Source organism: Anastrepha obliqua, chromosome 1 (assembly GCF_027943255.1).
Source record: "Anastrepha obliqua isolate idAnaObli1 chromosome 1, idAnaObli1_1.0, whole genome shotgun sequence".
In the NCBI taxonomy this organism is placed as follows: domain Eukaryota; kingdom Metazoa; phylum Arthropoda; class Insecta; order Diptera; family Tephritidae; genus Anastrepha; species Anastrepha obliqua.
Window position 1 is genome coordinate 109,136,786 of NC_072892.1, and position 121,896 is coordinate 109,258,681.

Consider the following 121,896-nt stretch of genomic DNA (forward strand, 5'->3'; position numbering starts at 1 on the left):
TGTATAAAAATAAATATCGTGCATTCATCAATTGCGAAGCCAGTTGAGGCAGTCACTTGAATCATATCGTATTTCATATCCAAATAAAAATATAAATCAATAGTTAATGTAAATCAATATAAATAAATAAACCAAAATTATAAAAAAAAACTGTTATTTGAATCTATTTTGAATATTTACCCAATTTTGACTGTACTGGAAACCTGAAGTGCGCTTTCCTCAAACTCACATTTTTTTAGAATGAGTCCGTCATTATTTTTATTTTTATGAGGAGATTTAGCTATGCAAAGTGAAAGATATATTGTGCCGCCTTCCTGGATTAAGAGTACATACTTCTCTGAGCCCAACTTCCTCAATAAATTTTGATATTTGTTCAGTTTAAACCTAATTAAACCGATAGTGGAACCCATCCCTTCGTAGATGCACGCAAGCCCAACCACCAATCGTTAAAGTTGAGGTAGCGAGCAAATATTGGCCGATTGAAATTTGAACGGCGTAATCACAATTATATTTTGCGTGGAAGTACGGATGGGATTTTCCGTATAAAGTGCCAGCACCATTTTTTATGTCGCCTCTAATATTTGTCAAGTAGTCAGATGTTAAGTTTTACACGATAGAGCAATGCGCCAAAATTATTGAAACTTATTATGAGAATGGTCGTTCTTTGTTTAAGAATAAAATATGGCAAAATTCGTAATTTATGGTGAAATTATCCATGCGAATAAGTCGACAATTCAAAAGTTGGCGATCAAGTTTCAAGAAACTATTTCTGCCCAAAATACAAAAAGAATTGGTAAACAAAAAACTGGATGTTCTCTATATTGCTGCTGTAGCGCTAACTGCTGCGGAAAAATCTTCAAAATCGATATAGGTAAGTTTAATTCATGTAGTTTCGCCATTGGTTTCATTGACTTGTGCCACGATGCGTTGTCTTGTTTTTGGTCAACAGTGAACAGACGAGACACCCACTTTGATCATAGCTTTCTCATAGTCACATGCTCATGCAATATAAAGCCAACACGTTCTTTTGATAGGTTTACGATGCCAGCTAACTCACGCAACTTCACTTTTCGATCACTCAAATGATTTTGTGGATTTTGGTGTTACCGCCCCATTTGGACGTCCACTGCGTTGTGCGTTATCGGTGTCTCTACGACCACGTTTGAAGTGAGTAAATCATCGTTTTATTGGTATTTCTGATGGAGCAAAGTTCCCATGACACTTTTCAAGCCATTGCTGCGCTTGAGCGGTATTTTTTCCCATCAAGAAGTAGTGCAAAACTAAAACACGAAATCCTTTTCGATCCATTGTTTTGAAAATAACAAAAGTAGCGTCGCTCTTAGCACAATAACTCACGAACTAATGAATAGAATATCATGAAATTTTAACAGCTGTTTTTTTAAGGTTACTACTAACTAAAAAATACGTGAATAAATGCGATTACCAGCAAATAATTTAGTCCATTCACATAAAATGCAAAACTCTCCAAAAATATGCAGTATTGATTCTCCTCCAAAAACAGCATTTTTCAGGGAAATTTTTGTTAATTATGCACCTTTCCTAGTGGCTACAAAAAAAAAAGAAGAAAAAAAAGATTATTATAATACATAAATTCATTATATGTACTTTTCTTCATATTTAAATATATAATATGTCTGTGTGAGGCCAAAAGTGTGTGCGAACATATATTAATGCACTGTTGATCTTGGACTCACATGGAGCAGTCAATGAAGCAGAACTGTGTACCAAAGAGTAGTTGAATGAGTTTGCGAATGCACAATGGAACTCACATTTTAATGTCTTTCCCTTCTCCGCATAGAAACAGCAGGCCATGGAAGAGGTTATAAGAGCGTGTTAATTCGACTGGAAAGCTGATTGTGAGAAAAATATGAGATGAGCTGGGCACACACAAAGGATTCGCAAACAGTTTATTGATAATGAAATATTTATTACCTCTAAATCGGGTGGCTGAGTGTGTATGTAATACTTCAAGAAATGCTCTCAATTTTTCCTAGAAATATAATATAAAAAAATTTTAAAATTGATATAAAATTAAAAAAAAAGATTATTCGGAAAGCTGAAATTTGATTGCACAAAATCACGTGTAGTTCTAAGCGTAATTCAGATGTATATGACACAAATATTTATTATTTTATTCTATTGACGAAAAGTTTAGAGAATGGGCGTTTCCATGCCAAGTGAATCAAGTATTTTGGACATTGTCGTCAATTATTCCAAAAATCGGTACATTTTTAGGCTTGAATAAAATGAGAAGTAGACTGAAAAATTTTAAAAGTTTTTTTACGATTTGAAATTTATTCAAAACTGGTGTAATGAAATGTCGCAGAACGCTCACTTGTCCTATAATCGCATGTGACATACATACCTATATGTATGTATACTTGCTGCTATAGCTGTGCTTCTTGTTTACTTGTACTTGCCAATCAATCGTTGGTCAGCAGCCGAAGTTAAAACAGCAAAATAAACCGAAGATATATCCAGCAAAAAATTTTAATCGTTTTTTTTTTGAGTAGCTGGATTAGGGAAGCGTTAAATTTGCCTATATATGACCAATGTTTATATAAAAATTCATTAAAAAAGGCACTTAGAGGGTTAAATTGTTTCACACACATTTTAAACAGACATTTCTACCGTTCCCACGACAGTCCCTTCTACGTAACCGGAACGAAACAGATTTATATCCGGCCAAAGACAGTCACTTCTTCTTTATGCTGAAAACTTGTATGGGTTAAGGTGGGTGCTTAAAAAGTGTTAAAAAAGTTTTTGGTTTGGTTTCTTTTAAGAAAAGACCCATCGAAAAAAAATCACCAAAAATCAACGCGATTTTCGAACCACTTAAAACTGCACTTTATTATGGCAAAATTAAATGGCCTAAACTGAGTTCCCGACATATTTCTAGAAATTCCGATTAAAAAGTTTGAAATTTTGAAATAATAAAAAAAGGAAATAAATAAGTTGTCAAAGCTTTCCAATAAGTCTGGCTGTGAGTATTTAATGGTGTGCATACTCAAGGTGGCACAAAATTAATCATCCCCCTTTTATTTAATATTTTTATTATTAAATAAAAGAAAAAAATATTTTGAGCGATGGAAATCTTTGTTTGGATCTTAAAATTTTTTATTGTCAAGTGAAAAAGTTGATACCCGTCATTTGTGTGCGTTTTTCACATTTTCCCAGACTTTCCGCATGATTTCTGGCGATAAATATCGTCATTCGTGTGGAATATTCTCCTTAAGCGCTGCGATTGTCTCAGGTGTTTTGGCATATATCAGCGACGGCAAGTAGCTTCTAAGAAAAAAGTCTCGCCTAGTTAAATCGGGCGATTTTTCGGGCTATGGTAAATCGACGAAATGGGAGATTACGCGACCAGGAAACGCTTTTTTCACAAAATCCATTGTGGCACATGCTGTGTGTGTGCGGTTGCACTGTTCTTATTGAAACAAGCTTCCTCATTAAATTCCGGCAAATAAGTTATTTAGTGTCCGATGACGTCGTCAAAAAAATAAATCCCAATCACTCCACGTGAACGGCGCACCACGCAGTGGCTTTGAGTGAATTTAATGACTTTGTTTTGCTTATTAACGTAACCGGTTTAGTGGAAAGGCGCCTCGCAGATCCGGATGATTTTCGAAACAAAAATTTGGTTCTATTTGATAATGCGCAATTTCGTGGGCCATCGTCTGGCTGATGCTTCTTCGTTCTCAGCGACATTGGCAGCTCTCGGAGCATTCTTTCCAAGTAGGCAGTATTGGAACGAGATAAAAAACTGCATCGATGCTGGTAACTCTGTCTTTACTGACGGCTCCAATATGGAATCTATTCCTTAAAATTGCCGAATGTTGCTAGTGATTTTCAGGTAGAAGTCTTTCCGATTTTGCAGGCATGCAAAATGCTTGGAAAACGTGGGAGCGAGGGAGATATTAACATTTATTCAAGGTTCTGTCGACGCCATGGCGCAGGTCCAAATTACTCACCTCCTGCAAGGAGGAGATCAAATCTTTTGGGTGTGCAGGTAAAATTTCTCTGATCTTCCTATTGGAGGTCTCATAATGGTATCAAAACGGCGCTTTAGTGCGACTTGGGGAGTGCCAGAGTGGTGCATCAACCATTTCACCTACCTATGTAACATCGGCAGTGACCCGAACGGCAGATGGTGTTTTATAAGAAGCCTCTTCATTTCAAATTGAAATGTATATAAATTAATAATTGGTTCACCCTGTATTCAAAAAAGTATAAAACTAATATAGGTATCTTCTACATATAAAAATCCACATCCTAAATTATTGAAATTTTTTAAGTGAATGGAATATTTTGGATATCGCGTGTGTGTGCATGACAGAAACAACAAAATATCCCGCGAAACATGCTAATGCAATTTCTAAGTAAGTATACATACGTGACGTAACAATGACACGACGTCAATAGCAGCAACAACAAGAGAAATATAGTCGATATTTGGTCCCAAAATAGCAGAGCTCACTAATATTTGATTACTCTGACTCTGAACCTCACTTTGACTCTGACACTGACTATGACGTTTAAGTTGCCTATCTGCTTTTATTATTGCTAAAAATAATTTTCTTTTTCGTTACGTGATGAGGTTAAACTACAAAATGACAACTTCGGTGTGCATATGCCGGTGACAGCGTCACTATGTTGCACTAAATTACACGTAATCACGTATTCATCGGCTTCAAATTCGTCTCAAGGTGAGATTGACAAACAAATATTATACGTGACACTGTTTAGCACATTCGTCATACATACAAAGAGTAAGTATGCACAACGTATTGATACATTTCCTATGAAATTTCTTATGCGCACGAGATGAGGTCGCTCAAGTCAAGTCTTCTCATACATTTAAATTATTATATATAAAAATGAATAATTGTTTGTTTGATATCTACGAACGCCTAGAACTGTCCGATTGAGCTTGAATTCATAGGATATATTTAACTCGTAGTTTAGCGTGTTTTTGTAGAAGACAAACTCGTTAGGTGGCGCGGCAGTCGAACTACTTATAAAAATCGTATTTAGTGCCAGATTTGATTCGTACCACCTTAATTAAAAAGTTACTGATTTGAGTTCTTTTTGTTTGAGGCTTTTTTTGTTAGATTGCTACATCTGTAATTAATTTGCCTACAAAATTGTACTGACATTTGCAAAAGTTACCCGTAGAGTAAATTTACCACGTGTTTTCGATTTTTTATAGTTTTAAAAATAGATTTCAATTTCCAATAACGCGTTTGTATTAAATTTTGCGTTAAGATGGGAGAAACTATTTCGGTAATGATATTCTAAAGAGAACAGTCGTTTACGCGTGGCAGAAACACTTCAGACGAGATCTTGAGTACATCGAGGATGACGAATGTAGTGGCCATATTAGCCTATTTAACCTTATCGATGCAAGGTGAACTCATAGAAAGAGTACCCAAATTCAAATACCTTGGATGTTGGAATAATGAGAACTGGACGGGAAGAAATTAAGATACGAATAGATATAGCATGACCAGCATTCTGAAACTATAAAAGAGTGCCCTGCAGTCACGAAATTAAGATGCCATGTTTCGTCCAACGCCACGTATGGTCAGTACTTTTGTATGCCATGGAGATTTGGACCCTTAAAGTGGCTGACATGAACAGGAAATATGAATATACAGACGAATGTTTAAAATCTCATGGACTGATAAAATTTCCAACAGTGAAGTTCTTCGCCGAATAAGCCGAAGTATGCAGCTTCTCACGGCGGTGTAGCGAAGGAAGAATGTTTACTTAGGGTATTGGAAGGAAACAAATATCACGGTTGCGTAATACACTGGACAGGCATAAGAAACAGCAGAGATTTGTATAATATGGCAAGAGACAGAGAAGCTTTTAAAGAAATCAAAAACAATATATTTAGAAAACTTTAATTTGTAAATTGTAATTGAATTGTAATGAAACTTGAATTGTGCGATCGCTTGCGTTCGAAAACGATCATGCAAATAAAGAAGAAGAAATATAGGGTAGGCCATGTAAAATTTGCTTTTTGAATCGGCTATAAAAAATAAACTAATCAATATTTTTTCAAACTTTTTTTTTATTTTAAAGATTGAACATTGTTATTTATGAATGAAAAATAATATCGTTCAAATGACTGCCACAACTGGCTTTACAATAGGCCATTAGATCAACCCAATTTTTAAGCACATTTTCTATTGTTTGGGTTCCAATTTCATGAATGACAACTTCGATTTCGTGTTCTAAAGCATCAATCATCTCTGGATGGTACGCATAGCATTTGTCCTTAACGGCTCCCCACAAAAAATAGTCCAACGAGCTTAAATCACAGCTCCGAGGCGGCCAATTGATATCGGAATTTCGGCTGATTATTCGGTTTTCAAAACCGGTAGCCAAAAATTCGAGTATAACTTTGGCAGTGTGACGAGTTGCACCGTCCTGCTGAAACCAAATGTCGTCCATGTCATCCTCATCAATGTTTGGAAACAACTCGTTGAGCATGTCACGGTAACGCTCGCCATTTACTGTAACCGAGCTCCTCGCTCATTTTCGAAAAAAAATGGCCCGATGATGCCGCCAGACCAAAAACCGCACCAAACCGTGACTCGTTGTGGATGCATTTGCTTCTCTACAGTAACGTGTGGATTTTCTGAGCCCCAAATCCGATAATTTTGCTTATTGACTTAACCACCGATGTGAAAATGAGCTTCATCAGAAAAGAAGAAGAAGACTCACCACTTTGGAAATAGGTTTTCAATATATCCCAATTTTGTTCAAGCGTATAGCGTTCCATTTCGTAAATGTCAAACCTTTAAGTAAATTATGAACTCATTTGACATGTCATTTGTGTTACCATTCTCAAAAAAATAGGTGGCTCAAAAAGCAAACGCTATATGGCCCACCCTGTACAAACTAGTGGCGATATCCTTTAAAATGAACGCTACTGATAAGCCATCTACTATGCATAGACTTTTCAAGGGTGTAAATAATTTATATAAATATTTGTAGACATATAAAGAGATATTTACAACAATAATTTGCCGTTATGATTAGGCATTGATAAGAAAAAAATAGTTAGCAAATGTTCAAATATGCATAAATATGCCAAAAGAGGCAAATATGAACCCAATTTCTGATATGAATAGTGTACAACCTAGTTAAAGTCTAAAATGTTACAAAATTTATTAAGTTTTTTTTTAAGATCTTGAGAACTTATAATGATAATACAAAATTGAAATATTGTTGAAATGAATTTTTTTTAGCGAATCTCATGGCATTTATTTTTTTAATATGATGTCCGGCATATGTCCGCCGCGGCTATAAGTTGCCCAATTTTTGACTAAATGCGCCACAACCGATGACTTCAATTCATGCACGAGTGGTATTTTATAGGCACACAAGCCAAGATCCTTACATTAAGTTTTCCATGTGGCAAAAGGACAAATGTCAACAAGTTGAGTGTGATGAAAAATCGATATTTCAGCGTATTCTTCAATAATTCGCTCTATGAACTTCGCGAGCGGGTTCCTTTTATTCAAATAAATTTGCACAATTTGGAATCGTTGCTTTGGCATTAAATAATTCATGATGACATGCCAAACCTTACTGCAAAGAAACCCTAAAAACAACCGATATGTTAGTGAAACAAAGAAAAATTTACTTCCTCTAAAACTTTACCTGTATATTATGTGAAGTATTGTATGTGCCATTGGAAGCTACAACTTTACTCCATCTTTTAAGCAGCAAACAATTCCTCTGACGAAAAATTCGAGTTTTTTTGACTAGTAAAAAAATCATTGAGTCAGTTTGCGATGTTCTCGTGTGAAGTGAACCGCTTTCCAATAATGCATTGATCGCAACAGATGGTAATCCGAAGATGCAATATCTGGAGAATACGGCGGGTGCGGCAAGATTTCCCAATTCAGTCCCCCTAAATCTTTGACACGCAGCAAAATAAGATTGTCATGCCTACCGTCCCATTCCGGCCGCATTTCTTTAAGAGCTCGCTTTAGCTGCAGTCGGTAACGATCGCTAGTGCTGGTTTCAGATGATTTAAATAGTTCATAATAGATGACACCCTTCTGATCCCACCAGATGCACATCATAACCTTAGAAGCATGCATTTTTTTTTCGCTGTCGATGTACCTGGTTCACTTGGCATACTCCAACTTTTTCGACGCTTAGGGTTATCATAATAGATTCATTTTCCATCGCCAGTAACAATGCAATGCAGAAAACCTTTTCGTTTCTGCTTTTCAAGAAGCATCTCATATGTCACCAAACGTCTCTCGATATCTCTCTTCTTCAATTATTGTGGCACCCAGTTGCCTGCTTTCTGGCCTATCGAGTGCAAACTTCATCCAACTCTTTAGACCTATCATCAAGGATTCGATATTCCAATATTTGTTGTAGTCGAGTATTTTCGAAGTTTTTAGGTACGTAAGTAATAACGAATTTCCGTTTGTCTGCATCTGTTAATTACCTATTAATATCAATACTATTAATGAAGTATAAGATGAAAATGAAATAGTCGATTCTTCGGTTTGACAATGGGAAATACCGTTAAATATGGTAGTCTTGACAATATTTGATTGCGCCATTACCAGCCAAGTATAAATACATTTTTATTTATATATAATTTGTGAGAGTATATCTATTTTGATAGGGAAACATTTGTGAAAAGTGCGAATTTACTGATTCTGAACTTATTTCATTGTCTGTAAGGTCATTGCCAATTAAAAAAATCAACCTAAGCTACTTATTTAAAAATCATTTGCATGCCATTACTAAACTGTAACATCTGTTGTGCCACGTGGCACAACTGACGCATATTTGATATTGTTTTCACCTGCCGCCCAACATGTCATGCAACGTTGACATTTTTAGTAATAGAAAAAAAGCAAACAAAATTTTTTTAAATATTGTAATTTTTTTTAATATTGTCATTTTTCATTAGTTCTCCCCACTTTTCCCCACTAAATGCTTCATCGATTACAAGCAAACATCTCTTGCTAGCAATGAGTCGGCCTCGCTCCGCTGAGGTGCACTCGTCTGTGAATGCTGTCGCAGAAGAGGGTAGGTAGTGCTTTAGAGGAGTTAGTGCCTATAAATATGCTAATTAAGTTGTTCGCCGTCTCTGTCACCAGGTTGTGCTCCATTGAAATGTCTCATTAATTACACACGTGACACAGAAATGATGGCGGTGAGAACACATTGCCCTATTTCGCAGCCACATCAGCGATTGGCCGGTTACTAAGGGGAAGCATTGAGGCAACGGCCACCGCTTTGGCATTGCTTGCGTGGGGGGGGTATGACTGCACACACACACACATGTTTCGAACAAAAAATCTGCATCATTTATTTGTATGTATGGATGTATGCGATAGTACTCAAGTATCGGCACTCAGTAAGTACTCGCCATATGTTATTACTTACATACATACATATACATATATAAATATTATATATGTATTTAGTATGCAAGCGAAACCACCCCGCGTAAACGGGTAAACGGTACACCCACTGGTGAATTGCAGCAATGAAGCGAAAAATATTAAATGCAAAAATATGCATACTTCAAAATGTGTGAAAAAGAATTAAATGTTAAGCGGTGCACACTGGGGTGGCCTAACACTAGACGGAACCTTATAAATTTGTTAGAGAGGGTTTTACGTTCAAAGTTATATAAACAAATGCACAAAGGTAAAATATTGACATTCTGCTGACATTTTACATAATTACAAACAGACACGCAATGGCGCGAAGATAAAGATTTCCATCGCTCAAAATACTTTTTTGAGGAAAAAAGTTATTCAAAAACTAAATTGGATGATTAATTTTGCGCTAATTTTGTATATTCCCTGCGTTATACTACTGTAGCATAGAGACTTATTGTTTTGACAATTTATTTATTTCCTATTTAATAATTTTTTTTTTCATAAGCCATATTTTTGGCTTATTTTCCTACAAAAATCGTATAAATGGAAATTTCAAACTTTATGAAAATTAAAAAAAAAGTCCACAAATGTGTATCAAAATTTTATAGTTTTTCATCAGAATTTCTAGTTTTACATTGTTTTTTTTTTATATTTTATTCTAAATTTTTAGAAGATATTTTTATTTTTTTTTTTAATTTGGAACTTTGTGTTTCGTTATTATTATTATTATTATTCCTATTTTATTGTTATTATATCACTAACAGTTAATTCATAAAATAAATTCTATAGATAAGCCCTAGCACTATCCACTAACTACTATGGCCTTCACTCTAATGCAAAACTCAATATAAAAAATTCTGTACATTAACAGCGGTATGCAATATTTGGTTTTTGTTAAATTAAAAATTTCAGGTGCGAGAACTTTTTCGATATATTTGAGTATTCGATTTTTCCTTTTCTTAATTTGTTTTGTTTGTTTTTATTTGTAAAACGTGGTGGTCGGAACCGACCTTATAAGATTTATCTACAAAATGCTTAGCGATAGAATAGTCGCGGTAGAGCGGGGCGGCATCTCCATCCACCGGCAGGTGAGGAGGGGCACTCCCCAAGGTGGTGTCTCTCACCATTTCTCTGGGTTGTTGTTGTGAATGATTTGCTGGAGGAGCTTCTGAGAGGGGGCTGCAGGGTAATTGCTTACACACAGATGACGTGGCACTAATTCTTAGAGGAAAATTGTGGATACTCTGTACAATTTGATGCAGGGATATCTGAATGTATTTGTTAGATGGGCAACGAATTGTTGCCTGCCGGTGAATTCTCTTAAGACGGAGGAAATATGAAATACCCAGAGCTTAACTTCACTCACTAGGGGGCGCTCTTCTGATGCTTTCTGACAAAGGGGAAGTACCTAGGTATTATTCTTGACATAAATCTTACATGGAAGCCCAATATTGAGGAAAGAGTGAGGAAGGCAACAATCGCCTTGCATGGGTGCAAGCTCGAAAGTGACAAAAGATGGGGCTTTTCGCCTAGAGTTGTTTTTCGGCTATATAATACCATTGTAAAGCCTATCTGTTATATGGAGTCATAGTCTGGTGGAGCTCACTAGAGAGGACGATATTGGTGAAGAAGCTGGAGAGAGTTCAGAGGTCGGCCCTCATTGGAATCAGTGGGGCGCTTCGAACGACTCCTACTCTAGCGCCCAATGCAATATTAAATGTGGTACCCGTAGACATCGCAGGCAGAATTGCCGCTGCACGTACCGCAATCAGACTGAGGTGTTCGGGTTATATGCTCAATCTTACTTATGGGCACACAAGCATCGTTAGAAACTTCGAGTTCATCCATGACGGATCAATGTATACCCTCGCTTAGTCCTACTGGTACTTTCTCCACACATATTTCATCAAGGGAAGAGTGGACGGGGGGCTACACTTGGGGACAGGGCCGGGTGAACTTGTTCACAGATGGATCGAAGTTGGAAGGAAAGGTTGGCGGAGGAGTTTTTTGCGAGGAGCTCCCCATCAGACTCAAATTCAGGTTACCAGACCACTGCAGTGTGTTCCAGGCATAGGTAGCCGCAATCAAAGAGGCAGCTGATTGGCTGAACACATGCGTACTAACAGTCAAGAAAGTAAATATTTACACCGACAGCTAAGCTTCAATAAAGGCTCGCGGGTCAGTGACGGTGTATTCGAAACTGGTTAGGGAATGCTTGGCCTCACATTTGAACGCGTCTGAATTCTTTGACATAAGCCAAATCTGGGTTCCTGGTCACGGCGACATTGCCGGAAACTGTGAGGTGGATGAGCAGGCCAGACAAGGGACATGTGAGGTGATTTCCCCGCGAAGGGAGTGAATTGGGACTCCCCTGACCACCTGCGGTCTGCTCTTGGAAATATGGGCTTCACGCCAACGCAACGAGCGTTGCGAAAGTACACAAATTTGTAATGTAGCGAAATCCTCCTCGTCCCGTATGGATCGGGGGCGCTCGGGCGAGCTTCTGAGGTTGACGAAATATCAGCTCTCGAATCTCGTGGGTTTTCTCACAGGACACTATGCGCGAGGAATGCATGCTGTGAGACTTGTAATTACCTCGAGTTCTGTTTGCGTTGGATGTATGGAGGATGAGGTGGAATCATCTCAGCATCTTCTCCTTAGTTGCCCTGCTCTGGCGGGGTTTAAGATCCAGGTATCTTGGCTCTTACTTCTTTGCTACGCCTGCTGATTAAAATCTGATTAAAAATCTGATGAATTTCATCAGTAGCATAAAACGGTTGTTTTGGACAATTTTTCTTTTTTTTGTGTGTTTTTTTTCGAACAAAAGTTTGTGCAGAATTCGACTAAAAAAAAATCAATAATGTACTGTTAATATCTTTGTGTGAATAAATTTTTTTTTGTGTTTTTGTTGTTCTTTATCTTTTTTGACAGCCTCTTTGACTTTTTTATTTTTTTTTGTCATGTTGATTGTTTTTTTTTTTTGTCTGTTTTTCCATTATGCTGGCTACTCAATTTAAAAGGGGATGCGTCAGAGTTGAGCTTAAGCTCCGCCTTTGACCTCATTTCATTTCAAAATTGTCGTCTCAGCATTCAGACGAAGTTTCAGCTAAATCTTGAGCTCGATATCCTCAGCTCAGCTCTCCACCTTTAACTCGTAGCTCAATCTCAATTTTATGCAGCGTAACTAATATGATAACGCAGAATTTCAAGTACAACAGAGGTCAAGCCATAGAATCCTCAGTTAGTAAATACAGATATTCCTGATATGACTAAGCAAATTCAATCGAATTATTGAGTAGGGCTAAAGGTCTAACACTGGCCTGCAGTATTCGGCTAGAAGCCTCTTGAATGAGCAATGCAGGATGAGCCGGTGCGTTGTACTGGTGGAGCACCTGTAACTTGTCTCTGCTTAACTGGAGTTGGGGTTTTCTTATTTTTTTAAAAAATTTATCAAGAATGGAAAAGTAGTCATTTTGGCTAATAGTTTGTTCATCGGGTGCCCACTGATAGTGCAGTTTTCGACCTTCATATACAATTTTACAATAATTCTTGTTTATTGTTACACTTAACATTTAACCGCCGTAGCCGAATGGGTTGGTGCGTGACTACCATTCGGAATTGGGAGAACATAGGTCCGAATCTCCGTGAAAAACCAAAATAAAGAAAACGTTTTTCTAATAGCGGTCGACCCTCGGCAGACAATGGCAAATCTCCGAGAGTATTTCTGCAAATGAAAAAGCTCCTCAAAAATAGCCGCTTTTTGCTCGAACGAAGTTCAAAAAAATATTAAAATAAAATATTGGTGCTGGAAAATGGAATAATTAAACGAAATGATAATGCAAATTGAACTCCTAGGAGCTGCGATTTGTTTCTGAAAGGTGATCAATTTAGAGGTATCGGATTTTAAATTGAAATTAAAACAACGAAAACTCAAATTGATTGCTCAGTCTTTATTTTTTTTAAGGACAATATATATTTATATTATTAGACAGTCCCTTTCGAATGTTGACCGCAACTGTGGCATAATTCGGTCATCCGTAAACACCAATTTTGAATGACTCGCTGGAGGACTTCGGTCGGTATCTCGTGAATAACTTTAGTAATGTTGGCTTCTAATGCCTCAATCGAAGCTGGGTTATCCACAAAGCATTTAGACTTTACATACTCCCGCAAATAAAAATACAAAGGTGTGATATCACACGATCTTGGTGGCCAATCTACTGGTTCGAGACGAGAAATAAATTACTCACCTAAACGACGACGCAGTAAATCCATTGTTTCACGAGCTGTATGGCAGGTAGCGGCGTCTTGTTGGAACCAGCGTCGTATTTTTGTGGAGATCACGGGCTTCAAATTCCGACATCAAAAAGTCATTTATCACAGAGTGATAACTATAGCTGTGATAGTCATGCAAAATAAAAAGGCCAAAATATGCATGAAAAAATGCAAAAATAGACAAAATATGCACGAAAATATGTATGAAAACATGCACAAAAGCCCAAAATAATATTCGAAAATCTCTCAAAAAATACCGAATGCAAAAAAGGTAGTTTTTCTCCTGGGCTAGTAAACATTTTTATTTCAGTTAGCCAGATACTAATATTACATACATATATATAAAATTGGCGCGTACGCCCTTTTTGGGTGTTTGGCCGAGCTCCTCCTATTCCCTTCTTCTATTTGTGGTGTGCGTCTTGATGTTGTTCCACAAATGGAGGGACCTACAGTTTCAAGCCGCCTCCCAACGGCAGAAATTTTTATGAGGAGCTTTTTCATGGCAGAAATACACTCGGAGGTTTGCCATTGCCTGCCGAGGGGCGACCACTATTAGAAAAATGTTTTTCTTAATTTTGGTGTTTCACCGAGATTCGAACCAACGACCTCTCAGTGAATTCCGAATGGTGATCACGCACGTTCGGCTACGGCGGCCACTTGACTTGAAAATGAAAGGCTTATTATAGCATCAGTAACAAGTTTTAAATAGGAAATTTCAAACTGGAGTATTGTATAAAAGAAAAAGTGGAAAAAGGGCTTTCTGAAATACACAAAAAAAAATATATATGTATATATATTGGTCCGAACTTTTTATTATATGTGTAAAGTATATATTATATGTTTATAATTTCCGCTTACGCACTTTATTGGGTGTTTTGGCCGAGCTCCTCTTCCTACTACGTGTGTCTGAAACAAATGAAGGTACCTACAGTTTTATGCCGCATTCGAACGGCAACTGGTTATTCTTTTATGAGGGCTTTTCCATGGCAGATATACACTGCAAGGTATGTTATTGCCAGCAGGGGGCGACTCTGTTATAAAACCAAATGTCTATCATTTAGTGTTCTTTGAACGGTGTTTCGAACCTAGACACTACCGAATGGTGATCACGCATCAACCCATTTGTCAATGGCTGGCGGGAACTTGCTATTATTTTCGTAAAAAAAAAATTCACCATTCAAACTGCATAAGAATTATTGACAAATTTCGGTAATCAAATTTGACGGTTAAAAATTTGTGTTAACGTGCAGAAAACACGCATTAGTGTATATATGTATATGTATATTTGCGCCTAATTGTGTTAAAATAAATTTCATAATCTATCTATCTATGTATTGCCAATAGAAAGAATGCGCTATACTCAGTGTACAAAAATACATAGATATACTTAAATAGATGTGGTTTTTATGTATGTTTGTGTCCGATTATGCGTTGATGAATGACTGAATAGTTGAGAGTTTGGTGGTTGAGTAAGTTGCCATATTTGTTGATAACAGGCATATTGATTGTGATGCTCATTTGTATACTCCTCACCAGCAACGCATTTACTCACATATTTGTTGTATAGGTAGGTCGCGAAAATTTCCTTTCATATTCACTCACCAATTTCCCGTTACCTTTCTCAATATTCTATTCTCATTTTAAGCACCCTAAATTGCTTACACACGTTTTTGTTGCTCGCTCAGCAAATGTTGATTGCTGTTGGAAAAATTGTTTGCATACTCATTTGGCCATGTTGATTTTCTCCTTCATTGGTTGGTATTCATAGTAAATATGTAGTAGTAATAACTCGGTCGTTCATTCTGAAGTTGAAACCATTACGTTATTCGACATTTGTATTTGTTAATATATATTTGTTGGTGTACATTTGTAGACTGTGTGCGTGTTACGCGAGTATGCGTATCCGACTCGTTTGACTTCCACCCCATTTGGTATAAATGTGAGAGTTGTAGAGTAACGAGTGAATTCGCTTTAAGAGAGCGAAGTGTAACTGTAGGGGAAAAAAGCTTTACGAATAGAGAAAAATACAATTTTACTGGGGAATTTAGGATGACCAGATGAATGATAATTGCTACTCTATATTTAAATATGACTGATGAGTGTTATTTAGTAAGCTTGGATTAAAAAGTGAAGGACTTGATTAACTTTAATACACGGAATCTGATGGTAGATTCTGTGATGAGTTTCAGAGAGTTGCATTAATAACTAAATATTAAATTCTTAATTAATTGCAAAGAATCTAAAACTCGTTTAATTTGCAGAATTTTGCAGCTTAATCGAAAATAATTCGGGTAACTTGAACAAAATTTTAAATCTCTAGAGATTAAAAGTCGACTTTGTTGTTGCTTGAAATAGTAGTAACCTACTGAAGCCACTTATTCAAATAAAACATACAACCTTTTCAAATCCTTCGTTTTACTTCTATGTTAATTAATTTTACTATAGTTGCTTATAAACGGCAATCTTTTCACAGGAGAAAAAAAATATTTTTAATTTTATTTTTCAAATATTTTTATGTTTTTTATTTTCTTATTTCTCAATAATATGCGGGTTAAGGCATTATTCATATGTATAGTTGCCACCGTAAAAATTGGAAAGATTACATTTGAAATGCTATACATAGTGTTTAGGAGGTATAACATTCACAGGGTAGGCTACTTTTTCTGTATAAATAAAACCGCTGAAACCACTTAAGAAAACAACCGAAAATGGCAAGAGAAAAATGCTGACGCGGATAGAAAAAAAAAATTTGGTATTCCGAAGCAATAAAAAAATAAGGATTTTTCTATGTTGTTTTTTTTAGCGGATCAGGTATGTGAACAGAAGAACAAGTTCAGAACGCGATAGAGAGACTACTTCAAGGGAGGATTGCTGTCTGGCATACCTGGGTTTGCAAACTAAGCTCGAAACTACTGATGATATTTGTGAAGCGAGTTCATAGAAAACGGTAGCACCGAAATTTATAAGCAAACAGTTTGCCAAATACTTCGCGATGATTGTTTATTCGATCAATATTTAGTCAAAAAGACACTTTTGGTGAAAAGTCATTTTCTTCATTCATTTTCTTTCTTTCCTACTCAACCGGCACTCACGAAAACCGAATAATTTTTGGTTTATATTAATGTTCTACCTACTGAAATCCATCCATTCATATAAACAGCATGGTGAAAAGAATTGAGAAGGTGTGGCCAATACAAGACTGTTATCTGGCTCTCAGCGAACTTGACAGAATCAGCTGATAGGCTGACGAAACAGGCTATGTTTGCAACAAAACTGAGATCGTATTGGTGATATAAGGAAAAAATAGACCAATGATACTTTGTTGCCAACTGAACAACGACATGTGAATACATGTGAAATGATCGTACGGAATGCGGCTGCCGAATCCCCTTCGGCGAGACAGCCGAAGTTGCTCGCACAATTTTGGATTTTCACCAGAGCTAATGATTAAAACTGCTAATCTATCATCCTTAAGAAAAATTTGGTGGCGTCGGACCACGGCCTCTTTAGTGGTCTTTTCTTTTAGAATGATTCTGTGTCCTGCCGCTGCGCCAAAATTTATTGTATAACTTGGTCTTCATAGTGATTTGAAAATTTCATAGCTTACTTTTGTTTGAATTGACAATGGTCTGGTGGAAAATTAGACTTATTTCAATCCCGTATTAAACATTGGCAAGCAATAAAAAGATTTTACTTAAATTGGTTTGGAGCCTTAAAGAAATTCGGCATAATGCGAAAACCGCGAAGATTGTTTAAAAACCATAATTAGAACTCGACAAAATATTATAAAAAATGCTGTTTTTAGAATATCTAATTTTTCGCTAATTTAAAAGTTGATATAACTTTTGTGGTGATCATACACTGCGCTACTGTACCTCTCACATGAGAATTTCCATATAGTCCTTATACCAGAGCTCAATTAGAGCAGATCTGCATTCTTAGTTTTTCACCAGATCGTCAGGCTTTTTCGACTGGCTTTCTCTCTCACGCGGTTTTATAGCGCCAGATTTTTTCCTGTAGATCTACTTAAATGGTACACTAAAAAGCCTCAAATATTAGACTCTCTGACGGCCTAAATTCGCGAAGAGAATCGTCGCCATAATCCCAGAAATGCTACGAAATGTTATGAAAAATGCGGCCCAAATGCGAAAAAATAGTTCAAAAGGGCATCAGAAGAAATGGTGACCACGCTCTCGGTATAGACTAATTTATCATTAAATCAAATTTAATGAAACTCTTCATGGATATTGATGGATAAATATTGTAAAGAACATTTTTAACATATTTTAGCAAGAATAATTGTTAGCGAAGTCCCTTTTAAAATGTCTTATTATTTTTCTTTCACTTGATATCCATATGTCCATAGCACAAATTTGAATTTGCTCCACTGTGATATAGGCAAAGTTATTTGAGTGATTTCAGGTAAAGTGATTCAAGTATTTTGTTCACTGAAAGTAAATTTTTTCGAAAACTGCTTTATTTTTAGGTTTGAGTGTAATAGAAATATGCAGAAAAATTTTTGAAAATAGTTCGCTGAAAATAGTTTGAAGAAAACTTGAAACTCATTACTGAACGTTAGTTATTTATAAAAAAAAAATGAAAACAAATCCGAGGTGGGATGTTTTGCGAAAGTGGCAAACAAATTTTCTTTCCCAAAAGTTTTGAACAAAAGATAAAAAACAATAAACAAGATACTTGGGATGTGATACAAAGCTAAATTTCTTTTCACAAAAATTAAAAAAAAAAATTCCAAAAAAATAAAAAAAAAATGTCCAAGAAAATATTTTCGTATGTGCGTATTTGAGTTTATGTATCTCGAAAAGTTATGGGAATTCCATTACGAAACTTAAGTATTACTGAGCATAATTTTAGATATTTATGAATAAACAAAAGAGACATTTGATGTGGATTGCTTTACGAAATTTTGTTTCCCGAAATTTTTGAAGAAAAGAAAAAAACAATTTTCTGGAAATAGAAATATATTAAAACAAAAGTTTTCTCAAAACAAAGTTTTTATTTAATTATCAAATAAATTTTTTCCAAAAAATTTAAAACAAAACTCTAAATATTAAATAATCGATTTTAAAATTTCTATACCACAATTTTGATCACTGAATAAATCTCAAAATTTGTAATTTGTTTGTTTCCATTTTCTCTGTTTACTTCAAATTAGCCAATTTTCAGAAAAATGTACGTAGATATCCAAATATTAATTGGAGGAAAAATAAATTCCATTATTTTTGTCTAAAATATTTGTGGAAATGGCTTAAAACTGTTTTATACTTGATATTTAGTACCTGAGCGATGCTACGACTATTAAATGACGGTCACCTTCGATTATTTCTCTAATTTTAGAGACATTATTCGAATTTTCTTTAACATCAAAAATGCCTGAACTAAATCAACGAAATCAAAATTGCACATAATTAGCTGTTACAGTATCGGCACCATAAATAAATATATATATATTAGGGCAGGTCGATTTAAAAATCGCTCATTGCTTTGTGAAAATCGTATTATAGGGATCAAAATAAGAAACTTTGCCGAAGGAATCATACCTCTAAAACGAATTCTGATGTCCCCCAATTTGGGTCGAACTTTTGGGTAGGGGCAAATTTTAAAAAATCCCACTTTGACCCATTTAGAGTGCTCCAATCGAGTCCAAACTAACTGACCGACCCCCATTAACTTTGGACGGCCGATCCACCCATGCCAGTGGAACCTGGAACTCCCCTGGGCGGTTCCCCATACAATCATATCAAAATATCACCATTTTTGGTCTTTACATGAAAAAATCAGCTAAATGGCTATGTTTTTTCTTTATTTTTATTTATTTATAATCATATTCATTATTTATTTATAATAATAATATCTATTTTTTCTCCTAAGAAATTTATTTAGTCAGAATATATGCAAATGAAAAAATTATTTTAAGTGAGTTATAGAAAAGAAACTAAAAAGTTCGATCCAAATTGGGGGACATCAGAATTCGTTTTAGAGGTATGGTTCCTTCGGCAAAGTTTCTTATTTTGATCCCTAGAATATGATTTTCACAGAGCAATGGGCGATTTTTTTGCCTCCCCACAAATCGACCCGGCTTAATATGTATATAATTGACGCGTACACCCGTTTTTGGGTGTTTGGCCGAGCTCCTCCTTCTATTTCGTGTTGTTCCACAAATGGAGGGACCTACAGTTTCAAGCCGACTCCGAAAGGCAGATATTTTTTTGGAGGAACTTTTTCATGGCAGAAATACACTCGGAGGGTTGCCATTGCCTGCCGAGAGGCGACCGCTGTTAGAAAAAAGTGTTTCTTAATTTTGGTCCTTTACCGAGATTTGAACCTACGTTCTCTCTGAATTCCGATGGGTGGTCACACACCAAGCTATTCGGCTACGGCGGCCGCCTAAATACCATTTCGCCTTTATCAAAGAAAAACTGTGAAATATACCAAAAATACCAATGGATGTCAACACATTGTTAGCAAAACAAACAAAAAACAGCAAAACAATTTTTTTTAGTATGAGATGTCTCCCTGACAACGAGCAAAAACTTTAAAATGTTTGAAAGATATCGATCACTACAGCCATCTACCGAGAAAATAATGGACTTCTTTTGCCCTAAGCTAATAATAGGTCTATGAATAAGTTCGTGCGGTTTTTTTTCGAAATTTGAATTTCGGATCATTCTCATGGCTTTTAAACGTTTGGAAATGGTTGATTGATCAACTCCCAAAGTTTTTGCAACCTCTTCTTGCGTTTGAGCCGGATCTTGATCGAGCAATTCCTCCAATTCGGTATCCATGAACTTTGGCGGCGCGGCCAAAATCACCACTTTTAAAGCGTGCAAACCACTTCTGGCACGTTCGCTCAGCTAGAGCATGCTCACCATAAACTTCCACCAAGATACGATGACTTTCGGCTGCTTTTTTCTTCATATTAAAGAATTCCCCGCAAAAACACATTATTTGGCACGAAATTCGACATTTTCAAGTGTGGTAAAAATATTGTTGTTTACGCTTCAAATAAAAAACTTATACTGACGTTTGTGCCTTACGACAGTAGCTCTCCAATGAATGTTTGGAAATGTGGATCGATGGAATAATAATCAAGTTACGCCATCTGTTGTAAAACCGCACGAACTTATCCTATTATATCATTTGAAAGGTCCTAGTTTTTTTTCTAATGCCATTAAATTATCTCAAAATCGGTTGAAAATCAATAAGCTATTGGCTTTTAACTTCGGAAAGGTGCGAAGTCCCGATTTTTAACCATAAGTCAAGATTTTGCAGGTGTTTGGCAATTTTCATTCTTTGTTTCTTGTTTTCCCCAACACACTTACAACAAAAATAACATAACTTCTCACGTATGTTTGAGTGCTCAACCGGGTTAAAATTATTCGATTTTTCGCGAAAGATTGAATGTAAGGTTGAGTATGTTGCGTCGTCCTGTTGAATCCAAATAACGTCTACGTTTTCAATTTAAATCTCGGTAATGCTCGCCATTGACTGTAACCATGGTTTCGGGCTCATTTTCGAAAAAATAGTAACAAATATGATAATGTTCAAGCAAAATCCGCACTCGTTGTGGGCAAGAATGATAGATAGGCCAAGTTTGGCCATCCAAAGCGAAGTTGTGAGAGTAACTTCAGTAGCTACGTCATCGGGGATTCGGCAACAGAATTCTGCCCGCTCTTATCACAAACAATATTCTTACGCTCTTCCAATCACTAGTTTTTCAGATGGCAGCGGTAACATGAGTAAAGGCTGCTGTTATGACACTTGTTACATCAGCAAATTCCTTCAAAATCGCAGTCTGATTTTGGTCACATCTGTGAATTCTGTACAACTCATAGTTGTGGGTGGTGCATGAATTTCTTCTTGACGCTGTGCAAATTTTCTCCAATTACTATAAGCATTTTATTCCTTTCACCTAAGTTTCATCTAATACGACAATTTTTTGGTAAAAATACTCATCTTCCATTTTGTTAATGTAAATGTCCAACCATATATGATAGTATGGATAGAACTATACCAATTTATGATGATGATGAACCATGTACTAAATTTCTGTCCCATCAAGGTTGTTCTTTTAACTATCAAAGTCAAAATAATCGGCGGACCATCCTGTAATTAAAAGCGAAACAATTTTGTATACCTTTTTCACTGCTTTCGTATTTGCGTGCTTTGCTTTAAGCACCCAGCCTCAAGCCGTTTGAGTGCGAAGTAAAAATCCCAAAAATCCAAATATCCAAATGTTTTCGCTTGATTCATTTCACAAACATGGATTCTGTCCATTTAACAAACTTACTGACAAAACTTTTCTTCTTCGGAAATTCGTTATTAGCAGCTCATCCGTCGTTGGTGGTGGCCGAGGCGTATGAGTAACAACCGACATCGCAGTGGGCAATAAGCTGGCAATGAGCGCGTTGTTTGAATACGAGACAGAATGGAATGGCGAACAGCAAAAATCATTGTTATCCATTCGGTTATTCATGTGTGCTGATACGAAGCTTTTTTCCAATACTGGTTACTTTGCATGAAAGCAACACTCAACTGTCGGCAGATGGATTTATAAAGATGCAGAAGTACATATGTATATATGAATGTATGTATGCGTGTATGTGTGAACGAATATGTTGCAAGTATCTTTGCTATCATTTGAATAACACACGCACACACCTTGTATTAGCAATCGAAGCGGGATGGTGCTAAAGGATGAAATCGTGAACATGTTCAGTGACAGAAATGCTTATTTGTTCTCTATTTAACGCCCACAAATCTCGCATTGGCTGCGAATGGAATGCACCAGATTGAGTATCTGATAAGTAAATACTTATTTGTCGGCATGCTTGTATTTAAGTATTCCGGACATTGTGGTGTGTGATGTTGTTGGTTTTCTATGTATGTATTGCGAAGGAAAAACTCATTTTAAATTAAATGAGTTCGCCCTGAAATTGTTGGGCTTAATGCTGGCAATGATGTGTCACGATAGAATGAAATCTGAATGAATAGTTATTGTTGTTGTTATTCTTGCTGTTATTGTTGACACTTTTGCTGCTGATAATACACGCTCGATTTCCCCCCTTCTTGTTTTCCAGGTTTCATGGCTTCTATTGCTTTTGCGGTTATCGTAACTGCTAGACTTTGTTTTGCTTGTGCGCAACAAATTAAATCCTTGCGTATGCATACACGCATACATACATATGCTTGTGTGTATAAATATCCGTTAGTACACTCACTTGTACGCTAGCTTTGGCACAAATACTTATCTACGTAGATTTTGCATGTGAACCATGCAGGAAACCGCGGCCCAAATGGGCGCCTGATGAGTTTGCAATTTTCCATCGATTCAACAACTGTTAGTTTGGAATTTAGTAGGAAAATGCAGAAGACAAGCAACTAATGAGTCAATAGTTGGCATTAGTTCTAAATTATCATGCCTCACTTGAGTTCGAGGAAATCGCTAGGGTGGTCATTGAGATGAGTAAAAGTTGAAAATATAATAGAAACCCTCTCAGCATATGAATAAAATTAATTGATATTAAAAATGTAGAAATTCGGAGAATTATCACCTTTCATCTTCCATATCCACACAGTGTGGAAGGGCGGGCATGTGAAGTTCATACCCTCACTTGGAGGCCCAACTGCCAAATTCACCAATTGCGGTCTAATTTCTAAGGTTCTTGGTATTCATATACGGGGTGGCACAGAATTAATCATCCTATCGGAAGATTCATAATTCATTAATCACATTTGACCATTATGAATTAGACAGCTACAGTATTCGAACAGGCAAGCAATGGAGCTCGCAAAGATCAAAAAAAAGCTTGCTATCACTCACTATTATTTAATAAAAAAGTTCTTAAAAAGACTGATTAATTTTGGGCCACCTTATATTTACTTGTTTCTGGTATCAGAGCAAAGTATGGAGCGCAAAATAAATATGGGCAAAGCGTGTATATTCAAGTATCGAGTATAAATTGTATTTCTTTTTTCTTTATATCTTGATTTCTGGAAAGTATTCAGCGATTTGCTGCTCTGTGCATAACAGAAGCGATGAAAACCACCAGCATGTCACCTATTGTCCTTATGGCGGGAAAACTGGCGAGGAGGTTAGTGGAGTATTCACCTGTAGAATCTTCGGGAGAGCTCAATAGGAAAGTGGAGTTCAGGCTGCACAGACTACATGACTCCGTACTTTAATTGATAGAGAACGTTTCGTACTACAATTGAAGAGGCACAAAGGTATGAAGCCTTCTCTACAGATGGCTCTAAAGCTTTAGACGGAGTGGGTGCGGGCATTTACTGCTCAAAACTAACTAGGGATAAGGCAGCTTATCAAGCTGCCAACCACAGCAGTATTTTGCAAGCGTAAGTTTTTGCTGTGGGGAAGTCGCGGAGCCAGTCTACACAAGACCAAGAAGGAACTCAACAATTAATATATACGTGGACAGTCAAGCAGCAATAAAAGCAATAAGCTCATATTGTATTAAGTCCAAAAATGTTCAACGGGTGTTATGGGGGACGAAATAGTATACTACCATTTGAACAAGAGAACGACATACCAAAATCGCGAAATACAATGAAATGGACGACTACATAAAAAGGTGAGTGGAAGCTAGGTGGACTAATTTGACCACATGCAAAACAGCAAAAATTATGTGTAGAACTAACGACTCAAAACTGACTCAATTCGTACTTAGGCTCTCGCGAAAGGACTGCAGAACTATTATAGGTATGCTAACGGGCCATAATCAATTGGCTACACATGCGTACAAGATAGGGATTGCTAACACGAACAAATTCAGGAAACTTTAGAAAACCTCTGTGCGTCTGTTCGGCATTATTAAAAACGTGTGCAAAATTCCTGGGAACCCTATTGTTTGAGGGTTTGTAGGACGTGTCAAAAGCGGATCTCCCAGCGCTGCTAAGATTTGCCAAAAGCGCTGACATCTTACATGATGTCTACTTTCAGTATTCATAGAGGTCGGTCTCCATCAGGTATCGCTAGGAACCATAAGATCTATGCGTGGCTTATTGCTAACCAGGCTAACCTAACCTAACCTATAACTTGATTTAGTTTAAAACTTAGTTTATCAGGCATGTTATGAAAATCGCGCGATTTCAATTCGGATCCGAAATGGCAATTCGTACGATTTTGTTTTGGGTGTTCTGTAATTCGTCCGATTTCATTTAAATTCGAATTTAAGTTATGCGAAAATATTGCCCGAAAACGATTTGCAGAACATGCCTGATAGTGTTGGCAGAAATATAAGAGACTCTATTGCTAGAAATTTAATATTATGAAACATAAAATTTATTCATATTAAAAGTAAATGTATACATAACAGTTCAATAAGATTCTTTTATATTTATTTTTTCCTGCGTTGGCCTTTTTGCAGCTTTCGGGGTAGCCACCGCTTCCCTACTTATTTGGGGACGTTCTTCCCCAGATTCGATAGCGATATTATTTTCTTCTGTCCCATAGCTTCTAGAATGGTTTATGCCCTCAACGGCTGCAAAAATTCCACAAGTTCTTGCAACACATTCTTCGTTGCTCGTCAGTACATGCTTATTAAAGGGTCCACCTCCTGTTGCCCTCGATTCTAGATTATTATGGGCAACCTTTTTCCGAATGCACCCCTTGCAGTCAGACCATATCTTGAAAACACTAAATAAAGGGCCAAACACTAAATAAAGGGTGTAGGCCCAAATACAAATTTATAATAATGTCCCAGATATATGTAGGTATATAACAAATATTTAATAAAAAATTATAATCGTTATAATAATTGAAGTTTAGAAAATATTTAAAAATAAAAAAGATGTTATAAAAATAACACAAAATTTATATTTTTCCAATTTTGCACGTACTCAAATTCGTCAGTAACACTTTATTCTTAATACAAGAATTTCCGTTATTTTTCTGCTATTAAAATGTACAGTTTCTTGACTCCTTTTTTGCATATTAGTTGTATTAAAATTCGTTTTTGGACACTCGCCAATTTAAGTTTTGTTGTTTAATGAACTTGTTTTTTATACACCTTTTTGTGAATTAACCTATTTTGTTAAAACCAGTATTTGCTATTATCCGTATTTTTAAAAGCTCATACAATTTAACTCTGCTCCAAATTTGTATACATTTATTTCTCATAGCCAGTTTTTCTCTGCTGGGTGCGCTTGCATACATGTTTTGCTCTTTGTATATGTGGACGCTATTTACGGCATTACTCTTTGATTCTGATTCATGTGTGTTGTCGCCATTTTTATGATGGAAATGACCCACATTTTGCGGGTAGACATTTTCCATTTTCATTTTTTGAAGTACGAGTTCACTACCCCTGTGCTTGTATTTGTACACAGTGGGTATATCGTGTGTGTAAGGCGCATGTAAAAAAAACCAACACTCATTTGTATGTATGTATGGCTCTTTTCGTAGCACCTGTCGTAGCCTTTGTGGAAGTATCCATGTACATCGGTATGTATGCTTGCGTGTGACAGCCATTTAAATCGCTGTGTGAGAAACGTATTTTCATTTTATTATTATTTTTGTTGTATTTATTTGTGTGTGTTTAAGTGCTGGAGTGTGAGTGTTTGCTTTAACTTTTTTAAATTTTTTTTTTAATTTAAAATGCATTTTTAATGATGTTTTTTACCTTGTTTCTCTTTGCAGGTAATAAGAAATGATTTCAATAACTTCACATCTGTATGTCAACCCATATAGATGAAATGCCACACACTCTATGTGTACAGGAGGCAAGTAAAAATTTACATATGTATGTGTGGACTGGTAAGCTATTGTAGTGCGTAAGAAGAAAACACAATTCAAATACTAAATAGCGAGTCCTTTATGGCTCGTTACTGTACTTGTACGAATATATCCCACCGAAGGCCAACCTTTCGATGTGATGACTGCTAGTTTTCGTATTCACACATATGCATGTACATATGTGTATGTTGGATGAGTATTGATTTAATGCGAAGCAATAGGATTGTAGATGTTTGGCAGTCGTTTGACTTAAAGTTTTGGTAGCATTTTGGTAATCCGCTTATGGCTTGAGGTCAGAGAGAAAGTAGATGAACGAAAGGATTTATTGGCATATCCAAGTTTGGGTATTCTCAGATGATTCGGTAAACCACATTCAAATTAATAAATATAAATGCTATGCAGTTAAGCGTTGCATGATAACGATCTTTAGAAATTGTTCACTCTAAATATAGTTTTCTAGGTATTGCCAAGACTGTAAAAAAGAAACATAAATTTTTGACAGAGCCTTTAGATACTTACCGTATTGTGGATTCATTAAATTTTATGTATTCACTATTTAGCACCATAAATATATAAATATGTATTAAATGTATAGAGAAACTGCCGCACTTGGAGCTTATTTTAATGAAAATAAAGCCTTCTTCAAATTACCAATTCTGGGTGATTCCATGTCCAGTGATCCAACTCTTTTCGACTTTATTTTAATTTTTTTGAAAATTGTTTTATTTATTTATAATTTGTTTGTAGGTTAGAGTATAGTAAGAAGTAAAGTAAAAAAATATTGAAAAAATTAATAATTTTTAAATTTATTCAGTATTGAAAATTTTGGTATATGCAGAATCGTAAACTTAAAGAAAATTTTTTAGAAAATAATTTTTTGGAAAATAATAAAAAAATGTTTGGAAAAGAATTTGTGGAAAATAATGTGCTTTTTGGGAAATGACAATAATTTTGTTTTTTATTCATATTTTTCAGGATTTAAAAAATTGTTTTTTTTTGTTTAAAAAAAAAAACATCGCCCCTATATATTTTTTTCTAATTTTTTCCGTAAATAGATGAGATTACGTTCAGCAAGTCCACTATGAAATTTTCAGGGATTACTGAGCAAAACTTATTCAATTTGTATGTACAACTTTTTTTTCTTAACATTTGTATCATAATTTTTTTAGGGTAAAATAAACTCAAAAAATATTTGTAGAAAATATATTTTGTAGAAAATAATTTTTAGGGAAATAATACAAATAAACGTTTTTTTCTAAAATAATTTTTTGCTTTGAAAATAATTTTTTTAGGAAATAATTATTATTAGCAAATTTTGTTTTGTTTTTTGAAATATATTGTTTTTCAATACTTTTTGGAAGTTTTTATAATTTTTTGGGGAGAAATATAGTAGTAAAATAATTTGTTGGAAAATAATTAAAAACATTTTTTTTTTGTAAAATAATGTTTTGTTTAGAAAATCAATTTTTTTAGTAAATATTCCTTTTTTGTGAATTATTGTTTCTACATATTTTTCGGGAATTTGTATTTTTTTATTTGTAAAAAAACATCGACCTTAGATTTTTTTTCTACTTTTTCGCTTTAATAGTTGAGTTTACCTTCAGGGATTATCGACCAAAGTGTGAGCTATTAAAGACACAAAACACAAAAAAAAACGAAATAAGAAAAAAAATATGAGGGTGGTGCCTTTCCAAAAATGACGAAATAAATTTGTTTACAAAATTATTGAACAAAAGAATAAAACTTATTTGCAAATGGCAAAGTAAGTAAATTTTCTTACAATAAAATTTGTTTACAAAATTATTGAATAAAAGAATAAAACTTATTTGCAAATGGCAAAGTAAGTAAATTTTCTTACAATAAAATTTGTTTGTATTACTAAGCTCCCCCGACTGTAGGTGGAACCGCACTGTCATTCAGTGATGAGGCCTGCTACTTAGGTCTAATACTAGACAGAAAACTAAGTTGGAAGGCAAATGTCGAAGATAGAGTAAAAAGAGCGACAATAGCACTCTACTCTTGTAAACAGCTGATAGGACTAAGTTGGGGTCTCTCCCCATCTATCGTATATTAGATTTACACATCAATTGTCAGACCAGTCCTAACATACGGTATACTAGTATGGTGGTCGGCTTTAGATAAGTTATAGGTATATTAAAAGAACCATGGTACATGTACAAATAATGGCCAGTCTTTGCATCTGCGGGGCCGTTAGGACTACACCCACAAAGTCACTAAATATTACGCTTAACCTTTTACCAATAGAGCAATTCGGTAAGCGAACAGCTGCCAAAGCAGCTCTCGGACTAAGAGAAATCGGCCTACTCAGAACGAACCAGAGAGGACACCCTTCAATTTTAGAAAAATTCCCTGCATTCCTCTCACAACGGATTTCTGTAAGACCAAGGATATCAACTTAAATAAATCCTTCGTCACAGTATTTCCTTCGAAAGAGGAATGGGATAACGGCGTATTGTTAAGAAAAATGATATAAACATCTATACAGATGGCTCAAAACTAGACAACAAAGTAGGTGGAGGGGTTTATTCCGATGAACTCGGAGTTAGCCAATCATTTCGCCTACCTGATCATTGCAGTGTATTTCAGGCGGGAGTCACTGCCATAAAAGAGGGATTTACGGTAATAAAAGCGAGAGTATTATCCACAAATGAAGTCTTCATATACTCGGACAGTCAAGCGGCAATAAAAGCGCTTGAATCTAAAACACACTCTTCAAAAACAGTCTTAGAATGTTTCAAACTTCTAAATGACGTATCTAAGTGCTGCAAAGTGCATCTTATTTGGGTGCCAGGCCACAGGACCTGCGCACTCTTGATACGGCATTTTTAACCGATGTTGCGGACATAGCGCATCTAAAAGTAGCGAAGCTCTGCTCGTTTATTAAAGCTACTGGATGGTTTGAAAAGGAATCCGTAGGGTAAGGATAAACTCCAGTGGTATCACAATGGACCTGCGAAAGGTCTAAGTGTGTCGCTACGACAATCACCCAACCTACCCTCCTACCTACTAAGCAAAGTTTCAGATATTAATGTAAAACAATAAAAAGTATCTGAGGAGGAAATTTTTACAAAAATGTAAAAAAATAGCATATTGATCCTAAAATAAATGAATATAAAAGAATTAGGTTTTTTTGTGAAGCAATTTTTTTTAATAAGTATATTTTAAACTTTAATTAAAAAGACAAATTTATGAAAATGTTAAAAATAACAGAAGTTGTTTCACTTTGTAAAACTCTATACAAAAATTTTCAGTATTAAATAAATCTGATTATTATAAAGTTTTTTTTTTTATTTTTTAGTTTACTTTTATTACACGCAAGCCCACAAATAAATTAATTTTCAAAAAAAATTAAGTAAATGTGCACAATATTTAAATCACATGACATGGAACCGCTTTTAGCCTAAAAGTGAACATTTAAATACATGTAATGAAACTTGATTTCATATAGTATAAATTATCAACGTTTTTTTTCATATTACAACGTTTCTATATATATATAGTATGTTTACTAAAAATTTTGAAAGTTCTTCCGCTTATTTTCTTACATGAGATTTATAGTTAAGACTAGCAAACCCGGCCCCCTTCGCTGGGCACACTAAAATAGAATAGATATGGTTTAGAACAGAAAATATATGATTTTCATATTATTTATTTCTTTATTCTTTATTCAAGCGCTTTGGCATAAACAATATTTTTTGTTTTTCTATTTGTTTTTGAGTAAATATAAAATATAAATTGAAAATCAGGAAAAAAGAAGATTGTTTTTAAATGTCAAATCAACGCATATGAATAAACAATCGTCTTTTTTCCTGATCCATTGGAGCTTTTTTAACCATTATCCATTTATATTTTTCAAAAAAAAAAACGAAAAAAATTTTTTTTTCACGAACACATAATTTCATTCGGATTTCACATTAAATTCTCAAATTTCGTAAGAAATTATTCACTGTTCCAAAATCCACTCCAAAAAAATTCACAAACAATTTTTACATGTTGCACTTACGTTTTTTCCTTATGGCATCCAAATCAGAAAGAAATATAGATCCATTGTAACTCACACTGTCAATTTGACAGTTCAGTTCCGCCCCAAGTGTTAAAAAAGTAAGCGACATTATGGATGGTTCAAAAGAACGCTGTACCCGTTGCCAGTGCTCCGAATTACAACCAAACTTTACGAAACCCATTTTCAATACTTACTTAACAATGTGCGTAAGTTTGGTTTAATTCGGTGCAAAGACACGGCGGGTCCACGTTTTGGCATATATTTCGAGACCCTAGTCATCAATAGGTATGAAAATTACCCCGTATTAAAGCACTTATCAACAGCTTTCATTTGATACCCATATTGTACATACACAACCAAAGGTTACCCGGGTCCACGTTTTGACCTATATCTCGAGACCCCAGTCACGGAGCGGCATGAAAAATACTCTGTACTAAAGCATTCCCCAACAGCTTCAATTTGATATCCATATTGTACAAACACATTCTAGGCTCCACGTTTTGGTCTCTATCTCGAGACCCTAGTCACGGAGTGGCATGAAAAATACTCTGAACTAAAGCATTCAGCAACAGCTTCCATTTGATACCCATATTGTACATACACATCCGAAGGTTACCCGGGTCCACGTTTTGACCTATATCTCGAGACCCTATCTACCAATAGGTATTCAAACTATACGGAAATCATCTTCAATATCTACTTAACAATGTGTGTAAGTTTGGTTTAATTCGGTTCAAAGACACGGCGGGTCCACGTTTTGGCATATATTTCGAGACCCTAGTCATCAATAGGTATGAAAATTACCCCGTATTAAAGCACTTATCAACAGCTTTCATTTGATATCCATATTGTACAAACACATTCTAGGGTCCACGTTTTGGTCTCTATCTCGAGACCCTAGTCACGGAGCGGATGGAAATACTCTGAACTAAAGCATTCACCAACAGCTTCCATTTGATACCCATATTGTACATACACATCCGAAGGTTACCCGGGTCCACGTTTTGACCTATATCTCGAGACCCTATCTACCAATAGGAATCCAAACTATACGGAAACCATCTTCAATACCTCCTTAACAATGTGTGTAAGTTTGGTTTAATTCGGTGCAAAGACACGGCGGGTCCACGTTTTGGCATATATTTCCAGACCTTAGTCATCAAATTATCCCGTATTAAAGCACTTATCAACAGCTTTCATTTGATACCCATATTGTACATACACATCCGAAGGTTACCCGGGTCCACGTTTTGACCTATATCTCGAGACCCTATCTACCAATAGGTATCCAAACTATACGGAAACCATCTTCAATACCTCCTTAACAATGTGTGTAAGTTTGGTTTAATTCGGTGCAAAGACACGGCGGGTCCACGTTTGGCATATATTTCCAGACCCTAGTCATCAATAGGTATGAAAATTACCCCATATTAAAGCACTTATCAACAGCTTTCATTTGATACCCATATTGTACATACACAACCAAAGGTTACCCGGGTCCACGTTTTGACCTATATCTCGAGACCCCAGTCACGGAGCGGCATGAAAAATACTCTGTACTAAAGCATTCCCCAACAGCTTCAATTTGATATCCATATTGTACAAACACATTCTAGGCTCCACGTTTTGGTCTCTATCTCGAGACCCTAGTCACGGAGCGGATGGAAATACTCTGAACTAAAGCATTCACCAACAGCTTCCATTTGATACCCATATTGTACATACACATCCGAAGGTTACCCGGGTCCACGTTTTGACCTATATCTCGAGACCCTATCTACCAATAGGTATCCAAACTATACGGAAACCATCTTCAATACCTCCTTAACAATGTGTGTAAGTTTGGTTTAATTCGGTGCAAAGACACGGCGGGTCCACGTTTGGCATATATTTCCAGACCCTAGTCATCAATAGGTATGAAAATTACCCCATATTAAAGCACTTATCAACAGCTTTCATTTGATACCCATATTGTACATACACAACCAAAGGTTACCCGGGTCCACGTTTTGACCTATATCTCGAGACCCCAGTCACGGAGCGGCATGAAAAATACTCTGTACTAAAGCATTCACCAACAGCTTCAATTTGATACCCATATTGTACATACACATCCGAAGGTTACCCGGGTCCACGTTTTGACCTATATCTCGAGACCCCAGTCACGGAGCGGCATGAAAAATACTCTGTACTAAAGCATTCACCAACAGCTTTCATTTGATACCCATATTGTACATACACGTCCGAAGGTTACCCGGGTCCACGTTTTGACCTATATCTCGAGCCCTATTTCCAAAATAAAATATAATCCATGTTACTCGTGGATAATGTTGAGCCTATTCGTAACAAACAAACAAACAAAGTTTTCCTCTTTATAATATTAGTATAGATAAATAGTCAAAAAAGTATAGTATTAAAAAATAAGGTGAACTTTAATTTTTATCAAAAAATATTTATTTATTCATCAATTTCTATTTTATCTATAAGTAATGCAAAGTAGTCCCTCTCACTTCTGCCAGCGTTTTTTAAATCCTCGAACCAGTTCTAATATGCTCTTTTTGGTATGTCCCTGAGCCCTCTCTGCGATTCGGGTTTTACCTCCTCAATTGGCGCACAATGCCGTCCTTTCATAGGTCTCTTCAATCTTGGGAGCAGATCTGGTGAATACGGTGGCTGAGGCATGATAACGGTGTCATTTTCGGCCAAATAATCTCTCACAAGCAAATATGAATGAGCAGGTTGATTATGATAATGCAAAAGCCATGCATTTTTTTCACAATTCCGAGCGTTTTTTCGTATTGATTCACGCAAACGGGCCTTAATATCAAGATAATTCTCCTGATTTACCGTGCGACCTTTTGGCAAGAACTCCTGATGCACTACGCTTTTGTGATCGAAGAAAACCAAGAGCAAAATCTTAACATTTGATCGAACTTGGCGTGCATTTTTTGGTTTTGGCTCTCCTGGATTCACCCATTAGGACGCTTTGGTTTCGGTGACATAACCATATATCCTTAATTCGCCACCAGTTATGACCATTTTAAGCAAATCTGGATTATCGTTGGCGTCATTCAACAATTCCTGAACGATGCTCATGCGACGTTGTTTTTGCTCAAAATTCAGCAATTTTGGAACGAACTTCGCTGCCACACGCTTCATGCCCTAAATTTCCAAAAAAATTTCCCAACCGATATGCCGACATCTTCAGCAATTCCTCGAATTGTGATTCGACGATTCTTCATAACAATTTTCTTCACTTTCTCAACAGCGAGCGTCGTCATTCACACCTTCTCGACCTTCTGTGAAAAGTTTGTACCACTTGTAAACATTTTTTTGACTCAGAGTACTCTCACCGTGTGCCACTGTCATTATTTCAAGTTTTTTTGAACACTTAATTCCATTTTTAACACAAAATTTGATGCAACTTCTTTGATCCATTTTTTTCGATAGCAGAAAATCGCCGAACACCCAAGACACTGGTCTTATGGTGAACATATCTTCGAGATGAGTGTACCAACTTAAAAAAAAAATAATAATAATAATCGAAAGTCGAAACGTACGTAGCCCACGAAATTTGCGAATTCATCTTATTTTTTGAACACACCTCGTACATACAATTTAGTACGGGTAATGAAATATTTTAATAGAATACGTCGGTCTGTCTCCACGACTTCCACAATTTTTATTGACAAACACTTTACAGTTGCATTCAATATTTTTTTGATTCACGTTTGCATCGTAAATGCATATGAAAAAAAAACTCAAAAAGTGTTGCATGTCTTAAGGGGAACTGGAGAACTGGGGAACTATTTGACATTTTAGTTTCTGTGCACTTTTAGATTCGTTTTATGCAGCTTTTGCCCCCATTGAAATTTTCATGGGAATTATAATTATAATTGTGTCTGGAATATTTTAACCATCTAGCGACCTTGCAAATGCATTGTTTTCCTGCAAAAATGTTTTTTGTGAACTTCTACTACACACCGTCAAACTAGGTATTTCGCGCTTAAAAGCATTCAGTTCATAATGCAGCCCATTTATTATATTTCATCCAATTTAGATTAATTTAATTTAAAAATTATTTTAATTTAATGTACAATAAATTCTTTTTTCTATCCTTCTTTTTATTTAGTTTTTTCTACAGTTTACTTTTATAAATATTAATTTAATTTGATAATATTTATTTTAGTTTAATTTAACTTAATTTTATATAATTTTTCTTCTATTTCTTTTATTTTATCCTATTTCCTATTTTTTTAAATTTTAGTATAATTTAATTTAACTCATTTTAATAATTAATTAAAATTAAATTAATTATCAAAAGAAATTTGAATAAATTAAATTTAAAAAATATATGAGTTTAGTTCAATTAAACTATATTTTTTATTCATTTAACTTTATTTTATTCTAGTTGTTTTTATTTTATTTTATTTAGGGTAATTTAACCTAATTTAATTTTATTTCTTTTCGGTCCATTTGCTTTCATTTCCTGTAACTCCATTTTCCTTTTTTTCACAACTGCATTTCTGATGTTTTGTTTCACATTTAATTTAATTTTATATTTATTATAAATTAATTTTTTATTATTTTTGATTTTATTTTTTATTTGATATGACTCTATTTTGTTTTATATTATTTCATTTTCTTTCATTTATTTAGTTTTATTTAATTTGATTTCTCTAAGAAAAATGGTTATTTAAAGCACTTTGACCTTTAAGTTTCATACCACATTTAATTTAATTTTTTTAGCTTGTTTTACTTGATTTTTTGTTTATTTTTTAAATCTATTAAATTTATGTTTTATTATTTTTTATTTAATTTTTTATTTATGTTATTTTATTTCATTTTTTTCACCTTTTTTAGTTATATTTAATTTTGTACTTTTTAATTTCTTTGCTTATCTATACGACTTTATTCTTCAATTTTCATTTCACCTCGCTTTATGTCATTCAATTTTATTTGTTTAAACTTCATGCGGCGGCCGACGTGGCGGAATGGGCTGGTGCGTGACTACCATTCGGAATTCAGAGAGAACGTAGGTTCGAATCTCGGTGAAAGACCCAAATGAAGCAAACGTTTTTTCTAATAGCGGTCGCCCCTCGGGAGGTAATGGAAAACCTCTGAGTGTATTTCTGCCATTAAAAAGCTCCTCATGAAAAGCTCAACATCAAGCCGTACGCCACAAATAGGAGGAGGAGCTGGGCCAAATACCCAGAAAGGGTATACGTGCCAATTATATATGTATACAGGGTGGGCCATATAGCGTTTGCTTTTTGAACCACCTATTTTTTTGAGAATGGTAACACAAATGGCATGTCAAATGTGTTCATAATTTACTTAAAGGTTTGACATTTACGAAATGGGACGCTATATGCAAGAACAAAATTGGGAAATATTGGAAACATATTTCCAAAGTGGAAGAGACTTCTTCTTCTTTTTTGATTTTCACATCGGTGACTACGTCAATAAGCAAAAATGTCGCATTTGGGGCTCAGAAAATCCACACGTTACTGTAGAGAAGCAAATGCATCCACAACGAGCCACTGTTTGGTGCGGTTTTTGGTCTGGCGGCATCATCGGGCCATTTTTTTTTCGAAAATGAGCAAGGAGCCGCGGTTACAGTAAATGGCGAGCTTTACCGTGACATGCTCAACGAGTTGTTTCCAAAAATTGAAGAGGATGGCATGGACGACATTTGGTTTCAACAGGACGCTGCAACTCGTCACACTGCCAAAGTTACACTCGAACTTTTGGGTACCGTTTTTGAATTCCGATATCAATTGGCCGCCTCGGAGCTGCAATTTAAGCCCGTTGGACTATTTTTTGTTGGGAACTGTTAAGGACAAATGCTATGCGAACCATCCAGAGACGATTAATGTTTTAAAACACAAAATCGGAGTTGTCATTCCTGAAATTGGAGCTCAAACAATCGAAAATGTGCTTAAAAATTGGGTTGATTGAATGGCCTACTGTAAAGCCAGTCGTGGCAGTCATTTGGACGATATTATTTTTCATTCATAAATGACAATGTTCAATCTTCAAAATAAAAAAAAAAAGTTTGAAAAAATATTGATTAGTTTTTAGTATATATAATTTCATTTTGTTCCTTTATACTTCTTCATTAACTATGTGTCATCTCAATTAATTTGGTTTTATTTGACTTCATTTTGTTTCGCCTTTTTATTTAGAATTCTGCTTTTTATACCACTTAATGTCTTATGTTTTATCTCACTTTATTTTGCTTTATTTTACCATATCTCTTTTATGTCCAGTTAATTCTTTCATTTTCTTTTACTTCATTTTCTTTAACTTTTTTTTTGCGTCACTTCATTTCATTCCGGTTTGTTTTTCTTAATTTCATTTTGTGTCGCCTTTTTTGCTTTTCTTTTATTTTCTTTACTTTTCTTTTCTTTTCTTTTCTTTTCTTTTCTTTTCTTTTCTTTTCTTTTCTTTTCTTTTCTTTTCTTTTCTTTTCTTTTCTTTTCTTTTCTTTTCTTTTCTTTTCTTTTCTTTTCTTTTCTTTTCTTTTATATATGTATACATATATTCTTTCTTTTCTTTTCTTTTCTTTTCTTTTCTTTTCTTTTCTTTTCTTTTCTTTTCTTTTCTTTTCTTTTCTTTTCTTTTCTTTTCTTTTCTTTTCTTTTCTTTTCTTTTCTTTTCTTTTCTTTTCTTTTCTTTTCTTTTCTTTTCTTTTCTTTTCATTTCTTTTCTTTTCTTTTCTTTTCTTTTCTTTTCTTTTCTTTTCTTTTCTTTTCTTTTCTTTTCTTTTCTTTTCTTTTAATTTAGATTTCACATTTTTATTTCCATTTCATTCCTTGAATTTCATTTCGCTTAATTTGTCTTCATTTTACCTCGTTTCTTTTTTTCCATTTAATTTCCTTTCATTTTCTTCTCAATTTCTTTAATTTTTCTTCCTTTTCGTTTTTTCTCTCTCCTTTTATCTCGTATTATTTCATTTTATTTCAGTTCATCTGCTTTCTATTCATTTCGCTTTGTTTTATTTCATTCCGTTTTCGTCTATATTAAATTTAATTCCAATTCGCTTATTTATACCACTTCATTTATTAAATCACATCTCACTTCATTTCACTTAGTTTTTTATCTCGGTTTTTTGACTTTCTTTTCCTTTCTGCTTATTTCTTCGAACCACTTGGCGTAATTTCATTCGATTGTCACTCTGCATAGTGGCAACTTTGTTAGTGAAAGGCATTTTATAATACACACACTTATGTTCAAATAACGTGTTTTTTATAAATGTACAAAATCTATACATAGAAATTCACATAGTACACTTGTCACTCTCCCAAGAATGCGCACATCACAACTACATGCATACATATCCCGAGGATGTCTATATCTCGGCTTCCTCCAACCATTCATTTTCCTAAATTTGGAGCTTTTTATTCTAACACAATTGGCCACAAACATACACACTTACACAAAATCAGACATGCGATTTTAGGAAACTTTTTGCGGGAGCATTGTTCTCAGTCAGGTTCCAATTCGTTTCATTTTCATTTTCCTTTTCCTTTACCTTTTACGAATTTCGTTTGCTCGTTAGAGTTGTTGCCCGTTCGGGCTGATTCACTTTGGGAGCTCGGCTCATACGTTAGTGCTTTTCAATTCAAAAAGTTCATTCGACTGCGTCGGTCGGCAGTGCGTTCAGCGGCGTTCACTCGATAAGCGGCGTATAGTGTAGTGCATAGTAGAGTAGTGAAAACAGGAGGATAGATACATGTGTAAAAAGGATACCACAAATTGTATGTAGTATTGTAGATGCAGCGCGTAAAATTGTGATTATAGTGGGAATAAAATATAATATAATAAACCCACCATGTCAACATACATACACACATCGTAGTAAATATGCAAAAACAAAAAAAAATTAAAATTGTGAATTAAGCTGTTACTGTAAGGTATTTAAAAGAAAAGAGGTTTGTGTGGGTTAATTAGAAAAAAAATAAAAAATAAAGCATACAAAATATTAGAAAAGAAAATTGGACTTAAATGTAATTACCCATTACAGTTACGGTAAAGCGTGTGTAAAAAGTTCACAAGTGCATAAAAAATAGTGAGGCAAGCAACGTGACAAATGAGTCATGGAACGCGCGCCATTAATTTTTGTGTGTACACAAAAAAAATCTAAAATATTTAAGCGTCTAAAATTGAGTACACCCGTACATATATAATGATGTGTGTGTGTGTGAGTGCATGCCAGTGTGAACGCACGTAATGTGTCGAATAAATTACCTCCAGCTGAAACTATTAAGCCTGTCATACGCAAAAATAAATTTAACGACACAATTATTGAGGCCTCCATTGATTTATCTTCCTATCCTTTACTGCCTACACCTTAATTGTGCTGCCCTTTGCACGCGTATCCTTTATACACTGTTCAATTGTCTTTTTCCCCCTCGTCCACCTCTTCAAAAATAATACAATAACTGCTATCTTTTGCCTCAAATAATACTCTCTACATTTATTTGCTTTTCATGCTTCAATTGTTGGTCTTTAATGTGCTGTTTGGACTACAGCCGACCTTACCTTGCACTGCCAAAGACTCATAATCATTTATGCGTTTGGGTATTCAACTCTCACATATAAATATGCTGAGCACATTGTCCAGCAACTCGTGCCCAACTCTATCTATAAGTCTACCCGGAGCTCCTTCCACTCTCTCAATACACCCAATACACTATTATATTTCCAATTGTCCTGAAGCATCAAAAAAAAAAAGAACGGAAAAAAATGTATCAGTTTAGCCGTCTCGTGTTTGTGTCTGTCTACCCGTATCTTTTGTATACAGCTTTTGTTTTCCATTTATTTTTGTATCCAACAATTTCTTTTTCCACTCATCCCCAAATCAAATTAAAATCTGCCAATCTACCCACCGACCAACTCGGTGGCTTACTAAGCTGCTGTTAGACATAACCCATCGCACCAACCTGCTGCAAGACCTCATCTTAAAACATTTACTTTTACATAGGTATATTATGCATACATACACATATAAATATATTATCCTTTAGCTTGCCATAATGTGCGCTACAAAACTTCATCTAATTTCATGGTCCCTCCCATCTCATACTTGGCGTCCTTTCGAATCACACACGTATCTGATAACAGTTGTCTGTATGCGTGTATGTTCGTGCTGTTGTTGCATTCTTCGTCTGTATACTGTGGCAGAATGTAATATTTGGCATTTTTGGATTAGTTCGCCGCTAACAAAATGCTATCCGCGTAAATGGTACCTTGGAGTTAGAAGACCGTATGCATGCCCATATACTCCTACATACACATACAAACTGTCGATGGTATACGCACAATAAATTGAGTGAAGCTGAGTAGCTGCGGCACGCACAATACCAAAGAGGTTGGAGAAAATTTGAGAGAATGTTGGGGGCTGCTTGAAGGTAATTCTGTTGGGACTCGGTTTAAGGATTTCACATTGGTTTAGGTAACAGTTTTTGTATAAAATATAAAAATAATTTTAATTTGTTTTATTCTACTTTATTTTTTTATTTTAAATATAATGTTTTTAGTGTTATTTAATTTGTGTATGATTTAATGTAATTTTATTTCTTGTTCAAACATTCCATTCATTGGGAGACACTTACACCACTTGGTGGCAGCTTTGCTGCAAGCCAAATGTTAAACTGTTTTTATAAATTCATATGCTATTGTAATCTATCTTAAAATAGAACTACCAAGTAAAAAATCTTATCAGTAAATATGTATTTCGGTGTACTAATTTACTAAAAGAAATTTCTTCTGAATTTTATTATTATTATTTTTTTGTGTTCTATTTTTAAAATGTAATTAGTATTTTTTATATTATTTTATTCTGCTTTATTTTATTTAACTTTCTTTATTTTAAGTTAATTTTTTTTTTAATTGTATTGAATACTTTCATTATTTTATTATTTAATTTACCTAAATTTTTTTAGATTTAATTTGTATTTAAGTTATATTATTGGGTTGGCAACTAAGCAATTACGGATTTTTTTAGAAAATCAAAAACAATTTTTTCAAGGCACTAAATAGCTTTATTCTGTAATGATTCATTTTGTTCAATGACCTTTTGCCATCTTTCAGGCAGCATCATAATCCCACGTTCATAAAATGTCTCGTTTTTATTAGCAAAAAACTGAATCAGGTACGATTTGACATCATCATCATTATTGAAATTTTTAGCATTCAAGCAATTTTGTAAAAATCGAAACATAAAGTAATCAGATGGTGCAAGGTCAGGACTATATAGTGGATGTGGCAAAACATCCCAACTAATCTCCAATCATTTTTGCCTAGTGGCCAAAGATGTGTGTGGCCTCACATTGTCATGATGGAATACAATACCTTTTCGATTTGTCAATTCGGGTCGCTTTTTTTCAACTGCATTGTTTAATTTCATTAGTTGTTCAATGTGGACATCAGAATTGATCGTTCGGCTGGGTGGTAAGAGTTCAAAGTTGACAATTCCTTTGTAATCCCACCAAACTGGCAACAAAACCTTCTTTGATGAATATCAGCTATTGATGTTCTTTGAGTTGGTTCACCTGGACTGCTCCACGGTCTTTTCCGCTTAATATTGTTGGAAACAACCCATATTACATCGCCAGTTATCGGTCGTTTTAAAAATCGATCATTTTCATTGCGTTTCTTTAGCAAATCGCAGCTGTTAAATGCGTTTCTTTCAGTTTGTGACGAACCCATGTATCGAGTTTTCGAACATAGCCAAGTTGTTTAAGTGATTTTCAATACATGTAGGTGATACATGAAGCTTCTCTGCAATTTCACGTGTTGTACTGTGACTATCCGAATCGATTATTGCTTTGATTAGGGCGCCATTAACTTCAACTGGACGACCAGAGCGTGTTTCATCTTTGGGTGGAAAATCACCAGAACGAAATTTGGCAAATCAATTTTGACACTGGCGTTATTTTAAGGCTTCGTCACCATAAACCATAACTTTTTATGAGCTTACGATGCGGTTTTCCCTTTGCGGAAATAAAAAAGCAAAATACGACAAAAATTTTCCTTTTGGTTTTCCATTTCTCAACGAACGCCAAACGAAAACTACGCAACCGATAAAAACACTTTTTTTTACTGATTGACAGCTGAATTGCCAACTATCGAATATCAGAATGTGTTTTACAATTGTATTACGTCTGCAAACGTAAAAATTCAACTGAAGCCATCTGTGAGTGAAATCCGTAATTACTTAGTTGCTAACCCAATATATTTTTTTATATTTATTTTTATATATTTTCTTAGTTTTATTGATTTTGAAATTATTGTATTAAATTTTATTATTTATTTTACTTTATTTTTTGTTTTATTTTAAACATTATATTTCAAACATAATTAAATTTTAGGTTTTCTTAATTTTTTATGCAATGTTTAATAATAATGTCAATAAGAATTAATAATAATTGTTTAATAATAATTTAATTTAGACATTTTTTATTTTAAAATGTTATTATTACTTTTTTTAATTTTATTTTTACTCTGCTATATTTTATTTAACTTTCTTTTTTAAGTATAATTTTTTATTTTATTTTAGTGAACATTTTTGGTGTTTTACTTAATTTTGCTATTTATGTTGCTGGAATTTTTATTGTAAATATTATTTCCTTATATTCTATTCAGCGCTTTTACTATTTTGTTTAATTTTAAATTTAATTTTTTTATTTCACCTATGTTTTTATTAATTTTTAATAATAATTTTCATTTATTTGGGTTATATTTTTATTAGTATTTTTATTTTGGTTTCATTTTATTTAACGCTGCTTTATTTTATTTCATTTGGCCTTAATTTGTCTTAGTTTTATTTGAAGTACATTTTTTTTTAAATTTTGTTGAATATTTGTTTGAAATTATCTATCATATCTGTCATTCTCATGTCTCATTCTTACAAATTCTTTTCGTTCTCCTTTCTGTTTTTCTCTAATAAAATTTAAAAACATTTTCTCGCGCATATCACTGAAATACTTGAGCAATATTTTGTTATTTCATTTAATTTTGAAATTTATTTTAATTTATTGTTTCTTTGTTTTATTGAATGTTTATATTATTTAATTTAATACGTTTATTTTAAAATAAATATATTTTTTTAATTTGATTACACTCTGCTTTGTTTTATTTGATTTTCATTTTTTTATATTTATTGAGTATTTTTATTAGGCGGCTGCCATAGCCGAATGAGGGTACGTGACTACCATTCGGGAGTACATAGGTTCGAGTCTCCGTGCATAAACATTAAATAATAGTAAGAGGTTTTTCTAATAGCGGTATTAGAAAAAGTGTATTTCTTCTATGAAAAAGCAGTTCATAAAAACCATTTGCCGTTCGGAGTCGGCTTAAAACTGTAGGTCCCTCCATTTGGTGATTAACATCAAGATGCACACCACAAATAAGAGGAGGAGTAGGATCAAACACCTAACAGAAGTGTACGCGTCAATTAATATTTTTTTTTATTTTTGTTTTAATGAAATTTTTTAAATTTATTTTAGTTTATTTTGGGTCATACTTTGTCATGTATATTATTTTCATATTTTTCGTATATATATTATTTTATCTTATTTTTATTTTGTAGCAAATTTTATTTTATTCCTTGGGGAACGAAATAGTAGATGAGATAGCAAAAAGTGCTGTTAGACTACCTTTTGAACCAGAGAACGACATACCAAAACCGCTAAATACAATATACAATGAAATGGACGACTATATGAAAAGGCAAGTGGAAGCTAGGTGAACTAATCTGACCACATGCAAAACAGCAAAAGTCATGTGTAGAACTAACAACAAAAAACTGACTCAATTCGTACTAACGCTCTCGAAAGGACTGCAGAACTAGCATAGGTATGGTAACAGGTCATAATATTTTGGCTGCACATGCGTACAAGATAGGATTGCTAACACGGACAAATGCAGGAAATGCAGAGAGGGTGTTGAGGAAACTTTAGAACACCTTCTGCGCGTTTGTCCGGCATTATTAAAAATGCGTCTAAAATGCCTCGGAGCCCCATTGTTTGAGGGTCTGGAGGACGTCTCAAAGGCTGATCTCCCAGCGCTGCTTAGATTCGCCAGAAGCGCTGACATCCTACATGATGTTTACTTTCGGTATTCATAGAGGTCGGTCTCCATCTGGTATCGCTAGGGACCAAACGGTATATGCGTGGCTTGTTGCCAACAAGCCTAATCTAACCTAACCTACTTTATTCCTTATTTGCTTGATTTAGTTTCATTTTATCTTATTTTATTTGATTTTCCTTTTGTTTTATTTAAATAAATTTTTTGTTTATTTTCTTTTTATTAACCTCTTTATTTTATACTATTATTTTATTGTGTTTTTATTTTTTAAATAATTCTTCTCTTTTTGCTTTATTTATTTCTTATTTCATTTCACACTTCTTTATTTTATTTATAGATATATTTTATATTTATTTTGCTATTTCGTTTAATTTTATTTATTTCAGTTTAATTAACTTAATTCCTTATTTTCGATTATTTTTATATTGAAAGTTTATATGTATTACATTTTAATTTTTTTTATGTTTTATTTTTTTATTTTAGTCTGTTTTATTCTACTATAATTTACTTCATTTTTTCTATGTTAGTATACTATGGTTTTGTTTTTTTTTGTTTGTTTATTTTTTTATTACATTTTATTTAATATTTTTTTATCATATTGTTTTTTTATTTTTATTTTTTCTTCCAATTTCTCAGCGTTTCATAGTGACTTTCAAGTAGTTAATGAACACTAAACATATACATTAAAAACTTTTGTTGTCAACTAACAGCAAAGGGCCCACCAAACTATATTCTCACAACTTTTTTACTTCACTCATCTCACTCCTTCTTAAGCTGCAGGTCATAACACAGCCTTTTCATGCGAAACCAAGTAGTATGAAAATATCAAAGTGCTTGCACGACACCTACTCACACAGCAATTTGCAAGTTTGCCTGAGTGCAATAGTATTATATTTTGTGTATGCCTTTACCTACAGTACAAAGAGAAAAAACAAAGGAGACCTTAATTACCGCAAAATTTTGTAAAACATGAGTGATGCATACATTTTTCAGCTCTAAAAAATGTTTTCGCTTCTACTTTTATTGTGCTTCCTTATGTCCACAAGTTCTGGGAATTGAGATAGACGTGCACGTTCGAGTAGGCAAGTAAATAGGTAGGAATGGCTACTATTAATGGAAACGATGCACTAGGCCAAAAATGAAGAGCCACTTTGTTAGCTCGGTTTGGTGTTTTAGCTTGCCAAGCCATATAGTGACTCTGAAGAGACTTATGGTATTAGGCATTGTCATCCTCCCGATTTGGGCGGGCCGCGTATGGTGATCTTAGAAGATGCAGTTTACTTTTCCGCTGTGAGAGATAGTTTAGAGGGAATTTTGAAATTTTTTAAGCTTTCAGTAGGCTAAGCTGCCAAGCTCACGTCCTACAAAGGACGCAGTATGTAGAGTTGAAGCTATTGACAAACTCTTTGGCCATTTATACTAATCGGGCATTACTTAATGAAGTAATTACGTTGACTCTGCTTGCTCTGTTTGAACAGAAATAAATAATTTCTGCTCACGTATTCGTACTAAGAAAAAAGCCTTAAGAGAAGAAAGAATCTTAGAGGGATGTTTTGCACCTTTAGCAAACTTTAATAAGCTATTAGAAAATATATTGGAATTGCTCAGTAGTATGTAATATATATGAGAAAAACAGACCAAAAATAACAGTAACTGAAAAAAAACTGTGCTTGGGGGAATAACTAAAAATTCGAAGGAATTTATAAAATGCTGTGATGCCATTTATTTCCTATGAAATTCTGCGGATAGTGTAAGCAAAAGTAAAGAAATTAATTCTTCTTTTAGGTGACACAAATACTTGGGTCGACCCAAAATAGCCCCATTAGATGAAGGTCTCACACAAAACAAAAATAAATAAATAAGAAAGTGAGTCTCTATTCACCTGCTTTGAATCAGCCAAAAAATGTCTGGCGTAATTTTTTTACGTACATAAGTAAATTTTTTCTCATTTCCATACAGTCACCGCTTAATCCTTTCAGTTTAAGAAACGAAAAAAGTTGTGAGATTTTGTGAATGGATGTATGGATATGTATGCGTGTATATGTATGAAGCTACATAAATGCGAGGAGCTACCATGCAGTGAAATCCACTAGTTTTGACTTATTTTGCTACGAGTTAGCTTTGCAGCTGTAGTGGTTCGCCTTCTATCTTTTTTCAGTGCAAGCAACTCGTATTTTTAACATTGCGATGCCCTGTGAAATGTTAATATTCAGGCTATGCATCAGAAATATAACAGTTAATAAAGTAGTTCACAGTATAGGCAACAAAAAAAAAAAAAACAAATAGTCCAATTTGCGTCGAAAATCACCGGTTTTGGACGAGTTAAAAAGTAAATAAAAATTGACAAATCAAAGTTGAAACAATATTTAGTCGTGAATTAAAATGGTATACAAAATCGTTTCTAATATCGAAACTAGTTTTTCGACTTAGTTTGATTTATAGAAAAAAAAATTTTAAAATTATTATTTATTCTGAAAAGTTGAAAAGAAAAATTGATATGTAAACGTTTGAAAATAGTTCATTGCTAATTAAAATGATATACTATAACTCATTGTTCGACTTAATTTGATTTTATTAGATATTAAAAAAACACTGCATACATATTTAAATTTTTGAATTATTCTGGAAGTAACATAAAAACAGTATTAAATATTGCTTTTTAGAAACACAACAACAATAAAAACAGCAAACATAATTGCAGAATGCTTCTTTCACATACAACTCTACAATTCATTCATTTCATTTTACAACTGGTACAGTTCTAGTCACTGTCGAACTAGTTTGACTTCTACCACCTTTACCAGTTGATGAACCAGAATGCTTGCCAGTTATGCCGGCTATGTGCGGCATATACGAGCATGTGTATGCTTTAGTAAATGTAACCGGTCTCAGATGTGCAGAAAGACTTAAGGGGTAACACCACTCTACACGCGTAAAATAAACACGATTTTTAAAGAATTTTTTTGTATAGAAAGAAAGGGAAAACAATCACTCTGGTTTGGGAAGTTATTACTTATATATTAAAATACAAAACTACAAAGTTTGATCGAAAAATTTTACAAAATGGCGGTATTGGAGACATTTTTGTAATGTGGTTTCACTTGAAGGAGCTCCGCGGCACGCAGCACAGAGGGTGCAAATTTTAATCTGGAACAAGGAAATTTATTTTTTCTTAATCTAGATAAGAATAGCTAGAGAAACACGTAGGGGATTTAAAAAATATTTATTTTTGTGGAATTAGCAAGCATTTGAAGAAAAAAACTCTATTTTGGACTAAAAAAACGGCACTTAAATAATTATAACAATCGTTTAAATTAATCTATCGAAAATCCCCTACGCTCTTCTCTTAAGAAGGTTATTATACAGATGTAGTGAAAATCCTGATTAAAAATATTTAAAATTGTTTGAGTTATGCTGCGTGCCAATTTCAGAAAACGTGTTTTGAGAAAAACGCGTTTAAAGTTTGAAAATTTGGAGAAGTCGTTAGGTAGCAGTCACTAACGCTTGGTTAAAAGCTTAAAATATTTATGAAATAGACTTCGGTAACGTATAAAACTTTTTGTTCTGTATTTTAAAAGGTTCAAAGAATTTTTTAAGCTTATAAAAAAAAAATCAATTTTTTGAAATTTCTACAGTGGTGTTACCCCTTAAACTCATAGTGGTTCATAGGACAGAAAAAAAGTTCGTTTTTGTAACGCAGTGTTATGGGCCCATAATCAAATTGCGCTTCGAGCAGAATTTTCTAAAGAAAGAAGACCTACGGTGCCTCTTCTTTGAAACCGGCATAAAACTATGAATCTCCGTGGGTACATTGACTTTTTTTCGCAGCAATTTGGTTTTTTAGCATAGCTGTAGAGATGAAAATGAACCGCATTCGAAAATTCTGTTCAATACTCGCCCACCACGGCATATACGTAGTAATTATTGTAAGTTCCAATGTATGGGAATGTTCTTCAAATAGCGTGAGAGTTTTTGCTACTTTTAACGCAAGAAACAGTTCCCAGACAAAATATAAGCATGAAGTTTAAAAGGAAAACAGTCGTTGGCGTACCCTTTGCACCCCAGCCACATACATACTCCTTTTCATAGCTATGTACGATTTTGATGAACTGGATGATGGTTGCATGAGGTTGCGAAATTTTGAATGGAATTACATTGTATATATGCATAAAATTTAATTAGATGATAAGGTATTGTATATCGGTGCGATAGGCGAAAGAACAGACAAACATTAATTGAACGGCGAAGGTGGAGTGAGTGAAATGATTAGAGAAAAAAAAAATTTTTCCTTTGACTGAACAAACAATAGAATCACCTTATAAAATCACCTTACTCTTGAATGTGTTGTGTTTGCGTGTATATGTGTGTGTGCGGGAAGTAATATTAACATATAATAGCAAAACGAAGACTTCAGTTCGCTTTGTGTGGGACGTAATTTTAATAATTTTCCTTAAAATAATATCAAAGGTACAAAAGTCACAACGAAAAGCAAAAAAATTAAATGTATTAAAAATCTTTATTTAGAAAAAGGTTAATAAAACAGATAAGTGTAAATGAAATTAAAATATTTTACATAAAGACAATCGCAACCTACGCAAATCCAATTATTTTCGCGATAAGAAGAAGAAAGAAAGAAAATTATGCTGAATGATGATAATGAAATGAGATATTTTCGAAACGTGACTTTTTTCCACGTTTGTGCTTGTAACCTAAACAAATTTCAGAATATACTTACACGCTTATGTATATATTTTGTTGGGTGTACCCCACTTGGTTTTATATGGATAAGTGCGTGGGCAACTGTGAACGACCACCAACGACCTACCGTCACCAGTTAAGGAATACTCACCAAAAAGTTCAAAGCAAACGAAAAATCTAAGAGGTAAACATAAGAAAACAACGAAATCCGTCCTACATAACTGAAATTGAAAATAATCCTAATGAAAAAGCATACATATAAACTTTGAAGTGAAAGAGAATACTCACCTACATGCCCACATCCATGTGCTTGCATACACCCACACACACACACATATATGTTTATAGAATGAAAATTCAGTATACGCCACGGAGTTCGCAGATATAACAAACAAGTAGCAAGCGCATAAGCAAGACAGAAAAAGAGAGAAGAGAGAGAGAGAGAGACAGAGTGAGAGTGAAAAAGAAAAATGAAAAAGCGTCCTCAACAAAGATGATAACCAAAAAGTGTAATGTAAAAAAGTGCGTGTGAAATCATTTGGGATAAGGATTATAGCGTAAGCGGTCGTTGGCGTCTGGATCGAATTCTGGCAGTATATGGAATAAACGAAGCAAAGTATAAGGATAAAGAGAAAGAAAAGAAATGCGATACTCACATTGCGCGCGAAATTTTCGATATACTACAGTTTCCACATACATATACAGACATTTGATTGCTTGCGCTTTGCAACTCATCAGACTATTTGCCCTAAACGAGCAATAGCAGCGACAACGCAGAATCTTAGACAATTATTTTGAATTGGATTGTGATTTTTTGTTTGGCAAAAGGGGAATCTTCAATCGGAGAAAATATTTTTGATGTGTGATAGCGCAACCACTGGATGCTTTCTGACTAGGAGCAGCCACCGAAAAGTAAGTTGTAAAACTGATTTGAAATAAAAAGTAAAAAGAAAAAAAATAAAAAGTATAAAGCTATATTGCTAATTTTAATAATATTGATAATTGATATCCTCCTTAAATTAAAAAAGAGGAAAAATTAGATCCTAAAACAAATATTCAAAAAAGTGGATGTACAAGTAAAAAAATATTATTTTTACTTCTTTTATTTTTATTTTTTGTTTGCTATTTGCTAAAAACGGAACAAATCGGAGCCTTGAACAAACATTAAAATAATAGACGTAGAAGTAAAAAACAAAATATATATATATTATTGGTACTTTTCCTTTTTGTGTTTCTTTTAATTTAAATATTTTTATTTTATTGTATTTTATTTGATTTTTTATTTATTGCATCCCAAAAAAGGAGTGATTCACATTAATTGGCGACAGCTTAGCTGCAAGTCAATAATTTATAACAGGTACAAAATATTACAAATAAATACATGTATATAAGTTTTTATAAAATAGGTAACAAATTTACAAACAAGAAAAGCGTTTACTGTGAAAAGTTTCGGACTATATGACAAGCTGGGCTGAGATGATAATTGGTAGTATGTACACCTTCCTTAGGTTCCACTGGCGTTTGACATCAATGCCTAAGTCAGAATATTTGGATATTATTTCTGCATATGTTTTTTGCATGTTTCTGTTTAGAGGAACAGCAATATCAACTATATAACCAGTCGCTTGAGATTTATCAATAAGGAAAATATCTGGCCTATTGTGGTCTCTTGTGGCATTTGTTAAAATTGTTCGGTCGTAATATAGAAGGTAGTTGGAGTCTTCTTGAACAGGTTCTGGGGTGTATCTGAAGTACGGTATTTTGCTTGGATTGAAGTTGTACATCTGCGTCAGTTTTAGATGAATTATTTTCGCGATGTCATTATGTCGCTTCAGGTACATAGAGTTTGCCAGTGTGGTGCATCCCGCTAGCACGTGGTCTAATGTCTCACTTCGACTATTGCATCTTCGACATCTGTCTGCAGCGGCATTTGGATCTCGCATTACGTATTTAATGTAATTTCTCGTTGGAATCACACCATCTTGTATGGCGAAAATGGTACCCTCCGTTTCGGCAAATATCGACATGTTGGTAAGCCATAAGTGCGACAATTTTTGGTCGACATGTGGGCTCAGCAAGTCTTTTCGATATACGCCGTGGACAGCCATTTCAGACCATCTTTGGATTTTTTCATCTATTGTGGTTGCGTTCCTGATTTCGTAGGGTTGATTCATCCGAAGTGGGGTATAATTATCATCCGCAGCACTTGCAGCCTTGTGCAGATCGGATTGGGAGCACTTATGTTGAAAATATGCTCTTATGTTCAAGATAAGTTTGTCATGCAGTGTTCCAACATCAATCTGTCCTCTGCCTCCCGCTTTTATAGGTAGCATCATTCGAACGACAGAGCTTTTTGGGTGACGTGACTTGTATTTAGTCATAATTGTACGTATTATTCGTTGTAGATTTTCTATTTCAGTAGATGACCATTTTACAATTCCGAAGCTATACGATACCACCGGGACGACAAATGAATTAATAGCGTGGATTTGGTTTTTCCCATTAAGTTGGGTTTTACAGACAGCGTGAAGGCGCCTTTCAAATTCTGCTATCACATTTTTCCTCATTTGCATCGTATTTATGCTGCTGCTTTGCATAACTCCAAGATACTTGTATACCTCCCCTGGCTCCATTTCTGTTATGTCGAGTCCACTACTTTCCGCAGTTACATGTCGAGAAACCACTTTACCTTTAACTATTGTGATCTTTCGGCATTTATCAAGTCCAATAGGCATTTTAATGTCACACATCTCAAAAACTTATCTAGATGTTTGGAATTGCTGGCGTAGAGTTTCAAATTATCTACGCAAAAAAGATGGCTCAGTCGGAATCTTCCGACTGTCCGTGTTTTAATACAAACCCATGTCGTGTCTCATTCAGGATGTGACTTAAGGGGTTCATGCTGAGAACAAACCAGAGCGGACTCAACGAGTCACCTTGAAAGATGCCATTTCGAATGTTTATTTCGGTTGTGTATTGAGAGCTTTCCGGGCCAGGTATTTTTATTCTTGTCCTCCAGCGTTGCATAACTTTTTCTAGAAAGAGTATGATATTGGAATTGAAGTTGTAAATACGAAGTACTTCAATAAGCCAGGAGTGTGGAACCGAATCGAATGCTTTCATCCAGTCAATATAAGCTGCATAGAGGTTTCTGTTCTTCTGTTTATATTGCCCAGGGACAACTTGATCTATAATCAGTTGCTCTTTACAACTTGTGATGCACGTATACATCGTTTCTGCTCTTCTGCAATCAGATGATGTGTTTCGATATGCTCATAAAAGATGTTAGTTATGCACGACGTAAGTATTTTGCAAATAACTGGCAGACAGTTGATGGGCCTGAATTTTGAAGGGTCGTTGACTTCATCACATTTTGGAATCATATATGTCGTACCAAGCGTTGCAAAATTTGGCAATTCTTCTTCGGCGGTTATTATCTTGGTGAAGAGGGCTGCAAGTTTGTCGTGTATACATGTGAGCTTTTTGAACCAGTAAGCATGCAAGTTGTCGCAGCCTGGAGTTTTCCAATTGTGAAGCCTTCGAGCAACTTTCGCAACCTCTTCAGGTGTTACGGCTGAGAAACTAGGTATTGGGATACTTGAGTACTTTTCTCTAACTTCTGCTATCCAGCTTGCCGAGGTGTTGTATTTCTGAGGTTTGGACCAAATAGACGACCAGTATGATCTAAATTCATCCATTGATGCCTGTGGCGTCTGCCTTTGAACGTTCGTGGTTTGTTTTAATTGTCGTAAAAATAGCTTTTAATTGCTTTCAAACATACGATTATGTTGCTTGCGTTTCATAGACATGCTATATTTTTCTCTTCTGGTGGTTAGCGTTCTTAATTTTTGCTTGAGCGTATCGAGCGTACGCTTGGGCATTTCTTCATTAATTTCGAACTTCGAGTGAGTATTAAAGTTTTTACATATTTTGAGGACTTGGCGTTTCAATCGTCCGGAGGTGTTTCCACCCACCAATGCTGTTATTTTTCCTATTTTTCGGCGGTGCTCTTCAATGTTCCTATCGAGTCTTATCAACCACTTCGGTTTATTACTCTTGTCAGTTGATCTGGAGTGTTTTGGCTTCTATTTGTGTTGATTGTTCTCAAAATGTTTGTTAGTGATTATTCCAGATATAGTTTTAGCAACTATTTATTATTTTATTTTATTTTATTTTATGTTATTTTACTTTATTTTTGAGCTTAATCCATCTCGGCTATTGCCGAAGATTACACATCCCGGATAAAATTTTCAAGGGATTGTGCTCTGGTGGAGCGTAGTCCAAGTTCTACGCCCTATTGCACATGTGTCCGGTATGGTTGACTTCTGCATGTCTTCTAAAAGGTGTTGGCAGTCATACTTCTTCAAATTTTTAATTAGATGCTTAGGCACTAATTCCGTGGAAGATATTATTATTGGTATTATATTCACTTCCCTCGCTTTGTATTTACATCCGTTTAAGTTCTATGGCCAAAGCTGCATACTTCGACATTTTAGTGGAGTATGGTGGCCGCCGTAGCCGAATGGGTTGGTGCGTGACTACCATTCGGAATACACAGAGAGAACGTAGGTTCGAGTCTCCGAGAAACACCAAAATTAAGAAAAACATTTTCCTAATAGCGGTCGCCACTCGGCAGGCAATGGCAAACCTCCGAGTGTATTTCTGCCATGAAAAATATCCTCATAAAAATATCTGCCGTTCGGAGTCGTTCCATTTGTGGAACAACATCAAGACGCACACCACAAATAGGAGGAGGAGCTCGGCCAAAAACCCAAAAAGGGTGTACGTGCCAATTGGTGTTAATTAATTATTAATAGGAGAAGTAATGCTCGTATAAATTCTACTACAAAATCCTTTCAGCTGTCTATTGCTCTGAATCGCGCAAGTACGAGTTATGTATGTGTAACCAAAGATTAACTATTATATTCAATATTTTTTAGCACTTCATTATTAAATTTAAATTAAACACAGATGGCATGTCAATGATAAATGATAATTTCCAAGTGGCCTCCGCATGTACGCTAACACTTCTCGATTCTTTTGGTGAACATTTTGTTTACACTTAGGCGTAGTTGGCTCTCTAACTAGGAAATTTTACGCCCAATGTATCTTTTAGAGCTTCAATTCTCCCCGCGTTTTTACATAACTTCTTTAATTGTGTTGGTTCGACAGGAAATAGTTCTAAGACTTCAAATTGAATGATCTTGGCGACCAAACTGCTGCAGAATTTCGTTAAACTATAATATTTTTTCCAGGAATTTTGTTTGCAAGAAAATTATTATTTTATAAAAAATTATTCTTTCAGGGCTTCTAACTTAAGGGGTTATATACCTTGTGGTCCGGTGAAATTAGCGAAAGTTGGGTTTTTTTTAAAGATATGTAGCAATAATTTTATTGTATAAAAGTTTTTATTATTGGATATTACAATGTTTAAAGAAAAAAAAGGCTTTGTTTGTGTAAAAATATTTAAAAATGGCGGAGTTATGGCGTTTTCCCCCAAGACCCTTTTTTTGGAAGAGGCTTGCGGTGGACGCGATTCAAGTCCACCAAGTCAACTGAAATCAAAAAATCGAAAAGATTTCATTAGTATAGGGTTATATCTTCTTAGTGAACGATCAATATATTAAATATTTTGATTTTTGTGAAAATAGGAACATGTTTTTAAAAAACTCCACTTCTACAGTCCTAAAATTGGCATTAAAAAATTCATATCTGCAAAATAAAAATTTATACATAAAAAGTTGATCGTTCACTAAGAGGCGACATCAATTACGAACAATTTAAAAAAAAAATTATAAAAATCGGTTGAATACTTTTTTTGCAATCGCGTCCACCGCAAAAGCATTTTTGGAAAAACACGTTTTTGAGATAATCGCGTTTAAAGTTTCAAGTTTAGTTACGTTACGTTGTGACGACGCACAATTTAAAACGCTGTAACTTTCGATCTATTGCTCAGATCTCTATGAAATTTTTGGCTGGAAAATGTTCTCAAGGGATTGTACTTTACGATAAAGAAATAAAATTTATTTTGATTTTTTTGAAAAACACAAGGTATATAACCCCTTAAGCTACTTCTTTTGAAATAAAAACTGCTTTACTTTTTTTAATTCATTGTTATAATATTTTAGATTTTGTTTTAATTTGAGTACTAGCTCGGACTTTTTGTTCCATATTACCAATGAATTCAGAGTCATACCACTAAAGTGCATAAGTTTTAATCTTTGCGAAGGCTGCACATTCACAGAGGATGTGCTCTGGTGTTTCGTCACCCAGCACGCCCCAGATCGCAAAAACGTCAGGTGATTGACAGACTAATTTCAGTTTCCTGAAACGATAACGAAGACTGAAATATTCCATGTATTATTGAGTGAGAGTTGGTAAGACCTTTTGATGCAGCACCTAATTTCGTTAGATAATCCGTTTCTCCATCACTGTCATGAGATTTATGTCCTGGTACCCAGTTAAGTAAAGCGGTGTTTCTTACTTCTAGGGTAGTGAAGATAGTGAAACATTCCAGTCATTGTGAGACTGCAGTGCTTATAGGGTGATCTGGCTGTCTGACAAAATACAGATAAATTTCCATGCCACTGATCTCTTTAATCTACTTGAAAGACTGTGGAATAACTGCAGACGGCACTCTATCTCTTAAAGTTCGGCATAAAGAGACATAAAGACACGCGCACCAGTTCTACCATCCTCAAACTTCAACTCCTCTGTATATCAGGTTTCTGTGTCAGGTTGAATGTATGGATTAACTGTCTTGGAGAGTGCCCAATCTAAAAGCAGATATCTATTTTCAATTCCCAGAAATCTATAGTGCTTGAGTCATTCCGACTGAGAATTGATATTTTGTAGGACATTGCTATATTAAAAATACCAGTTGCTACGACTGAAAGGAGATAGAAAACGAAGTAAAAGTAGAAGTGCAAAGTAATACTGGTAATAAAGTAGTTCAAAATTAGTAGGCTTGACTGCAGGGACACTTCAGTCATTAGCATAATTATAATACATTCAAGAATTTGTGAATATATGTGCGTATGCCACTTCAGTCTGCGTTAATGTACATATTTCAAATTATACCTTGAGTTCAAATGAATTCTAACTTTGAATTAATCACCAACCAAATTGAGGTGCATTTACTTTATAAACTGTGTCTGTCACAAAACTTGAGTATCCCTGTTTTCCGAGAACTAATTACAAAATGCGGTCGACATGAATTTTCAATACATAACTTATTGATTTTGTTTTCGTCAACTTTGTATTATTACAATATTTTTCAACGTTTTCATGCAAATGCACTTACATACATACAATTTTTCTATCGGAATTGTAAAAGCTTTTATACTTTAAGACTAAAAATCTTATTACTGTGACAATGTTGATAGAATTTTTTAACAGTTTTATGGAAACCCTTTGATTTTAAACTCTTCTACCATCTGAGGTAATTTTTTTTAAATAATTTCTTTTACGAAGGTTGCCTTTTGCTATATTTTGCGCGCAATAATGAAAACACAGTAAAGTAATAAGAAATGTCTATTGTTTTTCAAAATATTCTGTTTGGAAGTTATTTCACTTCGGCATTCGTTTGAACCAGTATTCCAAGCACTTTTACCATTCAGAATTGCATACCTCCGAATCGAGCTGCTTAAATGCTTTAACAGTTTCTTCAGGTTTTGAAAAACGTTGACCTAGTCTTTTATTTTTGATGTTTAGGAGCAACATGACATCATTATGAGCCAAATGAGCGCTGCAAGGCGGTATTTGAGTGCTCAAAAACTCTCTTGCGTGAGCCGATTCGTGTTACCGCGCATAGCCTTGCTGAAGAATGGTTGGTTTTCCCTAATTCTCCCTGAACTTCTTACAAGCAAATGATTGCGCATCACTAAGAATTGACTGTTTAAGGTTTCTCTGGTGGTATAGTTGCGACTTGACCAGATTTTTGAACTCTTCCCAAACAGGCGACGATTTACTTTGAGTTGCTTTTTCCTCGAACAACTTTTGTAGAATTAAGCTCGTCTTGGTACCCAAACTGCCGATTGCTGCTATGCTTCCAGCTCATATGCATAGATTCAAGATTCGTCACTGCTACAATGTCATTGAAGTGTTTAGAACCACCCCGGCTACATTTCTTAACATTAATCGACACCAGCGCTTTTCTGGGCAATTGGTAACGAAAATAAATCTTCAAAGCTTATGTAATATTGAGTGCCCAAGAATGCCTCTATATCGCATATAGAGGATCTTGCGTTAACAATTGACGCACATTATCGATCGTTTCCGGCACAACAGCCGTTTTTGGGCGGCCTTCATGAGATTCATCTTGCATACATCGATGGACGCATTGAAACTCGTTGTACCAGCGTTTCACAGTGACTAAGTGTGATCAATAAAAGAAAATTTTCACGAGTTAATTCCATTTTGTGGCGAGATAAATTTTTCTACTCACTGAATTGAAAATTTTGTATGTAAGTTTATGATAAAAAATATCAAAATTTTCATCACACGTAGTGTCGCAAAGGCGCAAAATATATAATGGAACCCTCGTAATTCTCGACGATTAAGTTCTGTGGCTCGCACAGTCTTCTGCAACGTCAGGTTAAAGAAGTCACCGACAGGGAGTTACCCTGCTTCTGATGTCGTTTGGTATCAAATGGCTCGGAGAGTTCTTTTCGAAGTTTGATGGAGGTGCTGGTATTGCTCGTAGTTACCTGACGTAGCTGTCTTAGTTTTGCTAAGCTTGACCTTTGTGTGTAACAAAAATGTATTAGAAGTTGAATGTCTGCTTGCATTACCTACATTAAAAAATCAGGGCAACTTAAGAGTGGACCAGGACACCCCGACTATGTATTTATTTATTTATTTTCCGTCTACAGACTTAGTGAACTGTTACAAAAATATTGAGTATAAAGTGGGAGTGAATTTTTGAGTATTAACACAAAAACCTAAAATATTGCTGTAATTACTCGCCCACATCACATGGCAGGTTCATTCATTGAATAATTGGTTTTGTTGCATGCTGCATGAACAAACATGCGATTATTTCTAAGATTATTGTAGCGGATTAAGGAGTTAGGAAGAGATTATTCAACTCATTGCAGTTAACGTTGCCATTAATAATATAGTAAACAAAAATTGATAAGAAGTAAATGTTTCCAGCAGGCAATGACTGTAGGCCTAGCAATTTCCATTTGCCCATGTTAGGGTGAGGACTCTTTGGTCAATCAATTTTATTCAAAGTGAATTTGTCAAATACTAGGTTGTGCAATAAGTGTTGCCGTTCGATAAGAAAAACACAATTTTATGGTTTGAAATACACCTTATTGTTCAGTATAGTCTCCCTGAACATCAATACATTTGTTCCAACGAGATTCCAATTTATGAATTCCAAACCCCGGATAAACTGAACTAACCCTCTTTACAAAGAAACATAGGCTTCCTATAATCTTTCCCCTAGTTTTTAAGGGGGTGGAGATTCCTCATCACGCGAAAACCTTATACTAAGGAAAGAGAAAAGAACGTCAGTGTTGTATTATATATATATATATAATATAATTGGCGCGTACACCCTTTTTGGGTGTTTGGCCGAGCTCCTCCTCCTATTTGTGGTGTGCGCCTTGATGTTGTTTCTCAAATGGAGGGACCTACAGTTTCAAGCCGACTCCGAACGGCAGTTATTTTTGTGAGGAGCTTTTTCATGGCAGAAATACACTCGGAGGTTTGCCATTGCATGCCGAGGGGCGACCGCTATTAGAAAAATGTTTTTCTTAATTTTGGTGTTTCACCGAGATTCGAACTGACGTTCTCTCTGTGAATTCCGAATGGTAGTCGCGCACCAACCCATTCGGCTACGGCGGCCGCCCAATGTTGTATTACACTCTAGCAAAAAAGAGGTCGATATTAAATGGTAGTTAACACCTCGTGTTAGACATGTGCTTTATACTTCTGTAGTTAGGCCATTTTTAATTTGTATATGAAATTAAAAATGGAGGTAATCTGCTCAAAAGGCGAGTTACCCTAAAATCATAAGCAAGGTCGTAAGAACTTTTTTAGGCATCTCTGGTGCTTTGAGGACTACCCTAAGAAAGTGCTGGAGGTGTTAGTCAACTATCCTGCAATAAATTTTGTAGCGAAACACGTTGCCGCGGCCTCGGCGGCTAGACTTATGGTGCTATGTATAAATACCGGTGGTTTGGCCACACCTTTATTTTTCATACTCGGAATACTCACAAATAATAAAGCGACTACTCTATTCCTAGACGCACCTTCCTCAGACTCTTCAAGACGAATATACCATCAAGAAAAGAGTCAAACACCAAAGTCGTGGAGAAGGAGGTGGAGTTAAATTTCTATACAGATGGTTCCAAGCTAGACGACAATAAATATATTCTCGGATATCCAGGCGGCCATTAAATTAATGAATGCGGCTATATTAAGATCAAAAGTAGCACCGAAATGCCGGGCAGCCCTAAATGATATTAATGTCGTATTCAACAGTTACCTTATTTGGATTCCGAGGCACAGAGATGTTGAGGGACATTGTAAAGCCAAGGAGTTAGCCAGGAAAGGTATTACTCTTCAACTTCTCACTGATAGAAGTACCATTAGGATATCTCTGGCCACGAGCAAACTAATGATCAAACACCGCAAATAAATAAGAAAAATACAAAGGAACTACTTATAATTTTAAGAGAGGATATCTCGAACGTCGTGGCTTGTATAACCGCTCATTGGCTATTTGGAAGGCAATCCTTCAGGCTAGAAGTTTTCTCACATGAACATTATAGATGTTGTAGAGATGAGGAAGAGGAAGAAAAAGTTGAGCACTTTCTTTACAATTGTCCAGCCTTTGCTAAAATCAGAGCAGGTTTTCTAGGTAGATACTTTATCAATTCTCTTATGGAGCTGTCCGGCGTAGGGATTGGACCGATTCTGCGCTTCAAAAGAGGCATAAATGGTTTCACGAAGAAAAATAAATGAGATTTCCGTGTCGCACAGTGGTATCACAACGGACCTGTAAGGTGTAAGTGAGTTGGTCGTACAGTTGGTCGACTACCACAATAACCTAATTTAACCTACATCTAGCTGGGCATAACTATTAAATACTATACCAAAAATAATATTTTTAGTGGCTAGAACTAAATTAGTAAAAGCTGATATACTGGACATGGAACCATGTTGGCAGTTAGAAATAAACTTACTATACGTCGTGATTTAATAGCTTTGGTGGAAGAATGAAATCGAATGTTTTAGCTTTGTAATGCACTATAGCTTATCAACAGATCTCTAGCTGTCGACATTATTCCCGTTAACTAATCTGTAGATATGCGCAAACGAGCAGAGTTTCCACGAATCAATGGAAATGTCATTGTCTAAATATTTCTGGAATAACAGGGTCAACGGATAAGAAACCGAAAAGCGAAAAGTTTCCTATAATTGAGAACAAAAGATTTTACTGTCTGCTTTAGGACTAGACTAAAGCTTCCAAATAGTAAGCTTCACATCATCCCCACAAATTTCAAAACTTCTAATGGTGAAGAAAATATCGCCAAAACTCGAAATCTCTTGTGTTACCCAATATATTCACACACGGCCACTCCGTTGCTTGCAATTGTTTTAGTTTTTAGTCTACAGCCAGCAACAACATTGAGGAGAACGAGAATACAAGGCAAGTTGACACATCATAAGCAACTCTGTGCCTCTCTCTATTCATCGTCTCTCCCTTAACCAGAAGTTACGAGTCGAAGCAACAAAAATTGCTCTGTATGAACGCGATCTAATAATCGAAAGAACAGAAAATAGATTGGGCAGTATTGAATATAGTGAGTTATACTAGCTTTATGAAGTATAACCATACTCGCTAGATGCAAATCTTGTCCAATAATTTTTTTGTTGCTTCCACATGCAAAGTTTTCGTAAAGAGAGCAGGGAGCCCAAACATAGCGACTAAAGAAGTGGTGAATCGGAGACGCCTAATATCTTTGATAACAATGTCACTATGATTCGATTATGATTCGGAAAGACGTTAAATTATAAAAAAGACAATCGTTGATTATAAAAAAGGCAATCGAACCACGGTACAAAAAAAAGGGGTTGTTTTATATTTCCTTAAAAATTTGTAAATAAAATAGGTGAACATTTAAAAGTAGTAAAAATGTGCATCAAAACTAAATTTTGGACCATCATAACTCTGTCGCTTCAACAGCGGACTTTAATAGTTTTTAGTTTTGTGAAAAGGCTACATAATTATACATTTTTTATCTCCTTGTTTCACTCCTCCACGGAGCATAGTACCTCTTTTCCTTTTAACCAAATTCCGAGCAGTTATTTTTGCAGTGTCTCACGTTGAATACAATATATATTTCGCTTGGTTCCTAAGAGCAACGAAGGCTTTCCCATTTAGATAAATTACCCTTCTTCGGTAAAAGCGTAATAACACCTTTCTTCAGCTTATTGGATATCTTTTCACAGTTGCAAATACCTGAAGGTCAGCCTCGAGGAGTTCTAGATTGATGCTATCTGACCCTGGCGCTTTATTGGCTTTTGGTGCTCCAATGGCTTTTATAATCTCACTTGCGTCTGAAGCCGATGGTGGAGAATATAGCAATTTTTCATAGCATTTATCCCATATAAGAATTTGTTTTTCTTTCGATGTAGTTGTCTCATCATATTCGTTTTTTAGCGGCTTTGTAGTTTTGACCGAAGTATTTGTAACGCTACGTATAGTTCGAGTAAGGTAGCGGGTGCGTTACGTATTCGCAGCAGCCTGTGCTCTATCTATAACATAAACTAACGGGTGATTTTTTAGCTATTATCTTTTTAAACAGTTGGTTTAAACAGCTGACGCACGTTTCGTGTTTTGTTTCACTGTCAAACATCTTCAGTTTGGTCTATAATTTAACCATGAATCGTCTTACAAACGAACAACGCTTGCAAATCATTGAATCTTATATATAAAAATGGAGACGTTTTTTTGTGTTCGTTAGTCGCCGATTCACGCCTAAACGCATTCACCGATTTCAATCAAACTTTCACAGATCATTGGTATTGGTCCATAGATGGTTTATGTGAAGTTTTAAAGAAATCGGTAAAAGTATGCGTGCGTTGTGTAAGTGTGAAAAATGCAATATTTGCGTGTTTCCCTTATACGGACATTCTTATATATAAAAATGGAGACGTTTTTTTGTGTTCGTTAGTCGCCGATTCACGCCTAAACGCATTCACCGATTTCAATCAAACTTTCACAGATCATTGGTATTGGTCCATAGATGGTTTATGTGAAGTTTTAAAGAAATCGGTAAAAGTATGCGTGCATTGTGTAAGTGTGAAAAATGCAATATTTGCGTGTTTCCCTTATACGGACATTACGTTTACGGAATGAGAATACACACAAATGAATAGAATATACACAGACATGAATAACATTGTTTCGATATCGAATGACGTATGCGACTGTATTATTCGTAACGCAATAGTTGTCCTCTCTTTTCTTTCCTTTTTATGCATGCGTGACACGGCATCAAAGCACATTGCTTTTTTTAAACTGGAAAAATATTTTGAACTTCATTTGAACGTTTTATGATTTAGATAAAATAAAAATTCGTTAAATATATTTGATTCCATTAATAAGCATAAGCCTGTATTTTTCGAAGTTCAAGGTTTTTGGACAAATATTGAAACGTTTACTTAAATTAAATGTTAAATACATATGTACATATGTATATATAAATGCGCAAATGTAAAAGTTTAGATGGATTTAAAATATACGAAATTATTCAGCGGTTGAATACATACATTTTTGAAATCCATCAATATGGATCGACAGTCGCCATAAATGTTCTTTTAAAAAATAAAATGTGTTAATTTGATGGTAGCTCGAGTATTAAAATCAGGTTTCTACGAGTATTATTATAACTTTGTTCATGGGTTTGCGTAATTTTTTTGTGGTGAAAGTCTAAAACCAAGAAAAGAAAACGCGAAAGCCAACGAGCAAAATGTAAAAAATAAATCCTCGAAAAAGTTATGCTAACACTTTTTTCATGCATTTAGGTAGACAATTTTATATGGGCAAACGTACGTTTACGAGATAAATGCCTAAAAGCAGGTATAACTAAAATAGCGCTCTCAGGGATTTCTGTTACAATACTTCTGCAAATTTCATGCTCCAAGTGTTCGATCATTGGTATAGCGCTGAAGACAAATGCTCAGGATATAATACAAAAATGCATATTTACTTGATTTCACATAGTAATATTATCATTGTTCAAAAGAGAACAAGTTTGTATTAGGTAATAATTAAATAATGCAACCTTATGTGCTGCTTTGACGAGGGGAAAAACCAAAATGAATAATGATCTTAGTTTGTGTGTTTAAAAGAGTTGGATTATTTTGTATCATGTTCACATGTAGGAAAGCCATCAGTTCTGTTTATTTCTACCACAACTCAGGGCAAAACGAAAAATGTAGTTTACGAAAAGGCTTTGCGTGAGTTTAAGTTTAAAATTAACATTAATTTTATATTGTAAAAAAAGAATAAATACACATAGAGTAAATTTAAATCGAGTGTTCATTATTCATTTCTAATTTTGATATGCCTAGCGAAGCAGGCAGAGGGTCCGCTAGTCTTATATATAAAAATGGAGACGTTTTTTTGTGTTCGTTAGTCGCCGATTCACGCCTAAACGCATTCACCGATTTCAATCAAACTTTCACAGATCATTGGTATTGGTCCATAGATGGTTTATGTGAAGTTTTAAAGAAATCGGTAAAAGTATGCGTGCGTTGTGTAAGTGTGAAAAATGCAATATTTGCGTGTTTCCCTTATACGGACATTAGGTATACGGAATGAAAATACACGCGAATGAATAGAATATACACAGACATGAATAATATTGCTTCGATGTCGAGTGACGTATGGGACTGTATTATTCGTAACGCAATAGTTGTCCTCTCTTTTGTTTCCCTTTTATGCATGCGTGACACGGCATCAAAGCACATTGCTTTTTTTTAAACTGGAAAAATATTTTGAGCTTCATTTGAACGTTTTATGATTTAGATAAAATAAAAATTCGTTAAATATATTTGATTCCATTAATAACCATAAGACTGTATTTTTCGAAGTTCAAAGCCGACGAGCAAAATGTAAAAAATAAATCCTCCTGTATGTATATATACTCGAAAAAGTTATGCTAACACTTTTTTCATGCATTTAGGTAGTCAATTTTATATGGGCAAACGTACGTTTACGAGATAAAGGTATAGCGCTGAAGACAAATGCTCAGGATATAGTACAAAAATGCATATTTCACATAGTAATATTATCATTGTTAAAAGAGAACAAGTTTGTATTAGGTAATAATTAAATAATGCAACCTTATGTTCTGCTTTGACGAGTGGAAAAACCAAAATAAATAATTATATAATATTTGTATGTGTGTTTAAAAGAGTTGGATTATTTTGTGAGTGTAAGCGGTTTCAAAGCCAAAGAATAGTTGCAACATTAAAAAATTGCTGAAACACATTTTCATTTAACAACTAAAATAACAAATATGAGCAAAATATGTACTTTCTCCAATTTTCTTCTGTTGCCAACTTTCTGAAAAACGTGAATTCACCGCGATGCGATACAGAAACAAAAAGACAGCGACAGCGCGCAGAGGGTTTTGAGCAATAATATAAATTTGTATCAAACAACGCATTAAATAGTCATTTTAGTATACTTTTGGTGTTTACTTATTCAAGTAAATGCATGTATTAGTTTTTCTTTAAGAAATTAATCTAAAATTTGCAACTTTTTTTTTATGATTTCTAAAGATTACTTTATTTTTGCCCAAGAGCAACCTTGCGTACAGAAAATTGTGTTGTACCTAAAACTTCACCACTATAAACTTGGTCCTTATAAAGGACTTTTACCACAGTTTGTTTACTGGATATACTGAGGTCAAAATAATCAGCTGTATCAAAACCATTTGATGAGTGGTCAACAATTTTAAAGTGCGTTTTTCATTGCTGTTTTTTTTTGGGAAAAAATGTATAAAAATAAAATATATTGAGCGTAAAATTTTAATAATCAGTGAAAATAAAAAAACGGTGGTTTCGTTGTTGTTGTTAGCGATTGTAATGCACATTGTGAGTTTTTCATGTTTTTTTGATTAAATTCAAATGCGAATAAATGATATCGGTCGTCAGTCGCGTAGAACGCAAAATAGATCAAATGAAAGGCAAAATCAATCACAAGAAGAGCGAGAAATTCAAAACCAAAATCAAAGGAAACGTATAGCCAGATCACGTTCAGGCCATTCACCTGAAGAACGTATACAACGTAATGAGCAAGATAGATTAAAATAAACACAATAAACAAAGCACAAGGACAATCGCTAGAATTATGCGGAATTGACTTAGAATATCCATGCTTCTCCCACGGACAATTATATGTATCATGTTCACGTGTAGGAAAACCATCAGTTCTGTTTATTTATACCACAACTCAGGGCAAAACCAAAAATGTAGTTTACGAAAAGACTTTGCGTTAGTTTAAGTTTAAAATTAACATTAATTTTATATTCTAAAAAAAGAATAAATACACATAGAGTGAATTTAAATCGAGTGTTCATTATTCATTCTTAATTTTGATATGCCTAGCGAAGCAGGCAGAGGGTCCGCTAGTTTTATTATAAAAATGCGTGTTTTGTTAAGAAAGTTTAAAGTCGAAAAATTGTGTTCAGCGACGAAGCTAATTTTTGGAACAATGGGTACGTAAATAAGCAGAATTGTCGATTTTGGAGTGAAGATCAGCCAGAAGAATTGCAAGAGGTACCAATGTATCCAGAAAAGGTCACAGTTTGGTGCGGTTTATGGGCTGGAGGTATCATTGGGCCGTACTTCTTCAAAGATGCTGCGGATCTTAACGTAACTGTGAATGGTGAGCACTACCGTGAAATGATATCCAACTTTTTTTTTTGCCCAAAATGCAAGAGCTTGACTTGCATGACTTGTGGTTTCAGCAAGACGGTGCCACATGCCACACAGCACGCGTAACAATGGACTTGTTGAGAGGCGAGTTCGGTGAACATTTTATTTCACGTTCGGGGCCTGACCAGATCGTGCCATATAACACCTTTAGAATATTTTTTGTGGGGCTATGTTAAAGCTCATGTCTATTCAGACAAGCCTGCTTCAATTAACGCATTGGAAGACAACATTAAAGCATTTATATGTGAGATACCCGTCGAAACATTGGAAAGAGTATGCCAAAATTGGACTAAGCGGATGGACCATTTGAAGCGCAGTCGCGGTCAACATTTGTATAAAATAATCTTCAAACGTTAAATTATATGGACTGTACTATCGATTCAAATAAAAATTTTATATATTTTTCTGAATTTTACGTGTTTTTTTTGAGAAACTTTCCTATAGCTCTTAAAAAATCACCCTTTACATAACATAAAATTTGGTAATCCAAGGAGGAAGAAATTGAAAATTTGAAAATAGCCTTTCCTTTTCTAAAGCTGAAAAATTGAAATTTGACAACATCTCAAAAACCGTTCTACTTTATTAACATCCAAATCCTAATATTATACTAAAATTTTTAAGACAAAAAAATTAATTGAGCAAGCAAGAACTAACATTTTTATACAGCTTCTTGAGTCATGTATGACAATACGTCAAAGGCAGCGTTGCACTATTATTGCTGCATCTCATCCATCGCTAAAATTCAAAAATTTTTATCCAACTCCTTACCAGCAAACTGCTGCTGTTCGTCACGACAAGGCAAACGACAGTGTGACACCCAGCGAAACGCCTTTGCCTTCACTGTTCTGCCTAATTGGCGTGGTGATCTTTCGCTTGCGTCATCGCTTTGCATCACTTGACTTCACTTTGCTAAACGCCTTGCTGTATGCCTTGCCATGCCTTGTTGTATGTTTCTTCGGCTGCGTTCAATATTCCTAGCCAATATTCCCACCAATGTAATTTATAATGTTATTACATTGCTCTCTAGCAGCCTCGTTTCCACTGCCACCTTCGCCCATTCAATCTTCACCCATATTGAGTATCTGTTTAAGATACTTGCAATACTACTCGGGGTTGTCGCCTGCATCCAGCTGCGTTCGCTTGATTGTGCCTGCCGTTTCGGCTGCCACTGAAATTGTCTGTAAAATAGATTAATTACATAATATGATACTCACGCTTGGCGGGATTGAGTGTTGAGCAGCGCCGGGTAGATTCGAAGATTACTCCCGCTTATACAAAAACACAAGGTGGACGGACGGTGGCAACGAGTCATTTGCTGAAGTAATTTGTGCATGTGTATGTGTGTTTTCAGTATGAAAAATTTAAAATCAATCGATGCGTCTTGATAAGTCTCTAGTGTATGTGAATACATACATATGTTTATACATATTTACTTACATATATATTTAGTACCTACATGCCCCCTTTAAGAACAGGGTCTTTTATGTTCGAGTGTCTGTTGAAAGCTATAACAGTTTGCGTTAAGCTGAAAGTCTAGAATATCTCCTGCGATGGGCTCGAGTATGCTCGATAACCGTGAACAAATGATTAAAATCAGCTACAAAAATGAGGGATCTCTGAAAATTCGAAATTTCGCATAATTGTGTATATTTTTTTGGTTGCCAAAATCGTCATGCACAGAACGGATTAATAGTTATCACTGCTGTGAGAAAATCCTTTCTCTTGGAAGATTCAAAAACTTGGAAATTGGACTGTGTTCAGAGCAAATGGGGCTTAACTGGAACCATCACATGCCGGATTTTAAGCTCTTGGCTCTTAGTGCTTAGAAAATTCAGTAGAAGCCATATGCTTATCGGCAATGTCAACAATTTGTTAGTCAAATTATTTGAGAAAAATATTATTTTCTCAGACAAAGCTCATTTCTATTGGCGCGGGTGAGTGAACAAACACAATTGCCATATTTGGGTATAGGAAAATTAATGGTGACATATTTAAAGCATCTACATTCCTCTCGTATGATTTTTTGTAGCTGCGGCATTTGGGCCATTTTTCTTTGAAAATGTAGCTGAAGAACCTCTTATCGGTAAAAAATTATGATATGGAACCATGTGCACAACCAAGGAGGGGTCTGTTGCTGCTCAGGGAACCAAATCCCCAGAAATTTTGATACCAAGCGCGCCTCTTTCACAATAAGCATGATAAAAAAATTAAAAAAATACAATCATTGGTAAAAAATTTTACCCGAAAAATTGTATAATAGAGCCAAGACTTGTAAATCATGCAATTCACCCTCTTGTTTTTAAACCACCGATAAAGATATGGGTCAGTATACGTCGAGACAAAAATAAACTCACTTTAAAATTAATGTTTATATTATACTTTAATTGTAAGAAAAGAAAATGAAAAGAATATAAATATGTATAAGGCGCGTAGATCCGTTAGCGACCGTCGTATTCGTCGTTCGTTCGTTTACTGCCGTTAACGATTTTAAAATATTATGACAACAGCTGTCATTTAAGGTTACCATGTGTTTACATATGTAAGCTATAATACTTTCGCGCCTGGGAAATAATACCGATGTAGAGTTTAGATAATTATACAAAAATGCAAGGAAGCAATTTGAAACTAATTGCTTTATAAAAAAATCTAGGCTAACGATTATTAACACAGTAAGCTTTAAGGCTCGTCATCATACTCGTAAATCACTGTACATATCGCGATAATCCGCGTCGGCCCGTGCGTAAGAAAGCGGCTGCTTTGGGACTCCCAAAAAGTATATATTGTGCTTGAAATATTGCGGGAGGCTCTTAAACTGCACCCCTTCAAAATTTAAATCGTGCAAGCGCTTAAGTCTACCGATTATAATTTGGGTAGTGCGAGACAATGTTGGAGCGATTTCGACGGCAAAAAGCATCTTTTGGTGTGATGAATCCCATTTTAATTGAAATGGAAGTGTAACTAAGCAAAACTGCCGATCTTGGACACCTGAAGGACAGAACTCACTATCAACAGCTACATCAACAGCTACTTGACAGCCCAAAGTGACGGTTTGGTGTGCACTGTCAAGCAGTGGGCAAGCAATTTCTTTGGACAAGGTCTATTATCGGCACATGCTGAACAATAATTTTCTGCCAAGAATGAGAGAACATCCTTTTTTCAATATACACAAATGGTTTCAGTAAGATGGTGCCACGCCGCCTGCGATCAGAGAGACCACGACGATACTGCGTGATTTCTTCCCTAACAAACTGATAAGCCATTTCGGTGACATTCCCTGACCACTCAGGTCGCCCGATCTTACTCATATAGACTTTTTTCTGTGGATGTACCTCAGAGTCACGATACAAACACAGCGATCACCTCAGTAAAAAAAGACAATATCGTTCGCGAGGTTAACGGTATTCCCAACGGTATCATTTCTCCAACGAATGGCATGGAGTACGTAGGCCAGATTCCAAGAGTGAATCCGAAGAGCGAAAATAATATAAAAAAAATCCGCACTTGCCTTCTTTGTAATAGTTAGTGGAATAAACTTTTATCATTCATAGTTTTTTTTTTAATTTAGCTTATATTTATGCTATCTTTAGATATGCTAACTTCAAGGAGACAGCTGTTCAACCATAAAAAGCAGTTGTTAAAATTTCATGATATTCTATTCATTAGTTTGTGAGTTATTGTGCTAAGAGTGACGCTACTTTTGTTATTTCCAAAACAATAGAGCAAAAGAGATTTCGTCTTTTAAAAGTGTTATGGGGACTCCGCTCATCAACCGCATCAGAAACAAAAATAAAATGATGGTTTGTTGACTTTAAACGTGTTTGTAGAGACACCGATGGTGCAGAGCGCAGTACACTCCAAATGGGGCGGTAACACCAGGAAACATCAAAACATCCACAAAAAACATTTTGAATGATCGAAAAGTGAAGTTGCGTGAAGAACGTGTTGTCTTTATAGAAAGAGAGAAAGCTCTGTTCAAAGTGGGTACCAAGATATGCAATGTGCCAACTGCATGAATTGAACTTCGGTTTGCTCCCACATCCACCGCATTTAGCGACTAATGCTCGGCGGTAAGAAATTTTGCTCGAGTGAAAGGTGATCGCTGAAACTGAGGCCTATTTTGAGGCAAAATATAAATCGCTCTACAATTTGTATTGAAATGTTAGAGTGGCGCTGGAATGATGGAAACTGCGTTGTTGAATAAAGCTAATTTTGAACAAAAAAAAACGTGTTTTATTTGTTAGGTCCGAGAAGTTTTAGTCCATATGTTATTTGCTTTATTAATGACTTTTTATAGATCATTAAGCGGGTTTTTATTTCCTTACATGTCCACTATGCAGTTTTATTTTAAAGTCGATTTCTCTTTTTCAAAGTATTGTGAAAAAATGTATTAATGTGTACTTATTTCATATATTTCTAAATTTTTTTTATAGCTTTAATGTCTTTATTACTTTTCTTAAAAATGTGTTCTTTTTCTCTTAATAATAAATTTTTTTGGGAGCACTGAAAGGGCTTTTTATTGCCTTCTATGTTATTTAATAATATTTTTTAAGTTTCTTATAAATAGTTCTTTCAAAATAAAGTATTGTAAAAAAGCTTATAAAACGTATACATGTAATATATATATAAGAATATATGTAAATAGACAAGGTGGCACAAAATTAATCACGCAATTTTTTTATTGAATAATTTTTTTGCAAAATAAAAAAAATATATTTTTAGTGATGGAAATCCTTATTTTGTCTTTGTGTGCCCCATTGCTTGTCTGTTTATATAGCTGGCTGCAGTGTCTATTTCCCAAAAGTCAAATATGATTGACCTGCGGCGCCATTTAATTTTGGACCTACTTGCATTTATTAGACAGTTTTATATAAAACAGAACCGGAAAAAAATCCTGGTTGCTGCCACTTATGGAGTTGATGCCCATATTGGGTGCAAAATTGTTGAGGTGGAGCATTCCCAATTAAGGGGTTATATACAGTTAGAAGGCCGAAAAAATGGGCATTTTCCAGAATTTTTTCTGAGAATACTTTTAAATTTATTGATCTTAAAATTTGTACACATATTATGTTATATTTTAACTGTATTTTAAGACTTAGTATTAGTGAAAATATTTATTTGGAAAGGAGCTACAGTTGATATCCGGGAGCTCCTCTCAAATAAGACGTTTTGCGGTGACCACTATATCTCTGAACTGGATCTTCTGAAATTAAGGAACCCAACAGATTTTGTTATAGTAAGGTTAAATCTAGTAATTAATCGAAGAAATAAGCAAAATAAATTTGTTTGACAAAATGGCGGTTTCTCAAAAAAATTGATTTTTGACCAAAATTTCGCCATCAAATTGTTTATAAAAAAAATATTTATTGGTGAGAAAAAACCATCGATTAATTACTATAAAAATATATTTCAGAAGCCGACTTTGAAAACACCATTTTGAGAAAAACGCGTTTAAAGTTTGAAAATCACTTTACAAGCAGTCTGAAACGCGTTACCAAATTTGCATGCAACTTCTAAAATATTTATCAGAACGATTGTAAATTTTCTGTGTGTATTCTTAAATATATGTACATTAAGAAGAAAAAAAATTTAAAAAAATCGATTTTCTGAAAATTCTAACTGTAACCCCTTAAGAAGAATCCACATCAACCATATCAATGAATGAATTGTAGATCGATCTGCATATAACTATGAATAGGTAATGAATTCTTTATAGAAATAAGCAAAATAAATTAATATAAAGTCATACTTGTAAGACCCTGCATTTTACATGCGTACCAATGCCAAGAAGCACTTTGATATTATCAAGATACTAAGTTGATGTCTGGAGCCCCTACATAAAATGTATGTAGTTCCTCTTATACAATACCCTTTCAAAAAGCTTGTCCATGTAGTTATGTATTTACATACATATATGAACATGAATGTGTATGTGTTTGCGTAAGTGCACCTACTCATGCCGTTCAGTAAGTGTTCTTTTCACACCGCAGTACAATTCAACGCAGTTCAGTGTCTGGCAATTGACAGTTCGTGTTTATTTTATAGCAACGCGGTTTTCGGACTGTCACTCAGTGGCATGCACTTACTGTTACACTCATATACATACACATATGTAGATACATATATATATATATATATTCTATAGTTATGCTCTTGAACGATTGGTCACTAAGGGACACGACGACTCATCTTTTTGCCACCCGCTTAGAGCCTTCGTTCGTGCCCCAACCGTTGATTGCATATCATGTGACTAATGCAGACGCCATGTGCCTCGCTTTGGAACCACCTCAAATGACAAAATGTATGTTCGAATGTCAGTATGTTTGCAAATGTTTGTGTAGATGTAGCAATGTGTAGGTGTGCGTGTGTGTGTGCATTGATGCTAAGGAAATATATAAATGGTTTTCAAGGGACCTGAGACGTTGTCATCACGGCGGTTAACATTGTTGTTCTTGTAATTGTAAATAGTTGTCAGCTACAGCTTGGTTGGCAGTGAATTATCACTTGGACATTTCATAAAAGTTGAATGAAACAAACTTGCTGACGTTGATTGCTTTGTGTGGAAATTAAAATGGCGATTAAGTGTTGGTTAAGTGGCAGGTCATTGCTAATAAATTAAATTAAACAATACCTAAACTAAATTGAAAACCTTAATTGGTGGATATTGCAATGCACCTAATATGACTTCTATGTACGTAATATAGAAAAATGCAGTCGCTTGCAAAGGAGCGTAGCCAAGTAAAGAAAAAATTCTGTGGCTAATATGAAATATCCAATCTAATATGCAGGCCCTCACAGCCTGCAGCATTAGGAATTCAAAGCTAAATTAAAAAAAAAAAAATAACATTAAACGTTTATTTCAACTATTATTACAAAGAGGGGATTTATTGTTTTTAAATTATTTCATTTAAATAGCGTCCGACGCGGATATAATTTTGTAATTCGGCCCTCGCACTCTGCACCACTCGCCGGAGAAGTGATGTCGGGTTGAGGTTACCCTCACGACCGATATTTTCTTTTAGTGCTGAGATGGTCGTGGGGTTTTCTTTACACAAACTTTACTTTTGAGGCGTTTCCACAGAATAAAGTCAATAGGGATAAGATCAGGTGACCTGGGTGGCCAGGATATGCCGCCGAAACGTCTTATCAGTTCGTTAGGTAATCTCGCAGTATCACCATGGTCTGTCTGGTCGTGCGTGGCGAGGCGTCATATTTCTGAAAGTTTAACAAATGTTTAATAAAGCGTGTCAGTCGTTTCTTTCTCGTGCTAAACGACGCCAGTTGAACACACTAATTGAAGCCAAGCCCTTCTCTACCTGATCTTTCCAACACAGAGGAGGCCATCCCCTTCCTCTGCTCCCACCAGCTGGTACCACATCGAATACTTTCACAGTCTAAATCCAAACATCGCGGCATATAGGCAACCACTTTTCGTGACTTCCAAGACTTGGCGTATTGTGAATATCTGGTCAAATGTCGATATTCCAGGTCTACATTGTTAAGGCTCAATCAGTTGGTTGATGGCGGCCTTCAGCTTTTCACACAATACCTTCACTAGAACCTTATTCGCGATATTTAGAAGACTGATCCCGCGGTAATTGGGCTAGATTGCCGAATCACCTTTCATACTTAAATTCCAATCGGTAGGCATGCTTTCATCTGACCATAATTTGCAAGCACCTTACCAGCTCTTCGCCGTCAAGTTTGAATAGTCCGTCGGTTCTCGTGACTTTGTTGTTCTTTAGCCGCGTTATCACTATTCTCACCTCTTCACGGTATGCGGGGCCAGCGCAACTTATTTGCTATTTAAGATTTCTTAGAACAAAAATTTTGAAATTATAACCCACACAATTTCAAAAGTGAATGCATTAAACCAAAAACAAAACAAAAAAAAAATCATTAGGAAAATGGTTTAAAACCATAGCATTGTTCTACAAAAATATTCTTCGCGTGATGTACTTTTGAAATTATGTGGTAGCATTTCTGTTTAAAAATGCTTTTGAAACCCTTTATCATCCTTATTGACTCTTTTATGATCCCTTATTTTATTGTTGTAGTAATATTGCACTTAATTAGCGTTATAGTGGCTATTAAAACTTACTCGTGCTTACTCGCCGGAAAATATACAATACGAATGCTTTGTTGCACCCACGCTGTTGTATTTATGTACACGAATGCCATACCTAACTGTAGTAGTTTTTGCCGCAAGCTACACTTAAATTTACCAATCTTCATTAAAGCTCATAATTCGTTCTAGTTTCCAACAACATCAACGTCAAAGTCAACACCATTACCAACAGCAAAACTACCACTAAACCACACAACAACCCTCCCACCTCGCTCACACACACTTTCACCATGTCTTGCAATGCTTTAACCAGATCTAAAATTAGTCAGTACCAAATTGCGTGACTTGACAAATCAATAAAATCATTTTTTCGAAAACATCAAAACGGAAATTAAGTGAAATTGTAATTATATATGCGTCGCCATTAGTAATTTTCTGTATAGCTGCTGCCAACCGCTGCGTCGCTAACACCCGGAATTTTTGCCAGAATTTTTTAGTAACTACAGCCGCTGAACAAATACACGTACCGGTATATGGTGTGCCGAAAAATCGGAAAATTATACAAATGTCAGCTTACCCTCCAACCAGACAACACCCAACGGAATGCACCTATTAAACTCGGGCATAGTTTCAGATCAAACTTCATGCTTCCGTTTGTTGGATTTCTACTTCATTTCTTATATTAAATATGAGAAAACTATTATTATTTTTTAATGGCTAACGAAATGGTAAATAGCGCACCTATTAATGCGGTTCTTGATGTTTTTCATTCGTTTGTGGTTTTCATGTGGAAAATTTTGCATGACAGCATTAAGTCGAAATTACCAATTTCGAGAATATGCCTGTATGTATGTGTGCATGAATTAGTGTATACTTAAAATAATGGCAGCAATGTTTCAAAACACTGAAGTGGCCAAATAAAAGCAAATATGGTTGACCAATCAGTCAATCAACTGGCAGTGGGCAGTTAGTAAATTGAGCTCATTTATAGAAAACCAATTAAGGATTGATATTGGGCTACTTTCATTATTCATAACAAAATGGGTTTCCATAACTTTCATTATTTCGAATTGAGGATATAGGCCAAACATTTTGACTACTATTTCGATTAAAAAAAAAAAACAAGGACGCATAACAATCTTAACTTTATAATTAATTGAATTAAAAAAGTCAAAATGCTTGCAAGCAATTCCTTACATCGTATGCTGTAGTTATTGGTTGCAGCGGTAGTGGTGGATTTACACCCTTTATTTGATGTTTGACCGAGTTCTACTTAGATGGTTTTCACGAAGAACTTTTTCATGGCAGAAATAGTCTCGGAGGTTTTTTTGTGTCATTTGGTGTTTCCTGTACGGAGATTCGAACCGGTACACTTCCGAGTAAAAGTCACACTCCAACCATTTGGCTACGCCGGGCGCCACTTTGTGGGTTAATTTTCTGCAAAAATATTATGTCTTAGATACCCAACTCGAACCACTAATTATAAGTAAATCGAGCCTTGGATACGATTTTTAGAAATATCTCTTTTTCTGCAACCGGCAGTGTTTGGATTAGAAAAGAATAGGTGAGAATAGGAGGTAAAAATATGAGCAGTTGATAAAAAAACTACCTTAGCTTAGAGAAAATTCCACATCATTTACTCGCTCGCTTTCTCAATAGTCTCAGTAGTTGACATTCGTTTGAAGCGTAAAGATTCCTTTTCCTTTGACGTTAAAAATGTCTACGTATGTGTACGTCCCAAAAAAAACAGCATTTGAGTGAAATTACTCAACCACAACAATTATTGGATGAAGACGCATGTCGAACCCTTGATGATATGTCTAAAGAGTTGGATGTGGACAGATCTACCGTCGGTAAACGTTTGGACGCAATGGGAATGGTCCAGAAAGCAGGTAACTGGGTGCCACATCAATTGAAGGAGAGGGATATCAAGAGACGTTTGGTGACGTGTGAGATGCTTCTTGAACGGCAGAAAAGAAAAAGTTTTCTGCATCGCTTCAGTGGTATGAATCTATTATGACCCTAAGCATCAAAAATGTAGGAACCTGCCAGGTGAACCACGTTCATCGACAGCGAAAAAAAATATTCATGCTTCAAAGGTTATGTTGTGCATCTATTATGAACTCCTTAAACCATCACTGGCGATCGTTACCAACAGCAGCTAATGCATTTGAATCAAGCTCTCAAAGAAAAGCGGCCGGAATGGGACGGTAGACATGAAAAACTGATTTGACTGTATAACAACTCTAGGCCACACGTGGCTAAATCGGTCCAGAAATATTTGGGGGACTGGATTGGAAAATCTTGCTCCACCCGCCCTATCTCACAGACATTGCACCTTCGGACTACCATCGGTTTCGATCAGTGCAGTCAGTCCTTATTGGAGAGTGGTTCACTTTTTACGAGAACATCACAAACTGCCTCAATGAATAGATCAAGTCAAAAGAAGTCGAATTTTTCGTCAGAGGAATTCGTATGCTGCCTGAAAGATGGAATAAAATTGTATAATTCGTAACTTTGGCTAAGAAAGGACGGAAACTTATTCCCATACCCAATAGAATCCACGCGGTATCGTCTAATTAGTTTAGCTGCGTTTGGTTGTGAATTGTTCACTACCAAGTGTTATCAACTCTAATCAATTCTACATGCGAGTATAAGTGTCATGGATTTTTTCCTGAATGTATTCACATCCGCCGACTACCACGCGGTAATGCCCGGGTTCGAAACTCCGAAAAGGTTATTTCTAAGTTCAAGCAATGGTAAACCTCCGTGTGTATTTCTGTCAAGGAAGAAGCTCCTCATAAAAAAGGGCATCTGCCGTTCGGAGGTGCTATAAAATTGTAGGATCCTTCATTTCGTCGAGAAATATCTAAACACATACCACAATATGTGGGTGAAGGAGCTCAGTCAAACACCCAATAAAGGGTGTAAGCGCCAATTACATATATATATATCAGGGCGGGTCGATTTAAAAATCGCTCATTGCTCTGTAAAAATCGTATTCTAGGGATCAAAATAAGAAACTTTGCCGAAGGAACCATACCTCTAAAACGAATTCTGATGTCCCCCAATTTGGGTCGAACTTTTTAGTTTCTTTTCTATAACTCACTTAAAATTATTTTTTCATTTACATATGTTCTGACTAAATAAATTTCTTAAGAGAAAAAATAGATATTATTATGAATAAATAATAAATTTTATTATAAATAAATAAAAATAAAGAAAAAACATAGCCATTTAGCTGATTTTTTTATGTAAAGGCCAAAAATGGTGATATTTTGAAATGATTGTATGGGGAACCCCCCAGGAGAGTTCCAGGGTGTGTGCCACTGGCATGGGTGGATCGACCGTCCAAAGTTAATGGGGGTCGGTCATACATTTGGACTCGATTGGAGCATTCTAAATGGGTCAAAGTGGGATTTTTCAAAATTTGCCCCTACCCTAGAATATGATTTTCACAGAGCAAATGGCGATTTTTTTGCCTCCCCACAAATCGACCCGGCCTCGTAGTAAGATTTTATTCAACACCACTACTGTAGACTACTTTCTGTCGATTGTCAAATTCTGTCAAATGTGTTCTTTAATTTGACTTCAAACGTCTTCGTGAATTTAAATGAAAAATGTGAATTTTTTGTGCTCATTTTACGTGAAAAAAAAATCACCGAATCCATGAAAAGGCTGGAAAGATATTATGGAGACCTTACATATTCATTTCAACAGTTAAAGATTGCTTTTCTGAAATCCGTTTTGGCCGTACTAATGTAAGTTACGCTGAGCGTTCAGGTATCAAAGTGCGTAAGTTAGTTGAAGCTCTACGCGTATCAACTGAGTCGGTACGCCACATTTTACAGAAATATTTGGACATGAAAAAGCCACGCAATGGGTGCCGGGTGATTGCTAAGAGTCAACTATGAGCGTACTCGTATAATTACGTAGATGGCGTTTTAGCGATGTTCAAACGCCATCCGGACTAATTGCTGTGCCGTTTCGTAATTGTGGACGAAGAATGGATCCATTACCGGAGACAAAGAAACAATCAAGAAAGCGTGTTTCTTCGCATGCACATAACTCAAAGAAATCCATGGTGAGTTTGTCGGCCATGAAAGTCACCGCACTTTAGGAATCCACACGGTGTTACTCACATAGGTTATCACCTTGAAAATTGTAAAACGATCAGTGGCGAATATTTTCCAGAACATTTAGCAAATAAAAAAGTGCTGTTCTATCAGGAAAATTACTGGGTGCACACTCGTACCGCCGTCGTGAGAAAATTCCATAAATTAGGCTAGGAACTGCTACTCCACTTAGCTTCTTAAGATTTAAACTCCTGCGACTATTTTTTATTTCCAAATCAGAAGAAATGGCTGGATAGTAAGATATTTGGTTTGAATTGAAAGGTCATCACTGAAACCAACCAACCAAGCCTAAAAAAACGTGATATGCTGGACTAAAGAGATATTGAGAAATAAAACGCTTGTCTGCCAAACCAAATATCTTTTGGCCAAGGCACTGAATTATCAAATCTTTAATTGGAGTGCGCCTTTATGTTTTCGCACAAATGGGTTGAACTACAGGGACCTCCGTAGGACACTTCAATTAGTGTTTCATGCACGGATACTCGAATTTGTACACTTCCGAATGGTAGCCACGCACCAACCCATTTGGCTACGGAGACATACATTGTATCCGCTGGCTAGGTCATGTCATTCAACTTTGAAAGTACTCGAAGCGGGTGCGGCTGACAGTAGAAGAGGAAGGCCTCTTTTGCATTGGAAAGATCAGGTGAAGAAATATTTGATTTCACTTGGCATCTTTAATTGGAGTCGGTTATCACGAAAAATGAACTACTTGCTTTGTTAAAGCCGACCAAAATCACGTGAGTGTATATTAAATAAAGTTTATTCATTAAAATACCATCTCGTGGAATCCGCTACGAAAATTTATGATCTCGAAAAATATGAACTACCTTAATGTACAAAAATGCATAAATTTTCAAGCGTAAGATATAAAATGGGTTGAGTTCTTAGCGCGAGTATCAATGCAAACTTATGTATGTATGTATGAATATATGAATGCATGACAGTTTAATCCAACCATGCGTGGGATAAGTACACGAACGTCTAGTGATGGCAATGACATCTTATTGGGTTAATTCATACATGCATATGCATCTATGTGTGTATGTACCGCAGTATATTGTAGTAAATATGCCTATAGGCGTATTTAAGTTCAACTACAAATATATGCATGTATATATGTATAAGTATTTTGCCGGCAAGTAATAAAGTATGCAGAAATATTGAAAATGGCTACGGGGAAAGGCGTAGAGTAGAACATGGAGACATGTTCATGAACTGCGCGTGCTGCCGGTGTTGCGCATTAAATGCTTATCTGAACAGTAAAATTCTATTATGTTTGTTCAAGTCTGTTATTAGTATGTGTATACTGCACTTGCAACTGCATCTAATAAGCGCATACATTAACCTATACACAGAAATTCATAAGTATTTGCATGCACGGGATGTTTTATTTCGTAATTCCGTATCCATCCTTTCACCAGAATGCTAAAATCGTTTTAAGTGGGAGTCGAAATTATTTTTTGATTACTTTCTTTAAGTTTTAAGTGTTTGAGAAATTTAGACATTGTGCACAGATGCATACACCTGTGATCGCAATAAAAGTCGCGTGACATACTGTAAAGTTTTGACTATTTTTTTATCTATTTTCATAAAAATATTGTTTATAAAACAACAAAATCTATATAACTCAAAGTTTCAAACTTTGTATAAAGCTTTAAAAAATTTTAAAATGTTTAATTTAGTAATTTTAGAAAAATTTAAAGTATGCAGTTTTGTAGGCTATCGAATTCTAATTCTATCTAAGGGCCAAATAAGACCTACTACTACTACGCAGCAGGTCCATAGTTTGCCTAGTAGTATGCGCAGTTGCTCCATCTTGTTGAAACCACAAATTAGGATACTGCTCCGCCATTGGCCGCAAAAAGTTTTCAATCGATGTTCTATAAAAATCTCCTGAAATCGATTCCTACGTTTCATCCTCATTTTGAAGAAATATGAACCGATAACTCTAGTGGACATAACACCCCAGAGGCCCACAATCTACAGTTTTGTTTGTTGACATAACCATGGAAATGCGCTTCATCCAACATATGCCGATATTTACGCTGCGTTAAAACAATTGATCGTTGACAAGAATAGAAAAACTCCATAATTTTAACGCGTTGTGTCGTACTGTAGGGTTCCATAATAAATTTCCATCAATTCAATTATAACCTACAAAAAGAGAAAAATAAATATGTCAAAAAATAAAAAAAGTTACTTGTGCTTAACATTAGTAGGTCTTATTTGCGACACCCTGTATAATGAAGTGCAAGTTTGAAGTAGCTGTAAAATAGAATTTAAGATGTAAGAATTTTCGCCATACGAGGATACTCGTAGAAAGTTTCGATCAGTCGGTATGTAAAATAAAATGCATAACACCGTCACAAAAAAAAAACAAAATACCAAAAATCAACGAAAATTTGAATGGGCTACAAAAGTGGAATGGGCTACTTTTGAAAAGGTTCTGACTAAAATTGAAAATTAAGTTTAGAAATTTTGACGAATGTTTGTTGAATTTTGAAAAATATTGAATCTTTGAGTTACACAGTTCTTGTTGAAGCTCGTGCAGTCGCCTAACCGTCAAACTAATTTTGCGGCACTTTCCTGCTGATTTCGGCTCTTATTTTGGTACTAGCGCAATGACTGTTTTGTTTAAGTGCTTGATTCTTTTCTTTGGTGTCGCACAGTGGTGGTTTTTTGACAAATATTGTTCAAAAATGGCTACAGGGGCCACTTTTTGACCAATTGTAATAATTTATATTTCAAAATGCTCATATATGATTTTGGAAGAGATTGGTTATGCCTGAATTTAATTTTTTTTTGTTATATTATATCAAAACACGCCCTGGGTACCTGGTCACAAAGGCATTATGGGGAACGTAATAGTAGATGAGATAGCAAAAAGTGCTGTGAGACTACCATTTGAACAAGAGAACGACATACCAAAACCGGTAAACACAATATACAACGAAATGGACGACCACATGAAAAGTCAAGTGGAAGCTAGGTGGACTAACCTGACCACATGCAAAACAGCAAAAGTTATGTGTAGAACTAACGACAAAAAACTGACTCCATTCGTACTTACGCTCTCGCGAAAGGAATGCAGAACTATCATAGGTATGCTAACAGGCCACAATCTAGTGGCTGCATATGCGTGCAAGATAGGGATTGCTAACACGGACAAATGCAGAAAATGCAGAGAGGATGTTGAGGAGACTTTAGAACACCTTCTGTGCGTTTGTCCGGCATTATTAAAAACGCGACTAAGATGCCTGGGAGCCCCACTGTTTGAGGGTCTGGAAGACGTCTCAAAAGCGGAGTTCCCAGCCCTACTTAGATTCGCCAAAAGCGCTGACATCCTACATGATGTCTACTTCAGGTATTCATAGAGGTCGGTCTCCATCTGGTATCGCTAGGGACCAAAAGGTCTACGCGTGGCTTATTGCCAACCAAGCTAACCTAACCTAACCTAAAACACGAAACACGAAAAATTGTATGTAGTCGAATTCGGTTTGGCATTTTTTTTAATGTAGTTATAATCGATGTTAATAATTTCTGCAAGTACGCAAATTTCCAGCCCCGTTTAAGAGATTAAATCCTCCCCTAGGTGGGTGGGTAGGTAGAGTGACCGTCGCAACGACACACTTAGACCTTTCCTAGGTCCATTGTGATACCACTGGAGCTTATCCTTACCCTATGGGTTCCTTTTCAAACCATCCGGTAGCTTTAATAAACGAGCAAAGATTCTTTAGTTTTAGATGCGCTATGCCCGCTACATCAGTTAAAAATGCCGTATCAAGAGTGCGAAGCCTCCTCATAGCTAAGCTTTCACACTCACATAAAAGGTGTCTGACTATTTCCTCTTCTTCTGTATTAAGACAGCTTCTACAAAAATCGAAGTACGGGCGTCCTAGCCTTCTAGCGAGGCTGCCTATTAATACCCCTATCACTTTTCTTATAGCTTCTCGGTTAAATGTTAGCACGCTTTTTAATCGACCGCTGTTCCATTTCGGCTATGTCTGTCTGATTAGTTCGCATGTTTTGAGGTTTTGCCAACTTGTATGCTGATGGTTTCCCTACCTATAAGTAATTTACAAGTGGCTATAGGCATGGGTATCAGCGTCTTATCCGAAAGAAGATCGAGCGTTGTACCGGTTCGAGCAAGTTCATCTGCCTTGCAGTTCCGTGCTATATTCCTGTGGCCTGGCACCCAAATAAGGTGTGCTTTGTAGCATTTATATATGCCATTTAGAAGTTTAAAACATTCTATGACTGTTTCTGAAGTGTGTTTTAGATTCTTCCCTAATTATATTAAAACTTAAAAACTCATTGTTTTTCAAGGGCAAATTGATATACCTATTCGTTTTTGGGTTTGCTGATCCCGAATTCCTTATCCATTTATCCTTGCGGGGTCAAACTGACTGAATTAGGGTGAAACTTCTTTCAAACACAAAGTCAGGTAAAGGTTTAGACAAAATTCACATTTGTACCATGGAGCTCCAGTAGTTGAACATTTCGGAGTAACCCCAGTACGATCCGGATGTGTATCCGGCCAGGAACTCTGCTCAGTTCAGCAGCATTCCTCAAATATTTTTAGTGATTGCTTTCTCCTGTTACAACAACAATTAGATCACTACACTATCGATTGTTTATTGATTTGTATAGCACTTAGCGCCGTATAGCCGAAGCTGGAACTCGTCTAAATAAAATTCTTTCATGTTTCTTTTTCGTTTTCCGCCTCCTTTTTCGTAGAAAAATGGGATAATAATGTTGTCGCTCAAACAGTCACAGAGGACACAGAGAAGCGGGCGCTTCCATGATTATAGTTCTGTGTCTTTCAATTTTTGAGTTAATTGAGCTTTATAAATCAGTAAGCCAAGGTTTTTTAGTAGAAAAATTTATTCCTAGACTGGAGTAGCTAATACTGAGTTGCGAAGGTCTGCAGCAATTGAAATGCTCAATTTTTATATTTATTTTTAAGCAGCAACATTCTCGGGTATATAAAAATACCGCGGGTACACCTGTATATACGATACTTATTTTCTGTTACTTTCCTCGCGCGTACGAGGGGTGCCTTTTATATGTCGGGATCAGAGAACAAAAACAAATTTTAATCATCGAAAATCACTTTATTGTTTTTCAAAATATTCTCCATGAAGATCTACACACTTTTGCATGCGTTTGAACCAATTGTCGAAGCACTTTTGCCACTCTGAATGAGGTACCTCCAAAACATGCATTCTGAATGCCGCAACCGCCTCTTCAGGTGTCGAAAAACGTTGACCTCTCAGTTTGTTTTTTACGTACGGGAATAAAAAGAAGTCATTCGGTACCAAGTCAGAACTATACGGCGGATGACCCATTAATTCGATGTTTTGGGTGCTCAAAAATGCAGTTGTTTGAGCCGATGTGTGAGAGCTCGCATTGTCCTGGTGAAGAGTGATCCGTCTTTGGCGATTGGTTTTCCTGATTTCTTGGAAGACAACTGGCAAACAAATACTTGTGTACCGAAAAAACAGGTGACCATTTGCTTGGAAGTGCTTCGTACGCGAACAACTTTTGTTGGATTTGGCTCATCTTGAAACACCCATACAGTCGACTACTGTTTACTTTCGAGCTCATACGCGTAAATCCATGATTCATCACCTGTCACGATGTCATAGACGTGTTTCGAAGCCCCGCGATCGTTTTTTTGAGCATTTCCTTCGATCAATCGACACGAGCTTTTTTTTGAGCGATTGACAAATTGTGTGGGATCCAAAGCGAACAAATTTTTTTGACAGTCAAATGTTTATGCAATATTGAATGTATGCTGGTCCCACTAATGCCTAAGATTGTCTCAATCTCACGATAGGTCACATGACGATCTTGCAATATCAGTTCGCGCACAGCATCAATGGTTTTCGGAACAACAACTGATTTTGGACGACCTTCACGAAATTCGTCTTGGAGTGAACTACGACCACGATTGAATTCACCATACCATCGATAAACACTGGTCCTTGATGGAGCTTCATCGCCAAAAAATGAATTAAGTTCATCCATGTAATGTTGCTGAGTTAATCCACGTCGAAAGTTGTAAAAAATAATCGCACGAAAATGTTCACGATTTAATTCCATTTTTGGACCGATATGAATCTTTTAAGTTACTGTGAACAACACAAATAGCGCTGGTATTTCAAAACGTTCTGAGTACGTAAAAGCCAAAAAATATCAAACTTTGCGATACAGCTATTAGTTGCCAGATTGCAACACCAGGGTTGCCAAATCCCGACATATAAAAGGCACCGCTCGTAATAGGTATCAGTTTCAAAATATAAAATGTGATTTAAAAAGATACCTTGAGCCTACCCTTTATGTTAAGGTTCCACAGCGCTGATTGTGGCATTATTCCCAACAAATCCACCTACTGATGTTTCAATTTGACTTGAAGGTTAGGTTTTGGTGTGAAAAATTAAGTTAGTATTATTTACTGCCTTCACTATTTCAGTGCTGTTGGCTCGATGTGGTTCACAAAGTATGGTGGCGTTTTCTGGGCACGCGATGCTCGTTTGTGGTGTCCTTCATAATATGTGCGCATGCAAATTTAAAAACATGTTAAGTAAAAAATAATTGTATCCATGAGTGTGTGTAAGTGCGAGTGTATGCGTGTGTTGAGTTTCTGCGCTGCGTATAAATATCCATACATACATACATATTTATGAATAGGAATGCAAATTTGTTGAGCTTTACGGTAAGTAAATGGTTGACTTTGAGGCTGGCGTGACACGCTTTTCAAATTAGAATTTGTTTCAACGAAGAGAATAGTACCGAAAGTAGCAAAGTTAAAGTACGCAATTCTCTTTGGCCTTTTCGGAAGACGAATGGTCAGTTTTGTTTGGTACAGTCTGACCAGTTGGTGGATGTAATGCCACCTTTACTGATCTGAATGCAATGCATCTATTTCTGTGTATTATCATCTTAATTTCGATTATTTAATGAAATGCAGTTGAAATCGCAGGTTTCCTAATTCTGCGATTATCAAATATTTAATTCCTTTTTTTAAATTACGCCATTTTTAAATGAATGCCTTTTAAAATAAAATATTTATAAAATAATTAAAATAATTTTTTGGATATATTATATTTTCTTTTTTTAATTTTTCTCGAATATAATTGACCGTATAAAAATGTGTGTCAGTCGGTTAACTCACCGAAATATATAAATTGTCTTCGATTTTACAAAAATCAATTCTCATGGATCTCGTGGATCGAATTTAATTCACTAGATCGGTTTGCTGTTCGTCATTGGAACGCCTCGCCACAAAAGATCAAAATCATCAGAAGTATGGTAAATACATCGCACTTTAAGAACCTTTTTATTAAGGTATTTTTTAATATTTTGAAGCTTTTCGAATTAAGTTCAAAAACTGTGTTTGATTTATAAATAAATGAATAAATAAATAAATAAATACCATAAAAAAAAATTTCCAAAATCCGTGTAGGTGCATGAGTGCAAATGTGTGCCTTCTGTAGTCAAAAGTAAACCTAAAACCTATGGAAATTTAGTAAATAAAGCAAGGACTGGTCGCAAACCAATTACCATCTATAGAGTAGTCAAAATACTAATTAGGGATATCAAGGAAAATCCCTCGTTAAGTCCTGTGGTCGTCACAGCAAACTCAGGATTGACACCTTGCCTTTGCTAAGGAGTACATAAAAAAGCCAATTGAGTTCTGCCATAATGTGTTTTGGATAGCTTGGTCATCATTTTAGTTTCAGAGTGCATTTGAAAGAAAACTCATGTATTTGCCACAAAACGTATGTAGTAGAGCAGTGCAGCCTCTTAACAGATCAGAGGCAGTTCAGTTAGGTTTTGGCAGTGCGTGCCCTTCTACGAGGGCGGCGAGCTCGTGCCCATTGGCATTCTTAATAGTCATGCAATCTCATCATCCAACAACTTTTTCTCCACCAACGAAAAGATTTTGCAACATGAGAATGCATCATGCCACAAGGGTTGGCTATCTACAAAGTTTTGAATGAAGTAAATCAAACTGCTCTACCTTGGCCAATCAATAATAATAATAGGAAAAGACATAATACATACAATCACTGACATTAAGGAAATTTGGCATAAGCTGACAATTACATTTCTGTGCAAATTGATTGACTCCATTCCTTTCAGGCTGCAAGCAGGTATCGATACCAAATGCAATGAAACGGAATATCAATCAATATTCTTACAAAGTATATATTAATACAACATCTCAAAATATCATTAAATTTCATAAACAAATTACATTTTAATGCTCTGTAATAGCTTTTGACGACGGGAGCCATAAAATGAGCGCTTGCCCCAATGTGAATTTCTGTGAATTTGCATTAGTTATCTTTGCATTCTCTAAAGATTTGAACAACAACAAAATTTTGTAATAAAGTTGCTTAACAACTACAAACAAATGATTTCTAGTAAACATTGTGACAACTTTGGGTGAATACTTTTGAATATGGGTGTAAATTAAGTGTATTGGTTTACATGCAAATCACTTTGAAGATAATAAAATAACTGCTAATGAGCAGAACTATTCACAATATCCAAATGCAAATTTTCTATTCGAAGCCCTGCTACCTGATTTTAATCTACACACGACTATATGTATGACATTTAAGCAGAGGAAGCGAAGGTTTTTAATTAGCACATATTTCTGTAAATTTTGTAATAAACGCATTATTCGCTATATTCACACATAATGCAATGATTTGTACATTTTAAAGCATATTTATAATTAGAAAAGGAAATTTAATTTTTCATTCCAATTTCGAACTTTTTACTTTCAAGTACACAGTTTTCATGGGTTATGATTTTTGGCATAATGAAGTGGCATTTTTTCTAACTGTTGGGTGCTATTAATTTTTCATATAAAAAACTATCGAACATTCAAAGCTTCACAACATTATTTCAACCTCTTACATTATTTTTCACTGTGCACTACAAAGTAATCTTGGAGTTGTCTCTAAGTTATTGAAGGATATTAAATAATGGTCATATTAATTGTATTCCTTCGAAATCGTACTCTGCTCTTAGCCTTATACGACGTAACACCTCCAAGTTTTCGAATCCGCATACCTTTAAATTGCTTAATACGGTTCTTGTTCGTTCTCATTTAGGATACGAACTAATAATTTCGAGATCATATGACCAACTGTCTGTAGGTAGAATTGAACACGCTCAAAAAGTTTTCTCAAATTCAGAATGCGTTCGGTATGGTTTGAAAATCCGGTTTCGCTTTTGAGGTTAATGCTGATCAACTTAACCACTTTAGAGAAAAGAAGAACAGTTCTTTCATTATCGTTTACCTATAAGACAAGGTGGCGCATAATTAATCACCCTATCGGAAGATTTATAGTTTTCCCAAATGGCATCGGACGTCAATCCTATTTGACACTTGTGAATTAGACAGCTGCGGTGAATTTAACAAAGATGAAAATAAAAACTTCCATCACTCAAAATCATATTTTTATTTAGTAAAAAAACTAATCAAAAACAAAATGGAATGACTTATTTGGCGCCGCATGTTTCCCATTTCGCACGTTGTTCTTAAGGTTCTTATGATATGGACAAGTCTAGAGTAATTAGACTAAATCCTTTCGGAAATAACGCATTAAAAAACATATAAAAACCAAACTGAATGACTAATTTTGCGCCACCTTGCACATATGTACGTTTTTAATATACATGCGAAGAGACTTGAAAGTCTTGAAAAATTTATAAAAAATGTTGTTCTTTTTATTAAAGCATATTTAAGTGCATTTTTAACTTTAAAAGTGCGCTCAAAATGAAGTTCTTAGCGAATGCTTTACATTGGCCTTGAAGTAAGAGTCAAATCGATCCTTTTCAGTTGGAGCTGATGGGTTAAAATATTCTACAAAAATATTTTCCGTAAAATTTGATTGCACATGTCATAATCCTTCACTTCACTCAGATATATACAAGTATTTTAACCACCTTTTAAGATTGTTTAAAAACAACTTAGGCTGGGATATGCAAATTTTAGTTAGCCGCAAAAAAATATTTGAGCTAATTATTGCAAATGCATCGATTGTTTTATTATTCAATATGTATGTATACTTTTTGAAAATATTAACAAAGTCCTGTCTGGTTTAAAATGCCGTAAAATTGTCGCACAGTGTTGCATTGGGAAGTAGGCAAATTGTGTTGATAAGTTGTTCAAATATGTTGGTAGAGCTCTCGATGTTGTTTGTTCATTTTCCGGCAGCCGGTATACTCTCGATGCTCGATACCCTGGTATCTGGAGCTTCAAAATAGTATACAGTATGTTGCTTATTAGCAGTTCGAAGTATGTCGTTTATATAATTTGTAGAAAAGAAAGGCGATTATAAAACTATATTTCGCCTATTTTTATACACAAACCCACATAAAAAGAAAATGTATGCAACTACTCAAAGGAAATGAGAGAAAGTTTTGAATTGTTTTTGTTTACTTATATATTCACATATATATGTACATGTACTTTCATCCGAGCACACAAATGTACCTTCAAACACATGGACGGCTAAGATTAGAGAGAGACCTAAACGCCTTAGTAGGCACCTATGAGTAAAAAAGCTGATGGCAAAGTGTGGTTAGGATAGTTGTTGGAAAAGTGTTTTTCTTGAAGCACCAAAGAATCATTTTGCATATAATTCGAGACTGCATTTACCATGGTATATGTATATTTAAAATTTAGAACAAAAGTCACAACCCAAACAGAAAATTTAAAAAAACAACAATATTTTTACGCTCATGACAACAGCAAAGAAGTGACATGCATACATATGTATGTACGTGCTTGTGTGGGCATAGGATTGTGGATACGCTCGAAAAAATCCACCTTTCCACTTGAACTCTTTGTTGCATCTGAAAAGTGTGTGTCACTATCACGTGGCACACGAGGATTTGTCAAACGTAAGATTGTTTTCCTTTTTTGAGTTGCGGTTGTTTGCTAGAGCCACATTTGCCGTGCAGTGAAAACTCAAACGAGGCTGTAAATTTTCTAGTTCATGATTGGTATTAAATAGAAGGCGTCAAACTAGTTCCAGCGCGACCAGAATGTAACCAGTTGTAAAATGACTACTTAGAGCTAATACGAAAAACTAATGACCTTCTATTTTGTTTTTTGTTTTTATTGTTGTTATGCTTACAAATACAAATTTTTAATAATTTTTATTTGACATTGCTTTCATTATTTTAAAATACACAATTTTTAATAGTAAAATCACATAAGTCCAACAAGTCAATAATCAATTTTTTGTAGTATTTCAATTCAATTCAAATTAATTTAAGTAAGCTTCGTACATGACGCAGGAATTAATATTAGCTGGAATAGTACTAGTCGCAAAATGACAATTGGGGGTTAATGTAAAATATTTATATTTTTATTTTATTTTGTTAATTTTCTTACTGTTGCCACATTTAATAATTTTTATTTTATTTTGCTAATAATTAGTTTTGGAATAAATTAAAACGTGAAAAATTGTCTTTAAAAAAATAAAATATCATTAAGAGCCTGTTTTTCGTCTTACCAATAGCATATTTTTCTCGTGAGAGAGTGGAAAATATTGTTTGTGTATTTTTAATAACTTGAGTCAGTGAAGAAACATGAATTGGGTATTTTTTAAGCAAAAGTTGTGAGCAAACATTCAAAATTCTCTTATAGTCTATTACAAGCTCGATCGGTACAGTTTCTTGTTGGGTACGGTACCATAAATCTTCCTTTCTCTATATTTTTTCGGCCATCTTATACCAAGTATTCTTTGCAAACATTTGTTAATAAATGTTTCAATTTTTGATTCGATGCGGGAGTACCCTCTCCTCGATTTAACATCGGACTCAAAGATACGCAGCTTTGTTTCGCGTAAGATTTGGCCCTATTTCCATATTCTAATAAAAACCACATACTCCAATATTTACCTTCGCGAACACCTTAGCTGAATGAGTTGGTGCGTGACTACCATTCGGAGAACGTAGGTGCGAATCTCCATGAAACACCAAATTTAAAAAAAACGTTTTTTCTAATAGCGGTCGCCCCTCGGCAGACAATGGAAAACTTCCGAGCGTCTGCCATGAAAAAGCTCCTCAAAAAAAAAAAAAAAAAAAAAAATCTGCCGTTCGGAGTGGGCCTAAAACTGCAGGTTTCTCCATATGTGAAACAACTTAAAGACGCACGTCCCAAATAGGAGGAGCAGCTCGGCCAAACACCCAAAAAGGCGCCAACTATATGCATATATACATATTACATATAATATTCACCTTCTTCCTTTTTATTTTTCTCTCTCTTTGGAACATAAATTCTTGCAAAATTGTGGCATTAACGTAAAATCGAACTGTATTTGTTAGTTATTTCTGGCAGCTCACCATTTCCTCTAAATTGAAATTGAAATTTGAAAAGGTCGAGCCAAGGAGCACCAGGAGATTTGGTGGCTCCTTAAACACATAGGCTAAAAAGCTCTGCAAAGGGGTAGATAGTCAAGGAGGGAAGGAGAAAAGAGATAGAAAAGAATAGAGACAGAGATAGAGATAGTTCTGTCCTGTGAGAATTTTACAGATTCTTTGGCAAATCTGTAAATATCCTCCAGTTTTAAAGAACGAATATTACTCATTCTCATGACATCGGACCCCAAACCTCGTAGCCGTGCTCTAGCAAACGCAGGACACTCACAGAGAAAGTGCTCAGTGCTATCCGCCTCCTCCAAGCCTGACAGGCACATTGAGCCCCTAATGATTCCAATGGTGGGTATGTGCTGACCACATGGGTTGTGTCCTGTGATGATACCGACCATCAACCGAACGCCTTTCCTTCTAAGTTTTAGTAGAAAGTTTTCTGTTCGGACTTGTCACAAAACACTTTGCACATTGTGCAGCGTTTTACACCGGACCAACGCTCTTTATGTAGATTGCCTACATAATCGTTGATCCAATTCATGATTCCTGTGGAACTGATTCCGATTATTGGCTCTGGTTCTTATGGGGCAACCGCTGATCCACAGTTGGCCAATTCATCGGCAATTTCGTTTCCTTGAACACCGGAGTGTCCTGGAACCCATATAAGTACAAGCCTGTTTTGTCTTGCGACAGAATTAAGCTTCTTCTTGCATTCTTGAACAATCTTTGAGGTTTGCGTTCTCCAGGGCCTTCAGTGCAGCCTGACTGTCACTGAAAACTCCAATCCGTTTCCCGCTCCATTTCCTCTAAGTATCTGTGCTTCAACCTAGAGATTGGTAGTGCTGCGAAGTACTCAAACGAGTTTCTGGACACGCTCTCACAAAGAATGAGAGAGTTTCACATTTAGTAATAGGACTATGAATAAGTTCGTGCGGTTTTTTTTCGAAATTTGAAACTTTATTGACGTAAAATGGTTACAAATTTAATATTCAAAGTATTGTCCATCGCTTACTACTACTTTTTCCCATCTTTCTGGCAATTCACGGATTCCCTTTGTGAAAAATTCGGTCGGTTTTGCCGCAATCCACGAATCGATCCATTTTTTGACTTCATCGTAATTACGGAAGCGCTGGTCAGCCAGGCCATGTTGCATCGATCGGAAGAGATAGTAATCGGATGGCGCAAGGTCTGGACTATACGGCGGGTGGGGTAGGACATCCCATTTGAGCGTTTCTAAGTATGTTTTGACCACTTGTGCAACATGTGGCCGAGCATTGTCATGTTGCAAAATAACTTTGTCGTGTCTATCGGCGTATTGCGGCCGTTTTTCTCGCAGTGCTCGGCTCAAACGCATCAATTGTCGTCGGTAGACATCCCCCGTAATCGTTTCATTCGGTTTCAGTAGCTCATAATACACAACACCCAGCTGGTCCCACCAGATACACAGCATAACCTTCAGGCCATGAATATTCTGCGCCGACGTCGATGTTGAAGCATGGCCAGGGTATCCATACGTTGCCCGACGTTTTGGATTGTCGTAATGGACCCACTTTTCATCGCCAGTCACAATTCGATGCAAAAAACCCTTTCTTTTGTGCCGTTGAAGCAGTTGTTCGCATGCCATAAAACGGCGTTCAACGTCTCTTGGCTTCAATTCATACGGCACCCAATGGCCTACCTTTCGGATCATTCCCATGGCTTTTAAACGTTTGGAAATGGTTGATTGATCAACTCCCAAAGTTTTTGCAACCTCTTCTTGCGTTTGAGCCGGATCTTGATCGAGCAATTCCTCCAATTCGGTATCCATGAACTTTGGCGGCGCACCCTCGCGTTCTTCGTCTTCCAAGCCAAAATCACCACTTTTAAAGCGTGCAAACCACTTCTGGCACGTTCGCTCAGCTAGAGCATGCTCACCATAAACTTCCACCAAGATACGATGACTTTCGGCTGCTTTTTTCTTCATATTAAAATAATGAAGAAGAATTCCCCGCAAAAACACATTATTTGGCACGAAATTCGACATTTTCAAGTGTGGTAAAAATATTGTTGTTTACGCTTCAAATAAAAAACTTATACTGACGTTTGTGCCTTACGACAGTAGCTCTCCAATGAATGTTTGGAAATGTGGATCGATGGAATAATAATCAAGTTGCGCCATCTGTTGTAAAACCGCACGAACTTATTAATTTAGGGGTGGCGCCTATTGTGGTACCATTACTTTGATCTCAGCGAATTTGACAATATCAACTGACTTTCGTGACATCGCATTAGTGCAATTAGTTATCGGTGGAACCAGTTTAACATTTTCGTAGTTTGATTAACATTTTTTTCTTTCCGACATGTTTTTAACCTCTTTCAATTTAAATGTGATGTTTATAATTGTGTAAAATATAAAAAAAAAATTTGTTTTATAATTCACACAGTTCTTTTTAGCTTTACTTTTTTATCATCTGGTAACATTGGAGGCATTTGCGATTATTGTTGGTGTTGGTGTCTTGTTTGGGAGTGACGTTTCTTCGCTTTATTTAAGTTTTTTCCAGTTTTGTTCTTCTTTTTCTCCTCCGAGTAGCCAAATCTCTCTCTCGCCTAGTTTTGGATACAAAAAAGGCTAAAATGCCCATTTAAGGGGCTCCGGTGGTCTAGAGCTCGAAAGTTTAGGGTATGTTTAGGAATTTTTTTATAATATATTAAAAAATTTAAAAACGATATTTAATTTTTTTAGACTTTTTATTTAACAGAAAAAAATGAAAAAAAAATTGTTTTTTTATTTTAATAATTTTAAAAATGCCGCTGAAGTTGACCCTCCCGAAAATTTGGACCTGGACGGTGCTGTCCATTTTGGTTCTTCTATTTATCTGAAACACAAAAAACAAAAAATTATAAATCAATATGACTGTAGCTATGTCCCGATACTATAATTTAAAAAAAATTGAACAACATATTAAAATTTCAGACGATTCGATTGAATTTTTTTTTTATAACAATTCTAGAGGTTAGTTGAGAAAACGGCCCTAAATCGAACAACAAATTTGAAAAGTACCAAAAAATTTTGTGTCAAGGCTAGTACTGACTTCACAGCCGAGAAATATCATCACCAACATGTTCTTGGCTTGTCGTGAAATATTGCTAGCGTTCATTGATTATTAAATGAGAAGAGACGTGAAATTGGTGAGCATCGCCCCAGAAACAATTGGCAAATTTATAAAAAAGTATAAAGAAAGTTTACTTATGAGTCAGAGTATTCGAACTCAGGCACTTAACTTCAAGGCTGAGATCCTCCAAATCGCACGCACTTCCTGATTTTTTTGCTTTTGCAAGCATAGTAGGCAGCTTTGCAAAATTCCTCTGAAATGTTGGTAATAAGTAAACTAAATGCACTATACTATAATTACTCAGATATTCCAACTTACCGAGTTTACCGACAATTTGGGCGATTTTGTACTAAGCGCTGGATAGTGCGTTTCGGTTGCTGTGATCCTTTCGCTGCTTGTCCCAAATAGGTATATGGAAATTGTTTAATAGTCTCTAGTAATTTCTTCCTCTCTTCATTCTCCTCTCTCAATTGTATTTCACCCTTCTTGCGGCGGCTGCTGTGTTCTGCACTATACACAAAATAAAGAAAGTTTTGAAAGCTGATATTTTTAAGTAAACTTACTTGTTCCAACGATTTGTGAAATTTTAAAATTCTAGACAGTTTGTCAATTTTAACGAACTCGTCTGTTTTCGCTGAGTTTTAAAATAATTAAAAAAAGATATTGTGTATAAAGTCGGTTTACTCACGATAGTTGAACGTGACAACGTCATAAGAAAATACTGATGGCATGGTTGTAAATCTCAAAAGAAAATTTTAATTTTATTTGTTTGATAGATATTTTGTATGGATATAGAGAAGGAGGTAAATGGAATCGCAATGGAATTGATCAAGTTACATTTACACAAACGTGAAAAATTACGAAACATTTATCAAATTCATGAAAGATATGTATCTTCAATTTCGATTGTGCATCAGACGTTAATAAGTCAACAACACTAAGATGCACCATCATCGGTTTGACTTTTTCAAGACACTTTACACTCGAAACACTCCCTTTCATTTCCTACTTTTCCTATCATCGTCCTATTCTCAACAGAGAAATGGTTCATTACCATGCACACAGGAAGAAGGCATATGCAAATACAAAGTAGGAGAGAGCAAGATGTCGAACTTTGCCGAACGCGGGGGCCGATTGTGAATCTTTGTCGCTCGTTCCGCGCTCTCGCTTGCAGTTAAAGCAAGGCAACGCCGCATGAGCAAGATAACGCCGCATGAGCAAAATAAAGGCGCATTTTTGGTGTGTGCCGCCGGCTACATCGAATTATAAGACGTTAGTACGTCAAAATAATAATAAAATTATAAAAAATGTTGCTGACATGTTGCGTGGTGTTTTCACGGCGTGAGTTACATACAACTTTGCCGTGAGATAGATACAAAATTTCTCATATTTCACGGCAATGCAATTTTTATAGATTTTGACAGCCATAACTCGTGAAACATGAACTTAGTATTAATTTGTAATAGAATATTTAATTTGTAATAAAATATTTTTACAACATTCATTAGTAAATTTGTATAACTCCCCCCAAACTAGTTTTTTCAGCACAAATAAGACTAACTTTTTTAGTATACATATTATGAACTGATTCATAACTGGTCTGCCACATTTGCATTTCGTCGAACATCGCCGTATTAAAAACTCCAGTTGCTAGCACTGGGCAGATGTAGAAGATGAATTACGAGTACCAGTTCTGTTGCACAGCAAACTAGTAGTACAGTCGTTCAAAACTAGTAGGTTGGCCTGCAGGGTGGCTGAATGCTGTGCATGGTTGTATAGGTATAAACCACACATACAGAATGTTTTTTACTTTACTTTGCTTATAACCTGAATTGGTATTGCACTTGCACTCATTGCTTTTGTTTCAAACTTTTACGGAAGTTGACTTTGTTGCGGGCAACCATAGGAACAGAGAAAAAGACAAAAAGAAACAAAACAAAAGCCAATGCAAAATGTAAAATGTAAAAAAATAAAAACAAAAATAAAAACAAAGACAAAGGTAAAAGCTAAGGAAGCGCATCAAATGTGGCGGTTGATGCATGAAATTTAGTGACACGAACTGAAATGTAGCAGTGGCCTTTATTCTACTCTAGGGTGAGGTGGGTGATAGGAGGCGTAACTGAATGAGGTCGGCCTGTAGTTGGAGCTTCCATAAAAAGAAAGCGACAAAAAGCGATACATCTCTACCAGACATTGACAAGAAACGGTAGTTCTTAGTGTTAAAGCTTTGTACTAAAATGAGGACAATAAAATAATTATCGGTAGAGGTCAGATGTGTAGGTGGCGGTGAATTTGTTTAGACATCTTTGACTGGTAAATGGATAATGTGTTAGAGTTTGTGTCTATGTTTGCCAACAGCAGGGAGTGATGTTTTTCGACTAGTGGTTTTAGCTTTTAAATTTGTGTAGTATTTCTTGCTTTCACTGACATTGTGATAAAGTTTAGACAACTAAGTTAATGGTCGCCTTCCTGTGTTGATTATATGGCGTAATCAGTTGGCTGTGCATGCAATAAATAATATATATAATAATATATTTTGGATTTATGTTCACTTATGCATGTAAAGCGGAAGAAAAATATTTGAGGGCATGAGGGCATTATTTTACTTTTCGCTCTTCTTCACACAAGACGTGAGGACTACAGCTTAGCTCAAGAAATGAATAGACATGCAGTTATCGCCGCTATATATGCAAATCTCACCGATTTAGAAATCTGTGATATTCTTAAGTGCGCACGTTCATTCGTTTATAAGGTTTGCCGTGGATTAAAAGCATCAGGCATTGATGCAGAGTATATTGCAAAACGAAAGAAACACGAGGAACGTTCTGACACTGTCCCGTCTGCAGAATTTATTCAACAAAAGCAAGCGATCACCGACGATGACCCTCAAAATCAATAACGACGCTTGCGAGGGAGCTTCATGCTTCCTATCCGACGACTTGTCCATGAAGATCTCCGGTATAAATCCTACCTTATGCCTAGAAGACTGTTTATGTCGAAGCAAACACTAAAACAAACAAAACAAAGCTAAACCCCCTGAAGAGCCTTAGATATTATGGTGTTTTTCCGGCGAAAAAAAAAATGCTTATATACTCCAAACGATCAACCACAGAAATGGCCCGGATGAAAGATGACAATGTTCCATTCCTACAGAGGATCCTGTTGTCATGTACACGAAGTTTCCAGCCACTGTTAAGGTTTTAGATTCTTTCATCACACTTCTTTACTCAAGGATTTCTAGTAAATTCTGTTACATATATCGAGGTTCTAGAAACAGTAATGAAATCATGGATTAATAGTGCACGCGCTGATTTCCATAAATCTTTCAACAAACCTCTGCTCCTGCACACAAAGCGATGGCGGCACAAGATTGGATGGCTGAAAATTTCCATGACCATATAACACCGAATTATGGCCCCTTATTTCGAGACCTCAATCTCCTGGATTTCTAGATATGGGGCATAGTTGAGCTCCAAACCAATAAGCATCCTCATAACACCATTTCTTCTCTGAAGGCTGATATCAATATCGTTATGATCCATATGAACAAGGAGCATTTGTTTGGAGCATACAATTGTTTCCAAGCGGGGATGTACCCTCCTTAAGCTAATGAAAATTTTATTGAATGATTCTAGTTTTTTTCCTAATTCCATCCACTTTTCCATCGTACACGGTTATGAACAGTTGTTTTTGCGCCATCCCATGTGAGGGAGTCATCTGCTAGCTCGCTCAACGTCGACCTTCTCAAAGTATATATTCATTGGCCCACCGTGACCTCTACTACCTTGCGGGTTCCAGTACATTGCCATTTTCGTGATGCTATCTGGTGGCGTGTGATCTATCCATCGCCACTTTCTGCTTTTTATTTGCCAAAGAATGGGTTCCTCGTTCGTTGATCTCCACAACGCGTCGTTACAGTTGATGCGGAGGCATTTGTTGACGAAAGCGACCTCTATGTGATGGTGTTAGAGACCAGCCATGTTTTGCTTCCGTAAAAAAATACTGACTTCACATATGAACTGAAACTGCAGCTTAGAGCACCTGGAGATTTTATAGATATACATATAGTATAATAAGTTAATGTTACGTAAAAAATTCGTCAAGTTTCATTAAATTTTGTTCAAAAGAAAAGCTAATTAGTTTTTCTCTCAAGTTGTCCTCAAATACCGCACGCACTATATATAACAGGTGCTTGTTTTTAGTGAAGTGTAAACATATCTTTAAGTTTATCGTCATTAAACCACTTATTTTACTAGCGAAGGGTGAGAGATTATCCGAAATTCTTGTTATCTTGACACTAAGTGGCTAAGTGAGAGGCACTTAGCATTTTCATTAAATATCTTCCCTCAGTATCACAGCAAGAATCAAACTTAAAGAAAATATCCAAATATAAAAAATTACTGCGAAATAGGCGATATGTTGTCCAAACTGTGTATTTATTCAAAAAGGCTTAAAACACCATGGCGGCATCTGATAATCGGAAAAGTCGCACGCGTTTATCAAGAAGCCAATGCACCCGTAAAGCAAGCCAGTTTTGAACAGAATTTTTTTATTATATGGTATATATTCCAGTTCTTTTTTTGAACATTTTGAAATCCATTTCTTTCAAATCTGATCAAAATAATATTTATTTACTTACTAATTTTCACTTCTATTTTCTTAATCTAATTTTAGGAAAATGGAAGATCAGTTCCTGATGTTACCGCCAGCCCTGGTCGTGCGCCTCCGGGCCCCTTGCCGGCGAATCAGATGCAATCGTTGGCCAATCAGCAGCAACAACAGCCCCAACACCATCAACAACAACAACATCAACAACAGCAACAACAACAACGACCTGGAGGCAAGGAACCGGTGTTGCTGCAGGGTGATTTTCGCAAGGTATCGGGCATCAGTTCGGAGATCTTTCGGCAGATAGAAGCAGTCGAAAATGATCACGATCCGAACACGGCAGCCGCTTTGGAGGTGAGCTTGAGAGAGAAACGTCACAACAAAAAAATAAAAAGTGACAAAACCGGTGATTAGCTTAGGGGGAATGGGGGAATCGAGTGGAGCGGGAGTATTTATGACCCACTCAAGCCAACGAGCGATATGAGTGTTCGTACATGCGTACGAGAGCCGTTTGAAAAGTCCGTGAAAAAATAGAAATTACTTAATTGTTTGGTGTAAACCTTTTTTTATGTTTCGCCATAGGCTTATACACTCTAGGCTTATACACTTCGTTCACACTGTTCTAGTTGTTTTATCCCTTCCGAATAATAATATTTGTTCAAGTCTGAAAAATAGCCATTCGTTTTTGCTATCACCTCCTCTTTGAATAAAATCTTTTTCCCGCCAGCCATTTCTTCAACTTATCCGAGAGGTCCAAGGGAGCCAATTCGGTAGAGAAGGGTGGATTTGAAAAAAGTTGGAACTCTATTTCCATTAATTTTGCGACCACAACTGCTGAGGTGTAAGCTGGCATGTTTCCGTGATGGAAAATCATTTGACTTCTTGACATTTGACTTTGTGTGCGTTATTCCAAGAGATGCTACTAACTAAACATAACTTCGATACACGTCAGTAGTGCCATCTCTCTGACTTTGCACGAACTTTTCAAACGATCCTCCGATATAATACAAGGTGAAGTCCAGAAGAGACAAGACTGGCGTCATAAAAATGTTTTTGATGGCGTCATCGTTTTAATGAGTTAGTGCATTGGAAGTTACACCCCTAGCTGACTTCCAGTGAAAGCTTGGTGACATTCGATTCAGTGCAAGCGAAGTTATTGCGTCCAAAGTGTCAGTATGTTTGTGTTATCGGTACAAAAATGAGTTTCGGACAAAGAGCTAATATCAAATTTTGTTTTAAAATCGGTAAAACGTTCACCGAAACATTTGAATTGATTAAAAAGTTTATTACTGATGATTGTCTATCTCGTGCCAGAGTTCATGAGTGGTTTACACGTTTCAGAGATGGTTTTGAGGACATAAATGAGTAATAAATAATCACTAATCACCGAAAACTCAATTGAAATTGTTTGCCAATTCATCAAAAATGAACCGAAATCATCGTTAAATCCATGGATTCGATCAAATATCAATATCTTGCCATTAATGCAATTTTCCATATTGGCATTTTGAAGCGTTTATTGCATCGCATTCGTCGAATTCGCCCCGAATACCGCAAAGGAGGAAGCTGACGCTTATTGCATGATAATGCACCCTTTCATCGATCCACTCTTGTGACTGATTTTTTGACTAGAAATCACATTCTAACCATCAATCACCCACCGTGTTCGTCTGAAATGGCTTCCTGTGACTTCAGCCTATTCGGAAAATTGCACTTGGCCATGAAAGGAAAATGTTTTGCGTCCAAAAAGCTTGTACTGACATCCTGAAGCACATTGCGGTCAATGACTTGAAACACTCTTTCGAAAAGCTTTTAGATGACGCAAAACAGTGTATCGAGGCCAGAGGGGACTATTTTTATCAGAACAAAACTCCTGTCGTTTCTATTTTAGCTCAGCCTTGCTTATTTTGCACTTCACCGTTAAGTAGTTACACTATTTAAGTTCTTTTAAGCCAGCCTCAACTTGGCTTTACCCTATTAAAGTCGTACACCGGTTTTCAAAAAAGTCAGCACTTTCGCTTTCTTTGGAACACTTTGCCGTGCTATTGCAAGATAAGTTAATTTATAAGGATTTTGCTGTTGACCACGATGGAGAACTAGTTCTGACACTCTGACCTGATCCCATGCGTCTTCTTTGAAAGCTTTATTTTAGTACTCTTGAGAACAAAAGTCAAAGTCTTTAAATCCATGGCTGTTAGGACCTCAGACTTTTTACTCTTACTCTTACACTTTTTACCCTTAATTAGCTAGCATTTCATAGCCGAAAGCCTTACATCTTAGTAACGCTTGAGACCAATTTACCGCATATATTATATAATGTAATGAGACATACTTTTATTTTATCTGGAGCCACACTTATCCGTAGATAATTCATTAACCACCGGCGCTCGCTTTGCGGATTGGATGCAGTTCATGTCTGTTTTTTTTAGTTTTTATAGTTTTTCGAAGTACAATATTTGCTTTATTTCTGTCAATAGTCAACTTTTCTAAACTTTTTCGTTAAATTGGCATTAGAGTCGATTCAAAAGCTGTATATGAACGACCCTTACACTTTTTTTAAATAACTTCAAACTATTCGAATACAGAAACATATTTGCCTATGACTGTTAAATTCTATAGTAGTTATGTAACTGAGTAGTAGCTAAGTATATTAGTACATATATTAGTAAAGTGGGCCTGGGCACTTAATTACTGTTAACTTTATCAATTTTATGAAATTCATTGCAATCACTTTTCAGGCGGTTGAGAGGAGGGGTGAAATGATTGTTCGTATTCTGGAACCCCGATGTATCGGTGGCAAACAAGCCGTGGAGGCAGCTCATAAATTGATGTCTAAGGGAGATGCCCGACACACAGTACAGGTGAGATGAATATCCCGAAAGCGAGTCACAATTCTAGATCCTGTGCATATAACAATAATTAAAATTCCTAATTTGCAGCTTGTTGAGATAGTTAAGCGTCCAGGACAAACTTTGGGCTTATACATACGCGAGGGCAATGGAGCTGATCGTACCGATGGTGTTTTCATTTCTAGAATAGCTTTGGAGTCTGCGGTCTATAATAGCGGCTGCCTGAGGGTTAGTTAGCTTTATAAGGAAGTAGATTTAATGCTATTTTGGTAATCCGCATCACAATTTTTTTAGGTGGGCGATGAGATCCTGGCCGTTAATTTGGTTGACGTAACTCACATGTCATTGGATGATGTCGTAATTATTATGTCAATTCCCCGGCGTTTGGTGTTGGCAATACGCCAAAGACGCGACAGTCGCAGCACTGGATCTCCGGGACCGCCAACGTTATCGCGACCAGAACAAAAGCCACCGCCAGTAGTCGTTATCAAACGTGATCTCAGAGATGAAGACTTAGATGAGACAGATCGCATGCCAAGATCCCGATCATCACGCGAAAGACGTACAGGTATTTCGAAATCATCGCCAGTAATATTTTACTGACTTTCTCTTTTCTGCTTTCTTATATTCCAGGAGATGGCAGAGAAATGACAGAGTCCCGCTCGCGCCTCGGCTTGGGTCTCAATAACTACAGCCCACAGTCTGAGCAATTGGACATGTATTACAATACACGTGCTGGCGTGAGTGCGATGAACGAACCTCCAAGTTGGGGCTATAAGCCACCGCCACCACCATCGGTCATCACGGAACAGCCTAAGGGGCATGCTTTTGCTCCTTCGCATGCGTATTATCAAAATGCTGGTACACTGGAGAGTTTGGCCGAGAAGGTACACGCTTTCTATCCGAGTGGACCATCTAGGCGTATGTCGACTGGCACCGGTGTTGGTTTAGCGCAGCAGCATGCGCGCTTTCCACGCTCTGGATCAGATCAACATTTACCACGTGTGGAATATACAGATTATTCGAACTCCTTGGGTCGACATTCCTTATTGCGTTCTAGTTTGAAACCGGGTACCGGTGCGGCACCTATAGCAGTTGGAGGAACTCTGGGACGCTATGGGCGCTATGAACCACCGCGTCAATCCTCAAAATATGCACCACCAAATATAGGCGCACAATCGCTTACTCGCCGCTCGCGACCGAATCTGGACTATTCCAGTGACACGGAAGCAACTATAGGACCCAGACCAAGTTACTACTACTATAATAGACCTGCTGTGGGTAGCATGCCACGCGGCACCAGCACAGCAGGTGTGGGTGGAGCCGGGTTACTTGGAGTTGGGCCAGATATGGCGAAATTCAATTCACTGCCACGTGAACGTCCGGGCGTGCGTCTACAGGGTATACGTACACGCATCGGCGATCGCATTATGGATGAGAGTGACGGTAATATATCAGCACCGGAATTCAATGCTCGTCGCGACCGTGATCTGAGATCACGAATTACGGCGAGCCCTTCAATTTTCACTTCGGACGAGTACCGAGCGTGGTTGAGGCGAGCACCCAGTAGTTCAGCTATAGCGGAGCAAATGCGTATGACGCGAGATCTGCTAAGCCAGCCTCGATCACACCGATTTTCATGTAGCGCCGAGAATATACACGATGCACTGAAAAATGTAAATTGGCGTGATTTATTAGTATTTATTTGAAAAAATTATCACTTATTAATTTACCTTGTCTATTTATTGCTACAGACTGAAAGCATTTACTCCAGTCGAACGGGAATACTCGGAACTGGTACATTGGATCGACACCTCGGCATGCCACGCCCCATTTCAGCATTACCAGTCCGTTCGATGTCATCGCAGCACATTGGGGGCCCATCATCGATACGTTCGCCAAGTATACGGCGCATGCGGCAGCTGCTCGAACTTTCCGCAGGACCGGCTAGTCCAAGCGGTAGCATTATGAGCACTGGTGGCCATCAAAGTCCGGCGCCGACGCCTAGTGCCACACTACCCAGAACGCACAGACAAATTGATATTAATCCAGCGGAGTTTGCCAAGTACAAACTCGACAAACCGATAGTCGATATTGGTGGTATATCGGGCATGTTGTGGATCCATTTGCTTGCGGGCCGTGGTTTACGTTCGGCACCCGAACTAGGCGCACAGCACGTCGGGGGCCCACATCATGCAGCGCAATCTCAGACACGTGATCTATATTGTGTGATCGAATGCGATCGTGTGCATAAAGCACGCACAGTGGTGCGATCCGGTGATCTCCAATTCGACTGGGACGAGTCTTTCGAGTTGGACTTGGTTGGCAATAAACAGCTGGATGTATTAGTTTACTCGTGGGATCCACAACATCGTCACAAGTTATGTTATCGCGGCGCCATCTCACTTTCCATTCTGCGACAATCACCGCTCCATCAGTTAGCGTTGAAGGTGGAACCACGTGGCACTATTTACATACGAATGCGTCATACAGATCCCATTACCTTGTATCGAAGGCGCGGTTTGCCTAGTCTAAGGGCTGGATATCCCATATTGTTCGGCGCTGATTTAGAGACAGTGGTGAATCGTGAATCTAAGGGTGCTCCTGGAAGTGCACCTGTGCCAATTGTTCTGCGACGTTGTGTAGAGGAGGTTGAGCGACGTGGGCTGGACATAATTGGTCTATACCGTTTGTGTGGTTCAGCAACGAAAAAGCGTCTGCTACGAGAGGCGTTTGAGCGCAATAGTCGTGCCGTGGAATTGAGCCCCGAACATGTTCCTGATATTAATGTTATAACCGGCGTGCTCAAGGACTACCTAAGAGAGTTGCCGGAACCGCTGTTTACGCGATGTCTCTTCCAGATGACTGTCGATGCTTTAGGTCGGTTAAAATTGCGCTCAGGTTAAATAAAGAGCTGCTAATAACTTTGTTTACTACTTTCAGCTGTTTGCCTGCCAGACGACCCTGAGGGCAATGCAAAACTAATGCTCAGCATACTAGATTGCCTACCCAGGGCAAATAGGGTGAGATAAGCAACAAATACTTTTTTATTGTTGCACTTAAATTTAAAATGTAATTTTACAGGCCACCTTAGTATTCCTGCTCGATCACTTGTCGCTCGTTGTATCCAATTCTGAGCGGAATAAGATGTCAGCTCAAGCTTTGGCCACCGTTATGGGTCCTCCATTGATGCTACACGCCGCTAATGCTCAGCCGGGTTCGGAAATCGATCATGCCCAACCAATTGCCGTGCTGAAATATCTACTGCAGATTTGGCCACAGCCGCAAGCGCAGCATCTCCAGGCGCCCACTGGCGGCATCGGTAGTGCGGCTGGCTTAATGGGCAGCATGGTCGGTGTGGGCGGTGGTTTGGCGGGTGCGGGCAGTATGAGCAACATGGCGGGCGCTGTTTCAGGTAACGTAATTATATTAGGCCTTTGAGGTTGCAACTCCTATCATGCTGTTTAGTTTTGACTCATCAGCGCTTTACTATGAAACATAGCAAAAATCTAGAGGCACTAATTCGAAATAAATCCCACAATCGTAAATGCATTACAGACGGCCTCCCAGCCGGTGAAACTTTTTGGTAAAGTTAAACAAGAAAAAAAAAGAAAATACTTTTATAAGTTTCCTCGACAACTCACTTCATTGCGCAAGCAAAAGCAAACTTCACTTCATTTGTAACAAAACAACTTAAATTATTAGGATTCATAAAAGCAAAGATACATACCCATATATTTTCTTATGCTTCCACATCATCATCAATTTGTTTTTTTTAGATCATTTAATTGATCGATATGTATTCATAATGAATAATTTTCTACATCCTTAATTCCAAATGCTGTGAGTAAACTTCTATTCAATAGATATATAAATAGCAAAAATGGGAAAGAACCGAAATGGGATATAATCCCCTTTAACAATTAACTTTACGTTCAAATTAATATTGATTAATACAGAGTCCTATGTAGACAGGTCGGCGCGGCGAGTCAACAGGGCAGCGTGGAAGCAAAGTCAGTGCGTTGCAAGCGGACAGACAACTTCTACTGCAGCAGCAGCAGCAGCTCATGGCGGCGGGCAATCTTCTACGCTCGTCCACTTCGGTAACCAACATACTCTCACAAGGCCATCATCCGCTCTCAGCCACAGTCAACAGTCATCTGTATCAATCAGTAGTGGGTCAGTTAGCTCAATCGCCTCGAGCCTTGCAACAAGCGGTGCAACAGGTAAAAATGCCACAACAACGACAACAACAACAACAACAACAAACAGACAAGTACAACAGTAACAACAGTACAGCCAATAACTCAACTAACAAAAGCGTTAGCAAGTGAAAAACACAGTTTATCTTCAAATTTTATTTAAATAACTGATGTGTTGAGTTATGTTACAGTGCATTAGGATGGGTCGTTATAATCAGAAACTAGATATTTGGCTAGATGTTTTGGCAGTGTTAGATGTGGTGAATAAATGGTCCGAGAGGTTCACAAATAGGGTTATTAAATATGAATGTTTTAAGAAAACGATACAAAATAATATTCAATAGCTTCCAAATCTTCCGTTATTTAATGTAACTGATACTAGTCGTAGTGGCATTGAATTTACGAGTGACTGAAGGGCACTAAGGACGATTTTCGCCCATTCTTCTTTGAATAACTTTTTTAAGGTGCAGTAGACTGTTAAACTGGCATCCGCCTTTATAAAATTGCTCGCTAAGAGTGCGCTAGAGGTTCTCCATGGGATTTAGGTCAGGACTAACTACGGGCCACTTTAGCACAGGAATATTTTTCGACGAGAAAAACTCCTTTGTACGCTTAGCGTTGTGGATTGGAGCATTGTTTGATGTATTGATATGCCCAAGACTCACCGCGAAATTCTTTAGCAAAATTTATGTGTGTAATGTAATTTTTTATGTTAATCTTATGGGAAATAAAACAAGTTGGAGTCTTTCCACGGTAGTTAAAAACACTCCGGGTCGTGACGCGTTTGTCGTGACTCGCCAATATCTCGCCAATACTTTTGACAACCTAGAGGCCCATTGAGAAGACATTTTTTCCATCGCTAAAAACGATAGATTGCCATTTGTTATCCCAGAACTTAGGACTATCGGTGAATTCGGGTCTAGCTGCTCTGGGGTGTGGTGTAAGCTTCGGTCTATTTAGCTTTAAAATGAAATATTCCCTCAAATTTGTAGCATTGAGAGAAAGTTATTTTGGTCAGCGCTAATGTTTTTATTGATAGCCAACTATCTTATTTTTCGCTTACACCTGTCGTTAATCTTAGGCTTTGGGCCAGTTCTTCTAATTTTTATATATCCATCACGATTTTTCAAAAAGTGGTGGATGGTATTTTTATTTCAATTTGATTTTAGTGTTATATTACCAACTGAAACTCCCGATTCACTATAAGCTAGAATACTAGTGCGCTCCTCGGTAGATAGCTGCTTTCCGCTTGCCAGAGTGTCTCGAAAAATTATTTATTTGTAAATGGAAACTACTGAACTTACTTTAAGGAATCTTTTAAATTGTGAAATGTATTGAGAATATCACGCAATTCCCACAACAAGAAATAAAATCGTATCGAAACACTTTTCCCTTGTAACTATTTCCATCAAGAATCTGAAATTTCAAGCAACATCCAAACGTAAAGGGACTTGAAGCAAAAGGCAAAATAATTTAAAACTGCTCCCATATAGCTATTTCGCTTTGTGTATAAAAACTCATACAATGCAGTTTATTGCAATCAAATTGTTCAAATAGTTTCTAATTATGGCGCTCGCACTTCTAGACTGTAATTTCTAGCCTCACACACACACCCTGCGAAATATTTATAAAGCCACCCATCCATCTACTTAGAAATATTGTACAATGAAGGTATATTTAAGTAGGTTGGCTGTATTGATGCTTGTGTTTTATTAACAGTTCAGCGTATTTTACATTTTTCCTTAAAACTATAATAGTTTAATTTCGACAGACAGGAGGAAAATAACCAGAATGAAATATATAAACCCACTTTATGTGTTTAACTTTAAATGCATACTTTTTTCTTATTTAGTAATCTGTATGTCCTAATTTTTTTTTTCTTTTTATTTAGGCTTCTAAGCGACTTTGCCTTGAATTAATTAGAAAATGAACCAGGGTCTGATCAACTTTCCTTTAGAGCATTTTCTCTATGGGTTGCGCTGGGTATTAAATTTTCATATAATTTTATTTAGCACTTAGAAATCTTTAATTCGGGAATTAGGAAATAAAAAACAATTTCACCTCACTCGCTGTTCATTACGATTGATTATGTTACAAAAAACTAGTTAACTCCACATCTACAGCTTCTACAGATTATGTTAAAAAAAAAAACACTGATTAAAAAAAATGTCAGGCGGAGCCACCAAATTGCTGAAGTATATCTGTAACTCACAACTGTATGGAATAGACATAAAACAGGGAAACAATTGTTTAGTGTGAAATGTCACCTTGACAACGAGCCAAAACCGTAAATTGTTTGATCGATACTTTACGAGATATCGATCACTACAGCCATGAACCGAGAAAATAATAGGCTTTTTTGCCACAAAATGAAAACATGTTTTAATATTCAAAGACAGACGCGACTTCATGCACCAGTGATGAAGATTATTCAGGTCGAGTTGAAGCTTTTGCGTATCTACTGTGTCCTTAACAGATGACAAAATTTTTAAATCATATGCGAAGAGCAAACAATTTCAAAAGGGAAAAACATTTGCTTATGTCATTTATTACAAACATTACAAAAATTGAGACTTAATCAAACCAAAGTACATACATACATACATACATGTAAACATACATTTATAAATTTTCAACTTTCTACTAATCCTGTTGGCCGTTTGTGAACTTGTTCGTTACTAAACTTCACTAATTGTTTTATTGATAATTCTAATTCTAACATAATTCTAATTCTAATTTTAATTCTAATTCTAATTCTGATTATCATTGAATTGAATTGAGTTGAATTTCATTCTCATTTCTTGCTGTAAACGTCAGTGTGAAAATAAATGATTTTTCGCTTTTTTAAATGAGTAACAACTTTACAATCATAAAATATTTAAGTCTACTCATATATAATATATACATTCATATATATATATTTGTTTTTTTAAAGCAAAAATAATACTAAATGAAATTGTTGTTGTTTGTAATTAATAATTATCTACATACATAAATATATAAAACATAAACTGCGTGAGTACAAATGAGAGAGGCGTAGAGTAAAATATTTGATGTGAACACTTGCAATCGATGTATGTATGTGATATTATAATACTACATGCATACATACATATATAACTATTATATGCGCATACGTACTCGTACATATATACATATGTACGTCTGAAGCTGATGTGGTAAATAATGTACCTTTGATGTCGGATATTAGCATGATTGGCCCACTACTGGTAATATGTATACATACAAGCATTAATATATGTACATACATACTTAGTTCTATTGCGTTTCCTATCCATACATACACACATCTATAGTTACATATATATTTATAAATATAAATATATATATATATATATATATATAAATATAAATATATATATATATATATGGAATATCGTCACCGATATATAAAGTCATCGTTCATACGCTCTTTTATACCTAAACAAATGCATTCATACAAATAAGTCCCTTGTAATTTTATCTGTTGCAGCGTTTCCTCACTCATGCAAACTACTTACATATACATATAGTAAATATGGCTGTCTAAGTCCAAATAAATATGCTTACATACATACATATGTGTATATCCGCTCCAAAATACGGTGTGCATCTGTACCTATACATTCATACATACATATATACATACGCATACTCTTTCACTAAAGCAAGCATGCAAATTCTGTAAATGTGCTACAATCTATATCAATATCTCCACATACATATGCAAATCCCTATAGACACACACATGCAAGTATGGACTTGAAAAATTCCCAAAGCTGTAAAGTTTCATCTATTTCGTTATCAGCTTTAACTTCCTCGCAGGGAAGAAAAGTCAAAAATACGAGTGTTCTAAAATATTGCTATAATTTCCGTGCTTCTAATATGGCAAATGCATACGCACATACATACATATTTGCGATGTAAATGTTTAAATTTTTATTATTTCGGGACGTTCGGGATCCCGTTATTTCCATATCAGGACTCTGGGACTAGCACCGGTATTTAGATATGCATTATTTTACAACAACTTAACTCGAAAAAAATTGTATCAATATTGTTTGATTAATTCTCCTATTATATAATAAATAGTACAGTAGGTTCTGTTTTTATGCGGTAGATACGTTCCGCAAGAAACAGCATAAAAAAAGCTACTAGTTCTATAGTAAAACTATAGATACGTTTCAAATGCTAAAACCGCATAAATCTGAAATAATGTAATAAAATCGCATAAAAAAGGGCACTAGTCCCATATTATAACTATAGATACGTTTCATAGACCGCATGAATCTGAAATAATTAAATAAAATCGCATAAACAAAATATTGTATTTTTGAAAATTATATCTTTATTTAAGAAACGTCAGAATCGAAAAATAAATTTAAGTCAGAAATAAAATCAGACAATACCCACATGTTGCGCGTTCGTTTAGGATTTGGCGTAAAATCACTTTCGTCGCTTGAGGAAATGTACACGTCTGATCTAGATAGTTATGCAGGCGGTTCCATACTTGTAGGGTTAGCATTTCTGATGTAATCTGTGATGAGTTTTTGCTTAGCTGGCTTAGAATCTTGTTTATATGTACAATTCCCGATAGGTCGACATGCATTTTGTAATTAAAAAAAAAACCGCACCATTTCAAAACCGCATAAAAAAAAGCCGCATAAAAACAGAACCTACTGTAAATAGATGGGTTTTTTGTGTACTTAATCCTGCCAGAAGTTCTGTTACTAGTAAAGTCCGTTATATAAAGGGGTTTCCAATAAGAAGAGTTATTTTGATATTCCAAGAAAAACGCTATTTTTTAATATAAATGATTGGATGTTTATTTCATTATAAAGAGGAAGGTATGCCGTTAATAGTGGAAAATAACATCAGGTAAATGACCACCACGACCACGCTTACAGGACAATATCCTCTTCATGAACTTTTCCATAACCGAATTGCAAAGTGGCTGCCCTATGTCCTCGATAGCCTCACGAATTCCATCTTTGAATCGACTCTAGCCTATTTGCGTAGACCTTCTCTTTCACGTCCAAAGAAAAAGTCACAAGGTGTTAAATCACAAGATCTCGGTGGCCAATTGTGATCACCTCTTCGAGAGATAACACTGTCCGGAAACTTTTCCCGTCTTGTCGAAAATAAACGTTGTCCCGATCAATACCATCCAATTCCGGCCATAAAAAATCGTTAATCATCTCTCCTGTTTAACACCTAACACCTGTTAATGGAAAACACTTTCTATAAAATTATAATAATAATAATTATTATTTTTTGATGAAGTTAGTTTTATTTAATCATGGAAACATTAAAAAAAACAAAAATTTTAATTTTCATTCGAAATGGTCAGCATTTGCATTTACAAGCCTTCAGCACGCATTGTTTCCATGGATATTGGCGTGGCTGTTCGAACCAAAGTTTGCTTGAGACTCTCCAGCTTTCTGTAAGGTCTTCGAAAGGCCATGCTTTCTAATTCTGACTACAAACTGTAGTCCAATGGATTCAGATCTGGACTTCCAGACGGCCATTCTTCTGCGGCTATGAACCCAGGAATATTGTTTTTTAGCCACTGCTGGGTGGTTTTTGCCTTACGGGATGGAGCGAAATCTTGCTGGAAGATCTAACACTCTCCATTGAAGAGAGTTCTGCTCAACTGCTCCACCACGCCTTCTAAGACATCCTCCTGGTACACTTTTGCCTCGGTCTTAACCCCTTTTTCGCAGAAATGAAGAGATGTAATGCCTGTACAAGACACTCTCCACAAGACCATTACGGAGGCTGGATGGTGGCCACGCTGTACCCTTCGAACAACAATTTTTGCTTCTTTAGAAGCTTTAGTATAGATTTCATCGTTTTGCTTAATAAAAACTTCTTCTACAGTGAAAATTTTCTCATCCGTGAAAAGAATATTTTCATGGCCTGCGTGCCACCAAAGAAGCTACTTGCATCTGTCAAGTTAAAGCGTTTAAGTTCAGCGACGGAAGTCTTTCATGTGGATATCATCTCTAATTACTTTTGACATGGATCTGGTCGATACATTCATTTCCCTGGACATGATTTTCTGCTTTCTAAGGAGAGTTTAGCGAATTCTTTCTCGAGTTCACTGACTTCTTATTCTTCACTTTAGACGTTTGGGAAAAACGATTGATCGTCCGCTAAAAAACCTTCTCGAAATATTAAGCCTTTCAGCAATCGGTAAATCTCACTTGCACTTTTACCACACTTACGTAATGCAATTACCGCAATGAGATTTTTCCCAGCTCCGCACTCCATTGTTAACAAGCGAAATTTGCCACGAAACTGAGCAAAAATAACGGAAATTTTTTCTACGAATTTCTTCTTGTCGTATGCATTGTAAATTTTGTCACAAAATTCATGGCAAGGCTAAGTATTAGGGCGGGCCGATTTAAAAATCGCTCATTGCTCTGTGAAAACCGTATTCTAGGGATCAATATAAGAAACTTTGCCGAAGGAACCATACATCTAAAACGAATTCTGATGTCCCCCAATTTAAAAATATCACCATTTTTGGCCTTTACATGAAAAAATCAGCTAAATGGCTATGTTTTTTCTTTATTTTTATTTATTTATAATAAAATTTATTATTTATTCATAATAATATCTATTTTTTCTCTTAAGAAATTTATTTAGTCAGAATATATGTAAATGAAAAAATTAATTTAAGTGAGTTATAGAAAAGAAACTAAAAAGTTCGACCCAAATTGGGGGACATCAGAATTCGTTTTAGAGGTATGGTTCCTTCGGCGAAGTTTCTTATTTTGATCCCTAGAATATGATTTTCACAGAGCAATGGGCGATTTTTTTGCCTGCCCACAAATCGATCCGGCCTACTAAGTATACTTCTTTATTTTAAATGAAAAATGTTTCATCAGTTCGTACTACTAGTAAGAAAAATGTTATTATTAATAATAGGTTTTTGATTTTGACACTCAAAGCCGCTAGCTCTGGTCTTCAATTTTAAACTGCAATTAGCGGTGCCATGCCTTAGCCATAACCGTACCCATAGCAATCAGCTTTTCTAATCAAACATATGGGAATTTTTGTGACAAATTGACAGTATTGTCATTAATTGTACTTGAATATCAGCTGTTTATGGTTATGGTATGACTAATCGATATATGCGGTAACGTTGCGGCTGTGGTTATGGAACTATGACTACGGCACCATTAATTGCAGCTTTATAAGTGGTGACACATGAAGCCCGTCCATATCCATAATCCTTGCCAAAACTGCTTCGACGCTTTTGTCCTTTCTACTTTAAAAACAAAAAATCTTAGTTTTGGCTGCTTGGAAGTGATAGGATCGGGCTGATCAGCTTCCTTTTCGTTCTGTTTACGTGATACTAAAGAATCGTGGATTTTCAAGTGTGTGCGCCCGCTTCGTTTGCAAGACTTGATCACATTTTTAATCTTTAGCTGCTTCTTTTTTTTCTTGAGCTACTAAAAAATGTGACCAGTGGGGCACAAAGTCTGTGTAATCTAGTCTGAGCTGAAATGATAAAGCCAGAACTTAATTTTATTATTTATGTGCCTACATATGCATCTAAAGTGGTTGACTATTCACTCACACTATTTTAATATTATGCGACACAGTACGAATATCAATAATTCAGTCAATTGAAGAGATGAACATTCATCTCCGAAAATCCAGTTGATTCTTTCCACAAAATTTTTAATACTGCTTTTTTGCTTCATATGTACATATGTATCCTATGATTTCCTGTTGGACTACAAGAAGTTTTCTCGATTCGGGTTGGATGTACGCCAAAGCTTTTACTTCATTCCAGTTCAAGTTCATGGGGCGGGTTTCCAGTTCAAGAAGTCGTCTCTAGGTATTTGCTGGTCTCCTTTGTTTACGGCTGCCATAAAGGTTCCGGACAATGACAGTTCTTGTTATGTCTCCGCTTTCTCTGCGCAGAACATGGCGAATTCAGCCTCATTTTCTTTTTCATATCTCAATGAACACGTTTTTGAGTTTTACCCCTTAAGTCCACGTTTGATATAAACTTCTGCCAGAATATTTTCAAGATTCTCCCCAGCCAACGATTTATGAAGACTTGCAGTGCATCATTGTCAGCTGTTGAGACATGCCAGGTTTCACATACATACAGCAGGCAGGGCTTCACATTTGAATATTTAAAGATTTTCAGTTTCATGCGCTTTGAAATATGCGAAGCACTTCAAATTGCCTTTTTTGCTATAAAAGCGGATTTTTCTGTCTCCAATTTATGAGCATATCCCGAATAACCGGGTTTCTCGTCCCTAATACATGCACAGTTAAGTTAATGATATAATAGTTTTATATGTTGGCTTATGATAATCAATTTGCGATTTGTGCATTAGTTATGACTCGTCTGGCTTAGGCTCGATACTAACACATTCATCACGGCTACCACCAGGCTAAAATGCTTACTATACCATCATTCCAGCATATTCATATTTTGAAGCGGTTGCATTTTCATTTCCAAAATATGACTCTAGGCATATTTTGATTTCTTAAATGAATTCACGGTTCTCAACTTTAAATAAAATCAATAATTTTATAAAATATGTTGCGTATTTTCCTCCTTATAAAACCAGTGTCGAGGAAAGAGAAAATGCTCTGGACCACTAGTAAAAAAATTGTCAAAAATCAATGTTGTTCTTAGGCCACTTGAAACGTGCACTTTATTATACCAAAAATCAATGGGCTATAAAACTGCATTCCCAGAACTTTTTTCTTAAATTCTGATGGCAAGGTATGAGAGTGTGAAATTTATACATGTACATATAAATTGTAAAAAAATTGCCAAGTAGTCCTTGTGTTAGACTTAACGCAGTGCATTTTTAATGTTAATCATTACGGCTAATCATGCGGCCTAGAAAGCTTTTTTTACCCCTATATCCTGTCGCTAACCTATGTAGACAAGGCACACATCTTCAGAGTTCCAAGTAAGATAGAGCGGCGTTTTTTAACCGCATCTGTAACAGCGATACTTTTCCTAAAAGGAAACAAAACAAAAAATTTAACTAATTTCATTTCATCCCGGTCATTCAGAGACTCCAACGTCTCGCATAGTCAGTATTCTGTCATTTTCGAAAGACCTACCTCTTGCAGATGCAAACGCAGTCGTGGCTACCTTTGCATAATCTTAAGTCTATCTGACTCAATCGATTTATTTCAGACCCAGTAAAGGGTATAAAAAAGAATTTTACTGAGGGAACTACCCATGCATCCCTGCACTGAATATACTTATTAATGTAGTAGCTTTTAAAATCATATCGGCCCCAAGGGCAGAACTAGTGAGCCCCCTCTTGATAGCTCGTTTGAGACCTTGCTTACTGTAAATTCCTCTGTAGCCAGAAACCCCACACAACTGCTCCGTGTTTTTCCTTGTCGAAAGTTGAACCGCATCCGATATTCTCCCAACTTGGATGTGAAAACCCGATTAGGTTAAGACGTGTTTGCCTATCTGACAGTAAATGCGTCTTTTAAAACTTTCCCAACGTTTATGTGGGCGCAAGACAAGAGTGCTAAAACTTCGGCCTGAAATACATTAGTTTGTACATCTATTGCAATGAATAGTTCCATGTACTATCTCCATATATACCAGCTTCGTCTGAGCACATGCTTGGAAGCCATTTATATGAACGAAAATGTACAACAACGCATGCAAAATAAACTCGCGAAAAACCAACTAAAATTTTTAAGCGAATTCAAACTCTAACTTTATTGCTCTAAAATTTAATGGAATTGAATTTTGATCATAATTTTTGAAATTTGGTAATTTTTTGTGAGTTTTGTAAAAATTTGGGACCTTGATTTATAATGTTTTTGCTATATAACGAAATATGTTTTAATAAAAAATTAACGAAAATATTTAGCACGAAAAATATTGCGAATATTGGAAAACGATGCTTTTCAGTTTTAATCCTTGTTAATACTCTCTCCTAACGGACACTTCTCTTAAGCGGACTCTTTTTTCAGTATATATCACAAAGAAATTTTGAAAAAAGTTTCTCTTGAGCGGCCAATCCTCCCATAAGCGGAGACATTTTTTAGTCCCTTAGGTGTACGCTTAAGAGAGAGTACACTGTATATAATTTTGGATGACATTTTTAGGAAGAACTAAAGAACTGGCATAAAAAAACAACTCTCTGTTCATATTATCGGGAAAAAAGGAATGATCTGTGTGTGCAGTAATGTAAATATTTCGCGCTCTATTTGGCACTCTATTTATCCAATCCAGCAGTTTGACTAGATAAATCTATTGCCTTTTTAACTTTATGTCACACATTTTTATTAAATTCAAACATAAAAAAATTACATTATTAAAGCCTTGAGTGTAAATATTTTCCGCTTTGTCTCAAAACATCATAGCCTCTCGTCTTAAAATTTATTTAAAATTATTTACTTTTTAATGTTGAGCATCATTTTTTGAAACTCAGTATTTGTTTTTGCCAAATTCTGCGGATTAACTTGGAACTTGTTACCCGTGGGCTTTTGTTACTACTGAACAAGAATTTTAAGTAAGTCTTTTAAAGTGAAAATATCGGATCCGATATGGTCAATATAGCTTTAGCAAAAAAAAAAACAAATAAAAAATTACCATAACTGATCGATTTCTTGTCTGATTTTCCAACTTATTGGATGATATGCATTTCGTATTTTACAAATCTTGTTTCGTATTTCCATTCAGCGATCCTAAAAGTCTACAAGTAACTAAATTCAAATGAATTCGATGAACTCTAGAACGAACAATACGTCCGCCTTTCAAAATTTGAAAAATTTACTTATAATCCGTACTCAGGTTAAAGGAATCCCGGTGTTCTAGTGCTCGAAAATTTAAGGTATTTTCAGGATTTTTTCTTAAATAGAAAAAATAAAAAACGATATTTAAATTTTTCAGGCTTTTTATTTAACTTCTTTTACATACAAAAATGCCGCTGAAGTTGACCTTCCCGAGAACTCGGACCTGGACGGTGTTGTCCGTTTTGGCTCTTCTATTTTTCTGAAACACAAAAATCAATAAAATTATTAATCAATATGACTGCAGCTATATCCCGATACTAGAATAAAAAAAATTGACAAAATAGCGCGGTTTTGAATTTGACACTCTACAAATCGGGGTTTTTCTTTTCAGTTTTTTAATCAAAATAATACGAAATAATTGAAATAATAGTATGATTCTAGTATGGGCCATAGCCATTGATTTTTTTTTTGGGACAGCACCAGGCCGAAAAACGTCGTTTCGAAATAAATGAGTTTAAAGTTAATGGGAAGTAGAAGCTATAATATTGGGCACTTCCACATGAAAATTTCACAGTATATTCTTAAGACACTAAACTTTCGACGTATCGAAAAAACAAAAAATCGATTTTTCGAAATTTCTGCACCACCGAGTGGCTCAAATTTGATTTGCTCTGTGGCCATGATTCAATAAGAAAAGGGTGTGTAAAGTTTGACAACTTATTATGGAAGTTTCTTAATCCATTTATGCGATTTAGAAGTAAGGCAAAAAAAACATATAATAATTTTATGTATGGTACTTAATTATTCGTATTAGGACCGCCCGTACGTCGAAATTTCGACGTTATTCGACGTTATATAAATACAGAGAGCAAAATTTAATCATACCTTTTTTAGTAGTCATAGAAAAAAGTTAAAACATACAATATATAAATGGATAGCTTATGTTGAAACTTTTTACATGATAAATGTAAATAGATGTAGTAAAATTAAATGTGAAAAATGTCCCATTTTACCTGTATTAAGCGATCCTATATTTGCGTATTTCAAATATCCTATTTTTTTTATTCATGAATTGGAAACATTTAATTTCATGTATTACGGAAAAGAAAAATACTTTTTTTGAAAAAACCATAATAAAAAACAATCATTAATTAATCCATAACCATCATAATTTCTGAATCAAATTTATAATAAATAGTATTGAATCACAATATTTAAGTTTCCAGTTGAAACAACTTGATCTTGAACTTGATCAACTTTTATATCATGATACATATATATAATATCATGATACATATTAGAACATGATATATCATAACACAGGTGAAATAGTGTGATTAATTTTAGCTGCACCTATTCACTTATGTAGCTATTTTGATATGTACATTGTGCAAACCGTCTCCACATATGCTATCCATTAATATATGTTTCAACTTTTGTCTCTGACTATAAATACCAAATAAATAGTAAAAAAAGGTACGACAAAATTTTGCTCTCCGTATTAATATATAGATTCTTAACTTAACCATTCCCGGGGTCTGTCATATAAATATTAGCTAAAGTGTAAATGCAAGTAAATGTAAGCTCACTCCACGGACAATTGGTCAACTTCAATTTTCGTATTATGTATCCGGTAATGTATTCTCAAGGGCATCTTCGTGTAGGCTATCAAAGTTGGACGTCTCCATTTAATGTCATCGGAGACTAACGCATCTTCTGTTAGGAAGCTTCGTAGGGTTTCTTAAGAAGTATCATTGAAGTGGAGCCACTCATTTTCGTAGGCCTCAACATTGCTACGATCAACTATGATTGAGGTGTTTCGTGCTGTTCATAGCAACCATTAAGTTATTTAGAAAATAGTACTCTATGCACTTATTCAACTAACAAACGTCTTCGTAATCTAAATTTGAATTTTTAATTTAATTAGTCTTAATTTTTTGAATTCCAGAATTTTTTAATGAACTTATTTTAGGGTTATATTTCTTGTGACATATTATTTAATTTCCAATTGAATTGAAATTCCAAATTGAATTGAATTAATTTAATATTTTTACCTTATTTAGATTTCATCTTTTTTATTTTATTTTGCTTTTACTTTATTTTATTTTATATTATTTTATTTAAGTTTTCTTAATTTGTTTACTTTTTTATAAACCAAAAATACAGTCCAGAACGCAGTGGAACTTAAAACCAGTGTGAAGTGAAAAGGCATGACGATTCGTTTGCATTCATACGCCATTATCCCATTCCGATAATTCGATTGACGCATATGCGTTTACGGATGTGATACTTTTAGCGTAAAGAAATCGTGAGAAAAATGTACTTTAAGTTCCAACTTACGTTTATGTGAACGACAACGCGCCTCCCTTTTAAATTGTACATCTCAAAAATTTTTTTCAAATCAACTTAAGAAAATGCAAATAAATTTTGAATGAAACTAACCATAAAAAGGATAAAGGGATGCAAGGTAGGCTGGTATTGAAAATGGGCGAAATCGGTCGATAAAAAAACAACGTCATACTCTGTTATAAATGAAGTAAAACTCAGTGATGAACCAAAAAACAAAAAAGTTTTGAAAAATAAAAAGTGCCACATCCATTTTTGCGTAAAGGCGTGTGTTTCGATAACGACTTAATACAACTCGCTCAAAATTGGTACACGTAATGAACTCCACCTCATTAAAGGTGCGGTATGTAGCGTATTTAGAACTTCCCCAGCTGTTATTTTTTTTATTTATATAAATTTGATCCAATTTTTGAATAATTTGAACTAAGTTTTTAAATTCAGAAGCGATTACATTGAGGATATTACATTTATTCATTGAAGAATAGTTTTTTAACTCCGACACTTTGAAATATTTTTGGTGCTACAAAGAAGCTAACAATACGTTTTTAAGATATTAAATTCTAATATCTTTTTACATAATTACTGAGTTTTAGTTTGGTATAACTAATGAATATTTTTGAAAATCATTTCATTGCTACATAACTACACATTTACATATTGGCTGAGAGTATCAAAACGAAATCCACCGAAATCTTCCTCCAACTACATAATTATCTGAATACTTATAAAATCCCATTTTTTGAAAGCAAATTGTCTAGAAAAATACGCACTTGCATGGTATTGATGTATCCAAAGCTTTACAAATTGGCCACTCAAACCGCACCCTCAACCGCACCTGATTGCACTCATTGTTGTTATTGCTGAAATTAGATAGCAAATAAATAATTATGCACCAAATTTTGTGTTTACTGCACTTGTTAACGGACTTGTTTTCCTACTGGGCACCAACCACAACCACTACCACCAACAACAACAACCACAACCTTGACATACGTGTAGTACTTAATTGTCGACCACTTAGTCAATTAAAAAAAGCAAAAGAAAAGAAAATATTTAGCGATTTTAAATTGCAGCTCTTGTTGTTCATTCACTTCCTAACTCATCCAGCACGCTTCATGTACCTAACATAATTTCTCTATCCTCATTTATAAGAATATCCACATACATATTTTTATAAATTAAAGTTTACAGCCACTTTATAGAAGAAAAATATTTGTTTTTTTTTCTCTTTCTCCCTCTCTTATTTGTGTTATTATAGCCCCATCAATTGGCGGGCTCAGCGGCCTCAGCAATTCTCGACCAATCGCCACTGCCACTTCCAGGCACACCCTCCCCAGGCAGTAGTTCGGCATCGACCGGCTCCGGTTCGGGATCCGGTAAAAGTATGTAGTACAGAAGTCATACACACAATCAAGTTACATTATTGAGCCTTGTTCACTGAGCAATTTACCTTAGGTACTGATACAATAAAACGCGGAGCATCGCCCTCCTCCGTCAAGCATGTGAAAATCCAAGAATCCTCCAGCTCATATTCCATAGCACAGAAGAAATCAACAAAAGATTCACCAATCGATGATAATTCGCTCTCTGTAGCAGCTATTCCAACAACAACTATACAAACAGCAACAAGAAGAGGCGTCGAATTTCTCCAAACGCACAAACCTCAGTTAAAGGGTGATGAAAGCAGTTACTCGAAATATGGCGAGCTGGGGATGAAAACGCGTACAGCTTTTAGCGAATCGAGCACTTATGGTACTGGCAAGGCGGCACTTTCGACTCTATCAACCGAAGATTACAAAGCGATGCGTAACAAATCGAGTGCTACATCCTCCTCTTCATCATCGCAAGCGACGGTTTTGAGTGCCGCTGGTTCTACTGCCACTTCAGCACCGACAACATCATCAGATGATTCTGACGATTTAATCTCATATAAATCTTCGGCGTCTACGAATGCGTTGCTAGCACAATCTCAGGCCATGACTACATCTCAGCTTATGTCCAAGTATCTGAAGAGGGAACCGCGTGTTCAATTTACGCCCATAAAATCTCCCGATTCGCCTTCTCCACCCGATAGTGATGGTCTGCCTAAAGGCGTCTACCACCTAACCACATCGAATGGCAAAACGGGCGCATCAACAGGTGCCATTAGTAAACATTCAGCAGCGAGTACGGGAGATCCAAATGCAAGTAGTAACCACAAAGGCGCATCCCCATCTAGACAACTAAGTGGCAAAGAACCAACAGTATCAGCATCAACATCATCGTCAACATCATCATACACAGCACAATCAACTTCATCATTTGTATCGACTGGCAGGAGGCTATTTGATAGTTTAGCATCATCGGAAGCAGAGGGACGACCTCAAGCGGGGACCGCCAGCACAACAATAGCAGCAATGTCTGCAACATATAATGATAGTAAAAGTGTAGCGAGTAGTCATATTAGTAATAAGAATCAAAGTTCAGAACACAGAAGTTATGGTACTAATCTGTTCGGAAGTAGTGGGCATAGTGGCACAAGTCCTTTTGCCACAAACGGTAATGCGACAAATGGCACCCACAATGCTATGCATATTTACGGTACACTACCCAAAAACGGTCCAATCGCTAGTGCAACAGGTAATGGTTCCTCGAGTGGCGCAGCTGGAATGTACAGTTCCACCACATCCGCCTCGTACTATTCGGGGTCGTCGGGCGGCCACACAGCTAGTAGTAGTGGTGTGAGCTCAATGACTGGTTCGACCACCAGTTACGATTATTACAATACCAGTTCAACCTCGTATACATCAGCGGCTAGCACGCGATCCTATGGTAACGGCGGCACTAATGGTGGGGGAAATTATCACACTTTGGGTACATACAGGGTACAATATGCAGCCACTAATCCTTTTCTAGACGCATTCGAAGCACCGAGCAATAGTAATAGTGCAGGTAATGGAGCTGCGAGTGTACATGGTAGTGGCAATAATGGCGGCAATGGTGGGCATGGCTATAGGAACAATGAACATCAGCAGGGTAATGGGGGGAGTAGCAGTGGTCATCAACGAACGTCGCTGCTGGCCGCTTTGCATGGCAGCGATTCAAAGAATGGCAGTGATGAGTTCGATGATTTGAAGTAAAATCACAAACAAAACGAAACAAGAGAGATAAGGCGTTTTATTGAGCATTTCTCAGTGTGTGTATTTGAGAGAAAACAAATCGTGGTATTTTATTATTTTATTCTTATTAAAGTAAATGTTAATTGCAGTTGAAGGAAATTTCATAATGAAATCATTGGATTGTGATAGGAGTGAACAGTTATGTTTAGTATGTTTCTTTGTATACATACATACATACCTACACATACCATATTTGTACTTAAGTAAGCCGGTGACGCAAAATTATTCAGCTAATTTTGTTTTTGAATAACTTTTTATTAAATAAAAATAGTAGAAATAGAAATGGGCAAGGTAAGCCCAAAGCTCCGAGGGTTGGTTGGCGTAGATCGGGACGCTGAGCTATTTGATAAACGTTTTTGGAGAACTTAAGCGAGGGATAAAGCGAACTGGAGACAAATGTTATAGCAAGACAAGATCCGGCCCGGGTTGTTGAACTAACAATGAGATGATGGTGTATGACGCTATTTAGGGCGATTAATTTTGCGCCACCTTGAAAACACAAGTACGTGTTAGTGAAATTCACAATGAAGTGCAAATAACCTATCATCATGGCATTGGCAAATCACCATGCCACACAACTACTAAATGTACATATACACATATACAGTGGGTCGAAAAAGTGTTGGCACTGTGATGCTTTCTTACAACATTTACACTGTTTTTCGTGCACACTCTGTATGAAAATATGATTTTCAGTTTAATAAAAACAGTATAAATCAAATTTTTAAACTTTAAACAAAATAAAAAAAATAAAAATGATCAGAATTTCGTATTTATCACTCAGAATTTTTTAAGTGTTATTGGATATGCAATTTTAGCCCAATAAACTTAAGTGGTACAGCAGATTCGCTTATTTGCATGAGCAACAGACTGCAGGCTGCAAACAGAAGCTATTACGCACACATCAAACTGTTTGGACGTGTAAGGTCTACAGATCTACAGGTCCTTTATAAGGCCAACAGCAACGCATAGATGAAACCCGGGTTGTGACTA

General features: G+C 35.9%; 1 protein-coding gene across 1 annotated transcript; it reads left to right on the forward strand.

The window, feature by feature from the left end:
* The first annotated feature begins 49,177 nt into the window (after positions 1-49,177).
* Positions 49,178-120,864, forward strand: LOC129235694 (rho GTPase-activating protein 100F). Its single transcript, XM_054869683.1, has 12 exons — positions 49,178-49,231; positions 97,663-97,950; positions 100,335-100,457; positions 100,536-100,673; positions 100,740-101,013; positions 101,079-102,121; positions 102,200-103,325; positions 103,389-103,468; positions 103,530-103,860; positions 104,421-104,671; positions 119,004-119,127; positions 119,201-120,864. The coding sequence occupies exons 1-12, from the start codon at positions 49,178-49,180 to the stop codon at positions 120,862-120,864; spliced, it is 5,496 nt and encodes a 1,831-aa protein (XP_054725658.1).
* Positions 120,865-121,896: the final 1,032 nt, after the last annotated feature.

Excerpts from the sequence above, each read along its gene's own strand:
- LOC129235694 (XM_054869683.1), top strand. The coding sequence starts at position 49,178 with ATGTGTGATAGCGCAACCACTGGATGCTTTCTGACTAGGAGCAGCCAC. Across the intron at positions 97,951-100,334 it reads ACACGGCAGCCGCTTTGGAG|GCGGTTGAGAGGAGGGGTGA; the intron begins GTGAGCTTGAGA and ends ATCACTTTTCAG. Across the intron at positions 104,672-119,003 it reads TGCAACAAGCGGTGCAACAG|CCCCATCAATTGGCGGGCTC; the intron begins GTAAAAATGCCA and ends GTGTTATTATAG.